The sequence below is a fragment of the Carcharodon carcharias genome, chromosome 14, assembly GCF_017639515.1.
Source record: "Carcharodon carcharias isolate sCarCar2 chromosome 14, sCarCar2.pri, whole genome shotgun sequence".
Classification (NCBI taxonomy): Eukaryota; Metazoa; Chordata; class Chondrichthyes; order Lamniformes; family Lamnidae; genus Carcharodon; species Carcharodon carcharias.
Genome location: NC_054480.1, coordinates 115,005,411 through 115,137,195, shown reverse-complemented (window position 1 = coordinate 115,137,195; position 131,785 = coordinate 115,005,411). Strand labels below are relative to the sequence as shown.

The 131,785-nt window shown below is 42.4% G+C and overlaps 2 protein-coding genes across 6 annotated transcripts; one reads left to right on the top strand and one right to left on the bottom strand.

Moving 5' to 3' along the window:
- Window positions 1-10,636: 10,636 nt before the first annotated feature.
- tmem259 (transmembrane protein 259) lies at window positions 10,637-78,723 on the bottom strand. Of its 5 annotated transcripts, none has more exons than XM_041204497.1 (11): window positions 78,658-78,723; window positions 55,869-56,120; window positions 50,997-51,174; window positions 42,768-42,878; window positions 39,294-39,416; window positions 35,371-35,471; window positions 31,066-31,123; window positions 25,993-26,076; window positions 20,828-20,960; window positions 19,092-19,191; window positions 10,637-12,098 (listed from the first exon to the last, which is right to left on the bottom strand). In XM_041204497.1, the coding sequence occupies exons 1-11, from the start codon at window positions 78,700-78,702 to the stop codon at window positions 11,346-11,348; spliced, it is 1,938 nt and encodes a 645-aa protein (XP_041060431.1). In that variant the 5' UTR covers window positions 78,703-78,723; the 3' UTR covers window positions 10,637-11,345. The 5 variants fall into 5 exon arrangements, with proteins under 5 accessions (XP_041060431.1, XP_041060430.1, XP_041060432.1 ...); XM_041204496.1 differs by lacking the exon at window positions 78,658-78,723 and adding an exon at window positions 78,089-78,572 and having other exon boundaries at window positions 51,051-51,174; XM_041204498.1 differs by lacking the exon at window positions 78,658-78,723 and adding an exon at window positions 78,236-78,568.
- Window positions 78,724-103,176: 24,453 nt separating this feature from the next.
- On the top strand, window positions 103,177-122,789 carry LOC121287316. The gene is made up of 4 exons (XM_041205095.1): window positions 103,177-104,038; window positions 116,156-116,361; window positions 117,360-117,500; window positions 121,746-122,789. The coding sequence occupies exons 1-4, from the start codon at window positions 103,238-103,240 to the stop codon at window positions 121,747-121,749; spliced, it is 1,152 nt and encodes a 383-aa protein (XP_041061029.1). The 5' UTR covers window positions 103,177-103,237; the 3' UTR covers window positions 121,750-122,789.
- Window positions 122,790-131,785: the final 8,996 nt, after the last annotated feature.

Genomic DNA, 131,785 nt, shown 5'->3' with positions numbered 1-131,785 from the left:
GCTTTACCAACTTTTTGGAACTCCTTCAAACATTCAGTACAGTACTTTCACATACTTCGCATGAGCCAGTAGAAACTACTAAGCAACTCGTTTGCATATTGAATAATAATGCCTTTAAATAGCACTGCTGTCAGGCTGTCGGGGTGGTGGGGGCAGTTTGCGTTTTTAAGGGAGGGCATTGGCTAGAGAGGTTCGGGCAAAAATGGCAGATCAGATGTTTTAGATATTGACCAATGTTGCAACCTGTCTACTCTGCATTCTTCTGGCACACAAAATACCTTCACCAACGCTCTCACCAACATGGCATTTGGCATGGTTTGTGCCAGCAATGGGCGGGAGTAACACTGATGCCATTTTTCCACTAAACTGGCACCTGTAGCACCAGAAGTACCAATGCTTAGGAGTCGAATTTTGCTGCCCTGTTCTCTCAAAATCAAAGCGTTCACTTGGCTGTCATCGCTTCATCTCATCTTGCAGGAGACCGCCCTCTGGTGTTACTTTGTATAGAACTTGGGACATCAGGGCCTCATGTCTAAACCTATGAATTGTTGTGCAATATCCTCTACAATATGTTCCTTTTAAGCATTCCTCTTTCTCATCCTGCAAACAATCACAACCCTTAGTTACTCGCAAAAAGGAAGCTTAGTTCAAGATTTTATAGAACCATCTTAATTTATCTGAAATTGGGCATTTTTTAACTGTTCTAAAATGTTTTAGGTAATAATGTCTTGAGTGCATTTTTTTCTTTTGGATAAAACCACCATGCTAAATCTCTCTGTACAACCCCTTCCCCTTCCCCCAACAGTCATTAGATAGTATTTCTTGGTTCTCTGAAATTCTTTGTCAATTAATGGGATGCAAGTGATGCTGGCAACGCAGCATTGACTTCCCATCCCTAATTGCCCATGAAAAGCTGCCGGTGAGCTGTTACAGTCCATGTGGTGAAAGTACTCCCACAGTGCTGTCAAGGAGCGAGCACCAGGATTTTGATCCAGTGACAGTGAAGAAACAGCAATATATCCCTAAACCTCGATGCTGTGTGAGTTGGAGGGGAATGAAGAGGTGATGGTGTTCCTATGTGTCTGTTGCCCTTCTTCTTTTCATGGGTCGAACTCACATGCAGGTTTGGGAAGTATTGTTGAAGAAGCCTTGGTGAGTTGATGCTGTGCACGTTGTTTACATTAAGCTCTGCAGACACATTATGCCAGTGGGGGAGGGAGTGACTGTTTAAGGTGTTTTTTTTAATTCATCCATGGGATGTGGGTTTCTCTGGCATTTATTGCCCATCCCTAGTTGCCCTTGAGAAGGTGATGGTGAGCTGCCTTTTTGAACCTCTGCAGTCCATGTGGTGTAAGTACACCCACAGTGCTGTTAGCAATGGAGTTCCAGGATTTAGACCCAGTGACAGTGAAGGAATGACGATATATTTCCAAGTCAGGATGGTGAGTGACTTGGAAGGGAACTTCCAGGTGGCGGTGTTTCCATCTGTCTGCTGCCCTTGTCCTTCTAGATGGTAGTGTTCATGGGTTTGGAAGGTGCTGCCTAAGGAGCCTTGGTGAATTCCTGCAATGCACCTTGTAGATGTACACACTGCTGCTACTGTATGTCGGTGGTGGAGGGAGTGAATGTTTGTGGATGTGGTGCCAATCAAGCGGGCTGCTTTGTCCTGGATGGTGTCAAGCTTCTTGAGTGTTGTGGGAGCTGCACTCATCCAGACAAGTGGAGAGTATTCTATCACACTCCTGATTTGTGCCTCATTGATGGTGGACAGGCTTTGGGGAGTCAGGAGGTGAGTTACTCGTTGCAGGATTCCTAGCCTCTGACCTGCTTTTGTCATCACAGTATTTATATGGCTGGTCCAGTTTCGTTTCTGGTCAAATTAAGCCCCCAGGATGTTAATAGTGGAGGATTCAGTGATGGTAATGTCAAGGAACATTAAGGGGCGATGGTTGACTCTCTCTTGTTGGAGATGGTCATTGCCTGACACTTGTGTGATGTGAATGTCACTTGCCACTTCTCAGCCCAAGCATGGATGTTTTCCAGGTCTTGCTGCATTTGCACATGGACTGCTTCAGTATCTGAGGAGTTGCAAACGGTGCTGAACATTGTGCAAGCATACACGAACATCCCCACTTCTGACTTCATGATGAAAGGAAGGTCATTGATGAAGCAGCTGAAAATGGTTGAGCCAAGGACAGTACCCTGAGGAATTCCTGCAGTGATGTCCTGGAGCTGAGATCACTGACCTCCAACAACCACAACCATCTTCCTTTGTGCTAGGCATGACTCCAACCAGCAGAGAGTTTCTCCTGATTCCCATTGACTCCAGTTTTGCTAGGGCTCCTTGATGACCTATTCATTCAAATTTGGCCTTGATGTCAAGGGCAGTCACTCACCTCAACTCGGGAGTTCAGCTCTTTTGTCCATGTTTGAACCAAGGCTGTAATGAGATCAGGAGCTGAGTGACCCTGGCAGAACCCAATCTGGGCATCAATGAATAGGTTATTGCGAAGCAAGTGCTGCTTGATAGCACTGTTGATGACCCCTTCCTTTACTTTACTGGTGATCAGGAGTAGACTGATGGGGTGGTAATTGGCTGGGTTGGATTTGTCCTGCTTTTTGTGTACAGGACATACCTGGGCAATTTTCCACATAGCCGGGTAGATTCCAGTGTTGTAGCTGTACTGGAGCAGCTTGGCTAGGGGTGCGGCAAGTTCTGGAGCACAGGTCTTCAGTACTATTGCTGGAATGTTGTCAGGGCTCATTGTCTTTGCAGTATCCAGTGCCTTCAGCCATTTCTTGATATCTCGTGGAGTGAATTGAATTGGCTAAAGACTGGCATCTGTTATGCTGGGGACCTCCGGAGGAGGCCGAAATGGATCATCCACTCGGCACTTCTGGCTGAAGATTGTAGCAAATTCTTCAGCCTTATCTTTTGCACTGATGTGCTGGGCTCCCCCAGCATTGAGGATGGGGATATTTGTGGAGCCTCCTCTTCCAGTGAGTTGTTTAATTGTCCATCACCATTCACGGCTGGGTGGGGCAGGACTGCAATGCTTAGATCTGATCCGTTGGTTGTGGGATCGCTTAGCTCTATCACTTGCTGCACTGCTGTTTGGCATGCAAGTAGCTCTGTGTTATAGCTTCACCAGGTTGACATCTCATTTTTAAGTATGCCTGATGCTGCTTCTGGCATGCCCTCCTGCACGCTTCATTGAACCAGGGTTGATCCCCTGGCTTGATGGTAATGGTAGAGTGGAGGATATGCTGGGCCATGAAGTTACAGATTTTGTTTGAGTACAATTCTGCTATTGCCAATGGCCCACGGTACCTCATTGGATGCCCAATCTTGAGTTGCTAGATCTGTTCTAAATCTATCCCAGTTAGCAGGGTGATAGTGCCACACAACAGGATAGAGAATATCCTCAATGTGAAGGCGGGACTCCGTCTCCACAATGACTATGTGTTGGTCAATCCTACCAATACTGTCATGGACAAATGCATCTGCGGCAGGCAGGTTGGTGAGGATGAGGTCAAGTAGGTTTTTCCCTCTTATTGGTTCCCTCACCACGTGCCACAAGCCGATGTCATTTAGGACTCGACCAGCTCACTCAGTAGTGGTGCCACTCTTGGTGATGGACATTGAAATCCCCCACCCAGAGTACATTCTGCACCCCTGCCACCCTCAGTGCTTCCTCCAAGTGGTGTTCAATGTGGAGGAGTACTGATTCATCAGCTGAGGGAGGGCGGCACGTGATAATCAGCAGGAGGCTTCCTTGGCCATGTTTTACCTGATGCCATGAAACTTCATGGGGTCCAAAGTCGACGTTGAGGACTCCGAGGGCAACTCCCTCCCGACTGTATATCACTGTGGGACAGGACCATAAGACCATAAGACATAGGAGCAGAAATTAGGCCATTCAGCCCATCGAATCTGCTCAGCCATTCAATCACGGGAGATAAGTTTCTCAACCCCATTCTCCTGCCTTCTCCCCGTAACCTTTGATCCCCTTACCAATCAAGAACCTATCTATCTCGGTCTTAAATACACTCAATGACCTGGCCTCCACAGCCTTCTGTGGCAATGAATTCCATAGATTCACCACTCTCTGGCTAAAGAAATTTCTCCTCATCTCTGTTCTAAAAGGTCTTCCTTTTACTCTGAGGCTGTGCCCTCGGGTCCTAATCTCTCCTACATCTTCCCCATGTCCACACTTTATTCAGGCCTTTCAGTATGCTGTATGTTTCAATCAGATCTCCCCTCATCCTTCTAAACTCCATCGAGTATTGACTCAGAGTCCTCAAACGTTCCTCATATTTTAAGCCTTTCATTCCTGGGATCATTCTCGTGAACCTCCTCTGGACCCTCTCCAGGGCCAGCACATCCTTCCTGAGAAACGGGGCCCAAAATTGCTCACAATATTCTAAATGTGGTCTGACCAGAGCCTTATAAAGCCTCAGCAGCACATCCCTACTCTTATATTCTAGTCCTCTTGAAATAAATGCCAACATTGCATTTGCCTTCCTAACTACCGACTCAATCTGCAAGTTAACCGTAAGAGAATCCTGGACTAGGACTCCCAAGTCCCTTTTCACTCCAGATTTCTGAATTCTCTCCCCATTTAGATAATAGTCTATGCCTCTATTCTTCTTACCAAAGTGCATGACCTCACACTTCCCCACATTGTATTCCATCTGCCACTTCTTTGAACATACCCAGGAATGGTGATAGTGAGTGTCTGGGACATTATCTATAAGGTTTGATTCAGTGAGGATGACGTGTCAGACAGTTGTTTGACTAGTTTGTGAGACAGCTCTCCCAATTTCAGCACTAGCCCCTAGATACTAGTAAGGAGGACTTAGCATGGTTGTTTCCGGGGTCTAGGTCGATGCCGGGTGGTCCGTCCGGTTTCTTACCTTTTTTTATGACTTTGTAGCGGTTTGTTACAACTGAGTGGCTTGCTAGGCCATTTCAGAGGGGATTCAAAAGTCAACCACTTTGCTGTGGGTCTGAAGTCACATGTGTGCCAGACCAGGTAAGGACATCAGGTTCCTGAAGGGCATTAGTGAACCTGATGGGTTTTTTACAACAATGATTCCATGGCCATCATTAAACTTTTAATTCCAGATTTTTATTGAATTCAAATTTCACTATCTACTGTGGCAGGATTCGAATTTGGGTCTTTGGATTACTACGCCATCACCTCCCCTGTTACTTTGTCATAGACAGTGTTGAGCTTCTTGAGTATTGTTGGAACTGTACAAATTCAGGCAAGTGGAAAGTATTCTGTCCATCACCCTCCTGACTTGGGTCTTGTAGATGGGGTAGAAACTTGAGTGGGAGGGGGAGGAGAGTCCCACCACAGTATTGATGTGACTGGTTCAGTTAAGTTTCTGATTAATGGTGACCCCCACCCCCAGGATGTTGATGGGAGGGCATTTGACAACAGTAATACTTTTGAATGTCAAGGAGAGGTGGTTAAAATCTTCCTTATCATAGATTGTTATTGCCTGGTACTTGCGTGAGGCAAATGCTACTTGCCACTACCAACCCTAGCCTGAATGTTGTCCAAGCCTTGCTGCATATGGACACAACTGCTTCAATATAAGCAGTTGCAAACGGTACTAAACATTGTGCAAGCATCAGCGAACATCCCCAGTTCTGACCTTGTGATATAGGGAATGCCATTTGTGAAGCAGCTTGAAGCCTTGATGTCACTTTTTTTAATGATGTTGACTGACAGTGATCAAGAATCCTGGATGAAACTCATTGGGTGTGGGAAAGACTGAGATTAAGTTAGAAGTGAGAGGAAGAAAAAAATCATTTCACACAGGAAGGCCACATGGACCGATCCTGGAGCCAAGAACACATCAATTTATTTAGTTTGTCAATCATTTAACTCAAGTTGGCGCCAGACTAGAAGGACTGCAAACAAAGGGGCAGGTAACTGGCAGGAAGACAATGACTTTCAATAGCGTAAATAAAAGTCTTCATCTTCACAATTTATTTCTGTGTATGAGAGGGCTTTCCTCCAGTATAATGTAGAGAAAAACTACTTTCAGAGAATCTGAATGATCACATAAAACCATAGAAGTGTAGAACACAGGTTATTCCTGTGCCCGTACTGGCACTTTGCTATTGTAACCTGAAAATAATTGCACTGCCCTACTCCCTATTACTCCATATTTTTGTTTAAAGTATTTATCTAGTTTTCCCTTCAAAGAAACAATGCAATTTGCCTCATCTGATGGCAAAGCATTCCATGCTCCAATAATCCATGGTGCAAAGAAATTAGTAACCATCCTCAGTATTCTTCCGGCAATTTTAAACTGTTGGTCCCCTCATCACCAACACCCCAACTAGAGGAAATAGTCTTTCATTAATTGCTCTATTAAAACCCTTTATAATTTAAAAATCTTCTATGAAATCTCTTCATAATCTGCTCCACTGCAAAGAGCTCCCATGTCTCAAATCTTCTCTCATAACTATAGTTCCTCATCCCTGGCATCATGATTGCTAGCCCACTGTTAAAGAGGAAGTATTCTAATAAAAACTCGGTTTGGGCAGTCTCAACCCAATTTCTGCTGTACCCAGGCCTGCACTACAAAGCTGTCCCTAATTCAACATTAAATTAATAACTTTATCCAAAGGCTGCTCTGTGAAATTGAAAAGTGCAATAAAGGGCCCTCTGAAGTGGGGATTGAAGTTATTTGTTGGGGTGATGTAGAAGCAGCTTTGCTCTGTATTGGGCGTGAGCTGTATCTGACCTAGGAACTTTTTGCACCTATACATGATTTTGGAGTGCTGAATGATGACAATGGTGCTAGACCTGGAAATGTTACATTCCTCAATGTTGATTTCTTTTAAATAGGCGAGCATAGAACTCATTCTGGAGGGGAGAAACAATAATCAGCCTTTGGCATAGAAAACTGTATAAATGCTATTTCTGACTGCTCTCACTATTGTGCTAGTTGGTTTGGTTTCTAATACTGCCTCCAGCTAGTCATAAGGTTATGCAATGAATTCTTCAGGAGCATTTGAGTATACAGTCTGGCCTGATAACACAGTACCCTCAAAACTGCACTAACAGCAGCACCATCCTTTGGATGAGATGTTAAACCAAGGGACCAATTATCTGCTCCAGAGTATTGGGTGTCTGTTGAAGATCCCTAACACTACTGAAATAGTAGCTGTTGTCCTGATAATCATGCTACATGCTTCCCTTAACAAGCATCACCAAAAACAGATTAACTGGTCATTTATTTCAGTACTATTCGTGAGATCCTGCTGTGTCCAATATGGCTGCTACATTTACTGACAAGTCACTTATTTATTACATGCAAAACATTTTGTATAGTCACTGGAAGATGAGATGTCAGACTATGAGGCCTGAATTAATTGTGAACTGCTTAAGAACAGGCAGTGCCTTGTAAAACATTCTTTGAAAGAGGGTAAACCATTGCTCTCTGCAGTTCATAGTTGACCATTTTTTGGAACAGACTGCAATTTGATTGACACTTGCAAAAATAAAATGGCTCTTCTACACATGGTTCAGTCTAAAGAGGGAGTCATGGTAAATTTGTCAACCTTGATCTTATTTTACACACTGCCCACCCAGATACACTTGCCAGCAGGGGTCATCAGCTAGCAATCAGGAGTGCAGCCCATGGATATTTTCTTTTCCTTACTTAGCAGTGCCGAGTCAACCATAGCCTCCTAATACTGATTACTAACACAAGTAGAAAATAAGCAACACATCCTCTACTGAGATTTCAATGACAAGCAACAATTATATCTGTTCCCTCCTTTCGCAGCTTAAAAAAATAAAGATTAGCAGAACTGCACCATACGGCCTTTCCAGCCTGCTCCATTTAATAAGATTATGGCTGATTTGCAACCTCAACTCCACTTTCCTGCCCAATCCTCTTATCACTTGACTTCCGTAGTCCAAAAGTTTTGAATCTCAGCCTTGAATGCACTAAATGATTGAGTATCCACAGCCCTCTGGGATGTAGAATTTCAAAGACTCACAAGCCTCAATAAAGAAATTTTTCATCTCAAGAAAGGCCTGGCAGACATTCCGTGTCAAGCATCCAGGGCTATAGAACCCTTTAACACACTGCCTAGTAAAGTATTTTTGATTATAGAGACCAGTCAATGAATTGCTTGTTTACATTCTTTGGGGGAAACAACTTTCAGTTGCATGTTAATTATCTTCTGTCTCAGTTCCATCTTTCACTTTCTAAATTGAAGCAAATGCATCTGATTATAAAATCCAAATTCAAAAGCAACTCTGTTCCAAATCTAGTTTGTGGAAATTCATCTTAAAGTCCCAAAACAGAGCACTCCATACAAATTATAATAGCACTAGAGGTTCTAATATGGGGATCTTTGTTCATGAAGAGGATAAATTAAGACCAAGTTCAAATGCATAATCCCCCTTACCACCACCTCTCAGCTCCTCCACTGTTGTTAAATTATCAGGCTGTTTATCTGACACCCATTACTGGATGAGCAGAAATCTCCTTCATTTAAATATCAAGAATACTGAAACCATTGCTTTTGCTCCACACTCCGTTGCTAGCAACTCCATCCCTTGCCCTGGTTAGTCTGAGATCCAGACCATCTGTTTAGTTCATGCTTGATGTCTAGATAAGCTTTTGACCGCACATTTATGCCATCACTAAGACAGCTTATTCCAACTCCGTAACAACGCTCGACTTTGCCTCTGTCTCAGCTGATCCACTGCTGAAACCCTCATGACCACTAAATCTGACCATTCCAAGAATGTCCTGGTTCCTCTTCTACATCGTACCTTATTAGTAAACTTCAGGTCATCCAAATCTCTGCCGTCTGTCTTAACAAGCAGCAAGTCCTGTTCTCCCATCACCCGTGTTTGCTGACTTACGTTGGCTCTTGGTTTAGTAACCTCTCAACTTCGAAATTCTCAATCTTGTTTCCAAATTCCTTCTTGGCGCCTCTCCTCCCTATCTCTATAATCTTTTCCATTCCCATAACCCTCTGAGATATCTGCCCTCCTCTAATTTCTGACCTCTTGCGCATTCCTAATTATAATTGCTCCACATTAGTGGCTGTGCCTACAGCTGCATAGGCCCCAAGCTCTGGAATTCACTCTCTACGGCTTTCTGCCTCTCTATCTCGCTTTCCTCCTTTAAGACACTTTGACCAAGCTTTTGGCCATTTGACCTAATATCTCTTTATGTGACTCAGTGTCAATACTCCCATGTAGTGTTTTTGGATGTTTTATTACTTAGGCGCTATAGTTGCTGGTGTGAATGCAAGTAGATGAAACCAGAAAAACAGCAGCATTTGGGTCCTCAAAGGAGGGGTATAGAGTACAGGAGCAAAATAATAATTTATTTTTACCAATAGCTTCTTTCCTCTTGCCACACAGACATTTTTATGTTGACAGCTCAGAATGACAGTTTCCAGTATTAGTGCAGAGGTTTATGTAACTTACCTCTGTGCACTGTTTAACAGAGGCATTAAACTATCCAAAGTAAACAGGTAACTTCTATTTTTAAATAGCAGGCAGAAAATTGTCACATATACCAGTTAAGGCTGCAGAAGTTAATGCTGCAAACTTTAATTTCCGAGCTTAAATGTATAGTAAATGAACAGTTCCTTTATGCAGCACTGTAGTGTTCAAAGGTTGCTCTTGGGAGTGTAGCCTGTTCCAATTAACTAAAAAGCAAATCGCTGATCCAACTTTTATAACAACTTGGTGAAGCCAGCCAACCAACTTTTCAAGAGGTGGCTTTTTTTTAAACAATCTTTATTGTAACTTGTACATAACATTCAATTTAATAGCAAGGGACTGAAGAGCAATCCAACCAGAAGTACATTTAATTTAATAAAGTAACCACTGAAATGTAAAATGGTAATCAGAGCACAGAATAGAAAAATTCCTCAATTGAAATAGATGGGATATGCTTCTTGGTCATCATCATGTAGTCTATTGGAACCTGGCAGGTTTTATTAACACAAGGATAATCAGTTGGCATGATTTTTTAATATTGAAAATGGATAGGCATTTGAAAAAGAGGAATATGAAAGGTTATGGGAAATTACAAAGAAATTGGATTAGAGTAGCGCTAGTAGTACCATAGGTTGTATTGCTTTCTTTCATGCTGTAATTTGTTTGATATATAATTTCAGAAACTTGAATCTGAATGCAGTCCTGTAAATGAATTGGAATTGAATTCCAACTCATACTCCATAAAAGGAATCTATTGCTTGGCTTTGAGACTATGAGAACTGGATTGCAACAGGAGCAACAGAAATCTGAGCAAATTGACAGTCTCAGTACATTGGGTCAGTGAGTACTGTGTTAACAGGGGAGCTGCAGAATGAAATTTCATACTAGTGCCGTTAGGCTACTCTTCACGGTTTGGGGCAGGGTAGAAGTACATTACTAATCCAATGCAGTGCATGACTCAAGGGTGTTTGATATAGACACCTTGTGTCCCTTACCTCGTAGGCTCCAAATATCCACCTCCAAAAAAAACCTAAAAAAATATTTATAGTGATTTGCTAAAGCCAGAGGACATTTTTCTTTCATTGATTTTATTCACTAAAGTGTAAGACCCATCTATAAAGTAATTCAAAAGCATGTTTAGATCTCATTTATTTTAATATATACAAAGACAGAAACTCTTACATTACACTTAAGTACAATATTGTCAACAGAAAAATCAATCAGAATCAGATCCAAATTAGTTAGGTTCAAAGTTTATTAGAAGCTATAGGGAATTTCTGACACTACTACCTTTCAAATCTCTTCTGTATTTAGGCACCAGTTCAAGAAACAAGACTGAAAAGTCTTTCAGATAACGAGACTTTGCAGAATAGAATCAATACACATCAACTTATTGCACTGTGGAATCAACTTACATGTATACCTCGAGTTCAAAGGAACAAGCCATCTTCTACTGCCATTCAGACACTGCCTTTTTTTGTACCCAGCTGTGTTCTTTTTTTTTTGGAGAGGTCTTCCTCATTTTACAGACCGATTGTGTTTTTTAGTAGCTTGAATATCACAGTAACACACACAGCTATGCTGAAGATTATGGACAGGATGACTGAATGGAGGAGTTAATTGTTCCAATCGAACTCCTACCATTAATGCTCACTGAACAGCATGCTGCTTCGCTCTCCACACTCCATTTTCTGGAACCAACTGAAAGCACTGGGATATTTTGGTTTTACAAATGAAAACGCTCGATGTAATAGCGATTCCCCCACAAACACTACCATACACTTGTTGAGAACTTTGCAAAAGAGTCTTCCGATAACAAATTGCCAGATAGAACAGAAATAAGAGTCACGAGGTTCTTGAAACGCTGTGACCACTTGTCTCTGTTACTGAACTGTTTGAAACATCAGACTGGCTTCCATGATCTATTTCTGATTGGTCAAAGCTAGTGTCCCTACCACACAGAGATGGAAGTGTGTAGGTCTCACTATCTCGTGTGGGAGACATGTCCAGATGGTCAGTTTTAGTGAGAACCCCCTCTTGGTTCTCAGCTGTACGATAATTTAATGTGTCATGGTCCACTTCTGTTTGAAGATCACCACCGTATGAACACATTGCTGTTTTGTTTTCTTCAGGGCTTGCACTTGGTTGGATATGTTCAATGGCACCAGAATCATTTAAAAGATCCTGGGTATTGCTTAGTGGCTCAATCATGTTGCTGGAGCCCTCTGTAGATGTATTCCGTTCTGGAGCTGCAATGCCTTCTGATATGATAGCTGCCGTCTCTGCCACCCAGTTCAGATCACCACTTAATGGTGTCACCTCAGAACTTGAATTCTGCATGCGACCAGGCTGAATGCTGTCTGCTAGACTGGGAGTGCCACTGAGCTGGGCTGTACCGGAACCAGCTATGAGGGGGTTGCCTTGGTCTGTGGGGCTTGGCTGCGGGCTATCTGTTGCAGTATTGTTGTTCAGGTTGTCCTGGAGTGTTGTCTGGTTGGCCTGCCCAGCCTGTTGGTTCTGCAGCAACATTTCCTGAATCCGAATTTGCTGAAGGATGGCAGGCAGCTCGTAGTGATGGAAGAAGTAGATCATTGAATGCTGGGGAGAAAACACCCAATTAATGAGTAGGGCCAATATAGATATATAAAACAGTACAATGCAGAAGTTCAGAGAATGAACACTGGGGTCTGAAATGGTTATGTTGCCTTTAACTGGTCTTACAAAGGCTGAAATTTATTAGCTGTTTTTAGTCCTGCATGGAACTTCTCACCTGACATTTCAGTTTTCTTTTCAAATGCCATTAATGCCTAATTGCAATCAGGCTCAGTATAGCTGACTCTCAACTTCTACCTATATAAGAACAGAAAATGCTGTAAGAATTCAGCAGGTCTGGCAGCACCTGTGGAGAAAGAAAGAGTTAAAATTTCGAGTCCAATGTGACTGTTCTGAAGAAGAGTCATATTGCACTTGAAATGTTAGCTCTGTTTCTCTCTTCGCTGATGTTTCCAGGCCTGCTGAGTCCTTCCAGCACTTACTGTTTTACTTCAGTTCTCCAGCATCTGCAGTATTTTGCTCTTATACTCGACTTCTACCTATTGATCTCCCATTTCTTTTGACTGTCAGAAGGCTCACTTATCCAGTTCTGACAAACAGTTCAGATTAAATGAGTTAAGCTGTCTTTCCTCTTTTCAGATACTGGTGTGTTTCAAATTTTCAGTTTAAATTTCTTTTAAGTATTCAGTTTTTGCTCAATTGTCTTTTTTTAAAAGGTGAGGATGGTGACATAAAACAGAAGTGTCACATGGACTGCTAGTGCCTGACAGAAGGCAGCCCATTCTCAAGAGATGAAGGAAGTTGACAGCTGCCCAATCTTCAATTGCACAAATTCCCTAAAGTCCTACAACAAAATAATCACCTCAACAACTCGCTACATGACTAAGGTGCCTCACTATCAGGTCCTGCTCTCATCTGCTAGAACTACTCAATATTCCTGGATAATCCTAGAATGTAAAGATAACCTCAGGTTTCTTTTCTCTATCGCAAACAGTCTTCCTAAACCCCTCTCCCCAATTTCCTCTACCCTCTCCTCCAATAATAAGTGCAAGGAGTTCATTGACTTCTTTGTCATTAAGATCGAGACCATCTGCCTCTGCTGTGTCCCTCTCTTCCACTAGCCCACTGGGCAAAGCATCCTCTAAAGTTCCCTGTTCCCCTAGCCCTGATCTTGCATTTTTCTGTAGCTTCCCTGCTATCTCTTCTCATGCCCTCTCTGAGCTCATCATGCCCATGAGACCCATATCTTGCTCTCTCAACCTATTCCTACTAAACTACTGACCAGTTAATTACCCCTCCTGGTGTCCATCTTAGTCCATATTGTTAATGATTCTCTCTCATGGTGTTGTCCCTGTCTTTTGAATCTGTCAACAAACCTCTCCTCAAAAAACCAACCATTGACTCTTGCAAACTATCACATTTCCAACTTCCCTTTCCTTTCAAAAGTCTTTAAATGCGTTGCCTACCCCAAATCACACCCATCTTTACCAAAACGCCATGTTTGAATCCAATTAGATTTCCACCCTATTACTGAAATAGTTCTGATCAAGTCATAAATGACATGCTTTGATTGTGCCAGAGGTAAATTATCCCTCCTCATCCTAATTGACTTGTCTATAGATTGTGACACAGTTGACCCACATCATCCTCTTCCAATGCCTCTCCACCATCATCTAGCTGGGTGGAACTGCTCTCTCATATGGTTCTCATCATAGCCAGAGAATCACTTGCAATGGCTTCTCTATTCATTCCCGAACTGTTGTGCAATGGCTTCTCTATTCATTCCTGCACTGTTACCTCTGGTGACATCCAAAGATCTATCCTTGGCCCATTCCTATTTCTCATCAACATGCTGCTCCCTGACATCATCATTTGAAAGCACAGCATTAGTTTTCACATGTACACTGATGACACCTAGCTATAACTCACCATCACCTCTCTCGATTCTTCCACTGTTGCTAAGTTATCAGACTACTTATCTGACATCCAGTGCTGGATGAGCACAAATTTCCTCCAATTAAATATTGAGAAGACTGAAGTCAATTTTGCTGGTTCTCACTCTAAAATCTGTACCCTAGCCACCAACTCCATCCCTGTCCCTGGCTACAGTCTGTGATTAAACCAATCTTTTCACAATCTTGGCATCATATCTGACTCCAAGATGAGTTTCCAATCACATATTTGTGTTATCACTAAGATTGCCTAGTTCCATCTCCATAACACTGCTCAACTTCACCCTTGTTTCAGCCTATTCTGCGGCTGAAACCTTCATTCATGCCTTTGTTACCTGTAGACTTGACTATTCCAATGCATTTCTGGTTGGCGTCTCACATTCTACCCTCTAAATCTGAAGTCATCCAAAACTCTGGTGCCCATTCTTAACTCACACCTAGTCTCACTCACCTATCAACCGTGTACTCGCTCATCTACATTGGTTCTAGATCAAGCAGATTTTAAAATTTTCATCCTTGTTTTCAAATCCTTTCATTGCTTTGTCCCTTCCTATGTCTGTAATCTCCTCCAGGTCACAATAGCCTACAAAATCTATGCTCACCTAATTCTAGACTTTCCAGCATCATATACTTAAATCGCTCCAATATTGGTGGCCTTGCTTTAAGCTGCCCAGGCCCTAAGCTCTGGAATTCCCTCTCGACACCTTTTTGCCTCTCTACCTTGCTTTCTTCCTTTAAGACACTCCGTAAAACCTACCGCTTTGATCAAGTTTTTGGTATCTGACTTAATCTCTCAAGTGGGTTGGTGTCACATTGTTTTGCAATGCTCCTGTGAAGCCCTTTGGGATGTTTTATTACATTAAAGGTACCATACAAATATAAGTTGTTGTGAAATAGGCAGACAATATATAAATTTGCATTTACAAACAACTACATAAACAGTATAAAACAAAAACAGAATTACCTGGAAAAACTCAGCAGGTCTGGCAGCATCGGCGGAGAAGAAAAGAGTTGACGTTTCGAGTCCTCATGACCCTTCGACAGAACTTGAGTTCGAGTCCAGGAAAGAGCTGAAATATAAGCTGGTTTAAGGTGTGTGTGTGGGGGGCGGAGAGATAGAGAGACAGAGAGGTGGAGGGGGTTGGTGTGGTTGTAGCGACAAACAAGCAGTGATAGAAGCAGAATATCAAAAGATGTCAACAACAATAGTACAATAGAACACATAGGTGTTAAAGATAAAGTTGGTGATATTATCTAAACGAATGTGCTAATTAAGAATGGATGGTAGGGCACTCAAGGTATAGCTCTAGTGGGTTTTTTTTTTATTTTATATAATGGAAATAGGTGGGAAAAGGAAAATCTTTATAATTTATTGGGAAAAAAAAAAAGAGAAGGGGGAAACAGAAAGGGGGTGGGGATGGGGGAGGGGACTCACGACCTAAAGTTGTTGAATTCAATATTCAGTCCGGAAGGCTGTAAAGTCCCTAGTCGGAAGATGAGGTGTTGTTCCTCCAGTTTGCGTTGGGCTTCACTGGAACAATGCAGCAAGCCAAGGACAGACATGTGGGCAAGAGAGCAGGGTGGAGTGTTAAAATGGCAAGCGACAGGGAGGTTTGGGTCATTCTTGCGGACAGACCGCAGGTGTTCTGCAAAGCGGTCGCCCAGTTTACGTTTGGTCTCTCCAATGTAGAGGAGACCACATTGGGAGCAACGAATGCAGTAGACTAAGTTGGGGGAAATGCAAGTGAAATGCTGCTTCACTTGAAAGGAGTGTTTGGGTCCTTGGACGGTGAGGAGAGAGGAAGTGAAGGGGCAGGTGTTGCATCTTTTGCGTGGGCAAGGGGTTGTGCCATAGGAGGGGGTTGAGGAGTAGGGGGTGATGGAGGAGTGGACCAGGGTGTCCCGGAGGGAGCGATCCCTACGGAATGCCGATAAGGGGGGTGAAGGGAAGATGTGTTTGGTAGTGGCATCATGCTGGAGTTGGCGGAAATGGCGGAGGATGATCCTTTGAATGCGGAGGCTCGTGGGGTGATAAGTGAGGACAAGGGGGACCCTATCATGTTTCTGGGAGGGAGGAGAAGGAGTGAGGGCGGATGCGCGGGAGATGGGCCGGACACGGTTGAGGGCCCTGTCAACGACCGTGGGTGGAAAACCTCGGTTAAGGAAGAAGGAGGACATGTCAGAGGAACTGTTTTTGAATGTAGCATCATCGGAACAGATGCGACGGAGGCGAAGGAACTGAGAGAATGGGATGGAGTCCTTACAGGAAGTGGGGTGTGAGGAGCTGTAGTCGAGATAGCTGTGGGTGTCGGTGGGTTTGTAATGGATATTGGTGGACAGTCTATCACCAGAGATTGAGACAGAGAGGTCAAGGAAGGGAAGGGAAGTGTCAGAGATGGACCACAGCTATGCCTGTCTCTTTATGGGGTATGTGGAACATTCCTTGTTGCAGTCCTACTCCGGCCCCCTTCCACAACTCTTTCTCCGGTACATCGATGATTATTTCGGTGCTGCTTCATGCTCTCGTCAGGACTTGGAAAAATTTATTAATTTTGCTTCCAATCTCCACCCCTCCATCATTTTCACGTGGTCCATCTCTGACACTTCCCTTCCCTTCCTTGACCTCTCTGTCTCAATCTCTAGTGATAGACTGTCCACCAATATCCATTACAAACCCACCGACACCCACAGCTATCTCGACTACAGCTCCTCACACCCCACTTCCTGTAAGGACTCCATCCCATTCTCTCAGTTCCTTCGCCTCCGTCGCATCTGTTCCGATGATGCTACATTCAAAAACAGTTCCTCTGACATGTCCTCCTTCTTCCTTAACCGAGGTTTTCCACCCACGGTCGTTGACAGGGCCCTCAACCGTGTCCGGCCCATCTCCCGCGCATCCGCCCTCACTCCTTCTCCTCCCTCCCAGAAACATGATAGGGTCCCCCTTGTCCTCACTTATCACCCCACCAGCCTCCGCATTCAAAGGATCATCCTCCGCCATTTCCGCCAACTCCAGCATGATGCCACTACCAAACACATCTTCCCTTCACCCCCCTTATCGGCATTCCGTAGGGATCGCTCCCTCCGGGACACCCTGGTCCACTCCTCCATCACCCCCTACTCCTCAACCCCCTCCTATGGCACAACCCCTTGCCCACGCAAAAGATGCAACACCTGCCCCTTCACTTCCTCTCTCCTCACCGTCCAAGGACCCAAACACTCCTTTCAAGTGAAGCAGCATTTCACTTGCATTTCCCCCAACTTAGTCTACTGCATTCGTTGCTCCCAATGTGGTCTCCTCTACATTGGAGAGACCAAACGTAAACTGGGCGACCGCTTTGCAGAACACCTGCGGTCTGTCCGCAAGAATGACCCAAACCTCCCTGTCGCTTGCCATTTTAACACTCCACCCTGCTCTCTTGCCCACATGTCTGTCCTTGGCTTGCTGCATTGTTCCAGTGAAGCCCAACGCAAACTGGAGGAACAACACCTCATCTTCCGACTAGGGACTTTACAGCCTTCCGGACTGAATATTGAATTCAACAACTTTAGGTCGTGAGTCCCCTCCCCCATCCCCACCCCCTTTCTGTTTCCCCCTTCTCTTTTTTTTTCCCAATAAATTATAAAGATTTTCCTTTTCCCACCTATTTCCATTATATAAAATTAAAAAAAAAACCCACTAGAGCTATACCTTGAGTGCCCTACCATCCATTCTTAATTAGCACATTCGTTTAGATAATATCACCAACTTTATCTTTAACACCTATGTGTTCTATTGTACTATTGTTGTTGACATCTTTTGATATTCTGCTTCTATCACTGCTTGTTTGTCGCTACAACCACACCAACCCCCTCCACCTCTCTGTCTCTCTATCTCTCCGCCCCCCACACACACACCTTAAACCAGCTTATATTTCAGCTCTTTCCTGGACTCGAACTCAAGTTCTGTCGAAGGGTCATGAGGACTCGAAACGTCAACTCTTTTCTTCTCCGCCGATGCTGCCAGACCTGCTGAGTTTTTCCAGGTAATTCTGTTTTTGTTTTGGATTTCCAGCATCCGCAGTTTTTTTGTTTTTATTTACATAAACAGTATTCTCACACTAAATCAATGGACATACCTAACAAACTCCTGTGAAAGAAAAAGTGTTAGAAGGCACTGTCCAGGGCAGAATCAAAGCAGACTGTGCTGAGTTAGTCAATCTTAGATGTAGCAACAGTAGGAATACTACAATTGGCCTCAGTGATCTGGGGCTGGGTCTGTCACTTCTAATCGCTAACCAATGATTCTTGTTGGGTTGAGTCTGATGTCTATCGGATTTAACAGTGATACTCTGCCAGGTTAACTAGTTTGTAGTTCTCTGTTTTCTATTACCCATCTTTCTTGAATAGCACTGCTTTATTTTCTATCTTCTAATTCACCAAGACCATTTAAGAATCCAGGGAATTTTGGAAGGTCCAAACAATGCATCCACTATTCTTGCAGCCATCTTTTTTGGAATCCCAGGATGTAGGCCATCAGGTCCAGGGAATTGGTTGGCAGTTAGTCCCATTAATTTTTCCAGTACTTTTTCTTCATGAATACTAATTATTTTAAGTTCCTTAGTCATATTAGACATATTTTTCTGGTATGATTTCTGTGTTTTCTACTGTGACAGACAAAATGTTTTATGTCTCTGCCATTTCCTTACTCCCCATTATAATTCCTTCTACATCAGCCTCTAAGGGTTCTACGTTTTCTTTTGCCACAATCTTCCTTTTTATGCCCTTGTAGAAGACCTTTCTCTATCTCCTCTGCTTTCACGCTTCTTGCTAGTTTAGTCTAATTTCTATTTTCTCCCTCTTTATCAATTTTTTGGTCAAACTTTGCTGGTTTCTAAAATTCTTCCAATCACCAGGCTTATAACCCTTATTGGCAACATTATACACCTCTGCCTTTAATCTTATACTATCCTTGACCTCTTTAGTTAGCTACAGATAGATTAATTTTCCTGTGGAGATTTTACTTCTCAATAGAACATGAGACACAATACATTCAGGAGTGATGGGAAGAAATTTGGAAGAAAAGTAAAGAACTCCAAGAATATACCTGTATAAAGAGCCATGACGTTACCAAAGCCAAACTGCTGTACTGCCCATTGAAGCGGTAATGATAGGCATAAAATGCAAAGTGATAAAGGTAAAAGAATCTGCAAAAAAAAAAATGTTCATTCTTAAAAGTTTGATTGAAGGACACACATTAGCCCTTCAGAGCAAGCAAGTTGAGACACAAACTTCAACAGAATTTCCGAACGCCAGAGATTTTAAAATAAACGTCTCTCAAAGTTTCTACAGCTCTGAAATACTGCTTTGTATAATGGGTTGATCTTATAATCACATAAACAACAGATTTAATATTTACGACCTAGGGCCCAGAAGAAACGTATCACTTCTCAGGGTTCATATGATTGGTAACCCTGTCTGGAATGAGTTAGCTGATCTCAACTACGGTGGGGTTTGGTGGCTGGGGTGCAGGGGTGAAGATGGGGGGGTGGGGTGGTGAAGACAGTGGAGGGTGTGAAGGGTGTTACAAAGGTCTCTTTGTCCTTTGGCTAGTGAGGGAGAAATCATCCACAGTCCCCGTTTTTCATCACTAGACAGAGGCCTTGTGCATGGTGTATATAGGTGTGTGCATGTATGGATGTTGAACGTGGGTGGGTGGAAGGAAGTACATTGTATTGAATGAGGATGGATGAATGGAAGTACATTGTATTGTCCACCACAGTTAAACAGCTGGCTGACACTCACTATCAAACCCATGCGTGAATAATTGGTATTCAAGCCCAGGAAATAGAGGAAAGCAAGTTTTCTGAAAAACATACTTCAGTAAGGCCTGTGGTCTTCAGAAGAAAAAGTGAAATAAAACTGTTGGAGGAATTTAAAAGGTTCTTAATTTAGATGATGATGGCATAAACAGCATTAAAGGTTGTACTAATTTCCTGTTAAGACACATTAGAACCACAGCAGAGGTCATCTGGTCCATTTTGTTTGTGCTCGTTTTTTGCTAGCACAATTCAAAATGAATCCCACTGCTCGGTTCTCTTCACAGCCTTCATTTTCCTCTACTTCAATGCAGTTCATTAAGGAATGCTGAAAACCAAGGCATTCCAGTGCTTTGATGCATAGGCTTTCTTACTAGGGTTTCTGGGCTCCAAGAGTCTGCCAAGCCATAAGATTTTGTATTTTCCTTTGAGTAGCTGATGTTGTTTATCTGGAAATTATAATATGGGTTCATGGAAGATCCACACACAAATTCAAAAACTATCCTGTTAATGTGCTGAACTTAGGCCTTGCCACTTTGTTGTAAAAGTTCGGAATCTCAAAACAGGGAGCTCATGATCTCAACTGTGATATTGGGGATACAGAACTTTGCAACAAGTTGCCGTGAAATTTTTACCAAACGATTAGCAGAGACAAAATGGACCAAATGGCCTCGGTGTTGAACACTTCAGTGGTTCTAGTGTCTTTTAACAGGAAGTTAGTAGAACATTTAATACTGTTTATGCCACCCTGACCTAAATTAGGAACCTTTTAAAATTCCTTCAATAGTTTTATTTCACTTTTTCTCCTGAAGGCACTGGCCTTACTGGAGTATTGTTCCCAGAAAACTTGCTTTCGTCCATTCCCTGCCCACATATCTCTTATTCATGTATGGGTGTGACAGTGAATGTCTTTTCCATTAAGGAGTGAGGCTAAGTGAGCAAAATATAAGGGATAAAAACAAAAAGAATCTAAAACATTTTTGAAATCACAAGTAGTTCAGACCTTGATCTTGATTAAACCCACCTGAGCCAGTGTCGTTTGCTGGTGTTAGTGTGACAGCAAATCGCATCGTACTGGTCTGCAAGCCAAACGATTAGAATAATGTAAAATGCTGTAGTTGTGTCATTGAAGAATTCAGACATTATGGCTTCCATTCCTAGAGGGAGAAAATACAACAAACATCAGGGAAAAGGTAGATCAGGCAAACCTGTTTATTTAAAATGATTTTTGTTAAATATTTAAAAATTAAACACAAACATCTGCAAAACTCCACAATTTCAAAATGTTACTTGCAAAAATTGCAATTGAAGATTTAAAAATTAACAGAAAGCCAATCAGCAATATTATGGACAAGAATGCCTTATCTGAAATATAAATACCCCACGTAACTTCCATCCCAATTCAAAAGAAATTTCGGGGCCCATACCGTTTTTAAGGTGGGTGCTTTATTTCCCCTTGGCCTATAGAACAGCTGGCTGCAACGTGACAAGCACAGAAAATTCACTGTGTGTTTTTATTTTCCAAATAAGCTGGTTTGTTTTTCACAGGAGTGATTTATTTTGTCAGTGTACATTCCCACAAAAGATATGGTGTTGTGAAATCTTCTCCCATTTTAGAGCATTTCAAAGGAACACAAAATTTGTAGGTGACAATAAAAGAGCTTGCCATTTAGTATAATTATTAAGCAAATGACCAGACACTAAGAAACACAAGGGTGTGGTTTTAGACATCCACCAGCAACTCTGATAAGGTTTCCTAGCACACCTTCAGTAGGAGAAGGGAGAACGCTGCCCAAAAAATACAGTTGACACTAGACTAAGATAACGAGTGGGGCAGTAAACATAATGAGGAAGAAACACAGTTGTACTTGACAACCAAAGAGAGAGATAAAGCGAGTGACCAAAATTAAAAAGAAAATTCAAACTGAAGAAGAATGGAAAAGAATGGAAAATAAAAGGTAACCTCAGATGAGAACTCCTTTCCCTTGTTGATGATGAAATGTAGTAATCATTTAAAAACCAGATCTGGCTCTTTTGTATGCATAACAGGAACATATTCTTTAGTAGTTGGGCGTATTCAAATATGAGAAAAAATTTATGTAGCAATTTATGTAGCGTCCAATCCGAGTATTTACGTGGCTTGTCCACATTGTGTCTTAACTCCAGGAAACCACAACCAAGGGCAGTGAGGAAGCCACAACCGAGGGCAGTGAATCAGGTGGAAGCGTAGCTCTGGGTCGCCTGATCTTGATTTTCAGTACGTTAAAAAAACCTCGAACGGCCTGCTTCTACCTCTACCCAAAATCCACAAATAGAACTGTCCCGGTAGACCGATCGTGTCAGCTTGCTCCTGCCCCACGGAACTCATTTCTCGTTATCTTGACTCCTTTCTCTCCCCCCTTGTCCAGTCCCTTCCCACCTACATCCGTGATTCTTCCGACACATTACGTCACATCAACAATTTCCAGTTCCTGGCCCCAACCGCTCCCTCTTCACCATGGATGTCCAATCCCTCTACACCTCCATCCCCCACCAGGATGGTCTGAGGGCCCCTTAGCTTCTTCCTCGAACAGAGGCCCGAACAATCCCCATCCACCACTACTCTCCTCCGTCTGGCTGAACTTGTTCTCACACTGAACAATTTCTCCTTCAACTCCTCTCACTTCCTCCAAATAAAAGGTGTGGCTATGGGTATCCGCATGGGCCCCAGCTATGCCTGTCTCTTTATGGGGTATGTGGAACATTCCTTGTTCCAGTCCTACTCCGGCCCCCTTCCACAACTCTTTCTCCAGTACATCGATGATTACTTCGGTGCTGCTTCATGCTCTCGTCGGGACTTGGAAAAATTTATTAATTTTGCTTCCAATCTCCACCCCTCCATCATTTTCACATGGTCCATCTCTGACACTTCCCTTCCCTTCCTTGACCTCTCTGTCTCAATCTCTGGTGATAGACTGTCCACCAATATCCATTACAAGCCTACCGACTCCCACAGCTACCTCGACTACGGCTCCTCACACCCTGCTTCCTGTAAGGACTCCATCCCATTCTCTCAGTTCCTTCGCATCCATCGCATCTGTTCTGATGATGCTACCTTCAAAAACAGTTCCTCTGACATGTCCTCCTTCTTCCTTAACCAAGCTTTTCCACCCACGGTCGTTGACAAGGCCCTCAACCTTGTCCAGCCCATCTCCCGCACATCCACCCTCACGCCTTCTCCTCCCTCCCAGAAACATGATAGGATCCCCCTTGTCCTCACTTATCACCCCACCAGCCTCCGCATTCAAAGGATCATCTTCTGCCATTTCCACCAACTCCAGCATGATGCCACCACCAAACACATCTTCCCTTCACCCCCCGGCGGCATTCCGTAGGGATCGTTCCCTCCGGGACACCCTGGTCCACTCCTCCATCATCCCCTACTCCTCAACCCCCTCCTATGGCACCACCCCATGCCCACGCAAAAGATGCAACACCTGCCCCTTCACTTCCTCTCTCCTCACTGTCCAAGGGCCCAAACACTCCTTTCAAGTGAAGCAGCATTTCACTTGCATTTCCCCTAACTTAGTCCACTGCATTCGTTGCTCCGAATGCGGTCTCCTCTACATTGGAGAGACCAAATGTAAACTGGGCGAACGCTTTGCAGAACACCTGCGGTCTGTCCGCAAGAATGACCCAAACCTCCCTGTTGCTTGCCATTTTAACACTCCACCCTGCTCTCTTGCCCACATGTCTGTCCTTGGCTTGCTGCATTGTTCTAGTGAAGCCCAACGCAAACTGGAGGAACAGCACCTCATCTTCCAACTAGGCACTTTACAGCCTTCCAGACTAAATATTGAATTCAACAACTTTAGATCTTGAACTCCCTCCTCCATCCCCACCCCCTTTCTGTTTCTTCCCTCTTCCTTTTGTTTTTTCCAATAATTTATATAGATTTTTCTTTACCCACCTATTTCCATTATTTTTAAATCTTTTATGCCCTGCTAGCCTTTCCACCCCACCCCCACTAGAGCTGTACCTTGAGTGCCCTACCATCCATTCCTAATTAGCACATTTGTTTAGATAATATCACCACCTTCAACGCCTCTGTGTTCTTTTGTCTGTGACATCTTTTGATTATCTGCTCCTATCACTGCTTGCTTGTCCCTACAACCACACCAGCCCCCACTTCTTTCCCCCCACCCAACCACCCCCCTCCCCACCTTAAGCCAGCTTATATTTCACCCCTCTCCTTAGATTCACTCAGTTCTGTTGAAGAGTCATGAGGACTCGGAACGTCAACTCTTTTCTTCTCCGCCGATGCTGCCAGACCTGCTGAGTTTTTCCAGGTAATTCTATTTTTGTTCAAATATGTGGGCATATTTTGCACTGGGGCATCTGGGAATTTGGGAATGATCAAACTATTAAATCTTAAAGAATAATTCAGGATAAGGCTACACAATGCTCTTATGTTCACACATTTATATTTTAAATATATGCTGTATGGAATGAAAATGTAATCACAAGCTTATAATGTGATTACATTTCAAAAAATCATTCATTAGATGTGAAATGCTTTGGAACATCCTAAGAGTGCAATAAAATATTATTTAGAAGCAAGTATTTTTTTATTTTCTAATATTTGCAAACTCTGTAGGAGGCTTCCTTGCTCTTGCCAAAGGCTACATGGTTAAAAAAAAATGCATAAAATTTTTTGCAAATTCCAACAGTTTGTACTGCTGACAGTGATGAATCCTGCCCACTTAGATTATTCTTCAACAGTGAAACTGCCCCCAAAAATCCATCTCAAAGACTTCAAGGCCCTAGATGGGTGCCACCTGAACTAGATGGGAAGTAATGCTGCATTTCAGCCAGTGATGATATGATCACAATAGTGTCAGAACCTTAATGTGGGTTTGCAGGTTCCATGAAGATTTCATGCAATAAAATCCAAAGTCTCCATTTGCATCAAGCTGGCCTATTGAAATTTAAAGCACATACTGCTGCAGAAAAAAATGCAACCTTCTATCTGCATCAGAGCTGAAGTTTCAGTTGATGCTTTTGTGGCCAGTTGAGACAGAACCCATCAGTGTTCCTTTCCTGGAAGATTGGTCTGGTAAGAGATGCCCAGACCAACATATGAAGGTCTTTACTCCAATGCCAATTGATTACTTTGATACATGCACCACATACAATAGCTGTTACCCAAATAGAGAAAATGATAGGGAAAGTCAATGCTATTTATGTTCACAATAATTACATTAGTTCTGTGACATCTCCTGAACTCGTGCTTTAGGCAGGACTGAATGCATACAATTCCTGGTAGAACTGCCTTCTTTTTGATTTATTGCTTGCATGCATGCTTATTAATTCCTTAAAGGTAGGTTCTCTGTCCAATGAGCTGATTTGATGCTGTTTTTTGAATAAGATTTGAGCTGATTTGAATGTGGTGCATAACTGACAGGATATGCAAAATTTTAATTATATTGAATCATCAATTTGCACTAGGATTCATTATTTCTAATGCAATATTTATTATATTTTCAGTACCATTGGATGAGGGGTAGGCTGGTGACAAAATTCAAGCTATGCTATCCAGTAAACTGAAGACACAAGAACATCTCAGGACTTTCTATCTCCAACTATTATTCTTTGTATGGTTCCTATCATGACTTGGGTTCCAAACAAAATGTTAAACCTGTCTTCCTCTTTCATACACCTGCTGTGCATTTCCTGTATTCAGATTTTCAATTTTTCTTTCTCTGTTAAGATACCAATTATTTACCTAATCATATTATTGGCAGTTTCAGAATTGCAGGGGAATAACTGGCCTATACCAGCCACACTGTGCATTGTTGTACTGCGCCAGTCAAACTGCTTCTGAAGACATCACAGTGCATCATCATTTTACACAGGATGCTGGTAATTTTAAATAAAAACAGGGAATGCTTGAAATACGCAAGAGGGTTAGCTAACATCTTAAAGTGAGATGGTCAATGTTTGTGGGACATTACATCAGAAGAGTTCACATCCAAAATATTAACTGCTCTTTCCTTCAGGCGAGGATGAATCAACTGCTACCAATGGAACCTTCTTCTGATTCTTCATGTATTTCTTGCTATTAAGCATGCAGCTTTCCATATTCATTTTAGATTCATTAAAAAGACAAGAACAGCAACAAAAATGCTACTCAACACAAAACATTCTTACCAACAAGTGCTAGTATCACAGTAAGTAAAGGAGCTGCAGGAAATGCAATTGTCATGTTCATCTCCAACATCTGCAACAAATCAACTGAAAGAAAAAAGTTCATTAATTGAAAATACGTCATGCTCATGTTTCAGGTCTTATATTAGACTTTATGGCTCCTTTTCAAATGCACAAGCCATTTTATTTCCAATTCGTTGGGGCACAGCACCACACTTGCAATTTCTGGAACTATGATGCACGCTGTGTGATAAAAATATAATGCGGGAGGGGAGAAAACATTATTATTTTACCGAGCCCTACTTTATTATAATCATTATACCCTACAGACAGCAAAGCATGTAACAGGTCGGAGCACATGAGAAAGCTACAATAACCTATATTATTAATAGAGGTTATCAGCCAGATAGATATACAACACAGAAACAGGCCATTCAGCCCAACCACTTCATGCCGTATGTGCTCCACCTGAGCCTCCTCCTGTCTTTTCTTCTCTAATTCTATCAGTATAAACCTCTATTCCCTTCTCCCTGATGTGCTTATTTAGCCTCCCCTGAAATGCATCTATACTAATCACCATTTTCTCAGCAAAAAAAGTTTCTTCTGAATTCATTTAATTTCTTAACGACTATCTTATATTGATGGCCTTTAGTTTGTTCTTACCCACATATGAAAACATTCTCCCCCGCCTACTCGAAAAATCTTTCATAATTTTAAATCCCTCTATTAGGTCAACCCTCTTTTCAAGCCTGTTCATCCTTTTCCAACAGATATAACTTTGCATTTCTGGTATCATTTTTGTAACACTTTTTTTGTACCATCACCAGTCCCTCTATATCTCTTTTATAACATGCCGACTAGAATTGTACACTGTATTCCAAGTGTGGTTTAACCAAAGTTCAATACAAGTTTAGCTTAAGTGATCTACTTTTCAATTCTATCTCTCTAAAAATAAACCCTAGTGCCTGGTTTCCTTTAAAAAAAAGTTTTAATCTTCAGTGCTACTTTTAGCGATTTGTGTATTTGTACTCCACAACTTCTTTGCTCCTCTACACCATTTAATTCTTACTTTTCAGTTAATACGTGGCCTCCTTATTTTTATTACCAAAATATACACACTGATCATGACGTATATGTCGCCCTGGCGTATAAGAAGACCCTATTTTATTCAGTGCCAAAATTCATGTTTAGGCCACCATTTGGCATATAAGTCAACCCTTTTGATGCTAAGAAATTTGCTGCTACTCGCATAATGAGTTGACCTCAAAGTGAGTGAGTGCAAAAAAGTTTCTCATGTCACCTTTGGCTATTTTGCTAATCACTTCAAATCTGTGTCTTCTGGTTCTCCACCCTTCCGCCAATAGGAACAGTTTCTGTCTATCTAGTCTGTCTAGGCCCCCTCATCATTTTGAACACTATCAAAACTCCTCTCAAACTTGTATTCCCTAAAGAGAATGATGCCAACCTCCCCACCACCCCCCAATTTATCCATGTGACTGAAATCCCTCAACCCTGAAACCATTCTTGTCAATCTTTTCTGTACTCTCTCTAAAGTCTTCACGCCCTTCCTAAAGAGCAGTGCCCAAAACTGGACAATTCCCCAGTTGAGACCGAACCAGTGTTCTATAAAGGTTCATCACCAAACTTCCTTGCTTTTGCACTCTAAGCCTCTATTAGTAATGCCTTTTTAACCAGCCCTACCATCTTCAATGATTTGTGCACACATATGTCTCCCTGTTTATGCACCCTCTTTAGAATTGTACCCTTTAGTTTATATCGCCCTTCTTCGTAATTCCAACCAAAATGTATAACTTTGTACATCTCTACGTTAAATTTCATCTGCCAAGTGTCTGCCCATTCCACAAGCTTGCCTATATCCTTTTGAAGTCTATCACTATCCCCAGTTCGCTATACTTTCAAGTTTTGTGTCATTTGTAAATTTTGAAATTGTGTCCTGTACAAGTCCAAGTCATTAATGTATATTAAGAAAAGCAGTGGCCCCAGTATCAACCCCTGAGGAACATCGCTGTATATCTTTCTCCAGTCTGAAAAATAGCTGTTCACCACTACTCTGTTTCCTGTCTCTTAGTCAATTTCTATGCTGACACTATCACTTTTATTCCATTGGCTTTTGTGACACCTTATCAAAGGCCTTTCGCCATGGCCCAGTTAGTAGCACTCTTGCCTCTGAATCAGAAGGTTGCAGGTTCAAGTCCAACTCAGATTAAACACAAAATCAAGGCTGTAACTGAGGGAGATGCTATCTTTTGGATGAGACATGAAAGCATGGCACCATCTGCCCTTACAGTTGGACATAAAAGATCCTATGGCATGATTTTCAAGAGGAGAGAGTTCTTCCTGGTGTCCTGTCCAGCATTTATCTCTTAATTAACATTACAAAAACTGATTAGCAAATTGCTGTTTATGGGAGTTTGCTGTGCACAAATTAGCCGTGGGGTTTCCAACATTACAACACTTTCAAAGTACTTAATTGGCTGTAAAATGCTTTCAGGCGTCTGGTAGCCGTGAAAAGCTCAAAATAAATGCAAGTCTTATTATTACAGGTATATTATAGATTACATCTATTCCATTATCCTAGTCAACTCTCTGCTGCCTCGTCAAGAGTTTGATGACATTGGTCAAGTGACTTTCCCTTTTGAAATCTGTGCTGACTCTTCATTATAATATTTTTGGTTTCTAGATATTTTTTCATTTTCTGCTTTAGTAGGGATCCCATTATTTTTCCCATAACTGGTGTTAAGTCTACTGGTCTACATTTCCTTAGATATGTTCCATCTCACTTCTTAAATACAGGTGTTACATTACCGATCCACCAGTTCACTGGCACTACGTCCGCTGTTATATCTTTCCAAGATTCTGTTAAAATGCTGAACGTAATACGTCTGGATCATGCCGGCCTGCAGGTTGCACACCCCTCAAGGATGTTCCTCCCCTGCCATTGCTGCTGATAGTAGCACTGGTGGCAAGTGGATTCTGGAAACTCAGGTATTTTGGGGCGGGGGAGGGGGCGAGGGCGGGTGGGGGAGGGGGCGAGGCCGAGGGAGTGCGTGTGTGTCTGGCTCACTCTTAGTCTCAACCTCACCCCCACACATAATCACACCCACTCATAAGCTGGGTGAGTGAGCATTAAGTGATTTTGGAGTGAGCTGGAAACAGTCTGTCTCCCTCACTCTAATGGTGATCTTCATTAATTACTTTTTAATTATCAATTTAATTCTTTGACGTTGCTTTATTTTTGCTCAGCAAGTTGTTTCTTTTCTTCATACTTCAACTTTATTTTGAAATTCACATTTAGTGCTGTGCCAAACTATCCTGCTGAGTTTTTCCAGGTATTTTTGTTTTTATTATCTTTCTGAAATTTGCTCAGCCTCTTGAGTGAAAGAAAATAGAAATGTGGTCCCACCAAGTGAAAAGGTTAGACAAGCCTGATTTAATATTTCTCATGTTTCATTATCACTTGACTGTAAATTCATCCTGTTCATATCTTAGTGACCCTATTCCCATCCCAACTTTTATGTACTGTACTTTTGTACAATATTTGATTATTTTGTCTCATGTCCCTTGGTAATTTAATTTTATAGTTTCGCTTTGCTTGCCTATTCACTTTTCATGCTCTCCCTTGCTGTGGAGGGGGATAGTTGATGGCCAGTGGATTGGGGGAGTGGGGAGAGGGGTGGGGGAGGTGTGGGGGATTGCCGGTTATGACGCCCTGGAGCTCAGAAGTTACAGGCCAATGTGCTTAGCAATGCTTTGTATGTATTACAAATAAGATCCATCATGGGTCAACCCTTGAATACAAGTATCTACCTTGGACATTATCCTAAAAGTCATTCAACCAGACTTCTGATATGACCTACTGGTCCCAAGGTTGCCAGTTACTGTTAGAAGCAAGCGCCTGACTGGGTCAGCTGTGTAATAATCTGAGGTTGCAGAGAATGGAGACAAGATCAAAATAACTTCCTATACTAAAAGTGCTCCACCTTTAATAGGGATTGATATCGATGGAGGGGCACATTGGAGATGAAATGCAAGTGCACTTCAAACCAGCTTAATGGACATAAATAGGTGAAGCAAATGTCTGTTGCATTAAAGATTTACACGTGCAATTATTTTCCCTTTTCCTTCCAACCACTCCGAAAAGATTTATGAGAAAAATAAAAGCTGAAATGGCACGAAAATAAACCGAGAAACATACTTTGAGTCAAAATATGATGCTGTAGGTGTATGGAAGCTGCATATAGAACTGTCCCAGAGCATGGAGGGTAACACATGCACGTACAAGGACAGAGAGCTTGAAATTACACTGAGATGGAAGCATATGGAACACTGAACAGCATTGTGACATTTCTTCTAGCTGTGTCAGCCATGGCTCAGTTACGAGTTAAATCCCACTCCTAGGCTTGAGTGCAAAAATGAAGACTGTCTCTAGTGCAGCGCTGAGAGACAGCTGTACAGTCAGAGATGCTGTATTTCAGGTGAGAGGTTAAACCATGGCCCCATTTGATCCCACGGCACTTTCTTAAAGAAGAAAAGGGGAGTTATCCGTGGTGTCCTGGCTCATATTTATCCCTCAATTAACATCACAAAAAAAGCTTATCTGGTTATCACGTTGATGTTTGTGGAAGTTTGCTGAGTGCAAATTAACTGCCACATTTTCTACTTTACACCAGTGACTGCACTTCAAAAAAGTGCTTCATTGACTGTAAAGTATGAGATGTCTAGCAGTCATGAAAAGCACTATATAAGTGCAAGACTTTCTTTTCTTCTGTTATTTTAATGGCGATACTTTTTACTTTATCATAAACAGGTCAACCCGTTTGAATTCAAGTGAAACATTACACCAGGCAATAATTACTCATGTTAGTATTCTATGACTTAACTTGAATGTACATAAAGGAAAATTGGAAATTAGGGCTTGTTTTATGAATTTGTGCTTAAACCATGTCAGCACTTGGACAAGAACTGATCAAATGAACATTTTTAAATAAAGAAGCACCACTTCCTGTTCACTTTATGCAAAACTCACAATGAAGAAACCTTAAGACAAAAACTTACCAATAAAGACAAAGATCTGATGGTGAGAGTAACGTAACAGCATAGAAACCGACAATGTCTGGGGAAAAGGAAAGAAAAACAGTCAAAGCTTCTCCTAAAATTGAGGATTAATCGAAACCTTGACTTTTGAATTATTTCTAAGCTTCAATTTGAGATGAAAATTGCAAGCCACAAGTGTGTGCCTACATATTGAATGTTTAAAAGTTGAGTCATAAATTTACATAACCAGAACCTATAGAAGTTTGACCCAATAACAAAACTCTTTCCCCTTTTAGAAATGCATCTAATTGCCTCAAACATAATTAGGCAGTTTGCTTTAATGGCCTTCCCTGGTATTTAGGCCACCGGTCTATTGTTGTTTGGGTGGAAAAGTTCTCTCTGGTTTCCTTTTAATTCATAACTTATTAACTTTGGATAATTACCCTGGCATTTGAATCCTGTATTACAAATGAACAATTTGCCTGAATTAAATCTTGCCAATTCCCTTGAAAACTGCCATTAGATCACCTCAAAGTCTTTACTGAAACATCCTAAATGATATTTCAATTTTAATGTGAAAGAAATTAATTGACTCAGCAGTTCTTTCTGATGGAGCAGAATTACTATTTTCTCAAGAGTCATATAAGAATATCAGAACGTAAGGCTAAGGTGGTGTTTAGAATTTATTAAATGTGGTGTTCTTTGGATTAAGATAAACTTTCCAGTGATTTCAGTGTAAAGTGTTCTTTCATTGATTAATGCAACCAGTCTTCAATTTCTCGAGATCAGCATCCAAATCAAGGTTCCTGTGATATAAATTTAGATACATAAATGGTTTCAAATGCAGCTACTTGATGGTGATTGTCTCAAACAAACAACAGGTCTTCATGAACTTGTGGAAAGAGAATTAAAAGGATGGTTTCTCTTATCAGGTAAGAGTCAGTGCAAAAGCTGAAATGGAACAACTTAATGTGAATAGTAATCTATGTCAAAAGAATCTATCTTTCCCATTTCCTACTTTTTTAATACACACACATTTTCTACTTACATCTATATAGTGTTCATTTCATATAGATACATGGCAGGGCATTTTACAAAACAGCAGAAAATGAGGACACTGAACAGGAGCAAACAATGTATTAAAAGCATCACAAGGAGCTTTTTAAGAGCAGAGTGGGGGATGATAAAGCAGAGATACTGAGAAGGTTCCAGAAGCTGGGACATAAAAATTACTTCCACTCCAAACCCACGACCACTACCATCTCGAAGGACAAGAGCAGCAGGTAAATGGGAACATCACCACCTGGAAGTTCCCCTCCAAGTCAGTCACCATCCTGACTTGGAAATATATTGCTGTTCCTTCACTGTTGCTGGGTAAAAATCCTTCAACTCCCTCTCTAACAGCACTGTGGGTGTACCTACACCATATGGACTGCAGTGGTTCAAAGCAGCAGCTCACTACCACCTTCTCAAGGGCAACTAGGGATGGGCAATAAATGCTGGCCAAGCCAGCGAAGCCCAGATCCCATGAATGAATTTTAAAAAAACATTGCCCAATTCTGCCCCTGCCTCAGTTCATCAGCTGCTGAAACCCTCACCCATGAATTGTTACCTCTAGACCTGACTATTCTAATGCACTTTTGGCCAGCTTCCTAATTTCCGCCTTCCACAGACTCAAGTGTTTCCAAAACTCTGCTGCCCATATCCTAATCTGCACTGTCCCATTCATTCATCACCCCTGAACTTGACCTACTACACTGGCTCCAGTTAAGCATGGCATCAATATTTATATAATACACATACTGTTTACTGCATTCCTGCTTTCAAATCTCTTTCTCGCCTCAACTCTCCTTCTGTAACTTCCTCCACCAGCCCTAAACCCTCAGACATGTGGGATCTTCCAATTGTGGTCTCCTGTGCATCCTTGATTTTAATCACATGACCATTAGCAGACAAGCCTTTGGTTACCAAGGCCCTATGCTTTGAAATTTTGTCCTTAAAACTCTCCACCTCTTTTCTCCTTTAAGATGCTTCTTAAGACTTACCTCATTAACCATCATCTGCCTTAGTTATTACCTTACATGGCTCGGTGTCAAATTTTGTTTGATAATGCTCCTCTGAAGTGCCTTGAGACATTTTACTGTGATAATGGGCTAATATTAATTCAAGTTGGTGTTGCTGAAGGAGCAGTCATTGCTGTTGGGGGTGCCGGGGTCCGTGGTGTGGAAGGGAATGATAAGTCACCTGATGTCAGAAAAGCAGGAGGGCATTTGTAGGAACACAGGGTAGGACAACTGCAGGTGTATGGAGAGGAAAGGTAACGAAAGGTCCTGAAAATGGGGAACAGAACTTCAGGGGCATTCTATGGGATGTGGGATGCCAGTAGAGATTTGCAAGGTGGTGGTGATGGAGATCTGCCCTTAGCAAAGCCAAGACACTGAGGTGTCATTTTAGATTATTTAACATATCTTTTGTTTTAACTGCATCTAAGCTTACGCCAAAACAATTAAGAACACGTGTTCTAGAAGCTGCACCGATACACCAGAACGGACCCTGGATCAACTGGAAGCCAACATTTAGCTGAACGTTATTACAAAACTCAGGAGTGTCCACCCAACAGCCGATTTACATTACAAAAGAGAATGAGAAAACCAGCTCCATATTTGATATGCTTACCCTACTACAGAATCCATCTGGTTTATACTGCACTCAAAACTTTGCCATTTGCCTAGAAACTTCCCAATGTCAGAGGAAGCTACAAAACAGTCCAGCAACATTACAAGTGTTTTACTTTTGCCTCTGACATCACCAGCACCAGGTCGGTGATATGGGGTTGTAACTTCCGACTAGCATCAGAAAGTGCTAATTCCTGCAGGAATTAGAAGAAATAAATGCACACTTACCTGGTCTTGAAAATTGCGTTGCCACTTCCGTTCGCTGGAGCTGCTTGGGACCTGCATCGAAAGACTCATCGCAGGTGCCAGCGATGTCTAGATCCAGCGTATTCAAGGAGGCCACGCACTTTTTTTTTTACAGCACTAGCTGCCATAAAGCAGGTAAATTTAAAGGGCCAGGGAAATTTACAGGTGGGGTGGGTGGGGGGAGTTAAGTGTCTATTGCAACGAGATAGGATGTTTGTAGGTGGGTGTGTCCGGAGGTGAGTGAGGTGGGGGACTTTAGGCGGGGTGGGGGATGTCTGGAGGTTGGGGGTGTCCGGAGGTCGGAGGGGGTTCGGCTCCATAGGTCAGGGGGGTCTTGAGGAAGGGTAGGTTTGGGGGTACCTGGAGGTTGGGAGCTGGTGGGATGACTGCAGGTCGAGGGGGGGATTGCCCGGAAGTCCGAGGTGGGTGGGGTTGGGGGTGTCTGGAGGGTCTTGGGGGGTTGGGGAGGGTCTGGAGGTTAGGGGTGGGGTTGGGGGGGATTTGGAGGTTGTAGGTGAGGTGTGGGGGTCTCAAGGTTAGGGGTGGAAAGAGAGAAAAGGTTGGCGAGGTATCCGGAGATCGGGGTGGTTCCGGAGGTCGGGGATCGGGGTTGTGAAGAGGGTTTGGAGGTGGGGGGGAGAGTCCAAGTCCGTGGGGGAGGGTTGAAATTGGTGTGGAGGTGAGGTAGCTGTGGGGTCAGTGTGGATGTTTACAATAGTTACTCAGAAGTTAGAAGAGGTTTTAATTCATCTAACTTTTTTTGGATAACTATTGGTATAACCCCAGTGCAACCATCCGAAGTTTGCGATTTAAATCGCATTTTTGGATGGTCCCCAATGCAATGCGATTGTCCAGAGGAAGTTTGCACTTCTACGCAATTGTCATGCAAACCTTTGCCTGGGAACTTGCCGGAGGGGTTCTGCAATGCATCTTTGGGGTACCCCCCAAATCTGACACTGGGGTGTGTGGAAGTTGCGGGCCATTGTTGTCTCAGATGTCACGCTTGCTGTTGGACACAGCCCTATAAATGTAAATGGGCTAATAGAATTGATGAGAATGTGTCTTCCATTTTTTCACTGCCATATAGAGAGCAGAACAATTCAAACTTTCACAGTGCTTCACATAGAAGCACAAAGCCATTATCCTGTTTCCCCTGTGGGAGGGGCAGTAAGAGACAATATGTATTACACACAGGAAAGGGATCCCTGATGGTTTTCGGCCAGTCATTTGAGGAATACAAATAGATTACATTCACTACCATTGCAGCTTTTTACATTATTAGGGTTCCTCAGTACATGCTATAAACCTAGGAGCTAATGGAGAGGTTTTCAAGATTTTTCTGTCTATGCACCTGGTAGCCAACTGCAGGAATGATAGGCATTTATATGGTTCACAACATACTTACAAAAATAACCATGATGACGAAGGCTGCCAGGTAAGAGGTTCTAGCCATCCACATGCTTACAAAACGATAGTGTTCTCCTGACACTACATTGCGCAAAAATCCTAGTTTAATAAAAAAAATTGTCGACATTTAAGATGACACTACCACTCGAAACAAAATGGCAATGTTTTAATTCAAATAACTTTATAAAACCTGCAATAAGTTGATCATTTTCCATCACCAGGTTATCCATTTGGAATAGAACCCACATAAGAAGCTTGAGCTGTGCAGTTGCACTTATTGATGCTTAAATGGCCCTGGCAACAAACCAAGCTAAATGTGCTTCTTGAATTTCCATTAATACAAACATAAAAGCCCATGAATTATGAATTCTATAGTGTATGAATAGCTACTGGAATTATACAGAATATATAGACAGCAAAAAATAATTGGCTAGCTTCTGATATATTTAGAACTTAAACACTACAGGACAAATAGGGTTAAATTCTGAGGACAAATTACCTTGACTAGGTTTATAATCCCTAGAGTATAGAAAATTAAGTGAGGTGTTTAAGATCAGCCATTAGATTAGCTAAAAGGTTAATGGAAAAGAGAATAGTTGACAACTATGGAAGAATTGGCAAAGGCTTTTTCAGTAACGTCAAGAGTCAAAACTGTCAAAGACTGTGTTAACCATTGGAGGCGATTCAAGGATAGGTTACAAAGAAATCAGTGTATACTGGAAATATTAAATGAGTACTTTGCATCAGTCTTTGCCCTTTAAGACGATGCTCAAATAGTAGAATTTATTGATTTTAATAATAAAAATATTATTAAATTAGATGAACATATTATTTTCGATAGAATTATCAAGGCCAAATTATAGTCACCCAAGGGTCCTGGGGGAGACTGGACATGTGCTGTGTCAACCCCAACCCATATTTTAATGCCTCTCAGCAGTCTGGGATGGTTCCCATGGGCCAAAAGGAGGCTAATTTAGTCTCCATCTTTAAAAAAAGGTGACGACACAGACCCATGTAATCTAAGCCCATTAGTTTGACACCTGTAATGGGAAAGGTGCTTGAGGGAAACATTTTGAATGCATTATATGTTTCCTTGAATCAAGGGGCACCCGACAAGGCTTCATAAAAAGATCACATCTTAAACATACAATTGTATTTTTTGAAAAAGTTATGAAGAGAATGGATGAGGGAAGCCAAACAGACACTGTCTAATTAGACTTCCAAAAAGCTTATGATAAGGTAATGTGCAAGAGGCTTCTCTACATTATAGCTTCAGGTATTGATAGTAGTATATTGAGTTGGATTGGGAACTGGTTTGCAGGATGTAGATAAAAAGTGATTATGGATGATTTGGATCTGTTTCAAGTGATATCCCACAGGGATCAGTGTTGGGACCGCTGCTCTTTTATTAGTGATCTGGACGTAGGTACTGGGGGCAGAACCTACAAATTTGTAGATGACAGCATTTGAATATAGCTAACCTGTAACACCAAGGATACCAATAGACTTATTTAGTTTTACCTTTGTATTAACCTAATAAACTGTTATGCTATGTGGAGGTAAATAACATTAGAGAAAGGGTAGTAGAAGTGGGACAATTAAAAAAGTAACGGGTAATATGTGAAGTAAATTAAAAGAACAGAAAGAAGAACAGGGCAGCAAACAAAGGCAGCTACGTTCCCATAAAAACAGAGACTAGGCAACTCAATTGAAATGATAATCAGTAAAGTGAGGGAACCTCTCATAGGAATCATTAGGCATCCAGAATACCACATCTCTACTGTGTAAAAGATGCCCTTTGGTATTGCCGCACTGATAACGGCCCAGAAGTGTAAAAAATAACAAGGGGTCATATGAGACAGTTCTGGCGTAGGCAGGCAATGATGAGTACATGGCACCTTTGTATTTGATGGGTTAAGTCAGATGTTAAGTCCATAACTGGGTTAAACTGGTCTCCACAGGCTTTACTTTGTAAATAAAGTATAAGAAGGGATTCCCTGAGATTGTAGATGAATTCAGCCAGGTGTTTGGGAACATCCAACAGATGTATTGCACTGAATGGATGAAGGCTTTTGGGGCACAGGCTGGCAGGGATATATTTGTGGACATTGCAACCTCCTACCCAGGGCATAATGGGTAATATAACTCATGACTATGCTTTGTGAACTACGCCTCAGCTGCTGTAATGTATCAAGTCTTGCTTATACTGAATAAAATGTTTAATTAGTCTCACCAATAACAGTCAAGTCAAATGATTTGGAACTTAGGAGTGAAAGGATTAATTGGCCAGAACCCCAAACCCCAACAATTAGAAGATCTGTGCGAGTGTTAGGATTGTAAATGATGCTTGACTCCATCAAGTGGATCTTAATGTATTGAGAGATTGCACTCATGACTGGCAATTATGTTTAATTTGGAAGTGCAGTGTTGTGCATGTGGGCAAGGTGTATGCTTAATATCCATACACTCATCAGGGAAAATTATTAAAGTAGAGAAATAAAGGGACCAAGGTGCTCTAGCACACAGATTTCTTTAGGTTCATAAGCAATGCTATGAAGTGAAGGCTTGTGCAAACAGTACTGGGTGCATTAATAGGACAACCAATAACAAAAGACACACTATTTTGACCTTTACAAGACTTTAGTCAGGCTGCATCCAGTTTTGGTTTCCTCACATGGTGGCTAATATTGAAAGGGTCAAGAGGCTAATTCCAAAAGGTATTTTAGTTGTCACGATAGACTGAGAGAGTTATGACTCTACATTTTACAGAAGTGTCGACTTAGAAGTCGATTGTGGTTTATAAGTTAATGAAAGAAAAAGATTATGTTCCAGTTTGACAATAGGTTAGAGAGGACATTTGTTCAGAATTTCAAGTTGTGTAAGGGCAGATCTAGGTTAGGTGGCAGATAGTGGTTCTTTTTCCAGGAAATAGTGGACTGCTAGAACAGGCTGTTGCCTCAAGAAGTTGATGCAGATTGACTGAATTCATTCAAGCAAGAGCTGGAACTGATTTTGGTTGAGGTGGAAATGACCTCTTAGAAAAGGTAGGCACTGCAAGGAATCAGGGCCAGAGGGATCTCCTGGGCTACTTTACTAGTTCTTATCTCCCGGATGGTCTGGAAAGGAATTTCCAGATTTCTCCCCCCCTCCATTTTGACCAGGGCTTTTATCTGTTCTTGCCACCTGCCCAGGAGATCACATGGTTTTGGGAGGGCTGGAAAATGTATACTGTGGATGCAAGGTATCACAATTGTGTGAAACAGGTCAGATGGACCAAAAGGTCATCATCAGTCTGTCATTGTCCATATGTTTGTAAAGGACTTGATAGGGTAGATAGAGAGAAACTATTTCCTCTGGTGGGAGAGCCCAGAACAAGGGAGCATAATCATAAAATTAGAGATAGGCCATTTAGGGTTGACATAAAAAAGGACTTTTTCGCACAAAGGGTAGTGGAAATCTGAAACTGATTCCTCAAAAAACTGTTGAGGCTAGTTCAATTGAAAGTTGATTCTAAATTGAGATTAATAGATTTTTTTTAGACAAGAGTTATGAGTTCATAGTTTTGGAACAAAGGATGGACTTAAGATACACATCAGCCATGATCTAATTGAACTGCAGAACAGGTTCAAGTGGCTAAATGGAGTCTTCCTGTGCCAATAAATTGCTACTTAACATTTGCCATTAAAAACCACCAAAGCGCACTAATAAAACATTTGTATTTACATATTATTGTCGATAAAATCTTCAAAAATTGAATGTTTTCTTTTCTTTTGGAAAATACATGCCAACAAATCCCTGTTTCGTAGAACAGAAGACTAAATTCAAAACATAGTTTTACCAATTGGTAGAATTCGGTCTGTCACTAGTCTAATTCCTAGGTGAGAGTGGGTCAGCCTGTTTTGCAGTGTAAATTGAACTCACCTTTATTTTCTTCGTTTTCAGCCAACGCTTTCACGCTGGACATCAGTATATCATCATAGCCCAAGAATTCATCCAAAAGAAACCGGCTAAACCCATCCCCAAAGCAAAGATCTTTTGTTGGATCTGTGAAGAAAATTGTATAACGTAACTAACAAGCCAATTGTAAATTCTGGTAGTGTTTAAAGCATTGTGTCAACAGGAAGAACAGAGCTCAAGTCCTATTCTTCACTATCAAGATATATTCTTTTTGGTGATGTGCAAAACAGCTTTCCACCTTATTCAAGTGCAAATCCTGGATTATCAACTAAGGGATGACACTGAATAATGGCCACAACAAGGGGAGCAAAAAAAGGGGTAATGCACTTTTCAGATTCAATAATGCTCAAATCATATACTTACAGTGCATTCAAAAAGTATTTTTGTAAACAGGGGAGAACCATTTAATAATGAAATGCTTCTCCGCTGTTCCCTACAAGTTAACAGTTAACAGGAACAGTATGCCACTAAAATGTCTGCACAGAAAAGAGTTACACTATGAATGGATTTTAACTGCACTTGTAACAGACTGGCATAATTCTTATACAATAGTGAACAAATCTAAGCATTGCATAATGCTCCCTCTACTAGCCAGAACAAGGAATAGTCACTTTTATATCAAAGTCATTAGTTTCACAAACTGCCAACTCATCATAAGATGATGAACACCAAATGGACATAGGTTAATCAAATAATCATGTTTCAGATATATATTTTTTAGTTATGACTGAGTGGTCACAGCTAACATGCTGGCACTCTTATCTAGAAAAGGCTGAGGCTGTGACCTAATAGAGGTCTTTAAAATTATGGAGGGGATTGATAGGGTAGACACAGAATCATAGATGCTGTTTCCACTTGTGGGGGTTCGAGGGATCATAAATATTAGATTGTCAGTAATAATTCAACAATCCAATAAGGTATGCATTTAAGTGGAGGCTAGATAAGTACATAAGGAGGAAAGGAACTGAAAGACATGTTTATAGGGTTAGATGAAGTAGGGTGAGATGAGGCTTTCATGGGCATGAACACCTAAAAATAACCTTTTTCTTTGCTGTAAGTTCTATGAAATATTTGCAACATTTTACAAACATGGTTAGAATTCATCCAAAACAAAATGGCTAAACCCATTGCCAGGGCAAAGATCTTTTGTTGGATCTGTGAACCAAAAATTGTATAAGGTAACTAATGAACCAACTGTAAACTGTGGTGGTGTTTAGAATGTGTTTTCAGGAAGAAGGGAATTCATGTCTTATTCTTCAATAAATAATCCATATTTTTTTTTATATTAAAGCCCGATACCCCAATAAAAGCAACTTCAATTAATCTAAACTAAATTGATATATACGATATATTAGAGATTTTCTAATTCCAGAAATCCAACAAAACTTTCCCGAGTTTTATCAAAATCATGTAAGATTTCCTCAAATGAAACTTAGTTATTGGAGCTGGAGGACAGATCGAGTCAGTTATTGGAAGCACGCTCAGACCTGTTTCCACTTGCCAGACTTTGATCCCATACCTGACTTTAAAGCTATATGAAGTTTTGTCTTTATAAATTCATAGTCTCTTAGTCTTCAACCAAAACCACTACCTTGTGCCAAAGTATTATGACTGGCCCAGGTATAAATACTTCAAAGTCATAACTCCAGAATTACAAAACTTGATGTTGCCTTTAGGTCTTTTGCAAATGCCACAATGGTGTGCTGTTAACTTCCCATCTTACACTGTACATCTACAATCAAAATTTCCTCTACACTCCCATGAAAAGGACACTGATCTCTGCCAAGATCAGAAGGTAATTCAAAGTACAAGAAACATTGGGAAGAATTCAAACTTTACACCTCTAGCTGGACAGCTTGAGCCAAAGGTTTGAGCCAAAGTTTCAAATGTTAAAAGGCGCTCATTATTTCAAAGCAGGCATGGAGAGATTGCGCTAGAGCCATAATAGAAACGCTATGAAAATTATCTGATAATCAACTTATAAAATATCTTGGCTTAATTTCAGCTGGTTGGGGTTTGAGGTAGGATCTTGGATGGCAGAACGCTGAGGAATAGTGCCTGCAGAAAAGGCAAGTTTTAGATCGAAGAAAGAGGTAGATCTCAAGACAGTAGAGCAGCAATAATGTCCAGGAGGGCATGGATGTTCAGAGTCTAGGTGGAGACAGTGCTATGGTGGTAATGTCACTGGGCTAGTAATCTAGTGGCCCAGGCTAATGCTCTGGAGATGGGCTCAAATCCTGCTGTGGCAGCAGTTGGAATTTAAATTCAATTAATACATTTTATTTTTTAAAAATGGAATTGAAAGCTAGTCTTAGCAATAGCAACCATGAAACTATCACTTGTCATAAAAACCCATCTGGTTCACTAATGTCCTTTAGAGAAGGAAATCTGTTGTCCTTACCTGGTCTAGCCTATATGTAACTCCAGGTCCACAGCAACGTGGTTGACTCTTAACTGCTCCAAAGGGCAATTAGGGGTCGGCAACAAACATCCACACCCCCTGAATAAATTTATAAAAAAAAGTAGGCCTGCTGCACTTAAGAGTAAGTGGCAAGAGATTAAAGATAGCAAGACTGGTGGCTTAAAGTCCTCCATGAAAGACACCTGTGGCCTCAGGTAACAATGATTGAAGTGACAGCCGGACCAGGACATAAAAGCAGCTGCCAATACTGTATAAAAAGAAATCTGGTGAATCTCCAATTTCAAATGAGATCACTGGATACAAAACAGCACATGGATCCTGCAATTCCCAAGGCTCAAAGCAATGCCAAATGGCAATACAGACTGAATATGCCACATATCCAGAAAAGAATATAAATGCAACACTAAATAATTTGGACAGATGATACACACATTGAGGTTTACTTTCAAAAATGCATGGTAGAGAAGCAAAAAAGTCAGTGGAATAGTAAACCTAAATTGTAGCCAGTGGAACATGACAATGGCTGGAGGAAGCAGGTGCTTCATTGCAACTTTGAACCTGACACAAAGTTTCAAAAACTGCAGTAATACTCAAAATTTACAATATTGAAATTTGAAAACCCTTGCATATCAAGTATTTAAAAAGCACAAAAACTATTGACTACCTAACAGTATACCTAGAATCACAGAAACTATGAATGTTTAAACATGGGAATGATTGCTGAAAAATGTGGGGAACTCACAGGAAAGAGAAACCCAATCTCCTTGCTGGTTTCTGTCTTGTTTTCACTGCTAATAATATCTTTAATTACGTGCATTTCCTTCGCTCTAACTTCACCTGACAGAATAAGCTGTGTACAGTAACATTTTTTTAAGCTGGGAGTTTAAATGTACGCAGTCGCTACAATCAATACATGCTGCAGCTTTGGGAGCAGAATTGACAACATTCAGACAGCCAAAATTCATAACCAACCTCTACAGTACACATTCAACCTCAGTACACATTCTACCTCTTACCTAGCGTGACTACCATGACTGGGATGTTTAGACGTTGCCTGGTGCTCTGAGAAAGACGTAGAAATCCATACTCCAGTGAATATTCAACTATGTATTCCTCTTGTGGCCAAACTATAATATGGGAAAAAGTGAACAGACAGTTATGAAGTGGCAAGTCATAACATTTATATTAGATAATAATCTAGGGCAACAACTAAAGCTACTTGCATGGTTAGTAGTTCAAAATATAGAAGCACAATTGATAAGCCACTGAGTAATTACCACTTCCCAAAGGTGCATAGCTAATCACTGCTGCCATTATCACAAACTGGAGCTGCTTTTAAAATAAATTTCTGTGTTGACTTATGTCCATTTCCTCCCCACACAATCTCCTAATTTTATCCAACGTTTTAATGCAAATTTGAAGACTTAGGTGATAACACTGCTAAATTTGGTTCCCTTATTCTGACAGCAGATTCGTAGATTACAAAAAATGGGTCTGTGTACTTGCTGCCAAGATAAGTGAGCCACACTTAATAGGGTAGAAACCAAGACTGACTGAAGAACACTGATTTGGCTGGCACAAATTAATTCAAACTTCATATAAAAGAAGCTTAGTATTAGTGTGAGCACTGCAGGAATGGTGAAGCACGATTAAGGGCACGTGAAATTAACTATAATTCGTTTGTTCAATTACATTAATGATTCCTAAGAATAACCCTGAAAACAAAGGAGTACTTATGTAGTTCCCAATCTAAGTTCTTTAACAGATGAAATCACTGGATTATGCAGAGTAGATTTCATCACAACTCATTTATACCAGAGAACAGAAGCAGAGTAACTAGAAAAGTGATTCTCTCCCAACTGATACATTAATATTAAGATGCCAGGTAAGAATAATTTATCTTTTAGTGGGAATTCTGTATGCTTAATATTAAGTTGCAGTTCTTGGCACTGCAAACTCCGGTGGAGCCAAGACCAAATTCATGACAGATCACCAAGATACTGTCATCACTGGACTTAACAGGAATCTTGCTCCTCCAGTTCTAATAAATGAATAGTAATAGTTTTGTGGATATGTTGTGCATCTTAACTCTTTTAATTTTGAGACTCACATGAAAAGTGCAGGCAAGTCTTGCAGAAACATTCTGCAAGTTGGGCAAGAGGGCATGAGATAAATTGACTTGCAGCAGGCATGCTCCTCATCCTCTTGCCAGTGAGTAGTTTTACCAAAGGAAGGAAATGCCAGATTTTACAACTGCATCCCAGTATAGCTCTGTGGCATAATGTTATGCCATGGCAGATGATGTGTACCAAGCGGACCAATCCACAAGGGTAACTTGGTCATGCTATCACAACAGTTTTGTAATTTGTATTTATTTTGAGATGTGTGTACTTTAATTCTGAAGTAATGAGTCCACTAAGACCTTTAGAGATTTTAAAAATTAAATTAAAATGTTTATTAACAAAATAAAAGATTTCAAGCACATAAGACTACAATTACTCTATAACAACTCCTAAAATTCCTAATTAACCTGACTCCCAGTTATACACCCCCTTTAGGGCAACAGTCCAAAATAGATTTTAGATTTAAAAAAAAACCAGCAAGTTAACACAGTATCCACTTGTCAGTGGAATTCCAAATAGCTTTCCCCAACTTCAATTACTGGACACTATAGACTTATGCACAAAATGGCTGGAGGCTTCTTTAAGGCTGTGTTACACATTCCCGCTAGATCTTACGTGGCCTCCAACATAGCTTTTCATTCTCCTTTGTATATGTTTCTCTCTCTTTAATACGTAAATCCCATTGTTCCATATATCTTTGGAACAGTATCTTTCCCATAATATAAAAACTTTCATGTTGCCAACCAATATCAGCAACCTTTGGGAAAAATAAACACACTGCTTGGCCTTGGTTATCTGGCTAGTTGTAAACATATTAACATCCCTCTGAAATCCAAACAATCCTTTATCTAAAAATGCAAATTCCCATCACACCTTACATGCTAAGGCAGCATCCATGTTTACTCATTAGCATTTCAAGTACATTTCTACACCTAGCTTCTTTTGATAATTTCAAGCTTGCCGTCTACTTGACTTCAAATACAATTAAATCACAGACAGGATCATACACACACATAAACCTTTTGATAATAAACCAGAATATGAAAATTATACATTTATAACAATAAATGCTTCACAAGTACAAAGAAGATCCAATATTATATCCAACAATATTTGTGTTGTGGACTCCACATAGGAATTAGCATAATAAATGGGTTAATTTTTAAGGGCTGTGAGTAATGAACTAGAGAAGTGGAAATTTATGTATCTTTCCGACTGAAGGTCCAAAATATCTCTATCTTGTTCAGTCTCTAATAATAATCCGTAACCTTCTCAGTCATTTTTTTTACCAGCTGTATCTCTGCCCCCACAGTTTATAGCACTTTTGTCAGATCAATGACTGGCATATCCACATGGTAACATAAAAATATCTTCTGCTATCCTCACTATCACTGATGTTTGGGCTGTTTCAAATTTATATATCAGCAATTACGAATGACAAAAATTAATACTGGGAGGCCACTTAAATATGCCCTGGTTAAATGCACATATTCACAATCCAAATTCTATTGTCACTAACTCAATTGAATATTCAGGTTAGAAACAAATTAAAGTACATTTCAGTGCACAGAGTTTCTGTTAGCCATTCACTCACCTGAATAGACTATTTCTTTTTTGGTAGAATATAAGAAAATATTACAAAAGATTCTACCTCAGAGTTTTGACTTAGAACATAGGCTTAGGGACAGGAGAAGGCCATTTGGCCCTTCGAGTCTGCTCCATCATTCCATAAGGTCATGACTGATCAGATTGTGGTCTCAACACCACTTTCCCGGCTGCCCCCCATGAACCTTGACTCCTGTGTCTATCAAAAATCTATCTAACTCAGACTTGAATAAGTTCAATGACCCAGCCTCCACTGCTTTCTGGGACAGAGAATTCCACATACTAACAACCCACTGAGAGAAAAAAATTCTCATCTCTGTCTTAAAAGGGAAATCTCTAATTGTTAAACTGTGTCTCCTAGTCCTAGTCTTCCCGACAAGAAACTTCCTCCCTGTATCCACTCTATCAAGTTCCCTCAGGATCTTATATGTTCCAGTATGATCACCTCTCATTCTTTTAAACTCCAATAGGCATAGGCCCAAACTTTCTTCATAAGTCCTACATCCCAGGAATGAGCTGAGTTAACCATTTCCGAACTGCTTCAAATGCAATTGCATCCTTTTTCAAATAAGGAGACAAAAACTATACACAGGCTTATTCATTCATGGGGTGCAGCAAGATCAATATTTATTGTCCATCCCTAATTGTCCTCAAGAAGGTGATGGTGAGCCTTCTTGAAACTACTGCAGTCCATGGGGTATGGGTATCCCCTCAGTGTTGTTAGAATGGGAGTTCCAGGATTTTGACCCAGTGGCAATATACTTCCAAATATATATCCAAGTAATCAAAGGGCAATTTGGAGATATGGTGTTCCCATGAGCCTGCTTCCCTTGTCCTTCAAGGTGACAGAGATCTTGAGTTTTGGAAGGTGTTGCTGAAGCTGGCATGTTGCAGTTGTACATTTTGTAGATGGCAACCAAGTTACGTCAGTGGCAGAGGGAGTGAGTGCTTGAAGTGCCAATCAAAGTGAGCTGTTTTGTCCTAGATGGTATAGAGTTTCTTGGAGTGTTGTTGGAGCAGCACTGATCAAGCTAAATGTATTCTATCACGTTCCTTGCTTTGGGGAGTCAGGATGAAAGTCACTCACCATAGATTACCCACCCTTAGATCTGCTCTTGTGGCCAGTGTTTATGTGGTTGGTTCATTTAAGTTTCTGGTCAATGGTGAATCCCAAGATATTGATGGTAGAGGATTTGACTAAAGCTGCTGAATGTCAAGGGGTGGGGTTTAGAATGTCTCTTGTTGGAGATGGTCATTGCCTGGCACTTGTGTGGCATAAATGTTACTTGTCCCTTTATCAACCCAAGCTGGAATGTTGTCTGGGTTTTGCTACATGCAGGTATAGACTGCTTCAGCATCTCAGGGGTTATGAATGGAACTGAGCACTATACAATTATCAGCAAACATCTCCACTTCTGATGGAGGGAAGGCCATTAGTGAAGCAGCTGAAGATGGTTGGGACCTACTTTGAGGAACACCTGCAGTGATGTCCAATGGCTGAGAGGATTGACCTCCAACGAACACAGCCATTTTCCTTTGTGCTAGGTATGAATCCAGTCAGTGGAGTCTTTCCCTGATTTCCAATTACTTCAATTTTACTAGGTCTCCTTCATGCCTCACTTCAAAGGCTGTCTTAATATCACAGGAAGTGGCTCTGATCACACCTCTGGAAGTCAGCTCTTTTGTTCATGTTTGGAACAAGGTTGTAATAAGGTGTGGAGTTGGATGGTGCTGGCAGAATCCAAGCTTAGCATCAGTGAGCAGGTTATTGGTCAGTATGCATCACATGAAAGCACTGTCAATGAACACTTCCACTTTGCTGATGATTGAGAGTAGGCCAATGGGGCAGTAACTGGCTGGATTAAATTTGTCCTTTTTTTGTGGATAGTGTAATTTTCCACCTTGCCTGAAAGATGACAGTACTGTAGCTGGCCTGGGACAACTTGATTAGAGGCACAGCTGGTTCTGCAGCACAAGTCTTCAGCACTACAAATAGTATGGTTTTGGGGCCTAGAGCCTTAGCTGTATGCAGTATATTCAGCTGCTTCTTGATATAATAGGAGTGAATAGAATTGGCTGAAGACTGGCTTCTGTGATGGTCCACCTCAGTTGGAGGCTAAGATGCATCAGTTACTCTGCACTTCTGGCTAAAATTGGTTGTAAATGCTTCAGCTTTGTCTTTTGCACTCATGCTGGGCTCCACCATCATGGAGATTGGAGACATTCATGAAGCCTCCAACTCCTGTTAGCTGCTTAATTCCATTGCCATTCACAATTGGATATGGCAGGAGTGCAGAGTTTTAATCTAATCCATTGGTAGCGGACCCTTGGTAGTTCAACCCTGTGTACAACATGCTGCTTCCACTGGTTAGCATGCATCTAGTCCTGAGTTGTGATTTCACCAGATTGGCACCTCATTTTTAGGTACATTGTGTTACATGCTCTTCTACATCCCTCATTGTGCCAAGGTTGGTGCAAAGCTTAATAGTAACGGTGAAGTGAAGAAATATGCTGGGCCATGAGGCTACAGATTGTGGTGGAATACAATTTTGCTGCTGCTAATGGTCCACAGCGCCACATTGGCATCCAATTTGTTATGAATGTATCTCATTTAGCATGTCCCTCTTCCCAATGCTCCTTAAAATCTACTGCTTTAACCAAGCTCCTGATGTGGATCAGTGTCAAATTTTGTTTGATAATGCTCCTTTGAAGCAAGCACCTGGGGTTTGCACTCAAATTAGAGGACTCTCAGGGCCATTCCCTCCTGACTTTATACAATGGTGGGTATGTCCTGGCCCACCAGCAGGTCAAGCAATAACCTGATGTAATCATACTCACAAAACCATACCTTTCAACCAACATCCCTCCATCACTGGATTTATTAGGCCAGGACTTGGGATAACCTGTCCGGTAACATACCATACTAAACAACTAGCTGTACCATATAAAACAGCTCACATTCATTGCTGCCAAGATACTCACATAAGGTATTGATAAGCCCATGTTACAGTAAATAGCAGTTCAATAAATTGTAACAATACTCAAAACTGCTTGAGGAATAGGGGCTATTACACTTTGTCTTAAAAATGTTAAATTGAAGAATATACATATCAAATTGTTTATGGTACATCTTCAAACTCTAACTTTACATTTAGCACTTGCTTTCTTATGATCCACCATTCAACATTTCCCATCATAGGGATAAATCTGTTCAAGCCAAGCAATTGCTCATTTTGATTTGTTATTTCAACTGAGGGCAATGGTCAAGAGATAAAATACTTTCTCAATGCAGAAGGGTTGTCTTGATTCACAAATGACTTTCTTTACTTGAGAAGTTTGTTTAAAAGTCCAGAGCTACAGTATCTAGCGTGGAACTTTATATGTTCATTTGCATGATCCTGTTTTGCTCTGGGCTGACTCCACTCTCTCAGAGAATCTTTTCTAGATGATCCCACCCTATTCCTGAGAAACTTCTCTGGCTGACCCAGTTCTGTTTCTGACAAACTCCACTAGCTGACCTATCTCAAAGAAATCTCACTGATTGACTGTCCCTTGTTTCAGACTCTGGCTGAGCCTGCTCTGCTCCGCTCCTGAGGAACTCCACTAGTTGATTCCGCTCTATTTCAGTCAAGCCCCAGTGGTTGATTTGTTCTGTTTGTCAAAAAGCAGACTTGAAGAAAAAAAATAAAACAATGAAGTTGACTTTTCTTCACTGTTTCATCTGTCAGTTCAAAGCTTATTTAAAAACAACGATTTTCAGAACACTTTGATCTGTAAATATTTTTTTATTCATTTATGGGATGTGGGTGTCGCTGGCTGGGCCAGCATTTATTGCCCATTCCTAATTGCCCTTGAGAAGGTGGTGGTGAACTGCCTTCTTGAACCGCTGTAGTCCATATGGTGTAGGTACACCCACAATGCTGTTAAGATGGGATTTCCAGGATTATGACCCAGCGATAGTGAAGGAACAGCAATATATTTCCAAGTCAGGATGGTGAGTGGCTTGGAGGGGAACTTCCAGGTGGTGGTGCTCCCATGTATGCCCTTGTCCTTCTAAATTGCAGCAGTCTTGGGTTTGGAAGGCGCTGCCTAAGGAACTTTGGTGAGTTTCTGCAGTGCATCTTGTAGATGGTACACACTGTTCGTCAGTGGTGGAAGGGGTGAATGTTTGTGGAAGGGGTGCCAATCAAGTGGACTGCTTTGTCCTGGATGGTGTCAAGCTTCTTAAGTGTTGTTGGAGCTGCACTCATTCAGGCAAGTGGACAGTATCACATCACAATCCTGACTTGCACCTTGTAAATGGTGGACAGGCTTTGGGAAGTCAGGAGGTGAGTTACTCGCCACAGGATTCCTAGCATCTGCCCTGCTCTTGTAGCCGTAGAATTTATGTGGCTAGTCCAGTTCAGTATCTGGTCAATGATAACACCCAGCATGTTGATATGCACTCAGCAAATTAGCATCTATTAACTTTAATAGTCAACCAGTTAACTAGTTAACCTAATTTGGTGTACATTTTTAACTACCAGAACATGTGCACTTAAGCAGCCTTCACAGTATAGTAAAAATTTTTATTGTCCATATAAAGGTTGTCACGATCTCTACTTAAAATCCAAGACAAGTGACACACATGTGGATAAACAGAGGTGGTTAGCAATCAGCCCTTTTAGGCTAAAATTAAGTAATTACGATATTATCCAGGAACTGGGAGATATAAAAAGTTTTACTACAGTCACTTCAACCACAAAGTAAGGCAACACTCAAAACAGCACAATACTGCGTATCAATCATGTCACCAGAATTTCAATAGGACATAAGTGTGGAATTTTCAGACTGGGCCCACTTCATCTGTGAAAAACACCCAGCAATACAATTATGCATTTTTCTACTACAAGCTTGGGTTGTGCCTGTCATGAACTAGGGTAAAGTACTAGAATTTGCAGTCAGCCACTGGTGGTGTTGGAAACAATTTTGTGTGTTTAAAAGCATTATATACTAGAAATTTAGCTTATATGTAATGTTTCCTGCAGTATGTTGATACCGATACATTAAATAAGACTAGTGACAACAAAATGTAATTAAACAACTGGCTGTGATTTAAAAGGTCAATAAACAGTTTTTGACTCTGAAAAGCAGAGGGGTTATGCCTCAGTCTCTGCTTTACATGTCTGTCAATGTTCAAAAGCAAATGCTGAAAACAGAATGTGGAACTGTTAGAGCTTGTGAAAGCAGTAAAGCTGTGACCAGCAATTAATGAGTTTTGCAGTTGCTATTTTTGAAGCTCAAGACTTTCCACAGCACCCCTCTTATAAAACGTTATTTTGCACTTCTAAATCGAGACAATTTTCTTCTCAGCTCAAATAATTGTCGGGCGGTATTTCAGCAATATTTTATTATGATTAGCAATTATAAATCTCTGAGGTGAGCAAATGAAGGTCCTACCCAAGTGTAGAGTTTGAGAGATGTTGGAAGCAGGTTGGAAAGAAGGGGGAAAGAGCTTTTGTATCACTAAAATTTTACCTGCTCTTGTTAGCATCTCAAACTCGGAGACTGTTTCCTGCAGAGGCTGCATACCTTTACTAGGTGCCTCAGTGAATGAGAGCCCCTGGCTATCATTCTGTACCACCTGCGTTACAACTTCTGCTTTATTTCCAAGTGAGGGCTTTAAGAACACTTTGGGCTCTATGTCGAGTTCAAACTGTGAAAAGGAGCAGAAAGGCAAGAAGAGTTAGGCACAAATTCATCACAAAGAAAGAAAAACACAAGGATTGAAAATACAAGTTGGCCAGCATCTGAAAGAGAAACAAGTATACATTTTGGGTGGCATCTTCAATAATTTCTGAACGAAAAATAACCTTCTCAGGAACACAAAAGGCTTCAGCATTTACTGATATCATTGTCACAGGAATTAGCACTGTTCTGGTTTGCAAAACTTTTGAACACAGCTTATTGGCTATTATATTTATTAATCCAGCATGTTTGCATCGCAGTCCAGGGGTCCCTTGCAGAAGCCCCATCATATCTTTTCATTTGTGGCCCACAGACTTGCTGCATATGGCCACCAGTCAAGACTTGCCTGGCTATTTGTGGCATTAAAGGCAGCTCCTTCTGTTTTTGCTCAGGAATAAGAAAAACAGGCAAGAAATCTTACTGTGAAGTTTAAGCTTGTCCAAGCTTCTCTGTACAAGTGTACAGCAGTTCCAAAGAGAAATGCTGGTCCTACAGTTTTTGATTTTGTCTGTGTCCAAGTTTACAATTGAAAGTGCTATGTCAAAGGTGCAGACCAACATCCCAACACTTGACGGTGCAGTATCCCTGAGAGGAGACAATTTCCATTTATATAGTGCTCCTCAAATTGTTGGAAAGGTATTTCAAAGCATTTAACAGTGAAGACAAAACAGTGAACAGAACAAGAGCTAGAAGGGAGCCATTTAGACTAGCCAGGCAAGTCTTAACTGGTGGTCAGATGCAGCAAGTCTATGAGCCACAAATAAAAAGATATGATGGGGCTTCTGTAAGTGATCCCAGGGCTATGATACAAACATGCTGGATTAATAAATATATGTCAATAAGCTGTGTTCTGCACAGAACAGTCCAAAACTGATCCCACCACTGTACTCTCTACCCCCATCAGTCTGTATCTTCCTATTTCAAATATTCAACCAATTTCCATTAAAAGATGCTTTAACTACTCTGCAGTAGAACTTCAACAACTCTCCTTGTGAAGAAATTTTTCCAAATCTTGTTCCTCAAGTGACACTTTTGAACTGATGACTCATTGTCACTGACTCCGAGCATCGACACCTGGGATCTGTCACTTCCAATCCTTCTGCAAACTGATCAAACCCCATTAATCGCAACACTTTGTTTCTTGTCCATCAATTAAATTTCCATCCATGTTGCTGCTTATTGATTTATATCATGCACATTAATTTTTATTGGAAACATCTTTGGAATGTTATGAAAAATCTAAAAACACTGCAAGTAAAACACTTCCTATATCTACATGGCAATTTCTTCAAAAAATATTAAGTTTGCTAAATATTACTTGTTTTTAACAAATTTATCCTGAATGTTCTCAATTATTCCCTGCCTTTCTAAATTTGATCACGATAAATTTCAAGGGTTTCCCCACAACTGACATTAGACTGAGCTGCAGAAAAGGGAGAAATCAAGACTGTCAGGATATGGTCAGTTAAGGAATTGGAAGGTGTTTTTAAAAGTAGTGAGGAAAGGAGAGGGAATTAAGTACCAAAGCAAAAGGAACAAGGTTAGGAGTTACAAAGAAAAGGAACATAGTGACTAAACAGACTATTAAATGAGGACTGAAGGCAAGGAGAAAGCATATGTTAGTGGAGTTGAAAGTGTATGAGGGGATGCAAGGTTGCAGAAGATATCATTTCATACATGAAGTTCCCATTATACTCAACCAGACAATCATTAATACCTAAAACCATTCCCTATTCTGATTTCAATAAGAAAATTATACATAGAAACATAAAAAATAAGAGTAGATCACGTGGCCCTTTGAGCCTGCTTCAGCATTCGATATGATCATGGCTGATCCTTTATCTCAACGTCATACTCCTGCTCTCTCCTCATACCCCATGACGCCTTAAGTCTAGAAACATATTTCCTTCTCAAATATATTCAGTGACTTGGCCCCAGTCTTCTCTGGTAGAGAATTCCTCTGAGTGAAGTTCTTCCTCATCTCAGTCCTAAATGGCATGTATTCATGTAAACATACTCATATGCATGTACAATAATATACATTATGAAATAGGTAGGCCATTTAGGACTGAGATGAGGAGAAACTTCTTCACTTGGAGGGTGGTGAACCTTTGGAATTCTCTGCGCCAGAAGACTGTAGAGGCTCAGTCGTTGAGTATGTTCAATACTGAGCAATAGATTTCTCCATATCAAAAACACCAAGAATACAGGGGTACGCAGGAAAATGGTGTTAAGCAGATCATCAGTCATGATCTCACTGAATGGCTGAGGGGGCTCGAAGGGCTGACTGGCCTACTCCTGCTCCTATTTCTTATGTTCTTATTTTCTCATACAACATATGAATTGCCCATGGCATTGGCAAGCCAGCTGATGCGTGATTTTTAATACAAATGAGGTGTCAATGAAGTTGGGAAAGAATGTCAGTAATTTCAGTTTTGTATTTCATATTCTTTATAAGTATAACTTCTGCTATACATCAAGGTTAAGTTATTCTTCTCGAAGTTGGAAATTATGGCCAGCATAAACTGTTGAAGTATGGTGTGAGCACATCATGTACCTCCAATTTGCAGTAAGTCATTCAGACTGTTGTGTGCAGCTGACCACCACAAAAATGATATGGAGAATGACACAGTTTGGTTCTGGGAACAAACTGAAGGTTTAATTATTTGAACACCTTGATTAAATTGGTAGGAGTATGAAACACATTCTGTCACAGCTTGTAAGACAAATTATGAAGTTACCTTGAAGATAAATCGGTGACTAAAACAATTCAGACCCTTCTGCTCCAAATAACCTCAGATTACATGTAGCATTTACATTATAAAATAATCTTAAAACTTGAATTGCATTAAATATGGATGTGCACCAAAGTGAAATTATACTTTTACGTTCAAAAATAGACTTGTGTTCAATAAATTAAAGCAACTTATCTTAACTGCTTTTCACTTAACATTTTTTTTTGCTGATGGTATTCTGTGATTGACACAGTAGATGGTCAGCTCCTACCTGTATACCACATCAAGCTAAAAGTAGGGTTTTACTTTTCCAATTTATACAGGGCATCAGAGTCAGTGTCGTCAGTAAGGTCTCAGTTCGTGCCATAATGCACATGTGGAATTTTCCTATTGCCTTTACTTCAACTGTGAAAAACAGGGAGCAGGACAATTATAGATCGCCCTTCCAAATTTGAATGGTGTCTGGAGAGAATTTAATATAAACAACACCAGAGTGAAATAGTGGTGATGGTGCTTGCGCAACAGTGGCAGGAATGGGAAGATGAGTTAAGCAAATTACACAAGTGGCATTCAGGTGATCTTTTCTCCAGGCTTTAATGGTATAAATATGTGAAATACATCTAGCAATTATATCATGCCTGACAACAAACTCCTTTTTCTGCGTTAGAAATTTGTACAAGATTTCCATGCCTAGCTTATCTCAATCCTCAGTATGGTAACTTCCATGAAGTGTAACATTTATACAAAATTAATACAGGCAAAGAGAAATCAAGCAGCTGCAATAGTTGTGTAGTGTTAGTTATATTAAAAACTAGTTTATTGCAGGTTTTTTTGTCTGTCCTGAAAAAAGCCGAAGAGAAGCCCGAGATTAGGTTTCCCATAGGCCACTTTTGGCTCACTTCCTTTCATCTGTGCACTCCTGTAGATTTACCACTCCACATGTTTCAGAATCTCCATCAGCATTGGTGCATTTGCAGTTCTGGGACTTACTTCTGTTCCCTCATCTTATCTTGCTGTCCAGTGAAAGAAGGTGCAAAAATGCTATTATGAGCTAGGACATCCCACCATCAGCACTTCAAGTTAAAGAGTTCTATTAAAAATAAGTGTCTTCAGTTCTATTTTTTTGCTAATCTTCCAATGGGAACTGCTTTGTCTCCACTTAACAATTGTCCGTAGCTAGCTGAGTTCAAATTTATGGGTATGTGTCAACACATCATTTGAGTAACACTAGCTTCAGATGCTTCCAAGCTTTTTTGTCTTCATAGGCAGTAATATGGAACCTCGAAGACAGCATTTAAATATATACAAATCTATGTCATTATTTGCATATATCTGTAAATGCTGATACTGACAAATCTAGGTGTTATCCATCAATGAGGTTACAATGCTAGAAACAGGCCTTTCCAAACCTCCAGCTCCACAAAATTCAAATAAATAGAAATGACAAATTGAAATACAAATAGAAGTTTCCTCAGTCAGCTGTTGAACAGCCCTGCTTTGGGTGGCTTTATTTAGGGAGCTGTCCAGGAATAATGCTCACAGAAATCGATCAATCAGAGCTCCACTCCAGCTGACAAAAAAAAATTCATCCTTTTCTGTGTTTTTGTTTCCATCTTCATCCCAAATTAACCTCTTTCAGTTGGAATTCAAAGTTAACAGCATTTGTGCCATGCAGCCTGTGTTAAGTGACCAAGATCAGGGCCACTGTGAAAAGGGTTTTTCTTCATCCTCACTTTCCATTAATATTCAAACTTTCTTTTCACTTGTTCTACTTCATTCCTGACTCATTATAAAGTTGCTGACACAAGCTTAAAATGATATTCTTAACTTAATGAAAACTTCAAATTAACATTTTCACCACAACCGAATCAAAATGAACAATTCTGCATTTATGTCAGGCATGCTACAATCAGAACAATAATCACACCTGTATAGAACTGTTGTCAAACATTTCTATGGTCAGCTCTTCTTCATCTTCTGCTGGCTCCTTTACCATGCCTGCAAAGTTTTCAGATTCGTAGAACTGAAGGAAAATGGGGGCACGGCTAGAGTTGCGTTGGATTTCTACACGGAGGATCCCATCCCGAGGCCACTTCTCACGGACATGCTCCAAGCAATTGATTGGAGAGCGGGAAAAGGCAATATGAATGTAGGCCAAAATGAAAAGGACAAAAAGAGCCTGGAAAAAAAAAGGAAAAAAAAAACATAATTAATATTTCTCTCAAAAAGCATGCGGTGAGTGTTTTGGGCAATAGGGTGAAGTGAGAACATGTACATATATACATATGCTAACCTACTTACTAAGATAAAATCACATAGCTGAGATTACAAAGCTTCTCTGTGGGAGGTGTAACATCAGTGTATTACCTATTTTTCTATTATACTTCAAAATTCCTGCAAAATAATGATTGATAATCTCCAAACCATCACTACAGAGTCGCCCACCATTAACATCCTGCATATCATGTTAACAATGTGGATACAAGGTATGGTAGAAGGCTAGGTAATTTGCAATGAGTGTCTCACCTGCTGACCGCTCAAAGCCAGTCCATCATCTACAAGGCTCAGGTCAGGAATTTGATGAAATATTCACCATTTGGCTTTACGGGTACAGCTCAAAGCTGTAGACAGATCAGGATAGATCATACACTTCATCACTGCCCTTGCCATTGGACTGGCATTGGCACTATGGCTACAGTACATAGTGCGCTGCAGCAACACATCAAGGATATTGGACAGAACCTCCCTCCCCTGCAACTTCTACACCAAGACAGCCAAGGTCAGCGATATAATGGAAACACTATCATCTGTAAAGACACCATCCAAGAAAGATACCATCTACACTTGGATGTACGTGATCTTTCTTTCATTGTTGCTGGAGCAGAATCTTAGGATTTCCTACCCAACACTCTTGTGGGTGCATCATCACACAACTGGAGTTGCTCATGGAAAACGTCCACCACCAGTTTCTCAGGTTCACTAAATATGTGCAGTAAATACGATCTTGCCAGGCTCACCCACAGTTCAAGAACAAATTAAAAGAAAATTCCAGTTCGATGACAAACAAAGACGATTCACCTTTCTGGGTACTTTTTCTAAACTGAGGCATTCTCAAATTGATTCTTTTGAGAGCTAGATAACATTAAATGAACCAGGATGACACACCCTACTTATAGCAACATCTGGTACAGGATGATGGACACATTACACCCTCAAGGTTATATCTGTAACCTTTCAGATGGATGGGGTAGAATACAAACTTAGGCAACTACTCTTTCACCTCGACGACACATTCAATTCTAGTCCAGCCTAACTGGATGGAAATCTACCACCTCCGCCAACTGGAAAGTTCCTACACAAAATGATATTGAGCAGTCTCATTCTTTCAGGGTGGTTGCAAAATGACTGCGATAGAAAATGGAAAAAAAAGTCATACTGGCTCATTAGGGAGCTCTCTTCAGGCTGGGACTGAAATGGACTGTTGCAGAGGAGACAGACTATTTACTGATGTTGCTTAATTGAGGTTGCCATACAGTTTATTTAGCATTATCTGACTCTAACAAGAGATTCAGTTTGAGAATATCTTTTAGATAAGGTACCCAGAAAGATACACCCCTGACATAGGAATACTTAATGCTGACACTGGTGGACTCATTCCACAGTTTGTAAGGGAAACTGCCTAACACTCTGGAACACTCTGTCTCAGGCAATGGAGGCTGTCATTGAATACTTTTAAGGCAGAGGTAGATAGGTACTTGTGAAGCAAGGGAATCAAAGGTTATCGGGGTTAGATGGGAACGTGGAAATCAAAACACAAGATGATCAGCCATGATCTTATTGAATGATGGAGCAGGCTCGAGGGGCCAAATGGTCTAATCCTGTTCCTACTTCTTATGATCTTAAGTTGGCACCTATTTGGTACCACTCTGTATTGTCCAAGATACATTAACTGCAAGCGCTACTTCTGCTCGGAGTGCTAAATTGTGCAACCACCCCTTCAGTTGAAATGCACCCAACATTTTAATACTTTCAACTCAATGAGGGAAAAAGTAATTGCAATCTTCACACCAAGTAGATGAACATTTTAAACCTTCATTATTGAAACCTTACAGGATATTAGGAAACTTCCTAACACCAGTGGAGGTACCCATCTTCTAACTTGCTTACTGCGACTACAGCTCCTCATACCCCGCTTCCATCCCATTCTCTCAGTTCCTTCGCCTCCGTCATATCTGTTCTGATGATGCCACTTTCCAAAACAGTTCCTCTGACATGTCTTCCTTCTTCCTTAACCAAGGTTTTCCACCCACGGTGGTTGACAGGGCCCTCAACCATGTCCGGCCCATCTCTCGCACATCTGCCCTCACACCTTCCTCTCCCTCCCAGTGCACTGATAGGGTCCCTCTTGTTCTCACTTATCACCCCATCGGCCTCCACATTCAAAGGATCATCCTCTGCCATTTCTGCCAACTCCAGCATGATGCCACCACCAAACACATCTTTTGTCCCCCCGCAAACCCCCCCCCGGCGGCTTTCCGCAGGGATCGTTCCCTTCGGGACACCCTGGTCCACTCCTCCATCACCCCTCACCCCATGCAACCGCAGAAGGTGCAACACCTGCCCCTTTACTTCCCCCCTCCTCACCATCCAAGGGCTCAAACGCTCCTTTCAAGCGAAGTAGCGCTTCACTTGCGTTTCCCTCAATTTAGTCTACTGCATTCGCTGCTCCCAATGCGGTCTCCTCTACATTGGAGAGACCAAACGCAGACTGGGTGACCGCTTTGTGGAACACCTTCGGTCTGTCTGCAAGCATGGCCCAGACCTCTCTGTCGCTTGCCATTTCAACACACCACCCTGCTCTCATGCCCACATGTCCGTCCTTGGCCTGTTGCAATGCTCCAGTGAAGCTCAACGTAAACTGGAGGAACAGCACCTCATCTTCCGACTAGACACTTTACAGCCTTCCGGACTTAATATTGAGTTCAACAACTTCAGATCATGAACTTTCTCCTCCATCCCCACCCCCTTTCCGATCTCCCTTTTTCCAACAATTTATAATTTAAAAAAAATATATTTTTCTTTTCCAACCCATTTTAAAATTTATTTCGATCTATTGTTTTATCTCCACCTTTTAGCCCATTTCAATCCCTTCCCCCCACCATCTGCCACTGCTTGTCCTGCTTGCTACCCTTAATGTCCCCATTAGCACATTCCTTAGATAATATCAACACCCCTTTGTCCTTTTGTCTATGACATCTTTGGCAATCTCTTCTTTGCCTCCACCTATCACTGTCCCTCTATCCAGCACTACCTTACCCACCTCCCTCTACCAGCTTATATTTCACCTCATTTCTTTCTTTCCTTAGCTCTGATGAAGATCATATGGACTCGAAACGTCAACTGTGTTCCTCTCCACAGATGCTGCCAGACCTGAGTTTTTCCAGCTATTTTTGTTTTTGTTTCAGATTTCCAGCATCCGCAGTATTTTGCTTTTATATAAACAATGAGGCCTGCAAGGAATCTACCCAACATAGACCCTGATAAATGAGGTCCGCAAATCTGCAACTGGATATATTGTAGAAAAGTAAATTGGAGTTGGTTCTCCATTTTCACACAAATAACAATCTGTATCACATATCAGAGCTTGGTACTCAACATAAATTTAGAAGGACAACAAATAGAGATGGAAGCAAATTTAAAGGCTGGTGTTAAAAGCGTCAGAAAATTTAAGTGTGGTTTTCAAAAGAAGCCCCATTGAAATTGTTTATTCCTCAAAGCACAGTGTAAGGCTAATCAGTAAGTAAGGAGTAGTTTGCCCTCTAGGCAATATTTACATAGTTTAACTCCTGCTTCTTGCATCATTCTGGTGCTGGCATACCCAACTGATCAAATCAAGTTAGATCACAGCATGAAATCAGTGCCCTAAGCTTTGAACATTGCACAATTACAACAGGACACCATCCTTAATCTTCATAATGCACTTGATTTTTGGCACGGTTACAGAAACAGAGGGAGTAGGTCTGTTCTGGGAATCCAAATATAACATTCAGAAAAGTTCATGGACACGTTTCTGATCAACTGCCCATTTTCCAGGAGAGTCACAAAAACACCACTATGTGCTTAACCCAAATCGGATGGTACATTTTACCAGAGCTCCATTCACAAAAAAACAAATTAAGTAGCTCAGAAGGAAGAAACAATTAAGAGGAAACTGCAGGAAGCAGGCAATTACTTAAATAAATGCCCACTTGCTCTTCTTTGCACCTTAAAAGAAACATTTAACTTGTCAATTTTTAGGAGTGGATCCCTGGAGTTCTTATTTAAATTTTATGATAATTTTTATGACATTAAAGTTAATGTGAGGCTTTCCTGTTATACACTATTATACTGGCAATTGGTGGTCTCTGATGTCTTTTCTTTTTGAAGTGCTGACAAGTTGGTTCAATTTTAACTCTACAAGTTTCCTTCCCGTTCAGACACCATATGTCACCAAATTAAGTGCCCAAGTCAAAACAAGATAATACATTTTTGGACGTGCAAATATTTTCAATTTATTGAAACTATCTATATATCCAAGGTGGAATAGTGTTAATTTCCGACGCTTTGAGGAAATCATTCATGTACCGGCAGCACAGATACAGGGTAAAAGGTTATGGATCTCAAGATCCATTAAGTCAGTGGACCCTATTAAAATATTACTGTGATCAGGCAAATTGAACTGTGATTAAAAATCGATGACTCCCACATGCTACCAGCTGGGGTTGTGGCTATTTGTAAACCATTTTTGTTCCCAACAATAGGTACATTTTTTTCTATTCATTCAAGGATGTGGGCATTGTAGGCTAGGCCAGCAATTATTTCCCACGTCACATGAATGAATAAAAAAGAAACTGGGATACGCTTCAATCTCACAGGCAAGTATTAGAGAACTTTCAAAGATATGAAACATTTCTAGTATGGGGAACTTTTTCTTTATTCAACAGTTTTGACTCCTCACTTCCTGGAGGGCTTTTTGGAATGCGGTACCATAGCCTCAGTCCACTTTCCATTACTTGCTGAAACACCCATTCAGTCCTGGTGACAATGATCACACTACAGTATTTTGTAGTGGAATGTATCACAGCTAGGCCTTAAATGGTTCTAATTTAAGAGCATACAAAATGGATTTCAACTAGAAACCACCAGAAAGTGTTGAGGAAAGAAAACCTTTATTTCCTGAGCCAGGGAGGCCAACTGTACCACAACTACAACTGAGGTTAAGCCTAGAATATCCAGGAGGACTGTATTGCTCAGCTACTCATTGGATACACTTGTTCAGCTTTCTGAGTAGTGAGAGACTAGATGGTGTGAAAGAGCATTGGGATATTTACAAATCACCAAAAGGTTGCACACAGTTATAAAAGTTAATCAAAAAGGCCAATGAAATGATGGTCTTTATGTCAAAAAGGTTGTAATACAAAAAATGAGGAAGTAATGTTTCTGGTGTGGAGCCTCTGAGACCTTATCGGAGTACTACATTCAGTTTTGGACACTGGACACCAAGGAAGGTATATTGGCATTTGGAAGGCACAGATTCAGCAGAATAGCAGGGCTTCAAGAAATAGCTTATGAGAATAGGTTACTTAAATTTAGTTTGTACTCCCCAGACTAAGATCGAAAGCTGATGTATTTGAGATCTTTTAAAATGTCAAAGGGATTTAAGAGTTGATAAAGTAACTATTTCCTCTTATGTTTCCTATGAGAATTCAGAACTAGGGGACATCAATTTTGCATTATAATATTTTAATATTGCCCACGTCTATTCCTCCCTCAGTCCATTGCTGCTGAAGCCCTCATTTATGCCTTTAGTAGCTCTCGGCTTGATTATTGTTACACTCTCCTGGCTAGTATCCCATCTTCCATTAACTTGAGCCTATCTTAAACTCTGCTACCCGTAATTTGCAATTAGTCTCGTTCACTCATCACAACCATCCTTGCTAGCCGACACAGACTCGCAGTCCACCAATGCCTTGATTTTAAAGTTCTCATTCTCATCTTCAAGTTCCTCCATGGCCTCACTCCGCTCTAAGTCTGTAATCTCTTCCAGCCCTACAACTCAGAATTCTACATTCCTCTGGCCCCTTGTGTACCTCCTGCTTCCTTCACCCCACCGACAGCAGTGCCTTTAGCATCTGGGCCCTGGTTTTGGAATTCCCTCTCCACCTCTCTCTACCTTTGTGGGTCTGGATAAACTGTGTCTTTAACAAACCTTTTAATCATGCTGCCCTAATTTCCTGTTGCTTAGCTCCATGCTGTTTTTTGTCTGATTACATTCTCATTTAATGCTTTAGGATGCGTCCTACTTTAAAGGTGCTATAGGCATGCCCGTTGTTAACAAATCACCAGTGCTTGCATGTTATTTGATCATGCGAACTATAGAAGGCAAACCTATTCTCATGCATTGCATGAATTTACGTGCACTTTCCAGAAGTAGTTGTACAGCAATCTTAGCTGATTTGTATTCAACCTTGTGCTGAAACCAACCGTAGCATGGCTGCTGCCCAGCTTGTATCAGCTAATTAATCAAAATCTGAATCGAACCTAGAACTTTCTGTCGGCATGCTTAGCATTATTGTAAAGAACTTTTTTTAATTTCTATTGGACTATTGTAAAGAACATATCTTTTTATTTCTGTTGGACTGTGGATTAAAATTACAATGGCTGCAGTTTGAAAGACTTGTCCACTGGAACAGTGTGAGGGATATATACAATGTTGCTATCCTGGAATGAAGTGTGCCATGAAAGACAGGATGGTACCGAAGAAGTATCCAGTCTAAAGGGGAATTGCCTGGCAACAACATTTTAATTGGCTACTAACCAGGTGACCAGGGTTTGAGAGAGAACACTGTAGCTGAAAAAAAAAGCTCACAGCCTGAAAAGAGAAAAGGCCTAAAACTTCTTTCTTCTGTGTAAGATTCCAGTAATTCTGCAATAATAGCAATCTGGTTTTTTTCCCTCATATCTCTATAACCTGCTCTCTCTCTGAAAAACTCCTGTCAAGAGGAAAAGGGGAAAATCACTGTTAGAGACATTGAAAAGCAAGTGCTCAACCTGTGAACTAAAGACTGTGTCATCAACAAAGAACTAAAAGGAATTTGGAAGACATCAATCAAAACCAACCCATCAAATCCCGTACTTCGGAATTGGTGCTATTGAACTGTTTTATCCCACCCTTAAAACGCATGTTTTTGTATGTCTTATGTATCTTGTATGTGTGTGTATAGGGATTTAAGAAGGGGTAGAGTTTAGGTTATCAAATTAGAAAGTAGCAGTTCATATTTTTTTCTTTTGCCACTGGTTAACGTCAGTTTGTTCAATAAACTGTTATTTACTTATTAAGATTACAAACCTGGTGCTTGTATTGTTAACCTAAATTAAACAGTGAGGTGGTTTGATCAAATTTTTCACACTTTTCGTGGCTTGGGGAGCAGTGGGTCTTGATATTGCATCGCACCATCCCCAATAAGTCGTGACACTATATTAAGTGTGTCATTGCCCACTCAGGTGCTCTGGGGTCCCATGGGCACATTCGACATCTTCAAATAAAACTGGAATTTAATTACCTTTCAACTTGTAGTGGTACTCAGTTGATAGTTCAACTACTTTTTCCTCTTACTCAGAACTGATAGCAAATTTACTTTAGGTTTATATCTTGCAACCACTTTTGACTTTGAGGCATTGAAAGTTACACTAACAGCATTTTGGAAAGTTCAGTAAATTTTAAATTTCATTAAGGCCAAATTGGAAATGGTTGGACTGTCTAGTACCACACCAAATTCATTACATAAAACCAGACTGTGGATTTTCAACTATACAAGGCTTCACAAGCAAAGCTAATTCTGGCATCAGACAATGTTTACAAACACAAACTTTCATATTTCCAGAAAAGTTATGTGAACAATGACCGGCAGCAGTACTTCAGACTGATGCATTCCCTTCCTAGCCTGAGTGTGCTACGGTCAACTATAATACAACCGTAGGTATAGCTGTGATCAGCAAAGTTATGCCTTTATGTAGTGGGCCATTCGGGGTAGTATGCTTTTCTTATTAAAGTGGTTTGTAATTAAATTAATGGGGGAGAGGAGGAACAAAACAATGGTGGAAAAATGGTGGACATGCCATGTGAGTTTTCTTTTGCACTACAAAATACCCTGTTAATTCATTTAGCTTACTATGTTATTTAGGTCCATGTTCAGGCACTTTTTCTTCTGCCTTGGCACCAAACCCATCTCTGATTGCTTTGTAAAACATAATCAAAAATATTATAACATTTAATTCAAATCTATACTCAGATCATGGGTATGAGAGCAATGAATTACTAAGCTTACTTCAGAGTGGGCAAAACTCAAACTTACAAATAGCACACGTATGATTGAATTATGGGATCTTTCTCATGGACAAAGTACATATCGGCATACACCAATATAATAAATCATTACACATTTCAAAGCTTAGCTGAGGAAATGGATTTTTAAAAAATCAGGTTTTAAATGTGAAGAGGTCACAAGATTTGTAAACAGTGTAATGATTTTGCCATTAATTTATTAATGGTGTATTGTGTGTATGATGCTACAAGTAATATTTTCACAGCTCCATGCTATCCTTCAATACCACTGATCATGCTGATTCTGGAGATGCGCTGTTTTCTAACATGGCCCAGTTAAGCTTTGACAGCAACCATCTTTCCAATGTCCAACAGAATGAGTGAGATAGCTGCAAAACTTTTATGTACCATAAATAAACATATTACATGTAGCACATTTTGCCCCTCGCTCTGTAATTTTTTTAAAAATAGAAAGCTGGTCACTGAATGCCAAATAGTTCTGACTATGAAATTTACAAAAGCATTTGTCACTGCACAATTCCCTCACCAAACAAACTGATTGATCAGCAAAGCTTAGATTTTATGGCCTGTTAGCGACAAAAGGTTCATTTTAGCAGCATAATTTAATCATAAAATTGTGCAACCCCATAGCATGGAAGGAGACCATTCAGCCTATCATACCTGCGCCAACTCCTTGGGAAAGCTATCCAATTAATTCCAGTTCTCTGCTTTTTCCCAAAAACCCTGTTTTTTTTTCCCTTCAAGTATTTATCTAATTCTCTTCTGAATGCTATTACTGAATCTGTTTGTACTACTTTTCAGGCATGGCATTCCAGATCATCATAACTCGCTGTGCAGAAAAATGTTTCCTCATGTCACCTCTGGTTCTTCCACCAATCACTTTAAATCTGTGACCTCTGTTAACCAACCCTCTGCCATTGCAATTGCTCCTTATTTACTCTATATAAATCCTTCATCCTCTCCCTGAGCACATTTAAATCCTTTGGGTCTGATTTTTTTTTTATTCTTTCATGGGATGTGGGCATCACTGGCAAGTCCAACATTTGCTGCCCATCCCTAATTGTCCTTGGGAAAGTGGTGGTGAGCAGCCGAAAAACTGCTCTAAACTAAATATTACGTGCACGGGTAATTCAGCACATTGTGGGCTGTTTTCATACGGTTTAGAAACCAACAAGTCACCTCTTGCTTTTGCCCAGCACAGGTCAAGATATTTAAGAGTTAGTCATTTACGGAAAAATATGCACATAACAAGGGAGGGGTGGGGTGGAGAAAAAGTTAAAGAGAGAGAAAAATCAAAATTAAATTCACATGAAGTAACAGACACTATATAACAGATTTACTGAACACACAAGAGAACAAATTCCAAGGTCAAGAGTGACTTGTCACAGTAAATGGCAGCTGAACTGAAGCTGTAGTGTGGTTTCTCTCTCAATTCTGGTCAGCAGACGATGAAATCCAGCATGGGTGCAGGGAAATAAATACTATAGTGCAGCGGCACCGCCACAAAAAGATTAGGGCATTGAAAACTAGAACAAGAGATCCAAATGAGAAATATGCCCAATACATCAAGTTCCGATGGAGGGTCATATTGGACTTGAAACGTTAACTCCACAGTTTCTCCCTCCACAGATGCTGCTAGACCTGCTGAGTTCTTCCAGCATTTTCTGTTTTTGTTTCAGATTTCCAGCATCTGCAGTATTTTACTTTTATATCATGTGAAATAAACCCCCACCCCTGGTCCAATAATGAAGAAAAAAGGTGAGCGGCTTTGATTTAATGGTTTGCCCTTGAAAACTACTTTTAGCTTGAGGGAATAGCAGGCACACAATTTTGGCAACATGAATACACAAGACCATAAGAAATGGAAGTAAAAGTCGGTAATTTGGCCCCTCAACACTCAATAGGGTCATGGCGAATCTGATTGTGGCCTTAACTCCACTTCCTGCCTGAAACCCCAACCCCCTGCCCCATAACCCTTTACTCCCTTGTGAATCAAAAATCTGTCTAACTTAGCTTTGAATATATTAAGTGACCCAGCCTCCACTGCTCACTGTAGAGAAAAATTCCAAACAGTAATGATCCTCAGAGAAGAAATTCCTCCGCATCTCCATCTTAAATGTGAGTCCCTTTATTTTGAAACTGTCTCCCCTAGTTCTAAATTCCCCCACAAGTGGAAACATCCTCTCAGCATCTACATTGCCAAGCCCCCTCAGGATCTTATATGTTTCAATAAGATCACCACTCACTCTTCTAAACTCCAATGAGTATAGCCCAACTTGCTCAACCTTTCCTCATAAAACAAACCCATCATCCCAGGAAATCATCCTAGTGAACCTTCTCTGAACTGCTTCCAATGCAAGTAAATCCTTCCTTAAGTAAAGTTAAGTAAGGAAGGACTCTCAAAAATAATTTCCATCATCTCCTATGTTCCACTAGTATTGCAAATGCATCCTTTTGGGGATTCAGATCTGTATCAGATTGGAAACCTCCTCTGGATTATCAGTTACATGCACCTGTTTGCTGTCAAAACTGTCAAAAACTGCGTATGCAGTTTTATCCTGTTTGTTATTTGATGAAATCATAAATCTGTATGTTTAGTGATAATGCCTATAAAAACAGAAGTTGAAGTCTTGTTACATACACAATCACACCAATGTCATTGGTAAGAGTTCAGGCTTGCCCCTAACACTCTTGCTTCCAGCAAAAGTGCAGTTTCCATAAGTGAAGACCCAGAGCAAATAACAGGCAACAGATTATCAGGAGATGAAGATCATGCCTGACAAATCTTCCAGCCTTATTTGAGAAAGTGACAGTGTGAATGAACTGCAGAACACCGTTTTGACATGATATAGCCAGATTTCCAAAAGGCATCTGTAAAGGTTCCACACAAAAGACATGCTGTTAAGGCCAAAACTCTCAGGGATTCAAGGTAAATCTAGGGAATGGATGAGAAACTGTATGAAGAATAGAAAAAAAATAGTTGCTTGTTGGAAGAGATAAGGTTTGTGTATGTGCATTTGATTGGGCAGAGGGAGGGTGGGGGGGAAATAAGACTTCTGAGTTGTGTGTCCCTAGGGCTAATTGTAATCTACTGTATTTAAAAAATCAGTGCAAGTTAGTTAAATCTGTAGATGATACCAAACTGGAAACTAAAAGATAAATTAGAAATTACACAATAAGGAGGACACATTATGTAAGTGTCCAGAACAATGAGAGATAAAATTTAGTGTTGACAAGAATAACATATAGTCCATAAGGCAGAAAAGGTGCACTACAGTATTCCACAAATGGTGCTGAAATTGCTTAGGAAGAAATCAAGAGACCTAGCAAACTCATTACACAACATATTAAACCAAAGCCAAAAGTATATTGAAGCACATGGTTAAAACAGTAGAATATAAATTGAAGGAAGTGATCAAACTGTACCATTTTCTGGTCAGACCATTCCTTGAGTACTGCATGTAGTTCTGGTTCCCAAGAAGTAAAAGATATTCAGGTATTGAAGGAAAAGGAGGGCCACAAGCCTTATTCTTTCTGCCAAAGGAAATAGTTATGAAGGAACACAACTTATGTTTATATAGTGCCTTTAACGTAATGAAACACCCCAAGGTGCTCTACAGGAAAATTGTAAAACAAAGTATGACACCGAGCCACATAAGGAGATATTAGATCAGGTGATCAAAAGTTTCAACAAAGAAGTAGGTCTTAAGGAATGTCTTAAAGGAGGAAAGCAGGCAAAGTGGTGTAAAGAGAGCATTCCAAAGCTTGGGGCCTAGGCAACTGATGGCACAGCCAACAATAGTGGAGCAATTAAAATCAGGGATGCACGAGAGGCAATTACAAGAGTAGGACACAGGTTCAAAGTAGTAAAACATAAATTTAAGACCAATATCAGGAAGTTCTTCTTTGCACAAAAAGTGATCAAAATGTGAAACTGATTTATCTGTGCCAAAGGAGGAAAGGTTAAAACCTTGGTCTCATTTAATGAACAAATGGATGCTGAAATGGGGAAGTTCATATTGATCTTATGTATCTAACAGAGGTTTTCAAAACTGACAGAATAAATATTGATTCCATTGGTTGGCAAATTGATAAATATGCAAAGTCATCAGAATTATAACAAGGTGAAGGGAGAAATGAGAAGAAATGTTTTCAGAATGTTATTGGAAATTAGAATTGTTTACCATAAGTGGCTATTGAAGCAAATATTATAACATTAGAAGGAATCTGATAACAAATTGAAAAGGAAGAATATAAAGGCTAGGATTAAAGACTAGGAATGAGAATAAATCAATTCAAAAGTGAGCACAACTTGGGTATATTGGGCCAAATAACCCCTTTCTCTGGCATAACTTCCATGGAAGCAGCCTCGTGAGGTTAAATTGTACATACATAATGCAATTGACTATGAAGTCCAAATCCCAAGGGAAATCTTTATATCACAGCCTGCTTTGAAGTGTGAATGGTGACATATTTCTATTAATTTAAAAATTCAACAAGTTCTTGTAATAGAAGACATTGCGAGGACATGGTAACCTTCTTACTAAACAGTTCTAACAAAGTTTCAGGCAAAAGACTGAACTTATCTATTCTCCAGTCTACTGATCTACATGTATTATTTCAAAGGCAATGACTTGTCCTTAAAAATGTTTAACTTAAATTCTGAAAATAAGCAATGACACTAGCAAAGGAAATCCTGTCAGCGCATACGTTTCTTATGAAATATCTGACAGATCAAGCTCGCTTCCCAAACTGGTCCCCCAGGTACAGAAATAATGAGCTTCCCTCAGATAGAGATGGTTATTCAAATTGTTACATTTTATCACTTGCATCTAAAAATATAATTCATAAATCATTCATTCTGTCACTTGTAACATCAATATATTCAGAAAACCTATCTCCATTTTTCAACCTGGCCTCTCAAGGGGCTACAGGTGGTACAGCGACTAACTGCAATATATATTATGGGGTGGGAGGAATTGCATGGAGGTAACTGATGTTTCAACAACCCTCCCTTGATACCTAATGCTTAAAGATAGAAAAATTGCAACAAGCTTGATTCATCTTGTGCATTCTTATATTCATAGAGGTATTGTGGAATATATTTCCTAGACAGGTCAGGTGAATTGAAATTGTCTTTCCTCGTCCTATACATTTCTGTGACTATGAATACTAAGATAAAGCTGCTTATTCACCAGGAATTGTACATCAAAATTCAGAATTTTTCATGATAGAAAACAGGCACATTCTGCGTGCTGGTATGGATTATTTAATAAGTTGTTCAGGTTTAACTCACTCTACTTAAATTAACTTTTAGAATAATAGAGCAAACAATTCAAGTTTATATTTTTCTTTCAGGTCTTTTCTTCAGTTTCCTCCTCGATTCTGTATGGACAACTAAGGATAACTTTCAAAGAGACTTAGGTTTTCCTCAAAGGCAGAGCTCTACCAGTTATGTCAAGAATGAAAATGTTATATTCATTAGCATAGGTCTGTGCAATATCAGTAGGTTTTCAAATCAGGCCCCAAGTGATATATTACAAAATAAAAGGTTATGTGTATCACTAGCAAGATTTCTCCAGAGATGCAATTTGGAAACTGTGACAATCCCATGAGATTCTGTTCCTTGGAAACCACCTTCACCATGCTCATTGCTGCTGCTGGACAGAAGTCAGTATTTGTTTTGACACCAAATTTTGATCTAGGATTAAAAGATCATCAGCTATCCTCCAAATAATTAGGATAACAATATGCTATAATTATACACTAATGGTTTAATACTTTAAACTAAGGGGAGGAAAACATTTGAGGGAAATTTGCAGAAATAGTTTAATTGTTGACTATCAAAATCTTCAGCAGATCTGGGAAGTAAATAAATTTTGGTACATAAATATTAAAGACTGCATTCAGTTGATTCTCTTCTCTATAGTACAAATTCATTATCTTTTCAAAGGCCAGTATTACTCCCCAGCTTGAATTTCCAAAACAAATACGTCACACTTCTGAAAAAACTTGAAGCAAATTTAACTTCTATTGACAAAAAAACTCTTGAAACCTAAAAATCAGATTTTAGTGCATCTTTAAAGGGTTACACATGTAGTCAGTTAATAGGGAGCCATACTGAGGTACAGGCCTGAGAAACAGACAAGGGGGCAGAACTAATGCACACAGTTGAAATTAGTTAACTGCATACTCTTTCCCTCTCAGATTTACATTGAGATAAGAATTATCAGCTCAGTCCCCTCCCCTCACAGTCCTATGAGCTGCATTAATCTGAGCAAGTTCTCAAGATCATACAACAGAATCACCACTTAAGTAAACATGGAGCCAGAGGCGGAATTGAAGAACTTACCCCTACTGGGAGCAATGTGGATTTTGGTTTGGGGGGGGGGGGGAGAACGATGACGACGACGACACTCCTGAGGCCCATGGAGGCCCTCCCCTGGCAGCAAGGGCCATCCCTGCTGACAGAACCTCTCCTGCCCTCACAACGACCACCCCATCTTTCACCAGGGTCTGCCTAACTGGTCTCTGTGAGTCCGCCCTACTCACGTCCTCTGGGGCCTCCTTCACTGTTGCTTTGGTGCCTTCTGCAGTCCCCAGCAGTGCAGCCATTCCTGGCCATCCTGGAAAACTCCGATGGCAGGCAGTTAACTGCTAGATTAACGCTTAATCTCACTGAGGCTCTTCAAAATGGCTCATGACCATTGGATTCAACCCATAGAGTAATTACAGCAGTGAAGGAGGCCATTCAGCCCAGGAGTCCATGCAAGATTTATTCAAAATATTTGAAGCACAGCCATGGCTACTTCAAATTGTTTGTTGTCCCTGTCTTTTTTCTTTGCTGTACCTGAATCAGAGAAGGCATAGTTGCCTCACAGGCTTATATCAAAGTGCTCCGAAGTCAAGTTAATGTAGGAACATCTATACAACATTAAAAAAAAAAGGCAGTTCATCCAAGTTATAATGGTATAAAAATGCAAATATATTAAAGCATTGGATTATTTGACTGAAATATGATGTGGTAAAACCATAAGATAACTGCAAAGCTGAGCAATACCATGTTCAAATTTAGGCCTATGTTATGCTGACCACTAAAGATGTGACAGATTGAATGGAAATCTAATGGAAAGAGGAGAGCTGTTGAGAAAAAAAAATATACTGAAAAATTTGGGACAATTTTTGTAAGGAGGATTAGTGGAAGATGCAGGGGCCCATATGAACACATGGAAGATGAAGGCCAATAAAAGTCTGGGGAGGGGAAGGTGGAAATAAAAACCAAGAATGAAACTAAATTTAAGTGCAAAAGATAAATAAAAATGACAGATTGGAAAAGGCAAGGGTTAGCAAGTTCATGGTAAGATAGCACACTAGTGCTGTCATAATGTATACCTAATCATAATTCACATGTGGGATAAATTTTGATAATCTCCACATTGTGCCAAAAAGTGAACTCTTTTCATTCATCAAGGTGACAGTAGGTCAGTGTTAAGGAATGAAAGACTTCTGCACTTTTAATATCTAGAATCTAGCATCTGTATGGTTTAACTCTACATTCAAACTCAGGAGTATGCCATCAACCCAAGCACAGAAAAGCACCCCGTATCATTTTTAGCCTATTTTTGCAACTAGTTACCCTTTACAAGTCGAGTGAGATTGGCAATCCTTTCTGTTTTCTAGGGTTGCTTCTACTATAAACTGGTTGAAACTAGTTGAAAATAAATTTGCTAACCTATTAAAATGGTTTAATTTCCAGGTTAACAAAAATGCCACAGGGTCTAAGTGCAATAAGTTAACCATTCTAGACAGACACATTTCCACATGAATAGTTACATTTACATTGTCAAAATTAGTCAATGGATAACCTAGACTAGGAAAGAAAGGTAGGACAATGTTTTGTGTAACCTTTCAGCAGAAAATCAGTATAATGAGGTTGTGGTTTTTCCATCTGCTGGTTAAGGAGACAGAATTGCAGAAAGATATATCTGTCCACTCTGAAAGGTGAAATTCTTTCCAATAACTTTTCTAAAGAAGTTGCAGCAGAGAACACAAATTTCCAGTTTATTCATTAATTTCTTGCAAAATTGTGAACAGGATAAATGTCATTTTCATTGCTATTATTTACTCTCCTCCCCTGAAAAGCACTGGTTCATGCTGAGGGTGGGTGGAGAGGTGCATTCTAACCACCTTCACAAGAAATTGCTAAGTCACCTGTGGCTTGGATAGTGAGCCTAAGCTTGGGATGTTCTGCAAATTTTGTATGTAGTTTCGATGGACAACTCTCACAATGGAGTTTATCAATACCCTTCTGATGTTTCAATCAACTACAACTTGAAGTTTGGTATTACAACTGCACCCCAGTTGTCCATAGAAAGAAAAGTAGAAAATTTACAGCACAGAGGGAAGCCATTCGGTCCATTGTGTCTGTGCCAGCTGAAAGAGCTACACAGCCTAATTCCATTTTCAGCTCTTGGACACATTTTTCCAACAATTTTCTCACTAACAAGGTTAGGCTGACTGGCCTATAATTAACTGGCCTATCCTTCCCTCCCTTTTAAAACAAGGGTACATCAGTAGACCTTCAGCTCCACTGAAGTAGTCGTTGTACGATCGGAAATGATGATTACAGCCTCTGTTTCCTCCATTGCTTCTCTTAGTGCAACCAATCCATTGTGTTGATCATCATTACCTGCACATCTCTATCCTGTTGCATTATTTTCTATTACAATGCATCTTTAAATATAATTTATTTCACACTCAAACTACGAAGTTTTAATGATTACAATACACTTCTGTAATATTAATAATTCACCTCCTACCCTATGAACTACCTGCTGTATTGTATACCCTTAGCCAAATGAGAAATTTAAAGACCTAATGAGATCTTCAGGACTGAGAGAGTTAGTGGCAATACTAAATGCTTCTTGTGAATGCAAATACCTTTTTTCCAGTTCAAAACTAGCTGTTGATTATGCCTAAAATAATTGGATCTTGCTTGGACACGCAAATAGCAACCAAAATCTGGATTTTTGCTGCTCGCTTCATTGATCGAGCACAAATATGCAATCAACGCGGTCATCCTGACCAATAACCATCCACTAACAACCAATAACTACAACTTATAATTAGAAAGCACTTTTAAGGTAATAAAAGGTCCCAAACAGCTTCACAGGATTGTTATAAAACAAAATTGACACCAAGCCACATAAGGAGATACTAGGGCAGCTTGCTCAAAGCGCTGGATTTTAAGGAGCATCTTAAAAGGAGGAAAGGGAAGTGGAGAGGTTTTGAGAGGCAATTCCAGAGCTTAGGGCCTTGGCAGAAGACATGGCCACCAATGGTGGAATGATTAAAATCCAAATGCACAAGAGTTCAGAATTACAGCAGCCTATAAATTTTAGGGGATTGTGGGACTGGATGAGATTACAGAGATAAGGAGGAGTGAGGCCACGGACAAAGTTGAAAACAAGGATGAGAATTTTAAAATAGAGGCATCGAATAAACAGGAGCCAATGTAGGTCCGCAAGCAGAGTGATGATGGGTGAACCGGTGTTGGTGCGAGTTAGGACAGAGACAGCAGAGACTTGGATGACCTCAAGTTTGTGGAGGATGAAATGCAGGAAGTCAGCCAGGAGTGCACTGCAAATAGTCAAGTCCAGAGGTAACAAAGGCTTCAGTGTGGGGGAATGTAGAACCAAGAGGCACAGGATATGGGAGTTTCCCATTTAAGACCGAGATGAGAGGGAATTTCTTCTCTCAGAAGTTGTTGGTGTTTGGAATTCTCTTCCACGGATGTCAGTGGAGGCTGTGTCATTCAATGTATTCAAGGTAGAGTAAGATAAATTGTTCTAATTTCCAAGGGAGTCTAGTGTTATGAGGGGACAGGTTAGAAAATGGAATTGAGGACATGATCAGATCAGCCATGATTTCCTTGAACGGCAGAGCAAGTTCAAGAGGCCGAATGGCCTACTCCTATTTCTCATGTTCTTTTAAGAACATAAGAATATAAGAACATAAGAACTAGAAGCAGGAGTAGGCAGTTCGGCCCCTCGAGCCTGCCCTGCCATTCAATACAATCATGGCTGATATAAAAAAAAATAAAACGGGCTTGGCCTAAATAGCCAAGTGGTTATGATACTGGGCTTGTAACCCCAAGATCAAGAAGTTCAAAATCTCACAATGGCAACTATGAAACAATGTAACTTCATCTGAATAGGAACAGATGGAAACGTGTTTGTACTCGAAAGAGTTACATAGGCCCTTCTCACCCTCTTCCACTGAAGTGCAGAGTGTGCTGATTGCAGCACATTGCAGGATGTCTTAGGGCTGAGCGAGAGGGTGCACAGGTTCTCAGATGTGCCACTGGACGTCTCGATGGAGGTTTCCAGAGGAGCAGGGATGTTGCGTACCTTGACCTCCTCTCCTTCTCTCCTGCAGCAGCTGGTGCTGTTCTGCCAGGCTTCATGCCCTCCTCCCATTCCTTGTTCAGACCAAGGGGGACCACTAGTAAGATGCCCATGACCAAGCATTCCATATCCCCTAATGACTCCTACAAGGCACCCAATATGGTAGAGTAACACAACACTCACTCCTTTAAGATAATAAAAGGTCCCAAACAGCTTCACAGGATTGTTATAAAACAAAATTGACACCAAGCCACATAAGGAGATACTAGGGCAGCTTGCTCAAAGAGCTGGATTTTAAGGAGCATCTTAAAAGGAGGAAAGGGAAGTGGAGAGATTTTGAGAGGCAATTCCAGAGCTTAGGGCCTTGGCAGAAGACATGGCCACCAATGGTGGAATGATTAAAATCCAAAATGCACAAGAGTTCAGAATTACAGCAGCCTATAAATTTTAGGGGATTGTGGGGCTGGATGAGATTACAGAGATAAGGAGGAGTGAGGCCACAGACAAAGTTGAAAACAAGGATGAGAATTTTAAAATAGAGGCATCGAATAAACAGGAACCAATGTAGGTCCGCAAGCAGAGTGATGATGGGTGAACCGGTGTTGGTGCGAGTTAGGACAGAGACAGCAGAGACTTGGATGACCTCAAGTTTGTGGAGGATGAAATGCAGGAAATCAGCCAGGAGTGCACTGCAAATAGTCAAGTCCAGAGGTAACAAAGGCATGGGTGAAGGTTTCAGTGTGGGGGAATATAGAACCAAGAGGCACAGGATATGGGAGTTTCCCATTTAAGACCGAGATGAGAGGGAATTTCTTCTCTCAGAAGTTGTTGGTGTTTGGAATTCTCTTCCACGGATGTCAGTGGAGGCTGCGTCATTCAATGTATTCAAGGTAGAGTTAGATAAATTGTTCTAATTTCCAAGGGAGTCTAGTGTTATGACGGGACAGGTTAGAAAATGGAATCGAGGACATGATCAGATCAGCCATGATTTCCTTGAACAGCAGAGCAAGTTCAAGAGGTCGAATGGCCTACTCCTATTTCTCATGTTCTTTTAAGAACATAAGAATATAAGAATATAAGAACTAGAAGCAGGAGTAGGCAATTCAGCCCCTCGAGCCTGCCCTGCCATTCAATACAATTATGGCTGATCTCATTTCAGCCTCAACTCCAATTTCCCACTCTCTCCCCATAATCTTTCAACCAGTTACTAATTAAAAATCTATCCCTTCCTTAAACTTTCCTTAAACTTATTCAGCGTCCTGGCATCCACTGCACTCTGAGGTAGTGAATTCCACAGATTCATGACCCTTTGAGAAAAGTAATTCTGATTTAAGTCTACCACCCCTTAGACTAAAACTATGGCCTCTCGTTCTAGAATGCCCCACAAGGGGAAACATGAGCTGAGGCAGAGGTGACATCAGGCAATGTTATGGAAGGCAGTCTTGATGATGGTGCCAATGTGAATTGAAATTCACCTCAGGGTCATACATGACACAAAGGTTGCAGACAGCCTGGTTCAGCCTTGGACATTTGCTAAGAAGAGGGATGGAGTCGATGGCTAGGGAATGGAGATGGTGGCAGGGGCCAAAGACAATGGCTTCAGTCTTCCCAATGTTAAATTGGATGAAATTTCTGATACAGAACCTGATGTTAGGCAAACGGTGTAACAATTTAGAGTCAGTGAAGGATCTGAGAGAGGTAGTGATGAGGCAGAGCTGAGTTTTGTCAACATACACGTGGAAAGTGATGCTGCATTTTTGGATGTCATCAAGGAGCAGCATGTAGAGGAGGAATAGGAGGGCTTCAAGGTTAGAAAACACCAGAAGTTGCAGAGAGGAACACAGTTAACGTTTTGAGTCCAATATGGACTCGAAACGTTAGCTGCGTTCCTCTCCACAGATGCTGCCAGACCTGCTGAGTTTTTCCAGGTATTTTTATTTTTGTTTTGGATTTCCAGCATCCGCAGTTTTTTGCTTTTACCAGAAGTTGCAGATCAACTGTGAATTCATTGAACGGCGGAACTGGCACGAGAAGCTAACAAGCCTACTCCTGTTTGTGGGAACAGAAAGAGAAGGCAGTGAAGGTAATACTCTGGCTAGGGTTTAATGTATAAGAATGGAACCTGGCAAGTGCATTCCCACCCATCTAGACAATGATGGAAAGGCATGCCAAAGTCTGCATACAAGTCCAGAAGGTCAAGGACACAGTCACATATGTGCCTTTGACAAGAGTTTTTTCCTTAATCTGATAGAGCAGAAGTCAGACATGAGAAATTCAAACATGGCATTCTGTGAAGATTTGGGAGGCAACAACACATTCAAGAACTTTGGAGAAGGGATGTTGAAGATGTCATAGAGCTATACAATGCAGAAACAGGCCCTTCGGCCCATTATGTCCATGCCAGACATCAAGCGTCTATCAATTTTAATCCTATTTTCCAGCACTTGGCTCGTAGCCCTGGTATGCTATGGCATTTCAAGTGCTCACCTAAATACTTAAATGTTGTGAGGGTTCCTGCCTCTACCACCCCTTCAGGCAGCAGGTTTCAGATTCCAACCACCCTCTGATGAAAAATATTTTCCTTAAATCCCCTCTAAATCTCCTGCCCCTTACCTTAAATCTATGCCCCCTGTTTACTGACACCTCCAAGGGAAAAAGTTACTTCCTAGCTACCCTATCTATGCCCCTCATAATTTTGTATCAGGTCCCCCTCAGCTCTAAGGAAAACAACTCTAGCCTATCCAGTCTCTATTCATAGCTGAAACACTCCAGCCCAGGCAACATCCTGGTGATTCTCCTCTGAACCCTCTCCAATGCAATCACATCCTTCCTATAGCGCGATGACCAGAACTGCATACAGTACTCCAGTACTTTTATACAGCTCCAACATAACCTCCCTGCTCTTTTATCCCATGCATCATCTAATATAGGCAGATATCCCATATGCTAGTGGTTTGTAAGAATGGAGGGGTTCTTTATTTGAGGTGACAGCTGATGACAACAGATTTAAAGTAGAGGGGGACAGTAGTTGAAGAGAGAGAATCTTTAACAGTATCAGGTAACGTGGAGGCCAGGGGGGCAATTAGTGGGAAGCACAGTGTATCATCCAACCTCTGCCTGCAAACATTATGCAACCAAAATGCAGTGGCTTTACAAACTATACCAGCCATGTGACCGTAAAGTTAAAAATACAATAAAACATATTAAATAAGGGTTGTTTAATGGCAAACCCAAGCATCAGGCCAACACACGATGGGCGCGCGTGCGCACAACCCCTTGCCCTTATCTCGAGCCCGGGGCCTCCTACCTTCGCGCCCCCCCCCCCCCCAAAAAAAAACCACAAACAACAACATTAACCTTCAACAGCACGAAGAACTCAAACATTCTCCGGAAGGATGGGGGAAACACCCTGGCGTATGTCACGGCCATTTTGAAGAAGAGTGCGTGGAAGAGCCGGTCCCGGACATTGATGAGCGGGTTCGGGTTCAGGTTGTTGTTTCTCACCCGGTTCGGGTTGTTGGGCTGATTTTCCGACATTTTCCTCAACTCAAGCGGATGAGCAGAATTTTTTAAAATTCAAAATAAACCGTTAAGTGTCTGTCCCGACAGCGTTGTGTCAAAAATAAAAGTCGCCTCACAGCCGAGCCAATTTTCACAGTTTTTTCCCCCTCCCCAGCCGCGCTCCCAGCTCCGTCTGGCCAGACCCGCCGTTTCCCACATTGCATCGCGCACATAGATTCTCTCTGCCCCCATTACAACACCCAACCATTGCGTCCTCGCCGGCTGGGAGGAGTTACTACACCACCGTCCCGCGCATGCGCACACAGCTCCATCACAACTTCCAAACATCGCGCCATTGCCGACTGGAAGGAGTTACTACACCACTGGTCCGCGCGCACGACTCCATGACAACTTCCAACCATTACCGACTGAGAGGAGTTACTACACCCCCATCTACACACAGCCCCCATAACAGCTCCCTCGCCGTCTCCGACGAGTTACTCCAGCATCCTTCATCCTCACTCACCCACAAAAAGAATTACAACTCCGAACCTTCGCGCCCTCTCCGGCGGGAGGGCTTACTGCATCCATATACAGGCACAGAGCGCCATCCCCATGGCGAGGGTCTGATTTCTTCAAACTGCGCCTATACTCGGCGCGGAGGAGTTACTGCATGTTACACCGTGTCATCACGTATAAAAGCTATGTGGGGACATTTCACTGTATAGGTATATAAGGACTTGTAATAGGCACATGATTAGAAGAATATTGTAATGAAACGTGACTAACGTCCCAATATCTATAATACTATTTTAAATTTCCATTATTGGAAGATAATAGGTTGGCACTGCAAACTTAATCTGAAACAAAGAACATCATTCAAGGATCATAAAGTACAGCAATTTATTTGTACTTCTTTCATTGTATACATTTCTAGTATACTGCATTTGCTGCTCAAAATGCAGAGTGCTCATTGTAAAGACCAAATGCAGATTGGCTGAATGCTTGGCAGAACACCTCCATTCAGTCTGCAGGCAGAACCCAGTTCTCCAGTCACCTGTGATTCTAATTCTCCACCTTGTTCTCACACTGACCTCTCTGTCCTTGGCCTCCTACAGTCTTCCAGTGAAACAGGAACAGAGCAACAGCATCTCATATTTCAATTAGGCATCTTACAGCCTTCCAGATTCAACATTGAGTTTAACAATATCAGACTAATCTCTCCTCCCATTTTGTTTCCTTTTTCTTTGCAGGTCTCAGTTTTATTCTTGTTTTTCTCTTGTTTTCAGAAGGCAGCTGTTCATCATTCTGCCATTCAGACACCTCTAGACATATCTTTTATTTATTTTCTTCTCACATTACCACTCTCTTTGGTTCAACTTATCAGTTCTACTCATCAACCACATTCACATCCACAAACATTCACTCCCTACACCACTGATGCACAGTAGCAGCAGTGTGTACCATCTACAAGATGCGCTGCAGCAACTCACCAAGGCTCCTTCAACAGCACCTTCCACTACTATCTAGAAGGACAAGGACAGCAGATGGATGGGAACACCACCACCTGGAAGTCCCCTTCCAAGTCACCAACCACCTTGATTTGGAAATATATCACCATTTCTTCACTGTTGCTGGGTCAAAATCCTGGAACTCCCTCCCGAACAGTACTGTGGGTGTACCTACACCACATGGACTGAAGCAACTCAAGAAGGCAGCTCACCACCACCTTCTCAAGGGCAACTACGGATGGGCAATAAATACTGGCCCAGCCAGCACAGCCCATCTCCCATGAATGAATAAAAAAATTAATCTCTCTTGTCCTCCAATCTATCATAGATCTTTCCTTTTATTCTTTTTCCACCCCTCACCACTTTCACTTGCTTAACCCCTTTTACATTTCTAACTTTTCCCAGTTCTGATAAAAAGTCACAGATCTGAAACATTAACTCTGTTCTGTCTCCATAGATGCTGCCTACCCTGTTGAACATTTCCAGCATTTCCTCTTTTTGTTATAGTGTGGCTCATATTTTGGGGAAAAATTTTAATCTATGAGCTATGCTGATGGGCTCAGTTGTTAAAGCCAATGTTTAGTGCAGTCCTGAGCCATGTCACCCGCAAATCGTATCCCAGATCTGTCCTGGGTTAGCTGCTGTAATAGTAGACTTGTTACCGTTGAATGTAATGCCACAACTATGTGTGATGACAGACTTGGGCTTGTCTGTGACCCTACAGCAAAACAGCCTACTGAGATTCATTGTACTTGTTCACCAAGGAAGGAAGATCACTTTAGTCCCGTGATTCTCAAACATTTTTGGTTGGAGGACCCCTTTTCAAATGGATTAACAATCATGGAGTACTACCTCCTCCTCCCCCCACCCCCCCAACATCTAAATTATAATATTATATAACACTTGCATTTACAGAAGTGTTGCATGTAAAGTGTTTTAATAATGCTCTCAAGATAACAGGTAATTAATTAGAGTAGCAGTTTGAGGACTATTGCACTGATGTAGATAGTGATGAGACAACACTGTAGATAAAGGATATGTGTGATTCTATTTACACTTCAGTGCATGACAACAATCTTTAATTGTTAATGGTATTCATACTTGATCAGTTCACAGATCACATCCAATATAAACAATTCTTGGCAAAATCAGTCTTAACAGTGTCTCACCCTATTTAGATGTTTAACATGCTCAAAGAAGGTTGTTATTGTAATTTTAAAACTGAACTTTCCATCAATATACAAGTTTCCTTCTCTCCAATTCAGTTACACTTGAATATGACATTCTTGGATTTGTTTTACAGACCTGTTCAAACCCCACCAGTTTCTCAATGTAATTTAATCATTCCAGGAATTTACATTATTGCAACGTAGAGGAAGATTTAATAAGTCAAATTGACAACATTCCCACAATTACAAGGTTCAAACCAAGAAGAATAAACAAAAAATAATACTGGAAATATTCAGTAGGCCAGGCAGCTTTATAATGGCAATTGCTCATTGCATGAGTCCAAATTGAATGCACCCGAGTGTAAGAGAATCCGCTGAGCTCCCATCTACCCCTCTCCTCCATCCAAAAGTAAATACAAGACTCACCACTGAAAACCATGCTGCCAAGATGTCTGTCACCTTGAAAAAGGCAAAGCATTGTGGACATCTTTTCAGCTGCTTGTACGGTACTAATATTGACTGCTTTTAATTAACATAAAGCCTTCTTTTTCTCCCTCCCCCGTCCCACCTTTTCTCCCCTTCTTTTACCAATTAGAGAGATCATTTTGTGAACCCCCCCCCACCCCCACCCAAGAAAGTCTCAGAGGAGAATCACTGACTTATGTAAAGTACTAAAGGGTGACCGCCGTCAGCATGGACACTTAATGGGTCAGTTTGACCCACTTGATAATACAGTCAGCTCTGACTCAGAAGTTTCATAGGTTCAAGGGTCCTGTGTGTCAGTTAGTAGCACTCTTACCTCCGTATTAGAAGTTTTTGGGTTCAAATCCCACTCGAGAGACTAGAATTTAAAAAAAAAACAAGGCTGAAGGTATTGTGCAGTATGAGCAAGTGCTGTATGGTTGGAGGTACTGTCTTTCAGGTGATATAGTAAGCTGAGGTGGATGAAAAAGATCCCTTGGCACAATTTAGAAGAAGAGAAATGAAATTGTTGCTGGTTTCCCAGCCAATATTTTCAGAGTCCCTGACAACTAATGAATTATTTTTTCAGTATAGTCACTGTTGTTATGTAGACATGTGTAGCAGCCAATTTGCACACAATAAGGTCGCACAGACAACAAATGGTATCAATGACCAGTAATCTGTTGGTGAGAGATAAACATTGGCCAGGACATAGAGGCAACTCCCCTGATAAAACCATTGAAGAGTTACTGAGCAGATAGAAGCCATTCAGCCCATTGTATCTGCGCTGGCCAAAAAGAGAAAAGAAACTAGCCATTCATTTTAATCCCACTTTCCAGTACCTGGTCCATACCCTTGCAGGTTACAGAACTTCGGTTGCAGATCCAGGGACCTTTTAAATGAGTTGAGCGTTTCAACCTCAACCACCAACTTAGGCAGTGAATTCCAGACATCCACCACCCTCTGGATGAAGTCCCACCCGAGAGACCAGGGTTACAAAAAAAGGCTGTAGCTGTTGTGCAGTATGAGGAAATGCTGTATGGTTGGAGGTACTGCCTTTCAGATGAGATAATAAACTGAGGTGGATGAAAAAGATCCATTGACACAATTTAGAAGAAGAGAAATGAAATTGTTGCTGGTTTCCCTCAATCTGCTTCATTTTCTACGTTACAACAGTGACTTCACTTCAAAAGTACCTCATTAGCTGTAAAGTGCTTTAGACCATTCTGCGGTCATGAAAGGTGCTACATAAATGCAAGTCATATTTTTATTCTGGGGTTTGAGCATTTAACCTGGTGGCATTCTACCCTATGTAATCTTGGGGCCATCCAAAACTCTGCTGCCACTGTCTTAACTCACAGCAAGTTAATTTCCCTCATCATCCCTGTGCTCACTGATCTACATTGGCTCCTGGTCAAACAACGCCTTGATTTTAACATTCTCATCTTTGTTTTCAAATCCCTCCACGGCTGCACTTCCCCTATCTCTATAATCTTCTCCAGCCCCAAAACCTTTTGAGATATCTGCACTTCTCTGATTCTAACCTCTTGTGCATCCCCAATTTTATTTGCTCCATGCTTGGTGGCCGTGCCATCAGTTGTCTAGGCCCAAGCTCTGGAATACCCTCCCCACACATCTCCACCTCTCCACCTTGCTTTTGTCCTTTAAGGCATTCCTTAAAACCCAACCTCTTTGATCAAACATTTGGTCTTCTGACCTAATATCTCCTAATGTGGCTCAGTGTCATACTTTGATTTATAATGTTCCGCTGAAGTGTCTTGGGATATTTCATTGCATTGATGGCACTATATAAATATAAGTTGTTGTTGTTCATGATACATTGTACAATACTATGGGATTGCTGCATTATTCGAGGTGCTGTTTTTCAGATGAGACATTTAGCTGAGGCCTATCTGCCTTTTTGGGGTGGACATAAATGATCCCATTGCACTATTTCACTGAGATAATGAGGAAAAGCTTTTTCACCAAGAGGGTGGAATTCACTGCCTAAGTTGGTGATTGAGGCTGAAACGCTCAACACATTTAAAAGGTCCCTGGATCTGCAACCGAAGTGCTGTAACCTGCAAGGATACGGACCAGGTACTGGAAAGTGGGATTAAAATAAGTGGCTAGTTTCTTTTCTTCCTTTTTGGTTGGTGCAGATACAATGGGCTAAATGGCCTCTATCTGCACCATAACTTTTCTATGGTTCTATCAAGGGAGTTGCCCCTATGTCCCGGCCAATGTTTATCTCTCACCAACAGATTACTGGTCATTGATACCATTTGTTGTCTGTGCGACCTTATTGTGTGCAAATTGGCTGCTTCACATGTTTACATAACAACAGTGACTATATTGAAAAAATAATTCATTAGTTGTTAGGGACTCTGAAAAGTGCTGAGAATGTGAAAGACACAGTAGAAATACAAATATTTTAGTACTTTTATAAAGTGACCTACCTGCAGCAGATGACTAAAAACAATTAATTGGATGCAACTGGACTAAAAATACAACAACTAAATGGACCCCATTTTGAGGCTATAAATGTACCTTTGTAGTCAAGCTCACTCTTTAACTTCTAGCAGCTCTGTTCAATGGGTTTAGTTTATATTGGCTGAGAATGATCCGTAAAATAACTCCTCAAGGGGAAAAATTGCAGCGCTATGAGGCAAGGGCCAGGGAGTGGGATTAACTAGTACATGACCAAATGGTCTCTTTCTGTCCTGTATGATTCCTTGAAACAATTTAAAGCGATTATCTGATTATTCAGAACAACCTTTCCACAAAATGTTTTTATTTATTGGAATAATCCTGTGCCTCCATTGAATCTTTTCCCCTTAATGTTTGATAAGCAGTAGTGCAACACATCAGACCTTAGTTCAAGTTTATAGGTGAATATGTGAATATGTAATGAAATAACAGAATTTAGTTCCAGCGACAGGGGTCCCTCCCACCACTAGTTGGAGAACCAGTGGTAACCCCGGATTGCTTTTCTCCAAAAGGCCCAACGCAATTATGTGGCAAGCAGGCACTTAGCTAGACAGCATCAGATCTCCTGTCAGATTAAGTCCCCAGTAGGACAGAAATCCCACCTCCAAGAGCTGCTGGCCAATTTGGGTCTGGCAGCTCTCCGTTGTTGGCAGTGCAAACGGGAGCACAGGTTGCTGTTGGTAATGTTCCGAGGCCTTCACCAGTGATTATCACTGGATCCCTGGAGATAAACAAGTGATATCAAATGGGCGGGGTGGGGAGGTGGTGGGGGGGGGGGCGGGGGTGCGAAGGGGGGTGTGTGGTTTCAGGAGCGTGTTGCCAAAATGAGGGGGAGGGTTTTTTTGTTATTCTTTCATGGATGTGGGCGTCACTGGCAAGGCCATCATTTGTTGCCCATCCCTAACTGCTCTTGAAAAGGTGGTGGTGAGCTGCCTTCTTGAACCTCTGGAGTCCATGTGATGTAGGAACACCCACAGTGCTGTTAGGGAGGGAGTTCCAGGATTTTGGTCCAGTGACAGTGAAGGACAGCGAAGTTTCAAGTCAGGATAGTAAGCGGCATGGAGGGGAACTTGCAGGGGTGGTGATGTTCCCATGCGTTTGCTGTCCTTGTCCCTCTAGGTGGTAGCAGTTGTGGGTTTGGAAGATGCTGTCAAAGGAATCTTGGCGATTGCTGCAGTGTATCTTGCAGATGGTACACACTGCTGCCACTGTGTATCAGTGGCTGAGGGAGTGAATGTTTTACATAGTAGATGTTGTGCCAATCAAGCAGACTGCTTTGTCTTGGATGATGTTGAGCATCTTGAGTGTTGTTGAAGCTGTGCTCATCTGGGCAAGTGGAAAATATTCCATCAAACTCTTGACTTGTGCCTTGTAGCTGGTGAACAGGCTTTAGGGAGTCAGGAGTTACATGCCTCAGAATTCCTAGCCTCTGACTCTGATATAATTGAACACAGGTGAGGCCAGCTGTTTCAGGACATTACATTTAATCTTGCAGATCACTTTAATTGTGCTTGCATACAGAACTATTCAAACAGCCTCACAGCTCCAAGGCACCACCAACATTGCTTATCCATTATCCGTCAGTGCAATTTAAAGGTCTGAGTGTTACTGTCCTAGTAAGAGTGTTTTATATTCCTTCAGAGGGTCTGGCAATCTGCTGCAGAGGAGTGCCAGATTTAAATACAACAAAATGATTTGAAGGTGAGGACATTTTATTGCACTTGTTTCTTGCTAATGACAGATTCTCATACTCTACCATTACAAACCTGCCATTTTAAGTACTGCCTTCTCTCTCAACCATTTTATAGTGATGTCTTGAATTAAGGCTTGGATCGTAAGGTATGGAAACAGTACCTTTCCTATTCTTTGCATTTCTGAAAGGCTAAGCATGACCCCATTTTCAGTAATTGGATTTAACATGGCTCACAATAGATTCCAGCTTGCGATTGAGGCCTAGACACCTGCAGACACTCCCAAGATATAGTTGGAGATTAGCCTCCAGGTAACAGAGCCTTGGAACAATGACAATTGGTAGAGGTTGCCGCTGTTGAAGCGAGCAGTTTCCAGTACATCTTCTTCGCATCCATGTTTTGCTAGTTATCTTGGATATGACTTTAGTGATATGGGTGCCTGGCAATGAAATTCAAATGAGATAATTTAGCCTTGATTCCAGATAGTGTCAGTGCTGGAGCACCCCAGCAGGTGAGATTAAAGCACCTGGACTTGTGACCTAGACAGGCTGCAAAAATCTCTGAAAATTCAGGAACAAAGGTTTGGTATTAGTGAGTCTTCTAGCTCTATAACTGGGTAGTCCTTATTATATAATGATGTATAGTTTTGTTCAAGCAATGAGAGGAACAAAGGGCAACATCTTTTACTGGCCTGACCTGCAGGGAAGGCGTCTTAAGAAAGTTGTTGGGAAGTCTCTTTTCAGAAACCTCCACCCCGCCACAGACCCCACTCCCACAATGATATGGAGCTTTAACTTCACAGTGTGAGTAATATAATTGACTGTTTCCATGCCCAGACTAGAGGCCAGACTGATTGACAGTTGACTGCAGCAAGGAAGAGTTGGTCAGAGGGGGTGGTCAATCGGGGGGTCGGGTGATGTCGACTAGAGGGAGGATGATTGGGGTGGGTGGAGGGGTTTGATCACATGGTCTGTCAATCCCAGAGTAGGGTAGGAAGTTGGGGGTCTGAAGGAGGATTAGGTCTGGCGGTGATGGTGGTGGAGGGAGGGATGGGAGGGGGCAGGATTGAAGCCTAGTGGTGGTAGGGGATGTTAGATTGGGTATGGTGGTGGTAGGGGATGTGGGATGGGGTCTGGTGTTTCGGGGGATGTGGAATTGGGCCTGGTGGTGCTGGGGGATGTGGGATTGGGCCTGGTGGTGCTGGGGGATGTGGGATTGGGCCTGGTGGTGGTGGTGGAATGTGTGATTGGGCCTGGTGGTTTTGGTTGGGGGGAGTGGGTGGTGATTGCAATGCTGGGGGTATGGGGAGGGATTGAGGCCTGGTGGTGGGGTGGTGGGGGTAGGTCAGAGGCCTCATGGTGGAATTGGAGGTCTCAGGGGAAACTTTGGATGGGATTTTCTCAGGCTGGTGTAGGTCTTGCTCATCGTCAGTTCCGTGGAGGAGCCCAACAGAATCAAGTGCCTTTCAGGCACTTAGTTGGCCACCATCAGGCATTTCCCATAATTAGGGACCCTGATGGTGGAAGTCCTGCCCAACAAGAGATCCTGGCCAATCACAGTGGGAGCAGTGGCAATGCACTCACCAGAGGCCCAGGATCATCATGGGATCCCAGACCAAAGGTGAATGAAGGCGGGGTGGGGATTATGAGAGAGGTGGGGACAGATGGGTCAGAGGTAAGGACAGGGAAGGTGACTTTCAGCAGACATCCTCCTGTGTCCAATACAGAGTCCCTCAATCAGGCAGAAAGGCGGAGGTGCACCTCTTGGAGGCCAATGGCAAATCCAACAGCCTAGCTTTCCTGGGTTGCCTTCTGAGAGCACGAGAAAGACGTGCAGCCCCTATTTAATTCCTGTGCCAACATTAAGTTGTGGCCTCTGGGATAATGGGTGACAATTGGTTCATTAATGAAACTAATTGACATCCTGCTGGCAGCGGCTGAGAATCCTGCATCAACCCTTCCACCCTCCAACTTAATTGGGGGAGACTTTTCCCACCACCAGGACACTGATATGGGGCCTCTGCTGTGATTAACTGAACCCAAGTGCCATGTTTTTCACCGTGACTGGCTGCATTATATCCAGACGGTGGTTGGGTACAGGCCGCCATGGGGTACAGGCCGCCATGGGGTACAGATCGCGGTGGGGTACAGATCGCAGTGGGGTACAGATCGCCGTGGGGTCGGCTGCGTGCCTGCCGAACTGTCAAAGGCCTGTTAAGACCATTAGTAAAGCAATTAACCAATTTGACAGGGCTGCCCACCCAACGTTAAGGTTGGCGGGCAGGCAAAAAGCCCAGGCGGCCTTCGCATTTTTCATGAAACCTCATCCACAGGCGGGATCAGGTTTCATGAAGGTTTTATTAAATTAATAAATATTTTTAAAACATTTGATAAACGTATCCCAGCTCATGTGATGCTGTCATATGAGGGGACATGTGTAAATGATTTTTTATTTTGAAGTTTGAAATTGAACTTAATCTCCTTGAGGCAGCTCCGTGCCTCGGGGGGATTTCTGCGCTCTTTTGTGCTCTTTGTAAAATGGCAGCACGCAGCCAATCGCGGGTGCTCCCGACCGGCCCGCCCAACGGAGAGAAAAGTTCCCCCCATTGTCATAGAGTTATGGGGTCATAGAGGTCTACAGCACAGAAAAAGGCCCTTCGGCCTATGGAGTCTGCACCGGTCAAACAAGTACCTATTCTAATCCCATTTTCCAGCACGAGGTCCATAGCATTGTATGCCATGGCATCGCAAGTGCACATCCAAATACTTCTTAAGTGTTATGAGGGCTTCTGCCTCTACCACCCTTTCAGGCAGTAAGTTCCAGATTCCCGCCACCCTCTGGGTGAAAAAATTCTTCCTCACATCTCCTCTAAACCTCCTGCCCCTTACCTTAAATCCATGCCCCCTGGTTATTGATCCCTCCACCAAAGAAAAAAGTTCCTTCTTGTCTACCCTATCTATGCCCCTCATAATTTTATACACCTCAATCATGTACCCCCCTCAATCTCCTCTGCTGCAGGGAAAATAACCCCAGTCTATCCAATCTCTCCTCATAACTAAAACTTTCCAGCCCAGGCAACATCCTGGTAAATCTCTGCAGTCTCTCTAGAGCAATCACATCCTTCCTATAATGTGGATTCCAGAACTACGTGCAATACTCTAGCTGTGGCCTAACCAGCATTTTGCACAGTTCCAGCATAACCTCGCTGTCAAGGAATCATTTGCAATGACTCCTCTTTATGCTCCCGCACCGTTTCCTCTGATGGCCCCCAGGGATCTATCCTTGGCCCAGCCTATTTCTCATCCACATGCTGATCCTTGGTGACATCATTCAAGAACACTGTTAGTTTTCCAATGTCCACTGATGACATCCAATTCTACCTCACCACCACCTCTCTCAATTCCTCCATTGTTGCTAAATTATTAGACTCCTTATCCAACACCCATTATCGTATAAGCCGAAAATTTCCTCCAGCTGAATATTGGACAAAAAACTGAAAGGATTGTTTTAAGCCTACATTCCAAATTCCATTCCCTAACCATTGACACCACCCCTTTCTCTGGCAGCAGTTTGAGAATAAACAGCCTGTTCACAGCCTTGGTGTCATTTGTGACTCTGAGTTGAGTTTGTGACCACATATTTGTGCCATTACTAAGATTGCCTGTTTCCACCTCATTAACATCATCCTAATCTGCCCCTGTCTCAGCTCATCTTCTGCTGAAACCCCCATTCTTGCCTTTATTACCTCTAGATTTGATTATTCCAGTGCACTTCTGGCTGGTGTCCCCTATTCCACCCTCTGTAAACTTGACATTATCCAAAACTCTGCTGACAATGTGTTAAATAACACCAGGTCCCATTCCCCTATCACCCCTGTGCTCACTGACCTACATTATGTTGTATGGTTGTATGCTATCTCATGAAGAGGTCTGGAGACTTGTATGGTTGAACAATAGCTGTTTATTACTAACACATATACATAGATACAGGATACAGTCCTGACTCGGTGCTATCTTCATGCCAACGTCTACCAGACTCACCACTGCCTTCTACTACTCCCATGTGACTCTCTACATCATAATGTGGGTGATACTGTTTCCCCAGTCCCACAATAACTCTTACAGCCCCGAACACCCTAATACTACACCTTGCTCCAAGCCTTTACAATAATATTTACATGCTACACCTTCTCCCACCAAGTCTCAACTTTACAGATTCAGACGATCTGGAGGCTTTATGATTCTTCCAGATGTCAATTCTTTTCAAGTTTGGAGAAGTGGTAGTCTCAACTGCTTTGGGCTGACTTTGTTGGTGTGGAGTAGAAGTTGTGGTACTTGGTGCTTCAATTATTTGGGTGTCAACATCTGTCGCTCAAATGTATGATAGAAGGTTCACCACAAGGAACGGGGAGGAGACTTCTCCTGTTCTTTCTGATTGTGATCTTCTGGAGTATGTATCAAGTAAGACTGTTGTTGATCTTCATCCCTCAGGACAATGATGCCTTCTCTGTCAATGTCCCTTATTCAAATGTTGTCACCTCTTTAGCCTGGGCTGGTTTTTAGTATGGTACCTCCTATCGTAAGTGGAACCATGTTGCTATCTATATGACTGCTCTCAGTCCTGAACCTTCTGATAGTCCCTGACTGCCAACCCTGGGATTAATTTCTTCAGCAGCATGCAAAGTTGAGTGCAAGGTTTTCTGCCCATCAGCAGCTCTGATGCAGCTAATCCACATTGTAGTGGAGTGGATCTATATGTCAAAAGTGCCAATGGAAAGTCGTCATTTTTCTTCAAGAGCATTTTAATAGTGCAGAGGCCCCTTTGTGGACATTACTGTTTCTCCAGTCCCACATTAATTCTTACAGTTCCAAACACCCCAGTACTACACATTAGGTCTTGGTCAAGCTACGTCTTGATTTAAAAATTCTTGTCCTTGTTTTCACATCCCTCCATGGCCTCATGCTTCTTTAGCTGTACAATCTCCTTGAGCTCTGAAATATCTGCACTCATCTAATTCTGGCCTCTTGAGCATCCCTGATTCTAATCATTTCGCCTTGCCTTCAGTTTCCTCAGCTCCAAGCTCTGGAATTCCCTTTCTATTTCTCTGCCTCACTTTCCTCCTTTAAGACACTCCCCAAAACCTACCACTTTGACCAAGGGCAGAATTTAGCCCTTGTTGGGCAGACTCGGCGGGGGTGGTTGGGAAGCTGACCGCCGTCTGCAATCAAGGCCGGAAGGCGATTTCACACTGGCGGGCCAATTAAAGCCCACCCAACATGGAACATGAACGGCACTGCTCAGCGTTGCCTGTGTGGGCTGTGGGTGGTGGGGGGGAGGTGGGGGATTGCGAGCGTGGTGAGCGGAAACTTTGTGCGAGTGCACGCTTCAGAATCTTCCTGAGTCACAGAACTGCCTTGGGGAGACGAAGAGTTTTAGAAAAAAATAATAAAGATTAGAAAATTGTTATAAAACATGTTCCCTCATGTGACTCTGTCACGTGAGTAAGGATATGTTATAAGTGAAATCTGAAAAATTTAATTTCATTTTTATTTGATGTTGGAAACGTCATCCCGCCTGTGGATGAAGTTTCCGAAAAAGTGCAAAGGCCGCTTGGCCTTTTTGCCTGCCCACCTGTAAGGTTAGATGGACAATGAAAAATTCTACTTAATTGATCCTTCATTGGCTTTAATAGGCATTTTGTTTGTCGGCAGGCATGCTGTCAACTTGACATGTGCCCACCGACTGAAATATCGCGCGACTATGCGTTGATGTCAGGAAACTCGCCCAAGGTCAACATGTGTCATTTTACGCTCGAGCAGGTTGGGTGTCCGCCTGCCTGCTGAGGTAAAAATTTTGCCCCAAGTTTTTTGGTCATCTGAGTTAATATATCCTTATGTGGCTCGGTGTCATGTTTTATAATATCCCTGTGAAACGCCTTGGAATCATGTTACAGCCACTATATAAATACAAGTAGTTGTTGTTATTGAAGAAAGCCATCCAGAAGATGTGAACTGAACAAAAAAGGGAATTGATACTTGGGAGGGTATTGAAGAATTTTTCTATTCTGACATCATCCTGATAAATCCAACCACTCACACATCTGTTGCAAACGCTTCACACTATACAACAGAATAAATAAGCTTTTTTACATCAAAGATGCCATTAAATCAAGAAAACAATCCCATTTGATCTTTTGATCAAAAGACATTGGCTGGACTTTAAGTCAAACAAACAAATCAAAATTTGCCACAACTCTATTCATAGAGTAATATAAACTGCATCGTGAGAATAGCTGTTTTCAGAGCTTGAATATTATTCCAATGGCCAACTTTCCATTCCGCATCCAAGCGGCCATGCTTCAACTGTGAATATAGACAAAAAGTGTCAACAGGATATTCAACTACAGAAAGAATCAGGCTAAGCTTGGCCTGATCCTGCATCTATGTGTGCATTTTCCAGCAGTGATTATGGGATAATAATCTTAACTTAATCTTCCCTTTCCTGAACCTAGAGTATTGATGCTAATTATGGTTTATCATATTCAATTTTGCACAGGGCTGGAACTTGGTTACTTCATGATTGATATGGTTCAGTGCCATCATGACATCAGTGGCAGCTAAGGTTCTAGAGGCCATAACACAGGGTAAAATTAGTACTTTTCAAGGAGGACATGGGTTGAGTAAGGACAGCCAGCCCAGATATGTAAAGGCAAATTGTGTTCTACAAAGTTAATAGTATTTTTTGAGAAAATAATGGAGTAGATGTAGTGTATATGCATTTTAAAAAGGCATTTGATAAGGTGCCACATAAAAGACTTGATAAAATGAAGGCAATGGCCTGAAAGGGAGAGTGGCAGCTTGGATAAGAAGTGATTAAAGGACAAAAGACAAAGAGTAATGGTTGATATCTATTTTTTAGACTGGAGAGCTATAAAAGGCGGAATTGTCTGTGCCCGCAGGCGTCGGGCGTGTTTGGTGGCGTGAGCGGACAATATGGTGAGAAGGCCAAAAATCGGTTTCACGACGTCATGGAACCAGTTTGCAATTGTCTGCTCAGCCTGTCGATGGCTGGCTGCATTCCCCATCGTTGGACATTGTAATACATCAGCATATCATTATAAGGCCAGCTCACCGAACTCATCCTCTTCCTCTGGATCGTCTGCCCACTTTGGCGGGAAAACACACGAATGCAGAACATGCCTCAACAACTGTGACATGCAGAAGTTGGGACTTACAGCAAGAGCCTTGCTCACATTGTGGACATCCGAGGAACTGAAGATGTTGGAGCCTGACAGCAACAAGACCCTGGAGGAATGTCCAAGGCATGCTGGATGGATTCTCATGGACATGGCTCTGCTGTGAAGCAGCTCACAGAAGATGGAAAGTCACCATTGATGCTCACAATGAGGGGGTGAAAGAGGAAGGTCTAAGATCAACTGGGAGGGGAAGAGGTGTTGTAGGGGTGAGGTTGGGAGGGGGGTGAATGAAAGGGTCGGAAGGTGAGGTTTGGGGGGTAATGAATGTGTAGGGGGTGAGGTTGAGGGGATAATGAAAGTGTAGGGGGTGAGGGGGGATAATGAAGGTGTAGGGGGATGAGGTTGTGGGGGGAATGAAGGTGTTGGGGGTTGAGGTTGAGGGGTAATAAAGGTTTTGGGAGTGAGGTTGGGAGGGATGTAGGGGGTATAGGGGAGGAGGTGGTAACGGGGTAGATGATGGCAACTGTGGATGTAGGTGTAAGGGTGGTAGAAGATGTAAGGGAAGGAGTGTCAAGAGGGGAAGAAGTCCAGGGAGAGTAAGGAGTGCGGAGAGGGGAGAGAGTTTGTGGGGGGGGGGGGGGGGGTGGGGGGGGGGGGGGTAGGAGAGGAAGGAGTGCAGAGAAGAGTAGGAGTAAGCGTAGAGGAAGAAGTAAGGGTGGAGGAAGAAGTAAGGGTGGAGGAAGGAGTTGGGAAGGGGGAAGGGGTAAATCTGGAGGAAGAAGTGAGGGTTTCTGACAGAATCTGGAAAGGAGAAGAAGTAAGGCTGGAGGAAGAAATAAGGTTGGAGGAAGGAGTCGGGAGGGAAGGATTAAAGGTAGCGGAAAAAGTAAGGGTGTCTGACGGAGTCAGGAAGGGAGAGGGACTAAGCTGGAGGGGGAATCCAGGGCAGGAATGGTGGGTGGACTAAAGGGGGGTGGGGAAGGGGTTCTAGAGGGGAAAGTGGTCCAGAGGGTGAAGGGGGTTCTAAGTGGGGAAGGCGTTCGGTGGGGGGGATAGGGTTCCAGTGGGGGGGAGGGGTTCTGGGGTGGGAAAGGGTTCTGGGGTGGGGAAGGGATTCGGGGGGGGGGTGTTCCAGGCGAGAGGGAAGGGGTTCCGGGGTGGGGGGGTGGCGGGATGTCCAGGTGAACATGCAAGGGAGGGGTCTGATGGGAGGAATGACTGCCTCCTGGGGAGAGAACTGAGGGAATGACGAGAATGACCGGAGGGCAGAATGAGGCAGGAGGGATGAAGGGTGAGGGTGCGACGGTATCGATAGAAGGGATGGCGAGGGCGGTTGGTGGGGTCTTGGAGGCAGACACGAACCCTGGGGGTGGGAAGGAGGAGATCGAGGAGGTGAATGTGGAAATAGGTGGGATTTTCAGGAAGGAAGGGAATGTGCACATTCACCTGGACGTCCCCGAAGGAAAAGGGTTATGGCTGGTAGGTCACGGAGGGGAGGTGGAAGGTGATGCTGCGGGGGGTCAACTGTGTTGGGGGAAATGAAATGGGTGATTGGGGGAGGGGAAAAGACAGGGGAACTTACGAGAAAGTGAATCTGGACCATAGTGTCCAAATCGAAAGTGAAATTATATTCATGGTGGGCGAGATCAGATGCTGCATGGGAGTGTGATTGTTGGGCATGTGGAGATGCAGGTCAGCTCAAATGGACAACTGAAAGTGAACCCCAGCAGGCAGCAGTCAAAATGCTGAGGACATTGAGGTGAGTGTGATACATGAAGGATCCGTGTGCATGGGAAAGTGCTTGCACGAGGCTCTGAAAGGCCCTGCCACACACACAATTCTCCCTCCAGAATCAATCTTTTGCCAGCTGCTCCCTCTGTGGTGACAGAGGATGAGATTGAGGGGCTCACAGGCAAAGGTGTCTTGGAGGGAGAGGATAGCCTCTGAGATTCTTGACTGGATTACCCAGGGATGTCCAATTGCCGCTCCTCCTGCCTTTGGATGAACGAGGGCCCCAGCCTGACTCCTTTAGGGGAAGGAGCACCTGGAGGGACATTGAAGTGTCCCATTTCCCTCTCACGTTGCCATTGCAGGAACTCACCCGTGGCTCCCGTGATGGAGTGCAGGTCTGTGCACTTCTCCATGTTCTGCAGGACCAGGGTCTCCATGGCATCCACCATCCTCCCCATGGAGACCTCCATACATGCACATGTGGGAATCACTTCATCAGTGGGAAGATGGGCACGCTCCTCAGATATGCATGCCAGCTCTGCCTGATGTTCCTATGCCTTCTGGTAATTCTCCACGATGTTTGGAAGGTCAAATCTAGAGGCTGTCATCTGACTTGGACCTCACAGATGCCTGATCCCCAGCAGTCCTCCGAGTGTCAGGGAACTCGGCCAAACCTGCCTCCTCCTGCTGTGGACATATGTCCGCGAGGTGACCACCAGATTGTGAACCTAAGCCTGCTTGAGATCTAGGTCCCACCAAGGTGTGTGTTTCTGTGCTGGTAGAGGGTGTGGGTAAGCACTATGATGGGTCTTCCAGGCTGCTTATTTCCAGCGCTTCAATGGAGGAAGTGTCCTTTTGGCTGGAGGTGAGGACATGGATGGAGCTGAGGGACTGGCTGGCTGAGGGTGTCAGTCGCTTGGCAGAGCTCCCAGTGAACTGAAGAAGAGATAATTAGTGCACAGCAGCAGAGTCAAAAGCAGGAGAGAGCACTTGCATTGAGAGAAGGATAATGTGTTGCAGGATCCTCAGGTGGGTGTTCGCAGCTGACCTCACCATCATCACAGGCAAGGTCCTTGTCCTTACCTGTCAGTGCGATGGCACACTCCTCAAAGTGAGTTAGGGGCCTACTGTGGGCCACTCCACCCCCGGCCTGGGACCTCTCCCTGCTGATGTGAACAGGTTTCTCCTGCATGAAAATAGATGGAGGGAGTATAAGCAGGACACAGCACACGGTGTGGAATGTTTGTGCGGTGAGTGGAGCCATGGATGGGATGAGCACGTGAGCTCGAGAGGATATGAGCCTGATGGAGATGTGAGTGTGTGTGAGAGTTAGTGGTGCTGTCCCTTGAGGTGTGAGATCCCTGTGGATGTGTGATGGGTTTGTGAGTGTGTGAGTTGAGAGTGATGAGAAGAGTGACTTACCCTGGCAGAACAGATGAGAACCTTTTTCCTCTAGCGGCACTGGGTGGCTGGCCTCTTTTGCAGGACATTGGCGCTGACCACCGCTGCCACTGCCACCCATGCTGGATTGGCGATGCCGCTGCCCTTCCTGCGGTCAGACTTGGGGTAGAGTACATCACAGCGAGCCTGCACAGCGTCCAAAAGTGCTCGAGGGATGCATCACTAAACCTGGGGCTGTAGTCTTTTTGCCTTTCAGGGCCATCCTGTCTTCCATGCAGTAGTCTTGGGCTGGAAGCACTGAGAAGTGTGTGCACGGTTGGACTTTAAGTACAGCGCCCAGCATGATGAAGTGGCGAGGTGATGGCATGGCAGGCGAATGAGACCCTGCCTGTCATGGAAACGGCGTATTTCCCTGCAATGCATAATTAATGTGGTGGATTTGGGACGATAGAAACATAGAAACTAGGAGCAGGAGTAGGCTATTCCGCCCTTCGGGCCTGCTCCACCATTCATTATGATCATGGCTGATCATCCAACTCAATAACCTGCTCCCGCTTTCTCCCCATATCCTTTGATCCCTTTCGCCCCAAGAGCTATATCTAACTCCTTCTTGAAAACATACAATGTTTTGGTCTCAACTACTTTCTGTGGTAACGAATTCCACAGGCTCACCACTCTCTGGGTGAAGAAATTTCTCCTCATCTCAGTTCTAAATGGTCTGCCCCATACCCTCAGACTGTGACCCCTGGTTCTGGACTCCCCCACCATCGTGGACATCCTTCCTGCATCCACCCTGTCTAGTCCTGTTCGAATTTTATGGTTTTCTATGAGATCCCCCCTCATTCTTCTGAAATCCAGCGAATATAATCCTAATCGACTCAATCGCTCCTCACATGCCAGTCCCGCCATCCCAGGAGTCAGTTGGGTAAACCTTCACTGCACTCCTTCTATAGCAAGTACATCCTTCCTTAGATAAGGAGACCAAAACTGGACACAATATTCCAGGTGTGATCTCACCAAGGCCCTGTACAATTGCAGCAAGACATCCCTGTCCCTGTACTCGAATCCTCTAGCTATGAAGGCCAACATACCATTTGCCTTCTTTACCGCTTGCTGCACCTGCTTACCTTCAGCAACTGGTGTACAAGGACACCCAGGTCTCGATGCACACTCCCCTCTCTCAATTTGTAGCCATTCAGATAATAATCTGCCTTCCTGTTTTTGCTACCAAAATGGATAACCTCACATTTATCCACATTATACTGCATCTGCCATGGATTTGCCCACTCAGCTTGTCCAAATCACACTGAAGCATCTCTGCATCCTCCTCACAGCTCACCCTCCCACCCAGCTTTCTGTCATCTGCAAATTTGGAGATATTACATTTAATTCCCTCATCTAAATCATTAATATATATTGTGAATAGCTGGGGTCCCAGCAACAATCCCTGCGGTACCCCACTAGTCACTGCCTGCCATTCGGAAAAAGACCCGTTTATTCCTACTCTTTGTTTCCTGTCTGCCAACCAGTTTTCGATCCATCTCAATACACTACCCCAATCCCATGCGCTTTAATTTTACACGCCAATCTCTTATGTGGGACTTTGTTGAAAGCCTTCTGAAAGTCCAAATAAACCACATCCATTGGCTCCCCTTCATCAACTCTACTAGTTACATGCTCAAAAAATTCCAGCGGTTTTACCTGCCCACCACCTCATTTAGTGCAAATGTGAGACGATTCCGCCCAAATAGTGGTACCCTCAAGAGTCAGTGTCGGAACTATTCTTCCCAATATATATAAATAATCTGAGAATGTCTACGGAGGACACAGTATGAAAATTTTTCAATGATACAAAAATAGACAGTGTAATTAACTGTGCAAGAACCCTGCAAAACAATTTGAGGAGGACAGTCAGGTTTCTAGATTGGGTAGCTGGAAGTCAGACGAAAATTAATGCAAATAAATGTGATTGTGTGTTTGGGAGGAAAAATAAGGAAAGAAAGCTTCCAGCCTTTAAAACTAGGTTCATAAATCTGTAAAAAGGCAAATGGGACTGTAGGTTTATAAATGGAGCATAGTGTACAAAAGCAAATAAGTAAATGGAAAATTTGTACAAATTATTGGTTAGGAATTCCAGTGATATTGTGTCCCGATTTGAGCACTTTGAGGAAGGGGTTCAAGGCCATGGAAAGGCTCAGATCAGATTGACTAAAATTAGATCAGGGATTAGGGACTTTAGTTATGAGGATGGATTAAAAAAAAACTAATTTTTTACTTTAGGATAGAGACAGATTAGAGTAAGAGGAGGTCTGACAGAAATGTTCAGAATTATGATATGTTCAAGATTTTGAGGGGGTCTAATAAAATAAATAGGAAAAAAAGATTCTGCCAGGATTTAATCAGAATTGAGGTGGGGTCCTGGAAGTCAGCCAGCATTTGATGATTTTATATTGGACTATGAGTCAGTACCTTCAGGGGTGTAGAGGTGAAATTGAGGAGCAGAGATCTTTTTAGTACTTGCATTAAAATATATATAATTTGTCTGCAACCTGCATGTGGTACCTTAACCCTTTGTCAGCCAAAGCCATTCCCTACAGTGAAATTTCATTTACCCTTCACCCTGAAATAAAAGCTTCACAATATTTAGTGAAGACAGGTTAGGTTTCCACCAGCTGTAAATGGTGTTGGATAAATACCTCAAACAACACTCATACACTAATCTATGCCAGACCGCATCTCCCTGTTTCCAGGCACTTGGAAAGGGAGTGTCTGCAGCAGAAACATTGGACTTTCTGTTGCTCTGTTGTTCTGTTGTGCTTCTGTTACTGAGGGTGTATACCCAGTAATTTCTAAAGGATCTTTACAAACCACCTGTCTGTGCCCTAACAGCACTTATTCACTTCCTTTCACATCTACTCAGCCGAGTTAATCTGGTTTCGGGAAATACTTAGTCTGATGTAATGTGACTCTGCGCCAGCAACCAAGATGGAGGAATTGTGATGAGGATAAGGAGTACAAGAATGTGTGTACATTACCTGAGAGCTGCCGTTTAAAATGATGATGTTTACCACAGATTATGCTGCGACATAGGAAATATGCACATCAAACCATTTTTCTTAAATGTTAACCAGGGCTTAGTGGATGGTAGTCTTATTTCTGAGTGAGAAGCTACTGGGTTCAAGTCCCAGTCCAGAGAGTCAAGTACATAACCAAAGCTGACTACTTCAAGTGCTGACGGAGAATTGTACTATTGGAGCTGCCATTTTTCAAATAGGTGTGAAGATCCCATGGCATTATTTGAAGATGAGCAGTAGAGTCCTCACCATTGTCCTGACCAATATTTATGCTGCAATCAACATCACTAAAAACCTTTATCTGGGTATTATCACATTGCTATTTGTGGAACCTTGCTATTCCCAAATTGACCGTGGTGTTTCTAATATTACAACAGTGAGTACACTCAAAGTACTTCATTGACTATAAAGTGCTTTGTCCTGAAGTTGTGAAAGATGCTACATAAATATAGATCTTCTTTCCTTTTATTTCTGTTTGTTGAAACAACAATATAAAACTGATACTAAGCCCAGCTACTAACAGCTTCACTGTGATGTCTTCCTTTATTCTTGCTCCTTTTTCTGGTCAATCCTGTACACAGCAACTGTCAGTTTCCAGCTCCGATGGCTGTTCAATGAAAATTATAACCCATCTTTCCCCTTTTTAGATGTTGAAGCAGCTGCTGTGTATTTCTGGTATGTCCTCCTTTCACTGCAAATTTATGAGAACTGATGCCATTGGTAACATGTAAAGTGGCACATAATTTTCTGCTGCTAAAGTGCATTATTTTGTTCCTAAGGTATAAAAGTTGTCCTGTCCCCTCATAGTCACAACATTCGATTATCTTACGTAGAATGCACAGTACAGAAAATGTTCTGGCATTTATGCTCCACTCAAGCCTCCCCCCTTCCTTTCTCATTTGACTCTTATCAACATAACCCTGTTATTCCCCTCTCCTTCATATACTTACCTAGCTTTTCCTTAAATACATGTCATTCACACCACTACTCCCTGTTGTAGCAAATTCCACATTCTCACCACGCTGGGTAAAGAAGTTTCTTTTGAATTCCCTATTGGATTTTTGGTGACTATCTTATATTGATGGCCTCTAGTTTTGTTTTTCCCCACAAGTGGAACACTCACTCTGGCTGGAATTTAATGCCCTTCCCCTAGGCGAGTTTGGTGGAAGGGGGGCATTTGATCAGCTGGGAGGGTGACAATTAAATCAATGGCGGGGAGACGTCTGGATGGCCTTCCTGCCATGCCGCCAATTGAGGCTCTTAAATAGGCAACTAATGCCCACTTAAGGGCCTCATCCTGCAACTGTTGGTATTCACCCAATGGTGGGCAGGCAGGAAGGATTTGCTGTGCCAAGCAGGAAGCCCAAAAAGCAAACCCTGTCAGGGTTGCTTGTGAGCTCCTGGGAGAAGGGGGTCTCTCTTTCAAAGGCACTCAGAGCTTGATCGAGGGACATGGCATTGGGAAAGGTGGAGGGACACTGAGAGCCGCACCCTTGCCCTTGCTGCCAATATCCTCCACCTTGCAACCCCACCACCCCATTGCTAACCCCCTCTTGCCATCACTCACCTGTGGCCTGCTACCTCGGCGATCCTGGACTTCGGGTAGGTGCATTACCAGCACCAGCCAGTGTCCCCTGGTGGCGCTGCTGAGCAATGCGCAGCTGCCAGCCTCTAACTGGCTGGCAGCTCTTGGGGCAGTGCGATTTCCACCCCCAGGGTCCTTGATCCCATTGAAGGCCCTCCGCTGCTCAGATAAGTGCCTGATTGGCCTTCCCAAAAGTAGGCAAAGCGGGCATCTCACTGCCTTTCCGGCCAACAGCCATAACTGCTGTCACCTACATTAAATTCTATTCTCTGTGTCTACTCTCTCAACACCTTTTATAATTTTAAAGATTTCTATTAGGTCATCTCTCAGCTGCCTTTTATCAAGAGAAAAGAGACCAAACCTTCATCCTTTCCTGATATCTATAACCTCTCAGTTCTGGTATCAACCTTGTAAAACTTCTTTTGCACCTTCTCAAGTGCCCATCTATCCTTTTTATATTACGGTGACCAGAAATGCATGCAGTGCTCCCAAGTGTGGTCTAACCAAGGTTCAATAAAATTAAAGACTTTTCTCTTCCTTTCCTCTGACACTTTAAACTGTGATGCCATAAGTGCTTAACTCAAAACACTTATTTATTTCCATCTAAAACTGTTAAGTTTGTGAAGACAGAGATATCAATTTTTTAAAAAAGGAGGCTGGAATTAAATAAGTAAGGGGGTGTTTGAAGCACACTGCAATATAACTTAATGGATCAAAGGGGAAAAAAATAACATTAAGGTGCCACATAATGATTTGCTTTACAAAATTCTATATTCAAAAAATCATCCTCCCTGCCCCACCAGCTCCATTATTCTGACTTTTCCCCATGTTCCCTGGACAGCTGGCCCCTCTGTTACCTGAGTGAAATTGTAATTCTTCTTGTAAGCCAAGGCAGTGAGTGTCAGTGGGCTATTTGACACAACCAAGCCTGATTTGTCCTTCATCTATGTACACATAGATTTTTCAGAAGTGGTCACTAGACAATAGTTAGGAGTGGGGAACACAGGCTATTGCAGCCAATGGTAGCACCCCAACTGTTGCCCGAACTATGTTTGTCTAACTCAGTACAGACTGGAGATGAAACTTTTCTGGTGGTACAATTACCAACAGAGCCATTTCTAAAATCAGCTGAAGCAGCACTGATTATAGAGCAGGGAAGCAACCTATTCAGACCATCTGGCACCATTATGTTCCTAGCTGGGTGTGTGTGTGCATAGAAACCAGTGTTTATAGTTATATCCCTAGAATTTACATCCCATACCCGGAATTTTTTTTGCCTTGTTACCATGGGTTTGAGATTAGAACCAGGATTAACTGCTGACTCGACAGGTAACCGTGGAAACTGATCACCATTCGAATGAGTGTTTGCAATTTCTAACAAATGGAGTCAACAGCACAAGAAGAGCAAGCTCCAGATATTGTGTTAAAAACAAAAAACTGCGGACGCTGGAAATCCAAAACAAAATCAGAATTACCTGGCCAGACCTGCTGAGTTTTTCCAGGTAATTATGTTTTTGGCCAGATATTGTGTGTTGAGTAAGTGATGATTGCTCCTGACTGGTAGGAAAGCAAGAATGATTCAATCAGAACTGGCTGCAGCTGCTTAAAGGCAGTGATCCCAGGTTCACATGTCTTCATTTGTTTTATCTTCTTTTGATAAATGTGCAGGGGTGAACCTTTCCTGGCTCTGGACACCCACAGCTCAGCGTGATACTGTTATAGAGAATAGGGAGGTTTCAGGTTTGATCCCTGGTTCATGCTGTATTAGCTCATGTTATGGTTCATCTTAGATCTTCTGAACCAAGGAGAGAAAAATCCACCAGGGATTGCCACCCAGTGACTTCTCTCCCCACCCTAGTGACCCCTCTCCCCACCCCTAGTAACCCCTCTCCCCACCCCCAGCGACCCCTCTCCCACCCAGTGATCCCTCTCCTCACCCCAGTGATCCTTCTCCCCACATAGTTATCCCTCTCCCCACCTAGTGACCCCCCACCCCACCCTGTGACACCTTCTCCCCACCCCCACTTTGGCAGGAAGAACAAAAAAGCAGAATATTACTTAAATGGAGAACAGCTGCATAATTCTGAGGTGCAGAGGGGTCAAGATGTTCCTGTACATGAGTCACAAAAAGTTAGTATGCAGATACAGCAAGTAATTAAGAAGACTAATGGAATGTATCCTTTATTATGAGAGGAATTGAACATAAAAGTAAGGATGTTATGCTTCAGTTATACGGGGCATTGAATATTTTTAAGGCGGAGGTAGATAGATTCTTGTGGCAAGGGAATCAAAGATTATTGGGGATAGATGGGAATGTGGAAATCGAAACTCATACTTCTGAACCTGTTTCTTATGTTCTTATGACCCTTCTCTCCACCTAGTGACACCTCTTCCCACCAGATTGAAAGTGCCTTTTCACAGGCTCCAGTTTACCTGCAGTGTCTCTGATAGTCAGACAACTTGGTCTGTCATCATTCACCACCTGGGCTTATATAGAGAATCCTATGGAATTGTGCTGCAATGAGAACCAGTGTCTTCAGGGGAGCAAGCGAGAATATTAAAAATATTTTTTTTGTCTCCCAAAGATTTGCTCTGAAACATATTGACTGTTTTTCATTCCAGATTGGGCTATTCTGTATTCAGGAACACTTGAAATCTGTGCACACTTGGCTCCTTGATCCTCTTGTGTAATCACAATGAGAGGGAACAGACTGTATCAGGCACAGGGGAAGGTTCATCAGGTGCCATCCGCTCAACAGCTGGACATCAGTCTGCTCGTGGGACGCTGCCTTAACATTGGTGAAGCTTCAATGGAGAAAGATCCAGCGATTGAAACACCAAGTAAATGGAGAGCCAGTATGCGCTATCCACTCACACCTGCCATTAAATCTGATCAAAATGATATAAAGCCAGAAATGCTATGTGATGTGGAGCACAGAGGTTCTGAAAGCTACTGCTCATTTGCCCGAGAACATCAGCCGCCCAGCAGAGTGCAAAAAATCATTGTCGATCTTCGGGCAGCTTTAAGCGGAGTCCATGAGCAATGTGAACCTGAAGAGGACGTCAGGGATGAATACACTGTGCCAAAAGAGGCAGACCATCTCTCTTCAGCCTCACCTAGGAACACTCTGATATTGAATAATTACAAGAATCAGCAGCGAGCACAGACCAAGATCCTAGGACCAAAACCCAGCCCAGTGTCTAAAAGATATTGGACCAAGAAAGATTCCCTTGAACTTTGGAAAATCAAAATGTCCTTGCCACGCTTAGTCAATCCTTCCAGTCAGAGGGAGGCCACTTCTAACCACCTTAACTCTACCCACAATACAAAAATCAGCCTCCTTCAAGTGACTAAACACGGCATCCTAGCAAATACAGACTATCACTTTTCCCCAGTGAGGTCTCAGAACAACAGCTTCGTAACTTTTCCAAAGATATTCCAGACAAATCATTTGAAGAGTAGCTTGGCAGTTGATGGACGTACCTCGAAGAGGGCGGTGAGAAAAGTTTAACTTTGTTTCTAGTTATTTTGCTTTAATTAGCCTCTTTCTCTCAGTTTCCCCCTCATGCCCCGCTTGCTGACTCACTGCTTTACAGTTCCAACAGTGCAAACCATTCTCTCATACCATTAAAGGAGTGTCAATGGGCTAACCGATACAACAACATCACACAAGCCCAACCCACTTCCTCAAAAGGCAGTGGAAGCAGAGTCTTTGAATATTTTTAAGGCAGTGATAAATAGAATCTTGATTAACAAGAGGTGAAACATTATTGAGGGTAGGCAGGAATGTGGGTTTGAGGTTACGTTCAAATCAGCCATGATCCTATTGAATGGCGGAGCAGGCTCGATGGGAGCTGAGTGGCCTATTCCTGCTCCTAATTTATATGTTTGTGGGTGTGTTCATATGTATGTCCAATCCAGTTCTTAGCTGATGTGCAGATATATGCACTTTGCAGCATAGGTCAAAGAGCAGTGATCAGGAGGAGCACCCTGACTGCTATTCCTCTCTGCAGGGCACTGAGGCTAATTGTAGACTCATTACTGCTGCCTTACTGAGATTACACAATGCAGCACAGAGCAGGGATCAAATGAGGAGATATGAAAAAAAGAACTTAAATTTATATAGCACCTTTCACAACCTCAGGAGCTCCCAAAACACTTTACAGCCAATGAATTAATTCCTTAAAGTAAGAAACGCAGCAGCCAATTTGTGCAGAGGAAGGTCCCACATACAATGAGACAATGACCCAAAAATCTGTTTAGTGATGTTGGGATAAATATTGTCCAGGATGCCAAAAGAACCCCTTTGCACTTTGAAAGGGTGCCATGGGATCTGAGAGGGCAGACCAAGCCTCAATTTAATGTCTCATCTGATAGAGAACACCTTCAACAGAGCATTCCACGTACTGCCCAGAAGTGCCAACTTGGATGATGTGTTCAAAACTGTGGAATGGGATTTAAACCCACAACTTTCGGAGCTGCATTTCCAGGTTTCGTCAGGAGTTGGTTCGGAGGTGGATGAGGCCCCAAAATACTGGCACCAGCCAGCATGCCAGTTTCCTGGCATCATTCCTGATCCGGGCTAGGTTTGCAGAGGCGGGATCAGGTCCGACAGGGCAGGTATCTGATTAAGTTTGTTAAGGGCCTAAGTAAGACTAGTTAAAGGAGGCTGCCTGGGATTTTCCAGTCTGCCTCCAGTTTGCTGTTTCCGCTGGGGCTGGTTTAGGTGCCTGGCAGTGGGCATCTGGTGACAGGCCAGGGCTGCCAGTGCTCCAGGAAGGTTTGGAGGCCTTGTCTGCATGTCGGGGTGTGAGTGTAGGCACGGACCACCCAGTAAGGGGATTTCCAACTCCCCCGCAACCCCGCCCGAACACCAAAATTGAAACATGCGCAAGAACAAACTTCTTGGTTTCAGAGAGTTCATGGTCAGGGAGATTTACTACATGTTTGGTGGCATCATTAATTGCGCTGCCAAATCACTCCAGCTTAAGTGAGTTTACAGTGTGGGCATCTTTCAAGTGGATATAGTTTATGATGCAGTCATCTATTGAGGCAATATAGCAGCACAAACGGATCACATCGAAAAATGAAATAAATTTGCACACCTCGGACCAAGTCCAGTGTAGGGTATGGTATAAATTAGGAACCCTATTATTAATCTGCTCAATCTCTCTAACTATATACTCTCTAAAAGTGAGGAGTTTGTTCTCATGCATGTCTTCAATTTTGGTGTGCCTTTGTTTCATTTTAAACTGGAAGAGGTATTTGCTGAATTCGAATTCCTCCAAATCCATCTATCCCGCCACAAGTCAGCATCCAATGAAGTTGCTGAGTCCTTGAAAGCATGCCTAGCTGGCATGTCTAGCTGATCTAGCATATGCATATTATGGGATACCCAATGACTTGGCCAATTTTCACATGCAACGCGAATGTCTACTTGCGTTGTGAGGCCTCAAGGCTAACCCAGGCACACATATCTGCAAACACGACAAAGGGATTGGAATAGTCATCCTTAACAAGTGTGACAATTTTGACAAAATGTACACTGTTCTCAATGATGGGTTGAAATTCACGTCCACTGGACCTACCACTAAGCATGACTGCACAGCGCTGCTCGAAAGCAAGTTACAAAGATGCTTGTTGGACTTGTGTAAGAGTTACGAGCTGCCTAGCAGTGTATATGATAGGATTTGTCCTCATGGTTCACGGTATCCATGTTTATAGGGCTGCCCAAGACAGTCAGAAGTGATTTCCCTTTACGCTCTATCTTATCTATGACTGGTTCTGCACAATATGAATTGGCTAAATGTTTGGGTGAGTTGCTACAACCAGTTCTGAGCATCTCACCTCATACATGGTGAAGGATTCCTTCACTTTTGCAAAGACTATACAGGACTTGCATATGGATAGCAATGCCGTGTCCATGTGCTCTTTTGACATTACTAGCCTATTCACTAATGTACCACTCAAGGAAGCCATTGACATTTGCACCACCTCACAATATAATGGTGATGCCGCCATTGTCTGAATCTGTATTCATTGAACTTATGAACTCAGCAACTCACGCAGTTGAGTTCAGTTTTAATGATACCAAGTATGCTCAAATAGATGGTGTTGCCATGGGATCCCTTCTAGGCCCTGCTCTTGCTAACATCTTTGCTGGGTTCCATGAGAAATGTGTCTTCGTTGGAATGACCCCCAACATCCTTCGTATTTCCAATATGTAAATAATATGCTATGTTTGAACCTGCAGCAACATGTAAGAATTTCCTTGCACACCTTAATGGGCTCCATCTTGTGCTCAAACTTACCTTTGAAATGGAGCAGTCAAATGAGCTCTCTTTCCTCGACGTGCAAGTTAAGAAATCTGTCAATGGGCTATCTACTACTGTCTACCGCAAGCCCACCTTCACTGGTCAACATACGTGTTGGGATTCCTGCCATTCCATGTGCTGTAAGATTGGCCAAATCAGCAACCTCGTAAATAGGACCCGAGCCATTTGCTCACCATGCAAGCTTGATGCTGAAATAGGGCACATCAAACCATCCTGCGAGATAATGGCTACCTTGATTAGATTATTGCTTGCTGTATATCACACAAAATCATGAATGGGCCTAAGGCTGTTACTTTTGATCCCAAAAAGTGCCCAATCCACCTCAGATTACCGTGGAAGGGTAAGGTTGAGCAACAGGTGAAGGTAGCTGTTTCATGCTGCTACTATGCCATTGCAACATGAGTGGTATTCTCCACTAACAGGATGCTGTCAGGCCAATAAGACATTCTGCTTACCATACAAATGAGTAATGTGGTGTATGAATTTCAGTGCCAGTGTAATGCCAGGTATGTAGGCCATATGTACACCCCTTTGACTGTTTGCATCAGCCATATGGACTGTTTGACCATATTCAACCGGCACGTACTTGCAAAACTCAGAACATAGTGTCCAATAATAGATGTGATCATGTGATTGGACAACACTTACTAAAAAATCCTGACTGTGCTAAGAATTACACTAACAACCAATTTAAGGTTATCAGTTGGGCTCACAATGTGGCTCCCTTACCTGTGCTAGAAGCTACATATATTCACATACTGGGCCCTGTCCTTTCCAAACAGAAAGAACATGCCCATGCATTGTGTCGTTTTCAACAAAAAAAAAGCTTGGGTGAACTGCCATTCCCAGGTTCATTCCTCATGGAAATGCCTTCACCAGAGTCGACTTGCCTGATTTGCATTTAAACAAAAGCTTGGCAGTTAAATGTTCCTTGGTGCAATCTTCATGGTGCACCTCTACCAATCAGAGTCCACTTTGCCAACCAATCAGCACCCTTTTCTCATACAGTATAAATTGTTGTTTCCTTTGAGATTTGGCACTATTGCATCTGTCTTGATGAGTACAAGACAAAAAGCTTTTATTGCATGTCTCTTTTTTCAGCAATACTCAATGTTTATTTAAAGGTTAGGATGTTGCTAATGCTCGCAGTTTCTGCTGTTGATATTTAAAGGGTGTGGATAGATGACACTTTTATTGCCCTGTAGTAAAATGATTTTTTTACATAGTATGAACAAATGGCTTTTTCTTTAAAGTTTTTGTTTACAAATCCTGGGCAGAATTTTACACCTCACGGATGGGCGGGTGCTCAACCTGATTGGGTGTAAAAAAAGCATGAGAAGCTGTTGGGTGAGCGTCCTGACATCATCCTGCACACATGCAATTTTCAGGTCGGCAGGTGCATGTGGGAGTCGGAGATGTGCCCACCATCAATTAAAAGGCCACTTAAAAATCCAATTGATCCCAATTTTATATTGCCTGTGTGATTTCACACTCATTGCATGGACAAAACAGGCAGGCAGGCAGCCCACATTTTACAAAATCTCATCCAAGGTCAGGATAAAAAGAGTCAGCAGCATTGCCAGTGTGAATAGTGAGGAGTTTAGGAGATAGTTTGCTACTGGTTGCTTATTTGAATTTGACAGCTTCATCTCTGTTCTCTGAGCTTCATTCTTACCATTTGCTAAGCTTCATTTAAGGACTCATTGTGGTGTTTCCAAGGCCCCGGAGGATATTGACTACGTGGACCCTTCCAAGTATCAGACATCCTTCTGTTACCCTGGTAATGGGGATTGTAGTCTCCGCTGGAGGCACCTCCTCTGAGGAGGGAGAGAGGGGTAAAAGTGAGCGGAGGCCAGGTGTCCCAGTGCAGCTTCCAGGGGAGGGACCTGTGGGGGGAAAGGCGCAGGCACGAGGGGTGCAGAGCCAGCAGATAGTCCAAAGTGGAAGGGGCCACAGAGGATGCCACTATCCTGCTGCCAGGGTTTACAGGTTGCGATGCAGCTACCTCAATATGTCTGAGATGCAATGCCAAAGGAGACTCCAGCCTCTCCAGGGAGGGAGTGACCTCCATTTGCCAGATGATTGGGTCTGAGATCAGCTCCGACTGTGTGGGTGGAAACCCCATGCCAGTGGTTCTGAAGGTCACAGTGGCCCTCAACATCAATGCCTCCAGCTCTTTCCAGGGTCCGGGGGGGATCTTTGTGAAGTGTCCCAATCAGCTGTCCACAGCTGCGCCAAGCTGGTGACAGAAGCTTTGTTCAGGCGGGTGATGACATTTATTCATTTCAGTACAGACGAGGCCAGCCAGGCTGAGTGAGCCAGAGGCTTTGCAGTGGTTGCTGGGTTCCCTCGTATCCAGGTCACAATCGACTGCACACATGTGGCCAACAAGGTGGCAGCGGGTCACCCCAGTGCTTTCGTCACAAAGGGATTCCACTCCACGAACGTGCAGATAATGTGTGACCATAGGATGCAGATTTTGCGAGCTTGTGCAAGGTACCCAGGCAGCTCCCACGCTGTTTACATCCTGAGACACTCCCAGATGCTGAGGCTCTTCAGTGCTCCAGCCTGAATGGATGGATGCCTGCTGGGTGACAAGGGCTAGCCGTTGAAGAGGTGGCTTATGATACCTCTCTCCCACCCAGCAACAGAGGCAGAGCAGTGTTATAATATGAGTCATGCCTCCACAAGGGCAGTGATAGAGACGACCATAGGTCTTCTGAAGATGTGCTTCCGATGCCTGGACTGTTCAGGGGGAGCACTACAATACTCCCCAGAACAGGTGTCACTGATAGTGGTTGCATGCTGCACTCTCGACAATCTGACACTGGCAAGGGGGGACCCACTGGAGGAAGAGGATCTTGGTGCAGCTCCACAGGCCATAGAGGAGAATCCAGTAGTGAGTCAGAAGAGGAGCGTGGTGAAGAGAACGCTGAGGGCATGGAGGCAGACCTCGGTAACTTTCAGGGAGGCAGGGACACCAGAGACGCCTTGATCCAACGTTCCTTCAGCTAAGCTGCCAAAGATCTGCTTCCACATCATGCCAGGGCTGTCTCCTCCATCCCAGATGTCTGAAATGACCCTTTCATTTGAATCCAAAGTCCACTCAGTGCCTGTACAATTAAGTTTAGAGCCACTCACGTCCAACGTTACACACTGGCGTACCCTGCACAAAAAAAAATAAAAAAGTGAAGCATACTCAGGCCATTACAACAAAAACAAAATTTATCTCATTTTCACAATCCAATCAAATTAACATAACCTTCTCTAGTGTTCAATCCCAGACCAGTAAACATAAACAAAATATTACAGAACAGAAGATCACCCCTGACTTGCCCTTTCATGCTCATGGTGCCTTAAACTTAAGTTTACGAGTGCTATGTGTTGGTGCTCCCCCCCTCATTGGCACAGGCATTGGAGACACCCTGCTGGCTCTGCTGTCTTGTTGGTCTTGATGATCTTAGCAGTCATCCTCTGGCCAGTGAAGCCTGTGCTGGCCCTGCCTGGGAGGAGTGGCCAGTGCCATGGCTGGCATCTCCCCTGTCATCGCAGCCTCATCAGATGCCAAGGTCACTGGCAGAGGGGCAGAAGAGCTGCTGCCATCATCCAGAGCATCCTGAGAGGAGCCCTCAAAGATGACAAGCAGCTTGTGTGCCAACGTGAGGTCACTCTGGACCTCCCTGCTCACCATTTATGTATAGGCACCTAGCTTGGATACTGGATGCCTCATCCATCTCCCACACTGGCGCTGACCACCTGAGGTCATTGCCTGTGTGAGGGCTCACAGGTCCGAGCGCAACCCCAGGAACCTCTGATTCTGTCTCTGGAGCTGCCTCTCCATGAGAGTCACCACTCTCTCAATGGAAGAGGCAATGTGCTTGGCACTGAGGGTCACCGCAGTGCTTATGCTCCATATGGACTCTTCCACAACAGAGACCAAGGCACGCGTACCCTCATGGATCTCCATCAGATCTTCCCACACATCACACTGGACATCTAGCATCTGCCACCTAATGGATGACTCCAGAGGCTGATCATCTGCCTTCGACTCAGCATCGACTTGGTCTCCAGCAGTCCTCCGACTGCCAGGGTCCTGGGCACTCTCTGCCTCCGCCTGCTCCTCAAGCAAGTGTGAAGTGTCCTCACTACTGTGCACCGACATTCTAGCCAAACATCTAATGCCCAACGAGGTGCTGCTATCTGCGCTGGTACCTGGTTCAGAGTACGGTTGTGACGCAGGTGCATCTGAAGCATGGTGGTCCTCTAGCGTCAGGGGGTGGTTCTGTGAATGAGTGCATACCGGTGAACCTAAGGGACAACAATGATGTATCATCACACTGTCACTGTGCATGCCACGCACCCTGGTGAGATAATAGAGATCTGCATCATGGTGCCATCGTCTTTCAATGATCAATGGGGACTCCAGTTTTGAGGCTCCCATCAATGATGAGACTACACAAGAATGTTTGCATCATCTGAAACTCTCACCTCTGTGTATTGCACTCTTACCTTTGTCTGACACCCCAGCCTCTCCATGACCAGCTGACTGAGGTGCGCGGCGCCTCTCCAACTCCAAGGCGTCCTACTCGAACCTGGTTAGGATTAGAAGGTTTGGGGGCCTCTGCCTGTCCATGACCTCTCAATGTGGTATGGCTCACCTTCTCCTGAAAGGACAGAGGAGCATTGATTAGTCCACTCTCTACCTGCATCACCATTGCAGCCTGGCCAACCCCAGCTGAGGAGCACCTGGCGGGGCACATCCAAGTCGTGGCCCTCGAGTCACAAGGCACTCAGTTCAAGCAGCCAGGGCTCACCCCCTTGGCCAGCTCTGGCGTCATCGACAGTTGGCACTCAGACTCTAACACCCCTGAGCTCCAAGGGGGGACTGCCAGCCCTTAATACTTCACCACATTTATCCACGCCAACATGGTACTCACCGTTCCTGAATTTTGCAGCACTGCACCTAGCTGTGCCGTACAACGTCGTGGCTGCTGACCTTGGCTGCCACCTCCTCCCAAGCTTTTCTCATCAGGTGCAGTGGCCTCCTCCTTCCATCTCTGGGGACGAGGGTGTCTCTCCTGGCAGCCACTTCCTCCAGGAAAACCACTAGGCACTTGTCCGAAAACCAGGGAGTCAAGTGCCCACCAGACCAGCCCTCCCGCCTGGTGTCTCCAACTGCGGTTGAGGCCGTAGCTTTGGTCTTCAGCACAGACCAGACATGTTCTTCCCTGGCAGCCTTCAAGGAGTTGCCTGTGCCATTTTTAAACCGCCTGCTGGGTCGCCATTGGACAGGCACCCACCCCTGCCCGACCTTTCCCGAACATTGTGAAGACACGTTTCATGCTGGGCAGGCATTAATTGGCCATCCAGCATGAAATCACAGTCGGGGGCCGATCATGGACAGGGGCCTGTTTCCCAGCCGGTCCTGGCCCCTCTGAACCCGCACGCCTGCCAAGGGTAAAATTCAGGCCCATGTTATTGTAGGGCTCATTGGTTCTATACAGTGTATAGTGTGTGGGGAGCATAGCCTGGAATGGGGAGCATGAGGAGGACATTTTGAACTTACCTTTCAAAAGATGCCCCCATGCACATTGCGACACAGCACCTCTGAGATGCCATGAACACAGACTCTTTGAAAAGCTGGTCCAACTCCATAAAAATTGCAGAGGACTATATATATATGAATGTATGAAAATGTACATAAAACTATATCAAATTTTTAGATCACATGAAACTTTCAAGCATTGTAAACTGAGGAGGACAGTGTATTCAGTGACCCAATATTGAAAAGTGTAGGTAAGGGATGCTGGCTGAGGGTAGAATCAGCCTCAGTGATGAGGCTTTCCACCCTGAATACCCTTCCAACAATGGCTGCCTAGGTTCACCCATTAAAACAAGCAACTTGGGTTGTATTCCGACCAATGTGTCTCAATACGAGTCAGTGTACTATTCAATTCTTCTTCTTCTTAGACAGTCCCTCGGGATCGAGGATGATTTGCTTCCACTCAGTTCGATGGGTTCTGAGATGGCTGATAAGTCCAATGTGTGATCTGTAGACTCTGCCACATGTGGGGTGGGTGGTGCTTGGAGGGTCAGGTAGTTGAGTTGTTTTGAGGTTTGTGTAAGAGGTTTGTGTGCTCCCTCCGACGCCTTGACTTTGCCCCTGCAGGCTCCCGACAAAGCCTCTCTATGTGTTCTGTGCCTTTCGGAATGAACCTTCTCCATTTTGGCCAGTCACAAACCAGGATCTCCCATGAGTCGATGGGGTGTCTAACCCCTTTGTAGATGCTTTGAGGACATTCCTAAAGCGTTTCCACTGTCCTCCTGGGACTCTCCTGTCATGACTCAGTTCTGAGTGCAGCATTTGCTAATTGAAATTCAAACAGAATTCAATAATTACTCAATTGTTGGATGAGAGAATGACAAAAATGCAACTCATTATCTTCCAGACTGAAACCAGGACGGGGATTAAAATGAGCAGCTGCTTTTCTATTCAGAGACTTTACTTAAAAGTTCAGCCTAGCCCAAGGTCAAACCTTTTTATGCCTCACCACAGTGAAACTGTTTGGTGTTACCGCACTGACATAAATGATTGGAACCGGCCTGTTACCTGCATGTGCTACCTTCTTGACAACCAGAGTCAGCCAGCACTGGTCAGGCCATCTTGGAAGCAGCACGTTCTGCAAATGTCTACATTAAAATAACTTTCAGTCCTTTGACTACTGCAACCTGATTGAATTCAAAGTCTCCATCTCTCTGCTAGCTGTGAGGATCACAAAGGAAATGAACTAGTCTCACTCTACTTCCTAGTCGACAGCTCATCTTGCCCCTAATTTAGTACTGAATTGGCAATGTCACTTAAAGAGGCTATACGGTGTCTATTGTGGAAATGAGAAATGTCACAGTAGAGGGGATCCTTTAAGGTTGGGGCTGAACCCTATTGAAGTATAATGGATGCTTCATTCAGTACCTAACATATACTCTATCTTACCTATGAATGTTTGATGGGACAATGTAGACATTATAATTATGTATTAAACCCCTTCTATAACTGACCTGGGATGGTTTTATGGGCAATTTTATTCTTATGTGTTCCAATAACATCCCAAAGTAGTAGCAGAGCACCCAGGAAAAAAAAAAACAAACAATTCTGATTAAAGTTTAGAAATGTGAATCCTTTTTCTACAGTGTGTTGCGGACAGGAGGGGAATTAATTTCTCCTCTCACCACCCATCTGTAAACAGAAAGGTGTTTTGATTTTGATTTCCTCCCTCATAAGTGGTGGCGTATTTTCCCAACTCCTCAGTTTTGGTGTGATCCAATTTCTATTCACAACTGCACAGCAAACTTGAGATAGGATGAACTCAGACGGTTAGTTTATTTGCGCACACATTTATATGAGAAGACGGGTCGCAACATAACCTCCTTTTTCACTCATATATTAAAAGAAACGGGGAATAGAGAAAGAAAGAGGTTTACAGGGCAAAAACCAGAGAATAAAGAATTATTGTTTCACGTGAGTACAGAGTCCAGAATCAAAGTCCGGTGGTGTATTCTTTCACAGAGTTGGCAGGTTGAAGACTGATGCTGGACAATTCACTTTTCCGTACAGATGACTCCCATGATGGATTAGGCACGTAGAGATTAAATGGTCTTGTAGGTGCTGGTATAGAAGTTCCAGTAGAAACAGAGTAGATGGGGGCCAGACATTTAAACCAGGACAGAGCGCTGGGTTAGAGCTGCTGCTTGCTAGATGCTAGATATTACAAGTTCCACCAGCTTGTTGGGGGTGGGGGGTGGGGGGTGGGCAGTGGTGGGAGGTGGGGGTTCATGTGACTACCACCTCTCCACCTTGGCTTTGACAAAGGATGTATATTCCTTAGTCTGGATTCTTGAGATTGTTAATGTTTCAAAAATTAAGAATTTCAAAAGTGGTTTCAAGACTCTTTGTCCTAGCAGACTGGCAATCTCCTTTGGACAGGCCTGTCTTAAGAAATGTAAATGGCCTTTGAATCCCTTGGAAGTTGTTCTTCAGCAGCTCATTGAGTTCATTAGCGTCTCTTTAGAGATAATGAGGTGTCTGCTTCTCTGATGCTCAGAATGTTCCTTTGGTTTGAGTGATAGCCAGCCATGGCTTAAAGCCTTTGTCCAGTTTTAAAAATTTTATAAATTAGCCATGATGATATACATATTTTATAAAAATATCGAGTGAGGTATTAAAACCCTGATAAGTGCAATACAGTTTAAATTTAATAGCGATTGGAACAAATATATAATAATGTAGACTAATGCTTCATTCTTTCTCTTTTGTGGAGACCTATGCAGCCCTCAACAGATTTTTTAAAACAGTCTGATGCTCATACCCCTTTCCAGGTTTTCGTCACCCTTTCCTGAAATTGTTGACTTTTCCTGGGCATTGGCTCTTACCAGATTATAGTCCATGGACACGGAGTCATGGTTGGGTTATAGTTCTCTGGGCACTGAGTCTCATTGGAATACAGTTCCACAGACACTGACTCTAGTTAGGCTACAGTTCCATGGGCACTGATTTTCACTGGGCTAAAGTTCCCAGATGCTGACACTCGGTGGGATGCTGTTCCAAGATATTGATTCTCAATAGGGTTCAGACACTGACTCTCACTGGGGTACTTGTCCACAGACACTGACTCTCACTGAGGTACAGTTCCACAGACATTGTCTCTCACTGGGGTACAGGTCCACAGGCCTTGTCTCTCACTGGGGTACAAATCCACAGACATCGTCTCTCACTGGGGTACAGGTCCACAGACTTTGTCTCTCACTGGGGTACAAATCCACAGGCATTGTCTCTCACTGCGGTATAGCTCCACAGACCTTGTCTCTCACTGTGATACAGGTCCTCAGCTACTATCTACTTTTATTTAATCCTAATAGGGGGAAGTTGGCAGACTTTTCTTTCATGTGAGGTATAAAAGTCAAACACGATCATATCTTTCTGCACTCCCTGAGCTGATTTTGCTACTTAACCTAACACTGAACACCAAGGCCATTGTAGCATGGGCTGAGGACTGACCTTCTGGCATAAAATCACTCGAACCTATTCTTCCAAATTATCCATTCTCCTGCGTGAGGCCTCCTCTCCCTTCGTTGTGCAACAATAATAGCTGCAAGGTGGCGTAGCTCTCAGGCTACCAGATGGCACACTTGCTCACTGAGCAGTTGGCTGGCCCCCCTCACACTCACTTAATGTTACCTGGTATAATACGGATCACTGTGACTGACATGTCTTAAACTTTCAGAGCATCTCGTCTAACCCGCAAGTTAAGAGAATGGAGCCGAGTTTCATAAAATCCATTGAGGAATCCACCATCTCAGTTCACCAGCTATTGCAACAAATGAGGAAACAAACATCCAGTGTAAACCATGTGCTGATTACGGAGGTGCTGAGGTCTCTGAGAGAGGAACTGTGGTCAATGTCCGAACAACCAGAACACAGTCTGAATGAGTAAGTGTCAGAGATCTCTCCTATCCAACGGTTCAGTGAGTAAATGCCCTCCGTGGTGTGGCACTGAGTCACAAAAGACCAGAAGATCATCGATTCCACTGCTGCTCTTTGCTGAGTTTAGCTGATTTGAGAGGAAAGGCGATTGGTGAACTACAATTGGCCTCAGTGGCTTGACCTAAGAAGGAGCAAAAACCTGCTCCTGGTCACTATTTAGTGATGGCCTGCTGGAAAGTAACTGCATGAAGAGAATCTGGCTGGCGGTCCCATAATCAATAGTCTGCAGACCACTCACGATCGAGGCTTACATAAAGAATGGCCAATTAGGAAGGGGATCAAGATCAGTGGCAACATAGGGGTAAGAATCCAACATTCATACAGAGGTTACAGATACAATGGGGTAACTGGATGGTGACAGGGAGCGGGAAGCACAGATGGTGTCTCCAGCATCTAGCCCAGGGTTTTTACTGTAGCAATCAGTATTTGCTCTGATTAATTGGACAATGTCTAAGCCTCTGACACTTTCCCCTCTGCAGCCTAAAGGGGAAACCACTGGAATGCAGGATCCCAGTTTAACCACTGGCTAATTATATATTTAAAACTTCATTCTCAGGATATGGACATCGCTGGTGATACCAGCATTTATTGGCGATCTCTGGTTGCCCCTGAGAAGGTGGAGAATTCACATGCTGTTAGGTGGGGAATTCCAGAATTTTGATGCAGTGACAATGAAGGAACGTCTACTACCTTTGTCCTTCTAGGCAGTGGAAATCGCAGGTTCGGGAGGAGCTACCATTGTGAGTTGCTGGTATGCATCCTGTAGATGGTATACACTGCAGCCACCAGATGCTGATGAAGGAGGGAGTTGATGTTTAAGGTGCCAATCAAGCAGTGATTGACAAAATGAGCTTTATAATTGGATAATCTTAGTTCCAATGATTTTGAAAGACTTTATGCAGGTTATCATTAGTGTTTAATCGTTTATAATCCTTCTATTTCAGTATTCGTGCTCAATGCATCAGAAGAAATGTTCCACATCAGAGGGCCGAGAACAGAGCAGAGGCCAAGGCAACATGCACATGTCAATCATCTGCTCAATTTGAAGATAAACTACCTGTCAGGATCAGCTTGTTCATAAACAGGTCTCTGTAGTAGTGTTGGTTTCTGTGGGACATTCACAGAGTGAATGAGGCATCACTAATTAAACAAATACACAGGACACACATTGAAACTGTATACAGGGGCTCTCTCTGGTGGGGGCAGTGGGTAATTGCACCATCCAATGTGGTACTGAGCTGGAACAAAAACAGAAACAGAAACACCTGGAAAAACTCAACAGGTCTGGCAGCATCGGCGGAGAAGAGCACAGTTATGTTTCGAGTCCTCATGACCCTTCAACAGAATAAAAGTTTCCTTGGCTTTCTGAGTGTTTGCGCTCTGCTGTCCGCTGTGTGTGTGCAGCAGAGCGCAAACACTCAGACAGCTAAGGACACGTTTATTCTGTTGAAGGGTCATGAGGACTTGAAGCGTCAACTGTGCTCTTCTCCGCCGATGCTGCCAGACCTGCTGAGTTTTCCCAGGTATTTCTGTTTCTGTTTTTGTTTTGGATTTCCAGTTTTTTTGCTTTTATTTTGGTACTGAGCTGGTGCTGAGGAGAAGATGAAGGCAGAGGGTGGGAGGCACTGTTATAGAAAATGGTTTAGGGCAGGTTTTTAAGCATAGCGAAAGAAGCAGGAAGGCAAAAGGGATGAGGCAGGTAGTGAAGAATGGAGACCTTTGGTGTATAGGGAGCAGGAGACAAGAAACAACTGGTGTGTAGATAGTGTGGCCAGAGAATGAAGGTTGCGAGTGGAGTGAGGTGCGGTGTAGGAGGAAGATTGAGATATTTTGAAAGCCAGGGTGAAAATCTTGTAGTCAGTTCCCTGAGGCATGGGGAGCTGGTGGAGTTAGGTGAAAATGGAAATTATGCAAGTGAAGAAACCTCTGTTGCACTTTGAATGAGTTCAGGGAGGTTGGAAGTACAAGAGGAAATCAGGTTGGAGGTAATAACAGTAAGATACAGAGCATGAAGATCCCAGGTTTATCCCCAGTTAATAATATTGGAAATATTTAGTAGATCTGGAAGCATGTGTGGAAAGAGAAAGGACTCGATCCAAACCTTAACTCTGTTTCTCTCTCACTGATGGCTGAGTGGTTCCAACATTTTCAGTTTTATTTCAGATTTTCAGCACCTGCAGCAACAGTTGGAATGCTAGGATTGGCATCAGGCCCACGGATTGTAAAGGATTTATCAGCCATAGTCCAACTCCTGACCTTTGTTCAGTGATGCCAACATGTAAATATGTGGACAGGATCAGGCTTGGCTGTGATACTCCTTACCGGCTATAACTGAATACCATAGATCACTGGCACTCACTGAATAGCCATAGCTCCTAGGCCCAATCATCTTCAGCTGCTTCATCTATGACCTTCCTTCCATCATAAGGTCAGAAGTGGGGATGTTTGCTGATGATTGCACAATGTTCAGCACCATTCGTGACTCCTCAGATACTGAAGCAGTCTATGTCCAAATGCAGCAAGACCTGTAAAATATCCAGGCTTGGGCTGACAAGTGGCAAGTAACATTCACGCCAGACAAGTGTCAGGCAATGACCACCACAATAGAGAATCCAACCATCGCCCGTTGATGTTCAGTGGCATTACCATCACTGAATCCCCCACTAACAACATCCTGGGGATTACCAATGATCAGAATCTGAACTGGCCTAGCCATATAAATACAGTGGCTACAAGTGCCGGTCAGAGACTAGGAATCATGTGATAAGTAACTCACCTCCTGACTCCCCAAAGCCTGTCCACCATCTACAAGGCACAAGTCAGGAATGTGATGGAATACTCCCCTGTTGCCTGGATGAGTGCAGCTCCTACAACACTGAAGAAGCTGGACACCGTCCAGGACAAAGCAGCCTGCTTGATTGGCACCACATCCACAAACATTCACTTCCTCTTCCACCGACGCACACTAGCAGCAGTATGTACCATCTACAAGATGCACTGTAGGAACTCACGAAGGCTCCTTAGACAGCACCTCCCAAACCCATGACCACTACCATCTAGAAGGACAAGGGCAGCAGATAAATGGGAACACCACCACCTGGAAGTTCCCCTCCAAGCCTTTCACCATCCTGACTTGGAAATATTTCGCCGTTCCTTCACTGTGGCTGGGTCAAAATCCTGGAACTTCCTTCCTAACAGCACTGTGGGTGTACCTGCATCACATGGACTGCAGCGGCTCAAGAAGGCAGCTTACCACCACCTTCTCAAGGGCAACTAGGGATGGGCAATAAATGTTGGCCCAGCCAGTGAAGCCCACATCCCATGACTGAATAAAAAAAAGCTCACTGGCACTCACTGAATAGCTATAGTTCACTGGTACTCACTGAATAGCTATAGCTCACTGGAACTCACTGAACAACTATAGTTCAATGGCACTCACTAATTTAGCTGATGGGTGAATAATGGCTACATAGATAAGGAACAGAGGCTGCTGTTTTCAGTGTAACCTTATGGGAGAAGAGTATCGACTTTCAGCAGAATATGAAGGGAACTTGCCAAATAAAATAGATCAATTTAAATACTTGTCAACTTTCCTTTCATGTTCTTTTTCATAACTCTGACACAAACACCAGATGGCTAGAGTATGGTGCAGAGTAATGCCAACTGTGTGGTGCAATCCTCATGTCGACTGAGGTAGTTCTTGAAGCTTGACTCCACACTTTGCCCCATAGTGATATCATGGTATAAATCATGTGAGCAACCCTTGGTTGACGAGGAGGCTACATCAAAGGAGAGAGAGAGAGCCACTCTCCCTCACCTGCTGGAAAGTGTGTGAGGGGAGCCTCAGCTATGCGTCCTCCGTGCTTCCCCACTCCTCCATGGACAGGGCCTCCCTTTTCCTGCTCACTGGGCCTGGCTGAGAGTAAAAATTTGTAGTGGCCTTTACGTCAGGTCAGCATTGTTGGGTTGTCCAGAGGAAATCAACCTCCTCATTACATCAATTACAAGCGGAGCGGATAGGGGTGCGGGGCACCGGGGGGGGGGGTGGGGGGGGTGGGGTGAACTTGGAGAAAACTCCTCCCATGTACCTACCCTGTTAGGATGATCTTCAGAAAAAAAAGATTGAATATTTATTCTCGCACTAATGGGCCAGAAATTCTTACAGTGCAATAATACTGTAGAAAGCAGGATCACCAAATTCAGCATTTAGATAGGTACCACCCAAAGCTACCTGAGATCTCCCAGGGAAAGGTTCATTTATTTTCTGCTGTGGCTTGGTGGTAGTACTCTTCCCTCTGACTCAGAAGGTTCTGATTTCAAGTTCCACTCCAGGGCTAAAATGCAAAATCTAGGCTAACGCTTCAGTCCAGTACCGAGGGAGTGCTACGCTATTAGACAGTGTTGTCTTTTAAATGAGATGTCAAACTAATATCTGCCCTCTGAGGTGCATGTAAAAGATCCCATGGTACCATTTTGAAGAAGAGCAGGATAAGTTCTCTTCAATAGTGTAGCCAATATACAGTTCTCGTCCAATTCCTAAAATCAGATGATGTAGTCTTCATCATATTGCTATTTTTGAGCATGGTACAACAGTGCCATAACATCTGCAGATTCCAAATTGGCCTCATCAGCCACCTTTGGACTCATGGAAGACAATCATCCTTGCTAGTAAACGATGGCAAGAACAACAGTGACTACAATTCAAAAGTACTTTTTTGGCTGTAAAGCACTTTGGGACATCTGGTGGTCAAGTTCTTTCTTTCTTCTTTCAGCTGCATGTACAATACCATACCAATGTGAACAAGTATGATTTACACTGCAGTCAGTGGCAATTTTTTTAAATTAAAAAAATCCGGGTGAATGCCTATGGTCCACTCTGCAAGACAACAAAAGAGTTAGAAATAATAGGAAAGAAGACAAAGCAAATTGAGAGACAATAATCAGGCAACACTAATTTGTAGTTTGAAGGCCCATGACTTGAATGAAGAAGAGGCAAGATCAAGGGAGTTGAGGAGTTCTGCAGTTCAGAAGCCCTGGGAATGAGTTAAAATAGGAGACTGTGCAATGAGAACTTAGGAGGAAGGAGAGTGTGTGCAGGATAAGGCATTTGGAGGGATGAAGAGCAACATTTAGTTGACAACAATCTTTTCCAACACTGATTGACTGTTTAGTAATTCTAATATTGCTGATGAGTTGTACAGACTGGTATTTTTGCGCTCACTCTCAAGTTGGAGAGAAAGTGGGAAGACAAAAAACATGGGAATTATTACAAGGAGGAAATCTGAAAATAATTTTCAAATGCTAATTATTGGTTTCTTCTTCTTCTCCAGGTAGCACAGAGTGTCGCTGAGCCATGACTTGTGATTTTTCTACAGGGTGGGGCAAGAAGACAATCTCAAAATGACCTCAGCTGGAACAGGGATTAAACCTCATGTGGTTGGCATTATTCTGAACCACATGTCTAGCCAACTGAGCGAACCAGCACTCCCTTCCCCACCCCTGCAATTATCGCTTTATTTGAGTTAAATTTTGAAGTCTTTTCTTTTAACCATTTTACAGTTTCCTATGCGCTAGGCCAATTTTTATTTTGTGTAGAATTGCAGCAGGTCAGCTTCTCCTTGGCTACAACTCTCTACTGCTCCTGAGATAGCCCCTAGGAAATGTGAGATTAGGTGTCATATCTACGGATTGTGTCTTGCTCCTGGCATTGTCTCTGACGATAGAAATTCCAGGCATCGATTGTTGTCCTAGCAAAGGACAGTACCACCTCCCTTGACAGAACAAAGTCTGAGAAGACCCTATTGAATTGGGATCGTATCACTCCCATTCAAAATGCTCAGTTTGGGTTCTGGCAGGCTCCAGACCTCATTACAGCCTTGGTCCCAACATGGATAAAACAGCTGAAATCCAATGTTGAGGTCAGAGTGACCACCCTCAATATCAAGGCAGCATTTGACAAAACATGGCACCAAGGAGCCCTAGTAAATTTGAAGTTGATGGGTATCAGGGCAAAAACTCTCCACCAGCTGGATTCATACCCAGTACAAAGGAAGATGTCTCTGGTTGTTGGAGGCCAATCAGCTCAGTCCCAGAATATTGCTGCAGGAGTTCCTCAGGATAGTGTTCTAGGCCCAACCATTTTCAACTGCTGCATCAAAGATTTCCCCTCTAACATAGGATAAGAAGCAGGAAAGTTCACAGATGAATTGCCCAGTTCTATTCATAACTCCTCAAATACTGAAGCAGTCAGACTTGGACTACATACTGCCTTAGCCTGAAAAGTTGTAGTAACATTTTAATCACACAAGTGTCATTCAACGGGATTATCATTGTCAAATTCCCCACCATCAATTTCCTAGCCATCACCTTGACCAGAAACCTAACTGGACCAGTCACTCAAACACTGTGGCCACAAGAGTAGGTCAGAGACTGGGAATTCTGTGTTTTCCAGCCCCAGGAGAGGTGGTAAGGGAAGCAGCTGGGCTCTGAAGGACCTGTACACAAGTCAGGCAAACTTGTATTTTGCTTAAAATCACTTCAATTATATATTTTTTTGATTTTCCAGCTGCTATGGAACCTGCTCTACTATGTAAACAGGGCAATTTCTACAGTACCCGGCCTCCCCAACATCTCTCTTCCTGCCCACCATTCCATCCCTGCCTTGAAGCGCTTTTACAATAAACACAAGCACATGATTGCATCCATCTTTTAGCCTCAGGAACTCTTGACCCCTGCAGTTATCTGACTCGATGCTTTGTGAAGGGAGAACTTACTATCTCAGGAGGCGGAATGGCAGTGTGAACTAATCACCAAGCTCCTGAATCACTGCTCCTGTTGGCTGACTGACTCCCAGATCAAAACTCCAGTGAAAGAAATAAGATGAGAGAGCAAGTGGTCCAGCAAATATTAAAATAACAGAGTTTACCAAAAATTAAGATATTCCTGCACTTGAGTCTGGAGCTATGCCTAAATCTGAGCTGACACAGCTTAATGTTTCTGAAAGCTGGTGCTGTTTTGATATTATACGCTTTAATATTCCTATTGATAGTGCTGTAATTCTAAAAGTGCATTTGTTAAAGTTTCTTAACCAAGATTACTTTTTTGTGTTTATTTTATGCCTGATTAAAATGTAACTGCTTGCATCACATTATCACATGTACTTTACAGGGGGGCACTGGATAATAGAAACCATAGAAAAGTTACAGCACAGGAGGTCATTCAGCCCATCTTGTCCATGCCAGCCCGAGGACACCCAGGTGCTCTTTCTAATCCCACCTTCCAGCACCCAGCCCATAGCCCTGCAGTTTACAGCACTTTAGGTGCAGATCCAGGTACTTTTTAAAAGAGTTTAAAGTTTCTGCCTCTACCACCAACTTGGGCAGTGAATTCCAGACACCTCTGCATAAAAAAGTTCTTCCTCATGTCCCCCCTACACATTCTGCCACTTATCTTGAATCTATGTCCCCTGGTTCTAGAATTCTCCATCAAGGGAAACAATTTAATGCTGTCCACTCTATCTATTCCCCTCATAATTTTGTACACCTCAATCACAATAATCCAAAATCTAATAGTTTCTGCCTTTTTTAGTCTTTGATGTTGAGGTCAATTGTTGTCTACTCAAGAGGAGGTAAATCAGAACAGAGCCAGGATCAAATCTTGGAACTTCTTTGAACAGGAGACCAAATCCTTCTGATGTGGGAGTTTCCAGTTGAAAGCTAAAGTTGAACTGCAAATTCAAGATAACACCAGCCTGTAGAAAGCCTGTTGAAGCCTGTCGTTAGTATCTTTATTCATCACTGGTGAAAGTGCCGACTGGTCAGACACCTAGAAACATGACAATGTTTTGCATCATCCAGTGCTAGGGCAGATAGTAGAGGGTGCATAAACCAGTCTCCAAAAAGTGGAATTTTAAAGTATGAGACCCCATCTGTTCTCACCTGGACCTAAGGGATCCCATGGTGCTATTCAAAGATAAGCAGACGAATCCTCCAGGTTTCCTGGCCAATATTTATCCCTCAACCAACATCTAAAATATCTTGAAGGGGAAAGGCAGGACAAATACATCCAGAGCACCCTCCATGATGAAGGAGATAGAGATAAAGATGAAAAGGAAGAAGTGTGTATTCAACAGATGTCAGGTAGAAAATACAATGTGGAATCAGGTTGAATATAGAAGGACCAGAGGGCAAGTGAAGAAAATAATAAGAAAAGCAAGGAGAGAGCATGAAGAGAGGCTGGTGGCGAACATAAAAGGGAATCCCAAGGTTTTCTATTAGCCTGAAAATAATAAAAGGGTGGTAAAAGAAAGAGTAGGGCCAATTAAGGACAAAAAAAGGGGACTTGCATGTGGAAGCTGGAGAAATAGCATAAGTGCTGAACGAGTACTTTGCATCTGTATTTACAAAGGAAGAAGATACTACCCAGGCCAAGGTGAGTCAGGAGGTAACTAGTATACTAGAAGAACTTACAATAGAGAGGAAGGTGTTGTTGGAAATGCTATCTTTACTTAAAATAGATAAAATACCAGGACAGGCTGAAATGCATCCAAGGGTACTGAGGGAAGTGAGAGTTGGAATTGCAGAGGCACTTCTGGAAACTATAGTATAGGATATAATAAAGAGTCACTTAAACAAGCGCAGGATAATTAAGTAAAGCCAGCATAATTAAGTAAAGCCAGCATGGATTCGTTAAGGGAAAATCATGTTTAACTAACTTGCTGAAATTTTTTGAGGAGGTAACAGAGAAGGTTGATAAGGGAAACTCCGTTGATGTGGTGCATATGGATTTTCAAAAGCCATTTGATGCAGTGCCATACAACAGACTTATGAGCAAAATTCTAGGTCATGGAATAAAAGGGACAGTAAGCACTTGGATAAGGAATTGGCTGAGTGACAGGAAACAGAGTAGTGATAAATGGTTGTTTTTCAGATTGGAGGAAGGTTTGTAGTGGAGTTCCCCAAGGGTCAGTGTTGGGACCCTTGCTCTTCCTGATATATATTAATAACCTAGATTGTGGTGTGCAGGGCATGAATTCAAAATTTGTAAATGATGCGAAGATTGGAAATGTTGTCAACTGTGATTGGGATAATCTTGAACTTCAAAAGGACATATATATGTTGGTGGATTGGACAGACAAGTGGCAGATGAAGTTCAATGCTGAGAAGCCTAAGGTGATTCATTTTGGCAGGAAAAATATGCTGAGACAGTATAAAAAAGGGAGAGAATCTAAAGGAGGTGAAGGAACTGAGGGACCTCAGTGTATTGGTCATTGAAGATGGCAGGTCATGCTGAGAGCAGTTAATAAAGCATATAGTATCCTAGGCTTTATTAATAGGGGAATTGAGTACAAGAGTAAAGAGATCATGTTGATATTGTATAAGACATTGTTAGGCCTCATCTGGAATACTGTTTCCTGTTCTGGGCACCATACTTGAGGGAGGATGTGAAGGCATTGGATAAAGTACAGAGGAGATTCATAAGAACGATCTCAGGGATAAAGAACTGTAGCTATGAGGATAGATTGAAGAGGTTGGGTCTGTTTACCTTGGAGGAAAGAAGGCTGAGAGGAGACTTAATAGAGGTATTCAAGATCCTGAGGGGTACGGACAGGGTAAATATGAAAAGCTTCCCACTCAAGAGAACAAAGAAGAACTAGAGGGCACAGGTTCAAAATTATTGGCAAAAGGAGTAAATGTGATGTGAGGAAAAATGTTTTCACCCAGAGGGTGGTTGGAGTCTGGAACAAACTTCCTGAAAGGGTGATGGAGGCAAGTTCGATTGAGGTATTCAAAAGGTAATTGGATTGCTACCTGAAAAGGATGAATGTGCAAGGTACAGGGATAAGGCAGGGGAGTGAGACCAGGTGGAATGCTCTTTCAGAGAGCCAATGCAGACTCGATGGGCCAAATGGCCTCATTCTGCACTGTAAAAGGTACTGTGATAATGTGGATAGTCACTTGCTGTTTGCAAGTTGGGTGCCAAGTTTTCTACATTAAGGAATTGCTTCATTGCCTGGGATGTCCCGAGGTGTTATTCAAATACAGGTTTTTCTTCCTCTACTTCATCAGCATTGAGGTAACTTTCAAAACTTAGGCCCCTGATCCAAACCCCTCCCTGCCTTTCTCTTCTCCCAGACTTCAAGCCCAACCTTCTGTCCCACTCCAACAACATATACTTATAGAAAAGTTTTAGCATGCATCGCAAACTGCAACATCCTAGCTCACCTGTTCTTGTAAACAATTTCTACAATTCTGGATTTCGTGAAACATTCCACTGAAGTTTAGAGTGACATGGGAGTTTCCGTGGGTACACCTAAAAGCTCACTCGCTCTTCCAGAACCCCTTCATCCAAATCAGGGTCGCGGGAAGTCGGAGCCTATGAAGACAGGCAATGGGCACTCGTTCGGGTACACTCAGGACAGGATGCCAGTCCAGCACAGGGCGTGCAGGACACACACACTGGAGGACACTGGGTAGCCAACACACCTAACCAGCACATCTTTGGACGGTGGGAGGAAACTGGAGACCCAGAGAAAACATGAAAACTCCACTCAGACAGACACCCGAGGTCAGGATCAAATCAGGGCGCCTAGGGCTGTGAGGCAGCACTGCTAACCACTGCATGGCCTAGAAGCTAAAAAAACATATAAATCTTATGCATGGAATGAATAGGCTAGATTATCCTTTTATCATTTTTTATTGCCTGTGATCAATATGTTTATTTGTAATAGGTGTGTGTTTTCTTACCCTCAGTGTGATTGTCCCAATTCAAATAATTTCAGCAGCAAGATTTTTTGAGAGTTTAAAAAAATGTTATTCATTCTCACCCACTTGCCCCAGATGTCTAATATGCAAAGTCTCATTCATTTGACTCTCTCACACACAAATATTAGATATAGATAAAGGTAAAGCAATACAATTACAATTTATTATTGTCTTGGGTCTCTTTTGTGGCAGGCCTGTAGTTTCTTAAATGAGTTGATGGTTTAATTAAAGTGAAGGTCTTGTAATGTAGAGGATTCTAAATAAGTTGTAAGGCTTCTTATAGTTAAATTTCCAGGAGGTTGGTTCTCAGGTGAACTTGAAATTGGAGCAGGTTGTGGGGAATCCTTCTCCCACTTCCAAGTATTGCTGTTTATTACCATGGCTGCTTAGATGACTCACAGCTGGTTCAATGGTTTTTTGATGGAACTCCATCTGCAGAACAGCTTCTTGCTGTTATTTTAAAAGCAGAAAAGAAAATGGCTTCCTCAATATGCGACTTGTACAAATTCAAAGTCATTTTTCCAAAAAGGGTAACATTTTGAAATGTACCCAGTCTGGTTTGGAAGATGGACTATCATAATACAATAGAAGGTCGATGGAATCCATTCACATTCATCTAAAGCATCTTGAGTTAGAATGTTTCTTTTGTCCATGGTGAAACAAAAAGATGAATTGGCTGGAATGCTAAAGTTCTTTTGTTGATGGTCCATCCTTAAACAAAGCGATGTGTAAATTCCCCAGATGGCTGAGAGGACTGCCTAGTGCTCAAAATGCCAAAGGTCACTTGATTTTCAGCTGCCATTTTAATTGACTGTGTCCAAAATGTTAAAAGTATTGACTGAAAGTTCATAATATAGTGGAACATGACACTAGAATGGGCCAGGGATGTAGGACTTCAGTTATGAGAGAGGCAAGAAAAGCTGGAGTTACTCTCCTTGGAGGATAAAACATTGAGAAAATTAAATTGAGGTGTTCAAAATCATGAGCTTTGTTATAAGTATATGAGGAGAAACTGTTTACTGTGGTACAGTCAGAGGACACAGATTAAGGGAATTGATAAAAGAACTAGGTGAGATGAGGTGAATTTTTTTCAAAGCAATGAGTTGTGATGATCCAGAATGCTTAAAATGGTGGTGGAAGCATATTTAATAATAAAGGTGTTGTGACATGGCAGGTGATGTGTACCAGGCAGACCAAATCCACAAGGGAAGCTTGGGCACGCTATCACAACGGTTTTGCAATTTGTATTTATTATAAGATGTGTGCACTGAATTCAGAAGTAATGATTCTACCAAGAGCTTTAGAGATTTTAAAAATTAAATTAAAATATTTATTAACAAAATAAAAGATTTCAAGCATAATTACTTAATACTATAACAAACACCTAAAATTCCTAATTTATTTTTCATTCGCTCATTGGATGTGGGAATCATTGGCTAGGCCAGCATTTATTGCTCATCCTCAATTGCCCTTGGTCAGAGGGCATTTAAGAGTCAACCACATTGCTGTGGGTCTGGAGTCACATGTAAGCCAGGTAAGAACAGCAGGTTTCCTTCCCTAAAGAAATCAGTGGACAGCAATAGACAATGGTTTTATGGTCACCAAACTTTTAATTCCAGATTTTTAATTAATTCAAATTTCACCATCTACCATGGTGGGTTTCAAACCCGGATCCCCGGAGAATTAACCTGGGTCTCTGGTATACCAGCCCAGTGACAATGTCACTATGCCACTGCCGTCCCCAGGTTCCCTGGTACACCCCCCCCCCCTTAAGACAACAGTCCAAAACAGATTTTAGATTTAAAAACAAAACCAGCAAGTTAACACAGTACCCACATGCTAGTGGAATTCCAAATTGCTTCCTCCGACTTCAGTTACTGGACATAACAGATTTATGCACAAATGGCTGGAGGCTTCTTGAAGGCTGATTCACACACTCACTGTTAGATCTTACATGGCCCTCTCCATTCATTCTACTTTATATAGGTTTCTTCCTCTTTAATATGTAAATTCTATTGTTCTACATGTCTTTGGAATGGTACCTTCCCATAATATGAAAACTTCCATGTTGCCAATATTGTCAGCAATCTTTGGGAAAAATAAACATCCTGCTTAGCCTTGCTTATCTGACTAGTTGCAAACAGACTAACATCCCTCTGAAATCTAAACAATCCCTTCACTTATCTAAAAATGCAAATTCCTTTCACACCTTACATGCTAAGCCAGCATCCATGTTTACTCATTAGCATTTCTACAACTAGTTTCTTTTGATTATTCTAAACCTGCAATCTACCTGCCTCCAAATGTAATCAAATCACACAGACAGAACCAACTATACTCACCATCATAAACCTACTTTTCAATAAACCAGAAAAATATTATGAAAATTATTATACTTTTGTAACAAAGGGAACTGGAGAAGCATTTGAAGTGGAAAGTTTTATAGGGCTGTGCGAAAGGACAGGGAATGGGACAAATTGGATAGCTGTTTCAAGGAGCCCACATTGTCACAATGGGCTGAACATCCTCCTTCTCTGCTGTTTCATTCCATAATGGAGTTCCATCTACAAAGTGTACTACAAACAAAGGCAATTCACTATCTCTGAACCGGAGGTTACACCAAACAACGCTGAACTTCCGTACACTCAAAATCTCATGTAAAGGCAAAGGAAAGGCTTTCAGAAACAAGATATCTAGCTCAATTTTAAAATTCTGGCGCATTGATCTAGCTAGACTTTCCTATAAACAGCTATACCATATGTTATGATGCATAACAGAGCCAATATCTATCACATGTCTTCAAAATACAAGACATTAATAAACTTGCAAAATGGGCATGAAATTGGCAAACTAAATATAATAGTGCATTGTCTTACATTTTGATAGGAAGAATGAAGAAGCCACATAATCCTTGGGAAAGTGAGTGCCTAAGTGGGGTAGAGGGGCAAAGGGATCTTGGGCTACAGATACACACCACTAAAAGTAGTAACACCACTTAATATGGCCATGAAAATAGCAAATCAAGTACTTGAAGGCCTATTTCTAGACCAAATTCAAAAGCAGAGAAGTTATGTTAAATTTTTTAGACCACATTTAGACCACTGAACAGCTCTCATCTCCATAAGATAAAAAAGATCTGTGGCATTGGAGAAATGCAAAAAAAGATTGACAAGGTGATGCCAAAACAGAGGATAGACTCATCAGAAAAGGCTGAATAGGTTGGGGATCTTTTCAGCCAAAAAGGAAAAGCCAAGTACTGACTTAATGGAAACCTTTAAGATTATGAAAGGGTATGATAAAGTAGACAGAGAAGATGTTTCCAGTCTTGGGGAAAACCAAACAACTGAGTCATAGATATAAGATAGTCACCAATAAATATACAGGGGAATTCAGGAGGACCTCCTTTACTCAGAGTGTGGTGAGAATGTGGAACTCACTAACCCAAGGCGCAGTTGAGGCAAATAGCAAATATATTTAAAGTGGAGCTAAAACAGTGCAGGAGGGAGAAATAATAGAAGGTAATGCTGATAGGTTAGGATGAAGGGACTGGGAGGAAGCTTGTGTGGAGCATAAGCACCAGCATAGACCAATTGGGCAAAATAGCTTGTTTCTTTGGTGTGACTTCTATATAACTGTAACACTCCAATTTTGACCTTGATAAATGTGGAGGCTGGATTACATTGCATGTGTGCAACAGTGCACAAGACTGAGTGGGTGAGATAGTATGTGTAAATGTAGTGCAAGAAATGGAGCGAGCATGTGTCTGCATGAGTCAGCGGATATAAGGTCCAGTAATTGTGTGTGTGTGTGTTAGTGAGAGTGACAGTGTTTGATTACTAGAATGTGTACATGAGATTGAGCAAGTATGAGTGTGAGTCAGTGACTGTGTCACCTTCTCTGCCATGTATCGTAACATTGGAAAATAGTTGCCCAAAATATATCTTGCTCGGTGTGACACGGAACTTGCAATTAGGTAAGATCCATCCTGATGGAAGGTGAGGAGAGAACAAAGTAAAATCTTTGGACAACCAGAGTACCCGGTCTGAACCCAAAATGGCAGAGACCCCATCCAGTTGCACCAGGTTGAGAATGGAAAAGCAAACATTTGCTTTGCTCCCAGTCAGTGTCCAGATTTCTACCATTTGTTCTGCAGTAAGTGTAGATTGTTGATAAAATAACACTATTTGTGGATCACAGTCTATACATCAGGCAGTAATTTCACTCTTAAAACACAATGGGAGCAAGCCATTAATGAAGATTATGGAGGCAAAGTAGTCTCAGCGTATGCCTTTATTTTCATGTCAAAATCTTGACCATTGTCCAATACAATAATCAGTGGGATCATGAACAGTAGCAACACTAAGAGCAGCTCAGGAGAGTTATAATTCAGCTCATATATACACATACTTTACTTTATGCAATGTGTATCCAGAAATATCCATATCTCACCCATAAAATGACAAAGGATACTGGAATGAGTTTTTCAGGAGCTGTATCTAGAATAGATCTACAGCAACTCCATATCAGCATCACCACATTATAACTGCTGGATTTTGAATGCTCCAAGTCTAATTCCCAGTCACTATTTGAGTTAGTGGATCCAGGCT

What these genes read in the sequence shown, in the direction of transcription:
- tmem259 (XM_041204495.1), bottom strand. Translation starts at nt 78,268, where the DNA reads ATGTCGGAAAATCAGCCCAACAACCCGAACCGGGTGAGAAACAACAAC. An exon ending in TGAGATGCTAACAAGAGCAG is followed by an intron (nt 42,879 to 50,996) that starts GTAAAATTTTAG and finishes CCCATATTATAG; the next exon opens with TTTGGCCACAAGAGGAATAC. An exon ending in TGTGATACTAGCACTTGTTG is followed by an intron (nt 20,961 to 25,992) that starts GTAAGAATGTTT and finishes TTCTCCCTCTAG; the next exon opens with GAATGGAAGCCATAATGTCT.
- LOC121287316 (XM_041205095.1), top strand. Translation starts at nt 103,238, where the DNA reads ATGAGAGGGAACAGACTGTATCAGGCACAGGGGAAGGTTCATCAGGTG. An exon ending in GACGTACCTCGAAGAGGGCG is followed by an intron (nt 104,039 to 116,155) that starts GTGAGAAAAGTT and finishes TTAAACTTTCAG; the next exon opens with AGCATCTCGTCTAACCCGCA. An exon ending in CCAGAACACAGTCTGAATGA is followed by an intron (nt 116,362 to 117,359) that starts GTAAGTGTCAGA and finishes CTTCTATTTCAG; the next exon opens with TATTCGTGCTCAATGCATCA.